Below are 117,174 nucleotides of genomic sequence, written 5' to 3' on the forward strand. Positions count from 1 at the left end.
CCAACCAAAAACAAGTAATGGATGGTTGAGTGAAGAAGAGTGCGATGTAGAGGAACAGACAAGAGAGACTGGGGGAAAGAGGGAATTGCTGTTAAGGATAAGGCTGAGGCTACACCTTCTACTAAGAAGGAACATGCACTGGAGTAGTTTCAAAAGGAAAGGATAGAGGAAATCCAAGCAAAGATAGCTCTCGAACAAGGAAAAGGAAAAGGAAAAAAAAGAACCTGAAACAACGGTGGGTGATGCCCAGATAACCAGAAAAGTTGAATGGGATCCCAATGACCGAAAAAGGATGTTGAAGAAACTCAGAAAGTACCAGGATGTTGAAACCCAAGTTGTGCCAAAAGAAGAATGGTACGATGACGAGGCACGTGATGTTAATATGCTCCGGATAGAACCCGATGTCAGTCCGGTCATGACTTTAGGAGGGTGGTGGGAAGACAGCGACTCGAGTCACGCATACACTGATGAAGGTTGGAAAGCTGATACCCCATATGACACCTGGTATACCGATGAGATTAATCATATTGTAACGCCCTCAAAATAATAGCATTAATCCCATCCATTTAGACATGCATTGATATAAGAAATAAATATTTTTCTATTCATCAGAGTAGATCCTTACAAAAGTATTACATGTTAACAACAAAAGTAAATGCCCTACGGGCTTACAGCTTTCCAAGTTAACACTTGGTTACAAAAAGAAGAGTGCTAACTCAATACATATTAAGCCCTTGGCTTGAATTTACATGTAATACATCAAAAGAAAGTAAACAAAACAATCTGTCTGCCTCTAGCCTCCCAAGCTACGTCCTTGGAGGTGGCATGCTACCGGTACCTGAAAATGATGTCCCATAAAGGGTGAGCCACAACCCAGCAGAAATACACTAAACCAGCCATGAACAATGACAAAAAGATTAGCAGTTGATAGATGGTCAACACAGATACATCCACTTATATCACATTTTGATTTCATGACGTTAAGTCCATGTTACATTTCATTTCCATGTCTTTTCCAACTTTGAGTTTGAAAACAAGGCTCAACACCTAGCCAAACAACTTAATGAGATTTAGACTCATCTTTAAAACGCTTTCAAAATTCATGAAGGATACACATTTTAATGCTGTACCAACATTACATAGATTCACTTCTATACTTTACAATTGATAACGATATACATTTTAGTGCTATATCAAATAAATTCAGACACTTCCATAAGTCTCAAATAATACACATTGTAGTGTTGTATTAATGAAACAAAAACACTTCTAATTCGTAGCCTGATACACATTGTAGTGCTGTATCACTGTCACACAAAATCCGGTTTAGAGGTCCATCCCCTATCTTCCCCTAAACCGCGGAGTACATCCCCCATCTCCTCCCACACAACACATGTATATAAACATAGATCATATACAATCAATCAATACATAGAATTTATGTATTATTCCACTTGCTATATTCAATAGCATACTCAATCGATTAGTTTTAGTTTGCCTAATCATCATGCAGTGTCTACAACAATTAAGACTATCATTCACCGATAGCCCAAAGCAGTTATTTCTATACTAAAAATAAATGCACCAAATGGATATATAATCAACATTTAAACTAGGTGAGTGATAAACGAATCTAACTACACCCTTTAATCCCATACACCTCCAATTCCAACATTCTCAACTTAATTCCTCTTTTCTTCAAATTAATTATACCAATTAATTCATCAATGTAATTAGAGCATTTCCCATAATTAACATCACAACCCTAAGGTTCCATTTTTTACCAATAGACCAATATTGATCTCATTTCTCTATGCCACACATGTATACACGTTTATATAAACAAAATCTCAACTTTTGTAAAATTACACAAGGGCCCAAACTTTCTCAAAATTACCCAACAACCCCCAACTCATCAAAATGCTAAAATTTAAAGACAAAACTCATGAGAAGGAGTAGGCTATCCCTACCTCGAAGTTAGAGCTCAAACGGAGAAGGAAGAGAAAGTGAAAATGCTCCAAACACCACGATTCTCGGATCAAAACGAAGCCCTTGACGATCAACACACTTTTTACAAAGACCGGAGGATAGAGAGACACTCTAACTAGATCAAACCCTAGAGAGAAGAGGGTTTCTAGAGAGAGAAGCTCTCAAAATAGCTTTTTAGAAAGTAAGAGAGAGAGAGAGAGAGAGAGAGAATGTAAAAAGTGATTTTAAAATTCCCAGCTATCAACTGATATACGACATTCCCGCTCGAGCGGAGAACACAACGCTCGAGCGTCAAGAACAAAAAACTAGGTACGCTCGAGCGCAAGAAGGCCCGCTCGAGCGCCAAGACACAAGAATAAAGTATATCCGCTCGAGCGCGGAAACCAGTCCGCTCGAGTGTAGATTTCCCCCTCCCAGAACTTACATAAAAAAGTACTACCCGCTCAAGCGCCATAGTACCCGCTCGAGCGCTACCGCTCGAGCGTAAAGAAACCCGCTCGAGCGTAAAAATCACACCTGCAGAAGTTTTGCAGGGACACGAAAAACTGAGAGTGTGCAATCTCCGCTCGAGCGCAACAAGGCCCGCTCGAGCGGAACGACCAAAAACCTGGCAACAAGATTTTTAGACCAAGGTTCAACCCACCTGCTCGAAATAAGCCCAACACATCCTAAAACCCAAACGAATGGAATTAAAGGACGACAACAAAATAGATACAACTACCAACTCCACGGAACCGAGTCCGGAATACAACAGAACAGTAAAGGGACAACCGGAATCGCTATACATATGACCCGGAGCGGTTGGTACTTCAAACCTACAGCGTTAGACTAGCCGGAAACCTCTGGAAAGGAGATCGAGAAAGCAAAAGAAAGGGATGTGGAGGAGAACACGGTCCTGAAATAGCTCAAGAAGATTCAGGTTGACATATCCAATTGGGGACTGATAATGGCATCTCGGGAACATAATCAAGCCCTACTCGAAGCAATGAACCGGTCCAAACTGCCCATTGATACCACCGCTGACCAATTGGTGTCACTGGTCACCTCCAGGGATGTTGTGCCAGTAATATCCTTCACAGATAAGGAATTGCCTCCTGAGGGCGCCAACTGCAATAGACCTTTGTATGTAACCTTGGAGAGTCAACAAATATGGATTCTAGTGGTATTAGTAGATACCAGGTCGGTTTGAGGCCGATTGATTTTGCACCTACGACCCAAGCTGTCCGGGCTTACTATAATGCAAGCCGGGATGTCATGGGAACGTTCAAGAGCAATATCCTGATTGGTTCGTCTGAACATGAGGTGGAACTCCATGTCATGGATGTTCCGGTCATATTCAACTTGTTACTGGGAAGGCCCTGGTTCAATTAGATAAAAGTTGTGTTATCAATAGTCCATCAGTTAGTGAAGTACCCCTTCAAAGGCGGGATCGCCACTGTGTATGGTAACTCTGCAATCCATCCTCCTCAAGGAACCACTGTACCATTACTAGAGATCATACATGGAGAAGAGGATGTGTTCCTTTCCGGCTTCTCTCTGGCAGAAGCCCGGTTGGTCCAAACCATTATGGCAGAAGGTGATGGAGATTATGTGAGTGCGCAATCCATACATATGATGAACAAGCAAGGACATATGCCTGGATCAGAACTAGGCCGAAGTGGTAGGCAATGAGGTATTGTTGCTAAGAAGCTGAGTCATAACCCCCATGTTTTCAGGTTGGGATACAAACCTACCGCAGTAGATTGGCAAAGGAAAGGACAAAAACTGAGAGAAAGGCTGAAGGCGAAGAGGACCGGGAAGTAATATGAGTTAGTTCACAAACCTATACGGGGAATCTTGAATGGATGTTTTGTCCGCCAAGAGGAAGATTTCCCATTCTGTGGAATCTCAGAGCTTTGGTATGACTGGGAGACAAAGACTAGGTATCTGGGGTTCGAGATCTTTTTCGGGCACCAGTTACTAGAAGAGAAAGATGAATAGTCAAACCTAAGCACTGAAACGGATCAAGGAAAGACTGCGAACCTGGGTATTGAGGAAGAGGAGCTGCGGGGAAAAGCACTGGCTACCTTACTGATGAGTTCCATTGCTGGAGTTGAGACCACCAACTTGGGGGATAGTTTTACTATCTCAATGATCAGGGATACCCCAACAGCAAATTTCTCTAATCTTATGGTGGATGCATCGAAGGCTCTACGCCTGGTCTGGAAGTTCGAGCAAGGCGTTATCAACAGTTCTGAATCGGATAGTGAGTTCGGATCTAATTCCACTGAGTCTGTGTAGTCGAAGTCAGATTCGAGTTCTTCTGAGTCTGGTATTTCTGGGAGTGGTAACCCAGATGCCAAAGTCCTATCCGGGTCATTTTTTAGCTTTTCCTTTGAGTCCACTGTAACCTAAGATCCAAACTTTTTGAATGGCGATGCTATGAATGTTGCCTACTTCTCTGTGCCTTTGGTTTGTTGTACTGATCTTAATTTTTAAAATTTTAACTTAAACGATGAGAAAGAAATTCCTCAAGTTTTGAAAATTTTAGTTGATCATGAGGAGGAGAGGCGTGTTAAGCCCTGTACAGATGAAATCATATCAATTAACGTGGGTACTGAGGAAGATCCTCGCTTGGTCCAGATTGGGTCCACGCTATCTTCGGAGGAACGCGAACGTTTAATCGCTTTATTAAAAAATTTCAAAGATGTTTTCGTGTGGTCCTACGAAGACATGCCTAGAATCAATCCTAAGATTGTAAAGCACCAGATTCCTCTTGACCCTGAGGCCCGACTGGTTAAGCAAAAGCTGCGTAGAGTTTGCCTAGATTGGGCTTTGAAGATTAAGGAAGAAGTTACCAAACAGATTGAGGCAGGGTTCTTGCTCGTATCTGAATATCCGACATGGTTAGCCAATGTTGTTCCAGTTCCAAAGAAGGATGGCAGAATTAGAGTCTCTGTCGACTTCAGAGGTTTGAATAAGGCTAGTCCGAAGGATGATTTTCCACTGTCGCATATTGATGAGTTGGTAGACTTCACTATGGGCCACGCATTGCTCTTATTTATGGATGAATTTTTCGGGTATAACCAGATCTTGATGGCACCCAAGGATAGGGAGAAGACCACTTTCACTACTTCATGGGGGACCTATTGTTACCGAGTCATGCCGTTTGGACTGAAGAATACTGGGGCCACTTATCAGAGGGTTGCAACTACCATTCTGCATGATATTATCCACAAAGAGGTTGAGGTGTACATGGACGATATGATTGCCAAGTCCAAAGATTAAGAGGGCCACTACACCGCCTTGGAAAAATTCTTTCAGTGGAACAGAGAGTATAGATTAAGGTTGAACCAACAAAAATGCATCTTCGGCGTAACAATAGGAAAAATGCTAGGATTCTTAATCACACAGAGAGAAATTAAGGTAGATCCTTCCAAAATCAAGGCTATCTTAGAAATGCCACCACCAAGGACTGAAAATGAGGTGCGTGACTTTCGAAGACATCCGTCCAACATTCAGACATCGTCTCTGCATAAAATCTAAAGGCCCTTTCACACCTTGTAACAAATCTAATTTGTCTTTCCCACACTTTATTCCAAACAACAAACGGATGTCATTGTTCCTCAATGGAAGTCCAATCCCACCAATGTAAAAATTCTCATCTTTTGGATGATACGTTTGAATTATTCGGCACAACGTAGCATCACTCTTCATGTAGGCTCTTGGATCTAGCTTGTGGACACGGATAGCATCAATCATTGGCCAGAACGGGGTTTTCTCCAATTGTCGAATATGCCTATCACCCAACTCTAACTCAAGCACAATCATGATAACCCCCGAAATGTTGGACCGGTACATAAGCTTCACCGAGTCGATTTCATAATTTTTAACAATACCACTGTTTAATTTATGTTTCTTGAATGGCAGTCTAGTTTGCCTCTTGGTGGCCAACCTTGTTGACGTGTTACCGGGCTGTTGCGAATTTGGCGGGTTGTTATTCGCGGTCCGTTTCCCATGTTGCCGGCCAATGTTACCTGCCAATAGTGTCAGGTTCACGTCAGCAACACAACAAATTACAACACACTTATGGCACAAATCGTAATACCACGCAACCATGCAACTAAAAAATACAAGCTAACTTATATTCGTATTGAAGACGTAATGTTAACTATACAACCAAGTACAGTTGACATCCATAACAACAACCGTCACATACCATTTTCTACAATGCCAACTTACACCCTACCAATCAGTCACAACCCAACCTACAAGAAGGCAATCATGTGCACACAACAACATACCCATTCCAACAACAACAACAACAAAAACAAAAATACACTACTACCAACTCCACGGAATCTTAACACAAATCAAAGAACTGTACATACATCGGATAAATAATTCTTGTTTTAATTTGGCGTTTTGTGATTCATGTTATAATTTTGACTAGATTCTCATACTTGAGTTACATTGCGTTCCAACAACATGCATCCATATCACGTTTTTTCAAATATACCAATGTGCAAACATAACCAACCACCAATCCAAACCCCCTATTTATCGCAACACACATTCAATAATGGCATAACAACACAACACAATCAACTAATCGAACTCACACCTAAAACCTCCTAATTCCACTACGTCACGGAATGTGTTGCTGTACCAACATTGCACAGCGTAATACGCTAATGCCAGTCGAATAAAAACCAGAGACACACAACAGTTGCACTTAATGTAAATACCCCCACATAGACAAACCCCAATCATAAATTAACATTACCTGCTAACATAAGACAATAAATACACAGAGGAATCCAAAACAACATTACCACCACATTTCATGTGCCCACGCTAAATCAAACGCAATTAGTTTAACACATATGCACCAAAACCCCATTACATTCAAACCCCAAATAACTAACCAGATTATCAACACTACGCAACACATCAACAAATTCCACCCTTTAACTAAGTACCATCAACACACTATAATCAAACCACTACCACAGCTCAAGTTAAACAACTCTGACGATATTGTTACTACACATACCCAATGGAAAAGTTACAATGTCAGAAGCACACAACATTTGTAACTAAAGTAAATACTCGTCCCTACACTATTATAAACATTAACCGCTTTTCCCCTACATTATCCTTGCCCCTAATTTAAATGTCCTTGCCCCTACAACATTGCTCCCTTGTACCTACAATATTAGGGTCCCAAAACATTTGCACTTAATGTAAATATCCCCATACAAACAAACACCAATTATACAATACTACACCATCTCATTTACATTAGGTACATCATACATAATGGATGTCAAAAATGTCTACACCCAAACCCCCTTAAATTCAATCAATAATTAACGGGCGCGACCATCAACACTACACAATAACATAAACAATTTCCACATTACAACAGAGTATAACACAACGGAAAACTTACCCGACGTCATTTGTTGATCACACAATCACCGGCGGCGACGACTTGAGGTTGTTTTCTCTTAGCACGATCACAGAACGTCGCAACGACCTCTACAACTTCATGATGTAAACATATTGCCAGAATGGAGACGTTCGTAGGTTTCTAGGGTTTACGAAAAAAAGGAATGTTCAAATTACTGTATCAATCCACACTGAATCAACGTTGCCCATTATAGATATGTCGCAAACACACCAACCAATATCCCATTAACATCGGAACAGAACACACACTTTCATTTACGTCTCTTTCGTTCCGATTTCTTTGGAGTGAAATCAAAAATCCCCAAAGACAATATTTGGAGCCATATACGTAAATTTAACATAAAAAAAAACCAAAAATACCCCTAACTTGTATGATAAAACATGGGCAAATTCATCTTTAACATTGTGATGGGACTTATTGGTTCATAAGATTAAAGTTAGGATTAAATGAATCAAAAGATTAGGAATTGGGATTTATTGGTGCATCTCCCTAAAGTGAACTTGTATTTCATATTTTAAGGTGGTGTTTGTTTAAGTTTTGGAATTATGATTTGGATTAAAAAATTTCAAAACTCATAATCAAATTCTTTTTAAAATTCTTTTCAAAACTCTATTTAAAAAATATATATATATTTCTAAAAAAAATATTTTTTTATTTTGTTCTTTAAATTTGTTTTTTTGAAAAAATATTTTTTTCAGAAAATATTTTTTTATTTTTATTTTTGAAAAAAATATTTTTATATTTTTGAAAAAATATTTTGTTATTTTTTTAAGTATTGACCAAATAATTTGTTATGATTTAGATATATATATATATATATATATATGAGCAATTAAAAAAATTTAAAATTAAAATATTTAAAAAATAAAATAAAAATTTTAAAATAAAAAATAAAATATTAAAAATAAAAATATATATTTTTTAAATTTTAAATATGTTAAAAAAAATACAGTGCACAAATATAGTAAATACATTGCACATTAAAAAAAATAAATGTTTATAATAAAAATATTTATCCTAAAAAATAAAATTAGGAAACTTTTTAAATATTTAAAAAAAAAATCTAAAATAATTTTAAAATACAACTCAAAACTTAAAACTCCTTTTGAAACTCATAATCAAATAAGTTTTCTTTTTTTAAAACTCATTTAAAAAACTTATCTTTCAAAATATAATTTCATACTCAAATAATGATTTTAAAATTAAATCAAACCAAACTTAAATTTTGTTAATTGCGTGATGATCAATATATAATTAACTGAGTTACGACTTGATCTTATCAAGATATGAGAATTGTTTAACAAAGGCTCAATTGTGTACACGTGACACACCACATGAGACCAAGAGATCATATGAGAGACCTCAGACCGAGACCATCCACAAAATGGCCAGAGAACGATGGGGAGAAAAAAAAAATGATTGTCCAACCGGTATGAATTATTATTGTCCAAGGGGAGACATCGTCCTAACTTGGAGGAAAATAAAATGATACAAATAAAATATTAAGAAATTATGTTATCAAGTGGTATATTTGTATATTGTGCACCCATGGATGCAAATTATCAATGAAATGGCAATATTTCAATGGGTATGAATTATTATTAGAATGCCTCATCTTCCATGTATAATGATTGTCAATATTATGATAATGATTCTATCGTCTATTGCCAACATAATAGCATGACAAATGATATGGAAAGAATAATTCGGTGTTGTGAGGATGAAATTTATTGGCGTAAGAGTGAAATTTTGGCTCTACAAGAAGAAATTAATTCTCTTGATTGGCAAAAATTTTAAATAATTTCATCACCGCCATATTATTTGATACAAAAAGATATAAATTACTTTGATAAAAATACTCGTCAATTTAGTTGTCAATTTTATCAAGTTAATGGAGAAATTCAACATTAGAGTAAAAATTAAATAATCTTAAAAAGTACAAATTTTATGTATTTCTAGGAAGCTTTTCCAAGCAAAACTTTTTCTCTACAAAAATCACGGCCAAGGAAAAATTAAGTTATGAAAATGGCATATTTGGGGAGCAATTTTAAGCCATTAATTGAAAAAGAAGACTAACTTCTTTTGTCAAAAGTTATTGAGCATTTTAATCTAATTGGAGGATATGGTTTTAAGTCAAATATGACAAAAAAAATATTGAACAACCATTACAAAATGATGGTGAACATTCAATTGGAGAGTATGATTTTAAGCTAAACATAACTATATTTGATGAACAACCATGACAAAATGATGATGAAAATCCAATTGGAGAGTATGGTTTTAAGCTAAATATGACTAAATTTGATGAAAAAGCATCACAAAATGATGGTGAAAATCCTATTAGAGGGTATGATTTTAATCCAAACCTGGCAAAAAATTATAAACAACTCACATTTGATGAATTTGAATTTTTTGACATTGTTAATTTTGTCAAAAAATTTAATTTTCTAAAATCAATTGACATTATAATATCTGTCATCCAACAACTAAAATGACTTTGTGGTTCATATCAAAAATTAATTTTGATAAAGTGGTTTATAAAAAGAAATTCTGAATTTTATCTCTATTTTTTATATGACAGTAATGGGAGAGTATTTCGATGTGGCCATAATAAACAAAAAATTATATATATATGGTCAATTGATTATAATTTTCATAATTTTCTATTATATATTTATGTTCATACAACTCTTCAAGAATTCGAATTTTCATTCTTAAAAAGTTTTTTTTTTTGGGGGGTGGAGACATTATTTGCACCATAAATAAAATTTTATCGATTATAATTAGATTTAAACTTTCTATTGCTTATTATTATTATTGTTATTGTTATTATTATTATTATTATTATTATTATTATTATTATGCAAGAAAATCTTAAGAGTTAAGCGAAGTTAAGTCAAGTTTTGAAAATTCAAGGGATGGTTGACAAGTGACAATATAAGAATGTAGAAGTTATATGAATGGTTAGATGATGGTTAATAGAAGTTTTTTCTAATATTTTTTTGTATAAATTGCCATTGATGGCTCTATTGTAAAGAGGACTAACAAATCAATATATGATTTAATTTTCATTTCTTTTCTATTTTAGGAGAGGAAATATCTAATCTACATAAGAATAGTTTAAACTTAAATAACTAACACGTTGGTTTTTTCCTAGAAATTTACTAACAAAAAAGGGACTTAAAATGCTATTTACTGTAACATCGGTTATGCATATATCAAGAGAATTCAAAAGGTTCAATAGATACAATTGAAGGAATGGTAATGGTGGGCTCGCAAAAGATACAATTGATAGCCTAACCTTTTTCTGATGTGAATGCAAATCTTTTAGGGCTAGTGTCCATGAATTAACTATACTTTTGAATTGTGGGGCCAGAGCCCAAAGGAACACATTACTTCCACACACAAAAATAATAATAATAAAATAAAATTGAAGGCTTGTGGATTTTAAAGACACATAATTAGATATAATTTTCATGAAAAATTATTAAGTAATTTTGAAGTAACATATCTAGTATTATAAATGTAGTATTTTTGGTTGAGGAATATATTAAATATTTAGCAAAAATAAGTCAATATTATCCTACGCATAATTTTTTCGCTACATTATTAATTTGAGAGTACAGAACATGCAATACAACATAATATTTTAAAATTATTGAATAATTATCCGACACTCGCAAGCTTACTCATAAATTTGTGAATATGTGTGTCGTTTATGTGTGCCTAATTTTGGTAATATTAAAAGTATAAATTCAGTTTAATTGATGAATTTTATACTATTTAATCTAAATGGGTGTTTTGTCAACACACTCAAATAAACAACCTTATTCAATTACATTTAGTTGCCACTTTTGTCCTGTGGTTGATGATAGAGAAGTTAAGTTATGATCATCAGTTGTCTGATAGGGCAGTCTAAGCAAATTAAAATGTTAGCGAGAAAAGTCTTTGCTTTTCTTGAAGATCCTTTCTTGGAAATTTACAAACCAGCTTTTGTTTAAAAAATTTATTTCAAAAAAAAAAAAATGTGAGCATCTCCCCTCATTGTGGTTGGAAAAATTAAGACACGGATTATTATGTCAGTTGTTTTAACGTATTTTTAATTATAAGATTATGTTTTAAAATTTTTATATTTCAAAATTCTCATCACATTTAGAATTGAAAGTGTATTGGAAATAGAGGGGACAAAGATTTTGAGGGTACAGTGGAATTTTAATTTCTATATATGGTTAAAAAAATTTCACTCAAAAATTGCCCCTGATGATTATCATTTTCTATCTTTAGTTTAAAATTTAGTTCTGATTTGTTCTTCTGAAATTTCCACTAGCAACATTATATTTGGGATTTTATTCATTCAAGGTTTAAGATTTAAGATTGTCAATTATATGAAGAAAAAAAAAATCATTCCAATCTCAAAAGTTATAGGGAAAAAAAAAGATCAATGAAAAAAAAAATCATTCCAATATGTCAAAAGTTATCGAATTAGTGAAATTGTAAATTAAAAAAGAAATTAAAAAATTGTATATAATCTAAGCTCCACCCTTGTTACCATCAGGGCCGGCCTTGGGCTAAGGCTGGTGAGACCTATACCTAAGGCCCCAAAAATTAGGTCCATAAAAAGGCTCCCAAATTTAGTCTTGCATATATTAAAAACTTAAAATAGCCCAATTCTGTTTAATTAATTTAGGCCATTTTAAAGGGGGTCTCAAAAAATCTATTTGATCCAATTGATAAAAGGCCCAATTAAAAAAAAATTATAAGTTCTAGTTGTTAGTCCAATTAAAAAAATAAAATATAAAATATATGTACATATATTAGTCGTTAGCCAAATTTTGTGTGGCCTATTTTTTTTTTTTTTTTTTTATCTTTATGGCTCAATTATGTGTTTTTTAGTATTTGTTTTTAAAAAATATTTTGCACAATTTTTATTTATTTATTTATTTTGTATATACATCTAATTTAGATACGCTTAAAAACTATAATATATATATATATATATATATTTTTTTTTAAATGTTACCAAATACAAAAATATTAAAAAAAATACGAATTTCAAACTCGGACAATTATATAAATATAATTGGGAAATTCAGGGCCGACCCTGGTTACCATGTAACAATCTCAATTTGCACTGCAATTAAAACTTCTCTGGCTATTTGGGAATTTTTGTAATGCAATTTTGTCTTTGATAATTGTGATTATGATGTTTATTTTTATTTTCTTTATAAATAAATAAATTAAAAAAAAAACAAATAAACAAACAAACAAACTTCCAGGACTAGTGTTCTTTTTTTTTTTTTGAGGACAAACACATCATAAACATTCCATTAATTTGCAAAATGATGTCTTACAGTAGTTGCAAGGTAATGAGCAGATTGAACAACTTCTCTCTCTACCTTTTCTAATACAACATGAGCAAAATGTTTACTGAAGAACAAAATATCACTTAATATAGATTGAAGCTGCCAGTCATTGTCTTGATCATAGGTTTGCAGAAGCTGCACCAAGACCAGGCAATCTGTTTGCAAAAGGAGACTCTTTATGCCTTGCTAGTATGCCCAACGCAGAGCCTGGAGCACCGCGGCAGCTTCCGTTTGCTGGGGAGAGAGCATTGGAGGCCCCAAAGTGGTTTCCTCATGGATCACTTTATTATCTTCATCAAGACAGACCCAGGCCAAACCAGTCCTGTCATTGACCGAGATTTTGCTGAAAATCTGCATTGGTAGAGGCAGCATTCTGCAAAATAACTTGCTTAGCAATTAACTTGTGAGCAATATTACAAGAGTGAGATATGTCATAAGAAACATTATGTAGTGCTGACAGAAATGTGAATAATAATTCACGGGCTGTTGCTAATGTGTGATCAGTGGACAAAGTCGCAGAATGAAATTCAGCAGAATTACTAGTGTTCTTAAGCATTGCATATACTGAAAAAAACAGAGGACGAGAACAGGGGACTCTCCAAACAAAGCCATATCAGATGTGGCACACTCATAATAGACCAGACACAGGAATGAACACAAAATTCACCAAAATGGACAAAACTTTACAAGATTTGTTGATCGAGACAACTTCTGAAAAATTTTGTCCATTCATATACATTATGTGTTCATAAATTTATTGGGTCCAAAAACACCAGCCATTTCTTACTGGTACAAGGGAAGTAAGCCTCCCCTGTGTGCATTGGCCCGTGTTATGAACCAAAGCCGCCTGTTGATCGATGCTCGTCTCATACGCATTTCTTGCTGAAACCTGCTTGTCACTCTCTGATGAAGCCAGTTCCACAGCATCTGAAGTTGGCAGTGTACAAACTCAAACTGGCTTGCTAAAAAGAGAGGGTAGAGCAAATACAAAACCACCCTGACTGAGTCTGGGCAAAGAATTGAAGCTAAAAAAAACCAAACATAGAGAACCAAACAACCCCATGACACGGCTAATGACAGGGCCATAATCTGGCATGGCATGATCAGCTGAAGAAAATCTCAGCTCAGCATCGTATGCAAAGCAATACACGATCAAACTCGTGATGGAAACAAGCATGGTCGTGGGATGTGTTTCAAATGGAAAAACAAGCTATGGTTGGTACTTCAATTGCAGAAAGTTAAGGAGCAGCGAAGGAAGAAAGGAGAAAATGGCGTGGAGGTGGTGAGTGGGCGGCATAAGCTGTTTTTGCAGGATGTAGCTTCTTGACCTGACAAACGCCACATTGATCCCTCTAGAGAAGCTCCTTCCCATGTTTGCTCTTTCATAGGAAGCCATTATTGGATTAATGTCAATTTGCTTGAACAAGAAAAGATAGAGATGAGTTAGTATAGAAGAAGAAGAAGAAGAAGATATTAAACCTTCATTGACAAAGTAGAGAGAGGGGAGAGAAGAAGGTATGAATTACCAGCACACTCGGAAATTTTTGATTCTGCTCTTTCAGAATTAGCTTTCTTTTATAAGCAGAAAGGCTTGAATTTTGTATTTATCAGGTTTAGTATACTTGGAAAGATTTGATTCTGCTGTCAGAATTAGTTTTCTTTTATAAGGGGAAAGGCTTGAATTTTGTATTTATCAGGTTTATCACTTTGAAAGTGACATGGAACATCATATATGGGATTTAAAAAGGTTTAGAGATGGTTCAGAAAGGCCATACTTTGGGAAAACATCATGAGTTGGGAGGGGCTTAGAGGGTTTGACTGATAACTAGTGTCACGGCCTTGGATTTTCTGAACCAACCCTCAGTCTTTCCAAGCCAACCGTGCGGCCTTAGATGCTTGTAGCACGCCTTGCTTGCACCTAAGTAAGCCTTTTGTGGAAGGGAACTAGGAGAATGCACACACAAAAGAGACTTAGAGAACTTAGAGAGAACACTTGGAGAATGCTTGTGATTACACTTGGTTACTTGGGTGGTTTGGCCAAATGAGGGCCTCCCTCTTTTATAGGCTTACAAAGATTATTCTAGAACTACTATGTTGGAGAGTGTTCTAGACACTTCCCCTTGCTAGAGTATTCTAGGACTATTCTAGTATGTACATGTCTAGAAGATTCTACAAGTGCTTCTAACTATATACAAGTTTCCACAATGCTCCAGGGAGTTCCAGAAGCTTCCAGCATGCTCTACAATCTCCCAGAGCCTTCTACTCTACCATGCTCTTGACTGCTCTAGAGGATTCTAGGTTCTTCTATTAAAGCCTCTCTTCTTGTAGCCATTCTAGAGAGTTCCAGAACCCTTTAGCATCCTTCATGGCCTTCATACTTTCTCAAGTCTTCCAGGAGCCTCCAAGCCATTTCAATAGTCTCTTTTTCTTAAGATTTCCTCTTGTTGGACAATTTGGTCTGGTCAAGTTGGCGGGTCGTGACATTCTCCCCCACCTATGCTCGCGACGCCCTCGTCGCGTCTTCTTCCTCGAAGTCACAGGTTTTCTCCCTGTCTTGCGCTTTCTTAGATTTGCCTTGTCCCCTTGCCCCTTGCGAGGTAACAATGCTACGTTAAACTCCCGTAAGAATTCCATTCCTAGCACCACGCCACAGTCATTGACTTTTTCGCGCCACTCACCAAGGTGCAGCTCGACCCCTCGAGCCATGCCATCCACAGGTTTTGCCTTGGTGTTTACCACCTCCATCAATCCTTGACCCCTGTCAAGGTTCAGACCAACCCCCCTTGGCCTCTTCCGCATTGATGAAGTTGTACGATGCTCCGGTGTCGACCATGACTTGGGTTGCCTCCCCATCGACCTTGTCATCCTTGTACATTAAACCCTCATCCCCTTGGGTTAATGTAGTAGGCTTTGACTCGGTGGCACCAAGTTGCTGTAGAGATCCCATGCATGCCTGCTCTTCCCTTTCTTGCTCCTCCAGCATTGCAATGAGACTCCTCCTCTTAGGACAATCCCTTGCCCAATGTAGCTCATTGCAAAAGAAGCAGTCATGCCTGGGCTTCAAATCCTTCCTCCAATCTTTGCCCAGTGTTGGCTTGCCTCCAGCTTCTCCGCTTCTTGGAACCTTAGAATCCTTAGCCTCCTTGGCCCATTTGCCCAAATCAGTAGCAATCTCTCTTCTGCGGTGCTCCTCCGTGTGAGTTACTCTCGACATTGTGCCCTTCCGTCCTCAAGTCACGACGCCTTCGTAAACTTGGCTCTGATACCAACTGTCACGGTCTTGGATTTTCTGAACCAACCCTCAGTCTTTCCAAGCCAACCGTGCGGCCTTAGATGCTTGTAGCACGCCTTGCTTGCACCTAAGTAAGCATTTTGTGGAAGGGAACTAGGAGAATGCACACACAAAAGAGACTTAGAGAACTTAGAGAGAACACTTGGAGAATGCTTGTGATTACACTTGGTTACTTGGGTGGTTTGGCCAAATGAGGGCCTCCCTCTTTTATAGGCTTACAAAGATTATTCTAGAACTACTATGTTGGAGAGTGTTCTAGACACTTCCCCTTGCTAGAGTATTCTAGGACTATTCTAGTATGTATATGTCTAGAAGATTCTACAAGTGCTTCTAACTATATACAAGTTTCTACAATGCTCCAGGGAGTTCCAGAAGCTTCCAGCATGCTCTACAATCTCCCAGAGCCTTCTACTCTACCATGCTCTTGACTACTCTAGAGGATTCTAGGTTCTTCTATTAAAGCCTCTCTTCTTGTAGCCATTCTAGAGAGTTCCAGAACCCTTTAGCATCCTTCGTAGCCTTTATACTTTCTCAAGTCTTCCAGGAGTCTCCAAGCCATTTCAATAGTCTCTTTTTCTTAAGATTTCCTCTTGTTGGACAATTTGGTCTGGTCAAGTTGGCGGGTCGTAAGACTAGGCTATGGTACATACATTTGTCATAAAAAACAATAACAGTAATAAAATGCTAGGATTCTAAGAAGTTTCAAACCCATTATAATTTTTCTTTGTTTTTTCTCTTTTCTTTTTGTTTTTTCCTTTTTCTTTTTCGATGGGGAACCAAGTTTTATGGGAACCAACCCAAAACTTGTATAGTTAAATATTCTAGAAACATTAGATACTCATAATTTATATCTAGAATTTTGTCAAGAAATATGAATATGTGATCCAAATTTAATCTATACAGAAACTCCACAATATACTATTTAAATCTCAATTATTAATTTATATTTTGGATCATTTCTTAATCCAAAATTATGAGTTTTTAGACTTTTCCTAAATATTCAATTACTTGCAAAGAGATTAAAATTTGTCACGTGATGAATATAATAGTTTTCACCACCAGTTTTCATCCTATGTTGATCTACACAAAAAACTCATATGTATAGGTAAAAACCAATTATAAAAATAAAATAAAATAAAAACCAATTACGTAGTACGTTGTTTTTTTATGCCACGTCAAATACGTTTCTTATTTTTGTGCCAAGGGAGTGTAGCATAAGGATTCTCTATAATTATTTTTTCGCGACAATGTTATTTTTCTTTTTACAATAATCAGATATGTAAAGTATATAATTTAATAATTTGAGTTTAAAAATTAAATAAAGTGACATTTAAAATGTGAGTTTATTTTAAATTTAAACTTAAATCATTAGATTATCACAACAAAATCATTACAAGAAAATTATGATGGAGGATTTGATCCGGATTTCTTTCCAATTATTGAAAAAAAATTACCAATAATACTCAGGATATAAATTAAATAGACACAATTACAGAAAGTGACAATCATGAGACCCCACAAATGATGAAATTTTCTGAAATGGTAAGAATGTGTGCGCAGGGAGAAGGTTCAATTTCTCTGCTTAATGGGGTTGGAACATGGTTCAAAAGGTTAAAAAGGGACTAAAACAAAGAGTTGCTCTGGTTTGTTGTCTCCCAAGGAATACTTGAGGTTGACAAAGGGGACATTTACCAAAACTTTTGAGAATTGTTTGAATATGTAAAAGCTTTGAGATTGTGTTTTGTATTAATTTATATTTGAAAAGAACAGAATTGGATTTCACTATCAAACAAATATGTCTTCAATTTATGTTGGATAAGTTACATTTTAGATGTTTAACATATAAACCTCAAGGGTAGATAAGTGGTTTTAGGTTTTTTTGCTAAGCAAAAGATGCCATATTTCATTTCTCAATTTTTCTTGAAACTAATTTAAAAATTTATGTCAAATATTGATGTACTATTATTGTTTTATTAATATAATATTTTCCATTTTCAATTTTTTTTTCTAAATTTGACTACAATTAGTGACTATGAAAAAATAAAATAAAAAAGCATAACCTTCCTTGTTGTTGGTGCTCCAGCCTTTTCCGCTACCATCTTCTGTGAATACTCCCATCACTTAAATGTGAATACAAGTCATTTGTCGATGGGGTTTATTTTAAAAGTGATTCTTTTAATAATTTTTTAGTTAAAATATAAATTGAAAAATTTTAAATATTTAAAAATAAATTTTTATCTTTTTTAAAAAAATACGCAAAACGGAAAGAAAATATAAAAAAATATTTGAATTTTTTTGTATAACTTAGCCTTTGCCAAAGGTCGCCAAAATTTAACTAGGGCAAAATCCTAAGCTTGATTAAAAAATAAATTACTTGAGATTTTAACTAGGGCAAAATCCTAAAATAAATTACATCTTTTCTCTTGAGATTTTATAAATTCTTCCATCTACTATCAGAGTTTGATTTGTAACAGTGTCAATATTAAAGATTAAATTCCTTGATTACCCTTCAATTCCTCAAGAAAATAACTTTACTACCCCTCATCTTTTTCATCCTTACATCTCTTCTTTTTTTCCTTCCCTTTTTTCTTCATTTTTTTTTTCTTCTCATTATTCCTCACTGGAACCAACACAATGGGCACCGCTCCCCCCCTCTCACCCTTCCACCTTGAAAAACATCATCACCTCAACCAACTTCACAAATAAGCAAAAACAGTACCAAATATTTTGGCATAAATTTCTAAAAACTTTCTAAAAACCAATAGATATTGTTTTCCTCTTCTTAAAACCAACATATACCATCACCCTTGCGCTGTCGACTGGGATGATGCATATGTGCGCTGCATTCAGCATTTCAAGGACACCATTCATGATACTGTAGCTACTCGAGAGACATTTGATGTTGTTGATGTCGAATGACACATGTATGCATTTGACAATGTTAGAACTATGTAAGAAATTAATGGATGTGTTTTTTACTGTTGATGTGTTATGTGGCAAGGATTGAATGTTATTGACCATTGTTGCCACTACATTCTAATAAGAAAATATCATTTACAATGTCATTGACCATTATTACTATTTCATTCTAATAACAAAATATCTTTTATAATGTCATTACAAGATGTATACAGCAATGTCAGCTTACAAAAACATCACAAAAAATTTGTCAACTGACAAATAACATGTTAGGCATATCATCGCCTTCAACTCGTCTTTGACTTCGGCTACGACTTTGACTGGCATTGGGGATATCATATTCTACCAAAACTGGATCACGACCTCGACCACGACCCTGACATCATCCTCGCCCACATCCTCATCCTCGTTCATGGTCAAAATCCAATTCACGATGTCATCTATTTGAAGCAGTAGGTGGAACACATTGTTAACATTTATAATCCATATTATCTGCAAAAATTAATATATTTAATGAGTATACAATTGTGAAAAGAATGTACAAAAGAGAGGGGAAAAAAATCGTTCGGAAGCAAATATCTTTTCTGTTCAGAAGTTGAATCCGAAAAACCACATTAATTTCGGAAGTTGAATGTCGTTCGAATTAAATATATTCGAAAGTTGAATGTCGAAAAAATGAAACAATTTCGGAATTCTATTGTCGAAATAAATGATAATTTTCGGAATTCTACTTCCAAACAAGTTGTTTATTTTCAAAAAACCAGTTCCGAATGAGGAACAGATTGCTCATTTCAATGGGCTTCGTTTCGAAAATGGTAAAAACAAACCCTACATTACAATGAGGATTGAAATAAGTAAACTAACCTAAGTTCTCCAAATGTGAAGAATTCCTTCAATGATTCACATGAGATGTTTTTAATGCTTCAATGAGGTGTCTTCAATACTTCAATGAGATGTTTTCAATGAATAGATGCAACTTTTGAGGATGAAAGGTAGAGTGTGAGAGATGGGTGTGTGTGTGTGTGTGTGTGTGTGAGAGAGAGAGAGAGAGAGAGAGAGAGAGAGAGAGAGAAATGAGTTTGGGGCTTGAGGGGTTTGTGTGTGAGAGACAGGTTTAGGGGTCTGGGTGTGTGTATATGTGCATGATTTACATTTGAGAGTAGATGTGGAATAAAAAGTATATGCAGTGAACAAAATAAATTGGAATTACTTTTTTAAGTGTGGGTATTGAGAAAGATGTGCATAGAGTGGACTGTGTGTGTGCAAATAGAAGCTCTCTACATCCATATGTGGGCTCTCAAGTACGTGAAAAGACAATTTTATCCTTAATTTTTTTTGAAAACCACAATAATTAGGAGTGTCCACGGTTCGGTTTGGGACGGTTTGCGATTCAGTTTGGACCTGCCTACATCTATGTGGTTTGGAAAAAAGTCAATCCGCAATCGCCTGCAGTGCGGTTTGCGGATGTGCAGATGGTTTGTGAATTGGACTTTTTTTCAAAAATTTATTTTTAAGTTTTTTTTCTTTTTCTTTTTCATTTTGTCAATATTTATTTTGGACCATTTTCCTTCTATTTTCTAAAATACTCCAACATTAATAATTAATGAATTAAAACTTATAAAATAAAAAACACAACAAAATCAATTCAAAACCCAAACAAATCATTCAAAATTCTACATTCATCATTCCTAACCCAAATAAAAAAGTAATTCTTCATTAACTTAGATTCATCCAAAATGCAATAAAAAATAAATAAAACAATAAAAATTTATTAACTTAAATTCATCCAAAATGCGATTATTTTTTTTTTTTTTTTTTGTCAAACTCCATTCAATTCAAACCCATGAAATAAAATAAAACATTTCTAAGATATCAAACTTCATCATGAATCACATCCAATCCAACTTCCAAAAATTCCAATTCCATGCATTTGGTTGATGAACCCTGCACAAAAACAAACTGAAAAATATAAACTTTAATCTTCAATCTTTATAATTCCTTTGACAAAAAAAGTGTAAAAGAATAAAGTAACGAAAAGATAAACAAATGTCTATATGTTGCATCTTAATAGAGTAAGAAAATGTGTTGAGTATATGAAAAAAAGGAAAATGTCCCGTAGTTCAAATTTTGTGGCTCAAAAGTGGCTCAAATGACCAAAACGACGTCGTTTTGGCCATTTTTATGTTGTTTTGTACTCAAAACGACATCGTTTTGGCCATTTGAGCCACTTTTGAGCCACAAAATTTGAGCTACGTAGCATTGTCGTGAAAAAAATAACCAATGAGCAAATGGATATTAGAGTTCAATTATAGCATCAACATTATAGGTTGAATTTGAAAATGAGCTTGACTCCAAAATACCTAATTAGGAGTCAACAAGAAAAGATTAATAAAACTTACATTAGAAAATGAACAGTATAAATAAAAATGAAGATACATAAATTCTCATATTACCCGAGTCATATTGTTCAAATTCCTCTACATCATCCATCGCCTTTCGAAGAGAAATTGGAAGGTTGTTTTGAAGCCAATTTTGAATACATACAAGAGTTTCAATCATAAAAGACGAGAGTCCCCCAAATAATTATTCAATCATTAGAAATAATTGTCATTTCCCTTTTTTTATTATTTCAAACACATTTTTTAATACAATAATCAAACAAAAAAATTCAAAAGAAAACTACATACAAGTAGAAAAAGAAAAAAAAAAATTACCAACACATTGCACTCCTACGTGTTTGTAATTTTTTTTCTTTCTTCCACATATATATAATTCTTCTAAAATCAACCCATCTTCTCAAACATAAAAACTAAAATAGCCTATTAAAATAACAAAATAGCCAAAAAATAAAAATAAAAAATAAAAAAAAATAATCACTTCCTAAACAGCCTCTATATAGTTAGTCAAGTTTAAATATTTTAGTTTTTAAATAGAGTTTTTTTAAAAAAAATTCTCCATATTTTTTAGTAATTTTAAATAATTTAAGGCCAATTTGGCAACGCTGTTGAAAACCAAAAGTCAACATTTAACTTATTTTAAGTTATAGCACCTCACATTTTTTACACAATTTTTTTAAAAAAAAAAAAAAAAAAAACTAAAAAGCTTGCTTTTAACTATCGTCTCAAAACATCTCTTAGTATTTTTAAAATTTTTAGATGCAATTAAAAAGTAAAATTTTATAATTTTTTATTTAAAAAATTCACTAAATATAAAAAAATATAAAATTATATACATTTTCATTATTTTTTTATATTTATTGAATTATTTTTAGATTCCTTGACAAATATTTTTTGTTTAGAGTGTACCAAGATTAAGTAAATTTAAAAATGACTAAAATAAGACAATTGCATCTTGCTCGCATAAACGATTCAAGTCTAGTTTATATTTTTATCTAACAAGGCCTACTAAAAAAAACCTTTATCTAACAAGGCCTACTAAAAAAAACCTTGTTTAGGCCGACGAATGGACATGACAATTGGCTTAATAGCCTATGTAACTATCTCTTACGACAGTAAGTCAAAAATTCATAATTCGAGTTGATCGAGCAATTACTATTCTTTCGTTACAATCTCACTTATTAACCACTACCATTCTATTGTTTGAAGAAAAAAAAAAAAAATGCTAAGCCTGTGAATTGGCGGGCCTGGGCATACTTTTTTGGAGTTTGATCAATTCAGTCCGAGGTTAACAATTATTTTGATAATATTAGAAGCATGGCATAATACCAATCAAACTATTACCCAATCCATGGCGATCACCATCACAAATCAGTATAACAATATTTGTCAGCAGCAAATGAACATAGACTCGTGCACCACCAAATTACATCCAAACATGAATTTTGAAAAACAAAAAAATGTAATAAATTTGCACTCTTCCTCGTGATGCACACATGCCAACTCAATGATTTGGTTTCTTGGCAAATTACAGGATGAAAATTAAAAATAAACTTTAAATTTTCAAAAATTACGACTGTGATTGTTTTGGTTTGCAGTTACTTGTTAGGCTCCATTTATGAGTTTGGTCTCTTGTTGTTGTTGTTGTTGTTTTTTTTTTTTTTTTTTTTTTTTTAACGTGGATTTTGTTCTTCAATAACTTGGATATACTTTATGCAAACTAGAAATATGAGAAGTGTATTAGATTGTAGGCAACGATTTAATTGTCATGCGAATTTTGTTACAAAATAAAAAATTAACAATACTATAAATTTAAAAAAATAATAATAATAATAATAAAAAAAGTATTTAAGGACAACAATCATTGAAGTTTTTTTTTTTAATTTTTAAATTTTTATAACTAGATATCCAGATCAACTTGTACACACCTCAACTAATCTCAAGATTATGAAGTTAACAATCAAGCAAACCTCTAGTGACTCTTTAGAATGATTCAAACTCGAAATTTTAAATTTTATTCTCGGGTAAATTACACAAACACCCCCTCAGGTTTATGTTTAATACAGATACCCCCCTCACATTCGGGAAGTTACATCCCCACCCTTGAGGTTAACAATTGCATTACAGAAACACCCCTGCCGTCATATGGCCATTAAGGCCATCAAAAGAATCTTGATGACATCAGCCCAAACAAGTTTAATTGACTAAATTACCCTCTATGAGACCTGTAAGTTGGAAGCTGCTAATAAAAGGTAAATGAATCTCAATCAAACTCAATGAGAAAAACAGAGGAACTGAAAAATAAATAAATAAATAAATAAATAAATAAAAAGAGGAGGAGAGTCTTGAGTTCAATATCTTCATCTTCTATTTTCACAAAGTGCATTACCCAAAGTGCTAATAACAGTTAATGCTCATGTACAAGCACGAAATAATTCTTCTCGTATGATCCTGTTGATCAAGTTTGCACTCCTCCAAACAACTTTGCTTTGCCACCTGAAAACACAAACGTGAGCTAACCGGCGGGTGTGTGCCGGAAACCCCTCCGATGCCTAAGTTAGCAACTAGACAATAGACAATAAGCTCTGTGTATTCTAGAGTAAAAATTGGGATACATGTCCATAGGTCTGGTCATGAGCTTTTATAGACTTTACTTTGGCACAATCCTAGTAGAATTCCAACTCTCCCTATGAGAGTCCTCCTAGGAATCACACACCTTACTCACTACTAACCAAGTGAGATGATTTTGCACAATCCTAGTAGGACTCTACTCTCCTTAGCAGAGTTCTACTAGGAGTCTCATCACTGCAAGCCAAGTGAGATGGTTGAACCCTTTACCTCGGTTATACATTTCTGACCGAACTGCCTTATCTCGGTCCCTTGCCATTCGGACTGTGTGATCGAAAGCCGATCTATCGAATGCCACCCTACCGAGCTATACACAGCTCGGCCCTCGCTATTGATGTTACCTCAGTTTTGTCTATTTAGACCGAGGTAACTGCAGCAGTCTCCGACCGAACTAACAAGGACGAGGTCCAACTTGCGAAGCCCAAACACCTCGGCCCATAGTTCAATCTAAATCCGAAATATGAGATGTCTTCTTGGCCTAAGACAGAGCTATACCAGCCCTTATCTCGGCCCATTGCGCGGCCTAACTTCCAAAGAAGACTTTTCCTAGCTCAGCCCAATTTGTTTACAAATTACCCTCTCAATTGCCCCTTAATTCCATCTGCGTAGCATGATTGGGATTATTTTTCCTCCAGTCGAGCTAAGAATGCCCTACTCTGCCGAGCTAAAAAGTTTGCTCGGCCCCCAATAAGCCTTGTCAGTTGCTCAACATGTTCTTCCACTAATCTGGTACGACGTCATTCCCAAGATACATGGCGTGCCCCCAATGTCCTCGTTCTCTTGTTACCACCGTCATGCCAAAAATTTGAATAGCCCTGCTTTTTTGCCTTCAACGTATATATCCTTCGAATTTGCAATCGTATGGCCAGTCGTTCTTCTGTGTCTCGCTGAGTAGACTAACTCGGTTTATACTAACCCTGCCAACCTGTTTTGGCCGAGATAACCATCTCGGTCCAAGAATTCAAAAATTTGTTGGTCAAACCTGCCAACTTACTTTGGCTGAGGTAACCATCATCCTGGCCAAAGAGTTCAAAAATTTATTGGTCAAACCTGCCAACCTGCTTTGGCCGAGGTAACCATCATCCCGGCCAAAGAGTTTCAAAAATTTTGTTGGTCATACCTGCCAACATGCTTTGACCGAGGTAACCATCATCCCGGCCAAAGAGTTCTAAAAATTTTGTTGATCATACCTGACAACCTGCTTTGGCCGAAGTAACCATCATCCCGGCCAAAGAGTTCCAAAAATGTTGTTGGTCATACCTGCCAACCTGCTTTGGCCGAGGTAACCATCCTCCCGGTCAAAGAGTTCAAAAAAATTTGTTGGTCATACCTGCCAACTTCCTGCAGCCCAGATCCTTATCTCGGCTTAGGAGAGCTAAATGTTGTTTATTCTTGCCAACCTTCTTTAGCGCGGATCCTTATCTCGGCTTGAAGAAGAGCTAAATGCTTGGCCATTCTTGCCAAACTTCTTGATTGCCCCCTAGTCGGGCAAAGACTTGTTGGTCAAACCTACCAACCTCTTTAGCCTAGATCCTTATCTCGGCTGAAGAATAATAAGTGTTGGTTTTTCCGGCCAACCTCTAAGTTGGTTATTCTTGCCAATCTAGAGTAAAGTGTTTGGTTATTCCAACCAAACGTCCTGCAGCCTAGATCCTTATCCTGAGCTTAGGAGGGGTGTTTGTTTTTCTAGCCAACCTCTAAGTTGGTTATTCCTGCCAACCTAGAGTAAAGTGTTTGGTTATTCCGACCAAACATTCTGCAACCTGGATCCTTATCCTGGGCTTAGGAGGGGTGTTGGTTTTTCCAGCCAACCTCTAAGTTGGTTATTCCTGCCAACCTAGAGTAAAGTATTTGGTTATTCCGACCAAACGTCTTGCAGTCTGGATCCTTATCCTGGGCTTAGGAGGGGTGTTGGTTTATTCCAGCCAACTTCTTCTGTTGCCCCCCAATCGGGCAAAAACTTTTCAGAAAGAGTTGGTCAAACCTCCCAACCCACTTTGCCCCTAGTTGGGCAAAGATTTTTGCGCGGTCGGTCCTACTTGTTAACCGTGTTATCTTTTGCCGAAGGTGTTTTGTCCGACATCCTTGTTGTGCCAGACTCTGCCTTGGTGCGCGCCCCATCTTCTTTTACCTTGATGTGTTGGTGCACTCTCTCCATCAGGGCTTCCATAGTAAGGGGCAGCGTCATTGTCATTGAATCCCTCAACTCAGTTCACGATATTTTGCTTCAGTCAATTTTACACCATCAAATAGATACTGCTCCTCTTCTATATAATCTCTGAGCTCTTTCAGTTTCTTCAAATACTCTTGCCTTGAAACTTTCCTTATAGCTCCAATGCCATATTCCTCCAAAGCATTAGATCTCTGAACAGCTTCTTCTTCCTCCCTCTATGTTAATTTTGGCTCAGCTAGCTTCATCGTTGCTGCTGCATCCCTCTCTTTGGTCACGCAATTGTTCTTCCTCCGACTCAGAACCATCATCATCATCTTGAGAAGTTCGTCTTTTAACTCGTCTTTCTTCTTCACTGCTCTTCTTTTTTTTTCGAATATTCCTTCTCTGTCTTCATCTTCTTCGACTTTCTCTGCTTCGAATCCTGCTCCTCTGTCTCCGACTCTTTTTTTCTTCCATTTGCCTTTTATCTGGCTCTTCATAGACTCTATGTCAATTGCCATTCTTCTTATTACTTTGTCTTGCTCCCTTACGTGATCTTCGAGAACCTGAGGATCTATCTTCCGCCTTTGTCTATCAGGGCTTTGAGAGCGGTGTGGACTTGAGCCCTGTCTTTCTCTTGCTTCTCTCCGCGGATTCCTTCGCTGGGGATCCAATTTCGCCATGGGTGGGATAGAAAGTAAACCTTCACACCTCTCACCCCCTTCTGGTGTTTGCCCATCAATAGCAGATTGTGGCAAGTCTTCATTGTGCGCTATTGTTTTCAATTAGAGAGGAAAACTTAATCAAGAGGTTTTGCTCTTTGTGAAATTCCCACAGACGGCGCCAATTGTACGAGCACGAAATAATTCTTCTCGTATGATCCTATTGATCAAGTTTACACTCCTCCAAACAAATTTGCTTTGCCACCTGAAAACACAAACGTGAGCTAACCGGCGGGTGTGTGCCGGAAACCCCTCCGATGCCTAAGTCAGCAACTAGACAATAGACAATAAGCTCTGTGTATTCTAGAGTAAAAATTGGGATACCTGTCCATAAGTCTGGTCATGAGCTTTTATAGACTTTACTTTGGCACAATCCTAGTAGGATTTCAACTCTCCCTATGAGAGTCCTCTTAGGAATCACACATCTTACTCACTACTAACCAAGTGAGATGGTTTTGCACAATCCTAGTAGGACTCTACTCTCCTTAGTAGAGTTCTACTAGGAGTCTCATCACTGCAAGCCAAGTGAGATGGCTGAACCCTTTACCTCGGTTATACATTTCTGACCGAACTGTCTTATCTCGGTCCCTTACCATTCGGACTGTGTGATCGAAAACCGATCTATCGAATGCCACCCTACCGAGCTATACACAGCTCGGCCCTCGCTATTGATGTTACCTCAGTTTTGTCTGTTTAGACCGAGGTAACTGCAGCAGTCTCCGACCGAACTAACAAGGACGAGGTCCAACTTGCGAAGCCCAAACACCTCGGCCCATAGTTCAGCCTAAATCCGAAATATGAGATGTCTTCTTGGCCTAAGATAGAGCTATACCAGCCCTTATCTCGGCCTATTGCGTGGCCTAACGCGCGGCCCAACTTCCAAAGAAGACTTTTCCTAGCTCGGCCCAATTTGTTTACAAATTACCCTCTCAGCTCATATGGCCAAAAAATAAATGAGCATACATAGTCATGTCCCCTTCACAAAACATGTAAGGGGACATCTTCCTAATTTAGTGAAATATATCATGTTCCCCTTTACAAGAATATATACAAAAATATATTATATTGTCCCCATTTACAAAAATATACCACATTACCTACACAAAAATATATCATATAATTTGTCTTGAAACATTACATTTCTTGTTCCATCTCATATGGCATGCTGCATAATTTCCAACCATCTGATACAAATAACAAGAATAAACAAAAATTAGTTCTATAACAAGAATACAATAACAAATAGAGTAACAAGTTTATAATTAATTATTAAATGAGCAATACATGAGCCAAATACCATGCTCAAGACATACTCCATTTACTGGACTGCACTCCAGGCTGCCCTTCATCCTACAATATCACATCAAATAAAAATATAATGACACTAAATAAGTAATGTTTCAATGCATTCAATAGTCAAGTATGTGATACTTACATGTTGTCCCCCTACCACTGTTGAAGTAGAACCTCTACCACTTGCACCTCTTCCAGTTGGAATTCCATGACCTGAACCTCTACTATTACTTGTGCAATTGCCACCTGCATTACTCTCTCTAATAGAAATTCCACTTCCTAGGCTTGAACCTTTTCTACTTTCTTGGCTCATTGCAACCCCACTTGTTTGCCTTGCTGTAGAAACACTTGAACCACTAATTGAGCTAGATTTACCCTTTCTCTTCACAGGAGCCCTTTGACAAGTCCTTTTGTTGTGCCCAATTTCTTTGCATATGGTACATTTAATAGTGCATGACCTTCTAGAATCACTAGCTCCAGGGGTAGCTTCACCAACTTCCCTTCTCTTACTATTTGGAGGCCTACCAGGCAGTCTTTTAAGAATTGGAGGCTTCAAAGCTTCTTCTGGAACTTCATCCCACATACTCTCATCATGTATGGGATGAATAATATCCCCATATGCACCTAAGAACTTATGCCTCTGATAAGCTTGATCACAAAATGTTTCAATGTTCATTCTCCTATGAGAAATACAAGCAGCTGCATGCTTGCAAGGGACTCCACTAATGTCCCAAACTCTACAACAACAGGACCTACTTAGGAGGTTTACAATGTGTACAGTAACACCTTCCATCACTTGATATTCATCTCCACCAGCAAATGTGATCTTGCACATCCTTGATTTGAAGACAAGCTCATCTAACTTCTTCCTAATGGTAGGGGTCACCAAATTTTCCCATGTAGCAGCTTTTTCAAATCTTTTATGCAATTTTCCCATTAATTTGGTCCTAATACTTTCCAATATTGTAATGACAGGTTTCCCTCTTATATTCCTAATCCAATTGTTAAATGATTCAACCATGTTGCTAGTGATATGGTCACTTTTCACTCTAGGATCAAAGGTGTGTCTAGCCCAAACTTCTGGTTTCAAGTCATTTAACCATTTATAGGCTGGTCTTGACACCTCTTCAATTTGCCTCATAGCTGTGTTATAATCCTTCTGAGTATATGCTCTAGCTGCAGCCCAAAATGATCCCCTAAGCTTCAAACCAGGAAATTTTGATTTAAAATTATTGAACAGGTGTCTACAACACCTCCTGTGAGTTGCTTCAGGCATGACTTCCTTCAAGGCAGGTTCAATGCTCTAAAACAAAATAAAAGTGAACAAAAGGTTATATTATAAATGCATAAATTCATTAGACAAATTACAAACTAAATTATTTCATTTCACAGTGCATAAATTTACCTTTTGGCCATCTGACATTATAATCCATGGCTTGCTTTGAGGACCATCATCAATAATGGTGCGCAGATGGTACAAGAAGAATCTCCAACTCCCCTTGCATTCACACTCTACCACAGCATATGCTAAAAGAAATAGACCATTATCCCCATCCAAGGCCACAACAGCTAGCAAGACTCCACCATAAGGACCTTTCAAATGACACCCATCCACACCTATAAAAGGTCTACAACCATCTTTGAACCCTTTCTGCATTGCTGCAAGTGATATGAATATCCTCTTGAACATAACTACATCTAATTTAGGACCAACTCTGTCCCTTTCAATTTTAACCAAACTTCCTGGGTTAGTCTTCATTATTTCATTTGCATACTTCGACAACTTACTATATGATGCAACATGATTACCCTCAATTGCTTCCAATGCCTTCCTCTTCCCTCTATAAAGTTGCATTCATGAGGCTTCTACACCATACTTTTCAGTCAATTCATTGTGCATAGCTTCAAGAGTCATCCCTGGATTACCCTTAAGGATTCTTATGAATTTTTTTGCTATCCATGTTGATGTTGCTTCAGGATTCCTCTCTACTCTCACACAAGTATGGTCAGGCCCGAATGACTTAATTTTGAAAGTTAATCCATCAGGAAGGAGTGAGGCATGGATTCTCCAATTGCATCCCCTAGAACCACAATGAGCTGTTACTCTAACTCTATCATTCTTCAATCTCACCAATGTGAACCCTCTCTCAATGGCATATTCCCTCAAAACAGTCCTAAAGTGGGAGATATCTTCAAACATCATTCATTTCTCTAATGTAATTGTTTTCCCTTCTTTAATCTCAAACATATTTCCCTTTATAAACCTATCAGCATTTATAGCTTGTACATCCTGTTCATCACTAGAATAGTTCCCTTCATCATCATTTGATTCATAATCTGACAATCCACCAAGATTAGAACGGTTCCCATCATCCTCATGTATTTCTTCTTCAACTTCTTCACCATTCCATTCTTCATCTTCTTCATTTGAATCAGAAACCATATAAGCTTCATCTTCTTCACCATCTTCACAGTCAATATTGTTATCATCACCCAGTTCATTCCAATCCACATCACTATAATCATCCAAATCCCTGAACAAATCATTAACCATACTAGGCCTAGATCGAAAACCCATAGCTGACCTATTATTGCTTCCATGCTGCAAATGCATATCAGTCTCATGGGTCTCCTCGAAGCCCATAGGGGTTGAACTGTGTGCAACGTCAAAATAAATAGGAATTTCTTTAATTCCTACATATAATCCAAACATTCTAAGGAAATCCTGGTCACATTTGAGTTCAATCCTAACTTTTGACCTTGGTACCACACCATATAAATCCAATGCAATCCCATGACTTGTAGGGACATTACTTAATGCAATTTCACAACTATCCGCAATTAAATCCATATGGTTGTACTTGTCTGGGTCTATATTTAGAATGTGATTAACAGATCCTTTATAATGAACCACTATATCATGCCACATTTCAGTAGCCATTTCCTGATATAATAAGTAAACAATAGACAAATCATGTCTACAAAAATGAGAACTCAGTTTATCCCCAATATCCATTTAAAAAAAAAAAAAAAAAGTTTATCCCCCAATATTGTACAAAATCAGTTTCCTCAACATTAATATGTTTAGTTTGATTTTCATAATCTGTTTATGAATTTTTTGATAAAAAAACTAAAAACTAATTTATTGAAATAAAATAACAAATAAAAAATACTCATCAATTTCATATAGTTTTACATTTTTGAAAGAAAAAAAAAAGTCTCAAAATTTAAATATATATATCTTTTTCGTATTTATTTTTGTCGAATTAATTTTAATTAAAAAAAAATAGAAAACTGATTTTGGAACAAAACCAAACAGACTATGAAATCAAGTATTTTTGTCACAACATTAATGAAATTACAAACTTCATACATAAAGCACAATTAAACCCAAGTAAAAAAATTGGTGATTTAACCCCCCCCCCCCAAAAAAAAAAAAACGAACAATTAATAAATAAGTTCAGAACTCAAATGACCATCCTACGAAGAACATATAAACACCATTACAGGTATATGGATAAGGTTTGTGCAAAATGAAGTTCCCAGGCAAAAAAAAAAAAAAAAACAACAATACTAAAAGGTAACAATGTTCAAATCACAGTTTGTTTCTGTCTTCAACATTAAAAAAAAAAAATGTTCATTAACAATGTCCAAAGAATGTTCTGTCCTAAAAAAAAAAAAAAAACAACACTAAAAGGTAACAAAACCAAACAGACTATGAAATCAAGTTTTTGTATTTGCTTGTCTTCAACGTCTTAGTTCAAATCACAAAAACACCATATATAAATACAAAAACTCAACATGTTTTGAACATGGGTAACAATGTTTAAACCTTAATCAAAAATTTATGGAGAAAAACGAAATCATACAAACTAAATTTCAATTTGTACAAAAAAACATAGTACAAAACCTATTTTTTACTTCCACCAAACCTCAAACTCATCTACAAAAAATAAGAAATTACTTACACTGATCGTTCATGGAGAAACCCCTTCACAGAGAATACCTTGATCTTTGTCTTCAATGAGTCTTGAGTCTTTCCTCTACACTCTTCTCTTTTTATCTCCTCTCTACACTCTTTTCTCTGGAGGCTTCTAAGTCTTTCCCTCCAAATAAGGCTTGTGGTAGGTGAAAAAAGATGTGCTGAGATGACAAATAAAATATCTCTATTATTTTAATATTTTATATGTATAAAAGTTAAGGATAAACATGATATTTTATCGTAAATATTAACAGCGTTAAAGAATTAGACTGTCAAGGGGATTAGTGTAATTTTCTAAATGTAAGGGAAGGACTGTAATAAACTTAAACCTCAGGGGGTGTCAGTGTAATTTATCCTATATTCTCAAATCTTTACTGTTCGACGAATCTTTTAGGCAAAATTTTATGTTACCAAACATTTCTGATAAAAATATATCAATCATGACAGATCATGTAATGACATGGTCACATGCAAATGTTAAAGTAATGTGAAATTAATTTATAAATATTGTCAGCGGGATTTGTGTTGTCAAATTTAGAAATATTGTCATCACATTTAATATTCGCATTTGACCAACGCAGTGGTCAGTCAAGCTTAATCATTATGTTTGATTTTAAATTTTTAATATAATTTTTAAGTTTTTTATTAGTATTTTGTATTTTTGTATCTTTTAATTAATTTTTTTAGTATTTCTTTTATAAAAGATTTTGATACAATTAAGAAATAAAATATTTCTAAAAAACATTTAACAATTTTACTAAATCTAAAAATAATAATAATAAAAATAAAATAAAAAACATTTTACTAAATATAAATCACATCAAGTTCCCCTAAACAATAAGGTTCGGCCTGGTCTTGAATTTTTAGTCTAAACATGGCCTACTAAAAAAAGCTTGTCAAGCTAAGCCTACGGGCTTGCAGGCTTAGGCATACCATTTTAGGCGTAAATTGAATTAGTCAAAATACTTGTAAATTGACCCCGATATCCACTTATCAAGAGAAAAAAAACCATTTCATATCAATAATGAAGATACTAGAGCTAAAATTTATGTGTCAATATCAGCAAAATATGAAACACAACCGAATAATAAAACAAATACTACGCTCATGATTACTGTGATTTTTACTATGATAAAAGAATTATAAGAAATACTTGTGAATCGAGATCAATTGAATATATAGGAAGAAAGAGAAAGACTCGGTCAGTCTGGTACCTGTTTTTTAAGTTGTATGGTGCTTGGTTACAAAGAAGCCTCTACATAATCCAAGTCAAGCTTTGGACGCACAATTTGATGATCAACAGAACTGTTATTCACTCTCCTATTTTTCAAAATTACTGCCGATTCCTTCATTAGATTAATGTACTTTTTCCGTACTCTTGACAGAGGATGAGCCTCTATAGCTGCATTTTCACAATAAGCTTCTTTTAATATCGCTGTGCAGGTCTTGTTCCTTAGAGATAAGTAAAACATGTAGGGATGCCGTTCAAATGCCTTGTGGACTTTTTGTGGCAATCCGAGGTACTTACGGAGGCAAATAATCTTCTTCCTCTCAGCAGCATGCTCAACAAAGAGGCTAAGCAACTCATGAAGCATGCCCACAACCCGTTTCTCCGCAACATCACCATCTGTATTCAAACCTGAATAATCCTCATACGGTGAGACATATGGAAGCTTCTGAAACTCATCTAACCAATTTGAAATCTTCTTCTTCAACCTCAAATGCTTTGATGGAAATAGTGGAAATGCAATTGCCTCCATTGGCCCCCCACCATACCCACTTCTTTTTATCGCATTCTTCTGCATTACTGACAAAACCCTTTCATCACTCTCAACAGCCAGTCCCTTCAACCCACCTTCCATCTCCACAATTCTGAAACGCCCATCAAGATTCCTTTCCGGGTATCGCAAAAAATCATCTGGCAAGCCCAAATTCCATTGCACCCCCTGAATTATCTTCAATGGCAACCTCTTCTCACCACTCATCAATACCAACTTCTTCAACCTCTGTTCAAGATCAACCTTACAGTCCCAATAAACCTCACTCTCCTCTCTATCAAGCTTAACAGCTTCTGGGGTCAGCCTAAACCATGGAAGATCGTACTCGGGGCCAGCAAACTCCTCAAAAACAGATGGGTATTGCCTCAGGAACCTAGCAACCTTAATAGGTACCCCCAATTCTTTACCTCTCTTTGATACAGCGGAGATGGGGATGCATCCATCGGGTGCAGCAGTGATGCAATTCTTGACAGCAATTAAGGGTTTGAGTTCAATGGACTTGTAGATAGACTCGATTGAGTCATAATACGAGTCTTTCTTCCATTTCATGTACACATCTACATAGTTGCACTTCTGGATGTATATATAAGCAGGTTGTTGTTGGTATAGGAAGGTAAAAATAGATAATTTAGAAGATGAGAACAGTAGATTTCTGAGATTTATAGGATTACGTTGATTGAGAAACATTGTTCGTTCCTTTGGTTTCTAGAATGTCTAGGGTTTTGGTTAGCGGTTATAGGGTTCAAAAGGGCACGGTTATTCAAGATGCAAATGGTTCGGTCACTTAGTTGTCACCAATCAGGACTCACCATATTCCTTTAACTGCCACAACACTTAAGCATCTCCTTCATTATGGAATTTAATGGGGCTGTGAAGGGCAACAATGGTGAGACTAAGGTTAAGCCAAACAAGCTCACTTGATCTCCCATCTCCCTCTTTTATTTGAATGAACCTGCAAGATTTAAAGAGCCAAAGCACATAAAAAAGCAAAACTACACACTAATACTAGTTAAGAGTTAATATCTAACTATCATAAATCATTTTAATTTTTTTTTTGTGAGCCACTATTTACAATATAGATTTACTAGCGAATAACCCGTGTCTAAAGGCACTATCAAACACAATCAACTAAAATGGAGTGCATCCCAAAATCATCATCTTACACTCAAAACTCACCGTCATCTAAAATTATCTAATAAAAAAATTCCACTCAAAATGAGGACAACACATCCACAAAACTACCAACCAGGGTGCCACTATTTTATTGCATAACTAACCAAAGTAATTTTTTTTAAAAAAAATAAAATAATAATAATCAAGGGGAAAAGAGAAATAAAAAAAAAAAAACAAAACAAAAATAGTAATAAAAATTTCTATAACTATTTGGGCAAACAAAATACTAATTTTATTCTTTATGGATGTGTTACCTAGACTGAAGAAATCTAATTATGTGAGACCAATATAATTGTTATACACCTTCATCTGAAAATTACTATGCAAACCTCATATGAGAGAAAACAAACAAACTCATCACAGTCTGATCAAAATTCCATTGAGAGACATAGTAAAAAATGAATACTCAATTCATTCACAGAATTTTATAAGTCCCTCTCTCTATGTAATATTTCTGCTAGACTTTGATGGTTGGAAGGAGTGTTTGCTACGTCATAAAATATTTGTTATGGTTTGGTTTGATACAATGATGGGAGATACAATAGACACGTGAGTCTCCCTTCCATTGCCATTTCTCTATCTAAAAACCTACTACATTCCCTAATAAAATCTAAGCATACATTGGGTACAAATAATGGATTTGGTTTATAACACAATATTCTTGTCTACCCTAATATATGTACAACAATTCATTAACACAAAATAGATTTATTTGAGTAAATCACAAAAAGGTATTATGAAGATGTAACAAATAAAGACAAAAGAAAAAAAAAAAAAACTAAATCAATTGGAGTACACACACTTCACTTCACTTCACATGGTCAATCTATATTAGTTATGCCTTTCAAGCATAAGCCATGCTACCCTTCATGCAACACATCCACAATGCATGGTGTATCTGTCATTCAGGACTAAGAATTAATTGAAATGGCAACATAATTTTCTCCATATTTCAAAAATATATTTTGAAACAAATTATTTGAAAGAAATCACAGAAAGGTATTATGAAGATGTAACATATAGACCAAGCTTCATTATAAAAAATAAAAAAAAATAAAAAAACTTGGAATACCTTGCACATGTTGTTTGAATTGGAGTTTGGTTGACATCATGTGTATGCGCACTTGGGTGGAATATGATTTTGGGGGAAAAAAGAAGAAGAAGAAGAAGAAGACACAGGTAGGTGTAAAAGAACATATGGAAAGAAATTGAGGGTCAGAAGAAGTTTACATAGAAATTGTAAGACAACATCAAATTTGCTAAGAGAAGCACATAAATATATAGGGGGTTAGAGGTTAGCCAAAGAACTCAAATGTATATGTATATGTATAAGACCAAAAAAAAAAAAAAAACCACTCTTTAACAATCAAAAGCCATATTCAAAATCAATATCAATATCAAAGTCAAGAACAATGCAAAGATAACAATATAATTTTCCAATTAAAAATAAAAAAAAATTAAAAATTAAAAAAGGAGAAAAGGAAAGGAAATGAAGCAAATAAAAGTATCACATAAACTAAAAAACCACAGGTAGGTCTTCTAACTTAAAAAAAGAAGTCATAAAATCAAATAAAAGTTTGAATACTGATCCATTGGCTATAATGGAGCCAGTATACAAAATCAAATAAAAGCTTTAGTTCCAAATCATTCAAACTAAAACCACAACAATTACAATCACCAGAAACTTACTCATTATTCAAAATTAAAGAAAGGGGTTTTCACCTACCCATCCTCACTTCCTAATCAACCAGCAAAACCCACACTAGTACTTTGAATCAACCAACACCATACAAAATCAACCAAATTAATAAAATTTGTGAGTGTCTTCTTCCAAACAAGCATGCCAGTTCTAGAAATCAATATACAGTGGTGTTGTTCAATCAAGTTTCTATAAATTGATTTCAGAAATTGAAGAAACAGAGAGCATATATAATATACTTTTTTTTTTTTTGTATACAAAAAGCTCATTGAATGAACAATTTGACGGAATTGCCAGAGAAACTTCGTCGTCTATAAAACTGAGCCCTAATTTCTGGAAGTAGAGTTTGGCTTCTCTCCATTTAGTTTGTATTTCAACTGTTACTGGAGCAAACAGTCTCAATGCTAGGATCATGACACGTCACTAATCATTTCAAATACCGGTTCAGATTTCACCACAGATACACAAGCCTTAGCCCTCGTTTGGCATGCGATAGTTTTAGCCTAAAAGCTAAAAAGTTACTAAAAAGTCTATAACCTATACAAAAAAATCAAAAATTCCCTTTTCTTTCTACTTTTTACGGTTCTCCACATCATGAAGGTTTGCCCATCAGTTTCCTAAAGGAACAATGGTTGTCTTTTCTCTTGAATTCATAACATAAAATCAGGATAATTTCTCTATGGGGACTTTCATCAAACAATTGGCATGCATGACTACAATGGAAGATGTTTGACTGGGCCTCATTCCAGAACAACCAAAAACAATAAAAATTTACAGACATCACAGAATTGCCTCTCACAAATGCATCTTAGATGATAAAAAAAAAAAAAAAAAAAAAAAAAAGGGACACAGAGAAAGAGTTCAGAAAACCTGTTGAATCATTCTAATCAATAGAGTTCTATATATCAACAAATGTCAAAATCGTCTGCGACACAGAGATAAATAAAGGGGAACATGGAGATAAATACAGAACTAACTTACGTAGTATTTTACTTGAGGACATTCGCCATGGAGATTTCGAACAGAGATGGACGGTGGTCAGCGACGGTCGTCGGTGAACACCAGGTCGGTGGTCGTCGTGGTCGTCAATGAACACCCAAGTCAGGGGTCGTCATTCTCTTCGGTGAATCCTGCTCATCTGGTTTCCCCCTCCCTCTCTCTCTCTCTGTTCTCTCTTTTTTGTGTTTTATTTTTCATTTGTTTGATATCCAAATTAGAACACGTGGGTTCCCCGTGCATCATATTTTTCGAAGGAAAACAACTTTTGAGCCATTCGAACCACCGCCCATACGGGCTCTGTGGCGGAACTGTATGATTATTACTATGTTTTAAACCCCATTGCAGCTAACCAAACGCGGCCTTAGGTTCTGTGTGCTTTTGACACTCATATCATACCCCCAAAAGCAGAACACATAGAGATAGAGATAATTCACGCATCAAAATTTCCTAATGACTATTACAGGAGTTTGGTTCGGTTCCTCTGTAACTCCCCAACCCAATATTGTCGCGTCTCTTAAATTTCGAACTAAACCCAAATCTTTAAAGCTTCATGCCTCCTCCTCACTCTTTGATTTCCCTCTCGCAAGCAAGATCATGGTTAAAAGTATGTTTTCATCTTCCTTTTCTGTTTTATATATGTAATTTATGTTGATATATATATATATATAGCTGGGTTGATTTATGTGTATTCATCTTCCTTTTCTGCTTCACATAACTATATATATGTTTCTGTTATTTAGCTGGGTTGATTTATATTTTCTTCTTGGAATAATTGAGTTTCTGATTATCTTTCCAGTTTATAATTTAGTTATGTGAACACTACCTGTTTGCTTGATGTGAAAAATTAAAACTTAGGAAATGGGTTCTGTTAAGAAGAAGAGCCATTTTGTCAATTCAATATTGTTTAGGCTAAATTGGATGTCTTCAATATAGTTTTTGCTTTTCACAGAAAATAAATAAATAAAACCCCAATCAATTAAGTTGAATTATGGACTAGGCATGACTGCCTAAGATGTTTTGGAATAGAGCATTTCAAGCCTTTCATATCATTTTCCTGTATAATGAGGTAGAATAAAAAATTAAAAGATCTTTCCTTTATCCATAAGTGCTCATTCTGATTTTATTTTTTTCAATGAAGTTTAGAAATTTTACTTTAGTAAGCACTTCATGAACATACTTAACGTCGATTTTTGGTCGCAATCAAACGGAATTGATTGGATTGATACGTTTGGATGTAGTATTGAGTAGTTGGGTGGATTATTATTATTATTATTATTATTTTTTGCCTAGTGTATTTGCATTAGGTTGCGTGGATTAGATGAGGAGAGAGAATGCCTAAGAAGGTATGGTTTTGTATTTAATAAAATGGAGAAAGATTCAAAAGAATGATGGACTCAAATCTAACTCCATTCACAAAGACTTTAAAATCTTCAAATCGCTTAGGATTCCCATGGCAAAGGACCCAAGTGGTTACCTGACAGTTGATTCAACAGCTAGGTGCCAATATTTTCTCTTTTTCACTTTATCGTTCATCTAACATCGACATCACAAGATTAATTTCCTGCAATATATGACTGATATATTTCCATGTTAGATGTTCATGATTGAGAAGTTGCATTGTAATGCATAATGTCGTACCATTAGCTTAGCTAAATGCATTAGGACATGGATGTCTAGTTCATAATATTCGAAGAAGGGGCAAGGCTTCAATTTTACATGGACTGCACTTGGACTTCTGTAATTAAGTGTGGGATCAACATGAGTGTTCATTTCATGTTTTTAATTAGTTCATGACTGTTTGACATGCTTATTTAGGCTTTATTTGGTTTAGTAGTTAAGGGTGATTTTGTTACTTTCAATTTTGCTAGATTTGGGTTGTAGAAGTATGGATCCATCCAGGGATTTAAATTTTTTTTTTTTTTTTTTTTTTTCGGTCAAGCTGTATTATTGGATTGTTATTTGTGATTTTATTGGGTATAGAAAAGTCTTAATGGTCAAAGAGCCAAACTTATCTATTTCTGAGTCTTCTTTCTAGTAGAATTAGGGGAAATCTAGTAGCTTGTAGACACGTATGTAATCTTTCTATCCTATAAATTAAAGCTGAGGACATTGTGAAATTGTATTTGTTTGGTTTTGCATAACACTTGCAAAAGAGTAGTTGTACATATATTCAAATGCTTTCAAAAGATGCAATGCACTCATCTGTTGAATGCCCAAATTCTCTATTTCTCTTCAAGATGACATCAATTGTTGCCCGGACATAAGTTCTTACCTTGCATCATGAATGACAGATTTATCATATTCCACCACTGAGACTTGTTTAAGGAAGGAATTTTCAAATTTTGGCCAGATAGCCGAAGGTACATTTCATATATTTTTTTCCTTGGTTCATTGAGAAAAAAAAAAGAGAAAGTGACCTGTCTACCTATTTGTTCCATTACATGCTTCAAGTTTGCTAATTCTATCTAGTTTCACTGACAGTTAAGCTTGTTATGGATGAAAAGGCGAAGAGGTCAAAGGGGTATGCTTTTATTCAGTACACTAGTCAAGACGATGCCCTGCTAGCTCTAGAAAGCATGGATCACAAGGTTTTACTAGCTATTCTTGTCTTGTTCTTGATTTTTGTCTAATTTTTTTTTTTTAAACTTTAAAAACTAATATAATGCCCTTTTGCTTGTATCAGTATTTTGATGGCAGGGTGATCTTCGTGGAACTTGCAAAGCCAGGGCGCAATGCGTTTGGTGTATACCCAAAAACCACCGGACCACCACAAGAGCAGAACATTGCGAATCAAGATGAGGCAACGGAGTGAGTAGGAGTATCACTTTTCAGATTTCTGTTTGGCTTGCAAAGCCTGCAACAGGTTAGGCTTAGCCTAGTGTTTGTGCATTGTTGATTCAATCTTATATGAAAGATCCTTCAAAAAATGATTTTTCTGTCTATGTGATGGGCACAACATTGAATGTTTACTTGGAAGTAAATGAGTTGTTGAATTGCTAGCCATTTTTTGTTAAATGAATATACTGAATTACTGATAAGGTATTTTGTACAATAGAAGAAATCATTTGTGTGAACAAGGCATTGAATTTTTGTGTTTGTAGTAAAACTAACAATCATAAACACGTGATAGCCCCCAAAAGGAAAACCAATGTGCCTACAAGAAGAATTGTGTGCATGATGAGTAGAATGTGGGAATTTGCAACATTTGTTTGCTTTTGCTGAGAACAAATGGGCTTTTGACTTTTTGGCTTATTTTAGCCAAAAAAACAGTTTTTTTTAGCTTTACCCCAAACAGGATGATGTGGGGAAGTTTGTTAGAAGATCTCTGTCAAACTAGTTAAATTTTAATATATTTTAGTTAAGAAATTACTTTTTCTATTTTGGCTCTATACACTTTTTTCAAAAATAATAAAATAAAATATCTCCAAGAAACTCTCTATTCTTCTTCTATACTATTTAAATATTATTTCTATAGTGTATGAGTATAACAACACTCAAGTGTATTCTATTTTGTATAATCTTGAAAGCATTTGCTTTCTCTTCTTAAAACATTTACTTTCACTATGAAATTTGATGGAATTGTACATTTTCTTTTCACTTTCACTATGAAATTTGATGAAATTGTACATTTTCTATATGCTTTACATGAGAAAATTTCTCTCTCCAACCATATTATTTTGATCAACCACCATAGAAACCACCCCAGTCACTGCCCTGTCACTCTCCACCACCACCACATTACTCGAAACATTGGTGATTGCATGTAACGGAAACCCTACAACATTAACCCCTGAAGCGTAGAATGAGTAATGAACATGATTAATCTTATTAGGAAACACTAACACAAATGAAAAATCGATCACCCACTTCGTCCCATTTCCTGACACCGCCAATTTCCCAACTGTCGATTTAAGGCTCATTCCATCTACATTGTTGTGATCGATCACCACTTGATCAACGCTCGTGAATTGCCCGTCTAGCTTGACGATTGGCACCATATTTTTTGGTTCCCCACTAAACATGTTATTAATTATGTTTAGCCCTGAGATTTTACCTTTAATAGACTTTAACACAATGTTACCATCTCCAAGGAAAAACCCATTAGCAACCTGAACTTGAAATGGGTCTTCAATCACTATAGCATTATAATCCATGTAACAATTGTGTATTCTATTTTGTGCAGATTTAACTAGAATCCCGACACCACCAAAAACTGTTGCCTTATTGTAACAATGTACCCCTGTGAGCAAGTTAGCCTGACCCCTTAAGATGATTCCCGTGGCCGCTGAGAAAATGACAACGTCTGTTACTGCATTGTCATTGCTAGCAAGATCAATGGCAGTGCCCGAGAAATCTCTCTCCCCTTTATCACCACCGACTGTTGAGCGTTGTCCGAGGAAGCTGGTTGAGATGAAGGTCTCGTGTCCTTTCTGCACTAGTATTCCTTCGGAGGTGAAGTGGATGAAGAAGCAATCATGTATGCGGATCCTAGCTGAATCAATCACAAAAATTCCTCCACCACGATAGCTTGAGTCGAAGAGGATGTCGCGGAAGGTGATGTCCTCATAGGAGATCGGGCTTTTTTGATCGAAGTAACCTTCAGAGTTCGTCAGTGGCTGAGAATTTGGTGCCCATAACTCAATAAGATGTCTATCACTAGGAAATGTGTCTGATGCTCTAAAACTACCTCCTTGTACCTAGAGAGCCCGGCCAACATTGCTTATTTTAGAATGAAAATGAATAGAGAGATGGAAGAACACTTGCAAATCGGTATTAGTTGCGGTGTATTAGTTCAAGAATATCAACTGACACATATAATATATTTTTAAGAGAAGTCGGACAATATGAGCCTTATAATTAACCTTGTATCTAGCAAAAGTTATTCAGGTTTTCAGGTTTTACATGGCGTAGATTGTGTGTATCAAAGTATTGTGTTGGTAGGTTCTACCAATTTTATGATCGTATATCGCGTCATGAATGATATGAAATATCATGTAACGTATGACATGTAATGCGACAAGAGGACTTAATAATTTCTTTCCGTCTCCAAAATTGCTCAATTTAATATTAGGTGTTAAAGGTTGAGAATAAAGAGACATTAATGATGTGAATTAAAGAACTGTCTTTGGTTAATGCATTCATTCTCATGCATGAAACGCAGGACACATGCTGGCATGGACACGTGGCGAAAACTCATATGTGCGATGTGAAAAAGAAACTTTAAAAGTCAGTCTTGATTTTCAGAATTTTTTTTGTAAATTTTTTTTTTTAATTTGGTGAAAAAAATTGAAAAAATAACTTATTATTTTCAGATGATTTTACCCATTTGAGAACGGCAATAATTTTTAAACATTTCAAAATATCTATTTTATATTTGTTTTTATAAAAGTGTTTTATATTTTTTGGTAAATTACACTTACACCGTTGAGGTTTGGATTTAATAAATATCACTTCTGATGTTTGAAAAATTATATTGACCTCCCTGTTATTGTAATTATTTAGACAGAATTAACGTTAGTATCAAAAAGACATTGAATTTATACACTTTCTTTTTTTTTTGCTTTGCTTTACTATACTTCTTCTTTCTTTTTTTCTTTTTTTTGCTTTACTTTTTTTTTCCGATGTAATTTCCTCTATTTTTTAACTAATAGTTGTTTTTTTTTTAATATAAGTAAGGATCTGTGAAATGAGACTATTAATTATAAGGGTGAGAATGTAATTTTTTATAACGTCATGGGTTGAGACTTAATCGGACAAACCTTAGAGGTTTCAGTGTAATTTATCCTATACTTTATCAACAATCAGATTGCGAAAATAAAAAGATCACCAAAACTCTTTAGATCAATAAGTGCAAAAATAAAATTAAAAAAGGTTTGAAACAAAAGCAAAACGTTTGCGCCATGCGACTCCCAGAGAGAGAGAGAGAGAGAGAGAGGGGTACCAGGAAATTGCCAATACCAGAAGGGAACCTTATGGGTTTAGAGATCAAGTAATTGCCACCTTGCAAATCAATGACAACACCACCCAAATCTTTGATTCCAGGCAACAATTCAATCCCATTTTGCACTTGTAAAGCATCCTCCAATGCACTCTGTATTGCATCACTGCTATCTTGCGCCCCTGTTGGGTCTGCCCCATACACAATTGGATAGAATACTCTCTCCCTACTCTGTAAAAACAAAAAATGAATATTCTGAATCATAAATAATATTAAATTATTTATTCATTTGAAAAGTATCATTTAAAGAGGTGAATTATTTATTCATGACAGGTAATTTTGATAGCCTTAACTCTCTATAAATGAGGGCAAATCGAAATCAAACACAAAATTTCGTAAAGAAGTTCTCAAGAAGATCATTGGGATTGCTGATCAATAAAATCTCAATGACTTTGGTTTCTGGGTAATGAACATTTTAAAACAATGTCTCCAACACGTCTTACGTATATGTGTATGTAAATGTTTTGAAAAAAAAGAAAAGAAGAACAAAAATTTGTGTCACCTTTTTTATATTTGGAGCCACAGGAGATGGCTGTGGCTTTGCAGCTAGAACAGTGGTTGTTTTCTGTTGAATCTTTTTTTGGAATTCATAAGATTGTTGCTGTTGGAGAGAACATGAACATGTTTCTCCTGCCAAAAACAAGAGAAAAAAGAACAAAAATGGTGAAAAGGGCTTCATTGTAATGCCCTTTTTGGAAGACTCTCTAATTGTTAAAAACCATAGACAAGAGAGGGGGGAGGGTTTGTTAAATAGTCTTTATTGTAGGTTTTGAGTGTAAAATTGGATTTGACTTGGTTCAAAAAATATTTTTATGCAATGGCTACATCATGTTGGGGCTATTTGTTACAATTTTTGAGAGGTGATTATAGTTTATTTCAATTTGGGAGTCTGTGCTAGATTGTTTAGTGTAGTTTCTGCTTATAGTTTATTAGGCATAAATAGTTTAAATAAGTTAAAAAAATTAATTATTTAGAAGTTGGAGCTCGTTTGGAAACATGTTATGTTTTGGATGACTTTTTGACTTTTTATGAAAAGATGTGCAAAAAGTAGAGAGAAAATAGAATATTTGACTTTTTTGTATGGGTTATTGACTTTTTAATTTTTTTAGTAACTTTTAATTTTTTGGCTAAACCGGTCACTTCCCAAACAAGGCCTAAGGGTGCTTTTAATTTCTATTTTCTTATTATCAACTTTTAATTTAAAAAAAAGTCTATCAAATTGGGTTATCATTTGTCTTGCAATGAAAAAATGAGACTTTTGTTATAGTCAAATCTCACATAACAAGATATATATATATATATATATATATATCATAAAATAAGATACATATATTATATTTTGTAAAAATCTACTATATATTTAAATCTAATGAATGAAAACACACCACTTCGTGTACTAGGTGCGTAAAATATTTTCTCTAATGAGCCATAAATGTAACCACCGTAAAGTTTGAATATATAGAAAATAAGGATTAAACAATCCTCTAAAGAGTTAGGCACAGTTTGGTCCATTTTTTGACATGTTTAAAAGGGAAACATTAAAATCATATTTAGGTCTCATGTAGAAATTTAGTTATTTTAGTTAATTTTTTTAATTATTTTAATTTGATTAAAAAAATGGTATTTAAAATGATAATTATTTATTTATTTTTGTAGTTAATTTGATAGTTGTGAAATAAAAAATAAAATAATTATAATTTAAATATGACATTTTATTTTTTTAACTGTTTTGTCTGTGAATTTAATATTTCTAAAATTTTTAAACAAAAATGTTAGAGATTCTAAAAATTTTGCCAAATGTTTCACATGGGACCCACATTATGTGGGTTCCATACCTATGTGAGATATTTGATAAAAATTATTAAAATTTTTAAGATCTCTACCATTACCTAGTCTCAAAATGATGTTTCTTCTATAAATTGAATAAGTGTAAATGAGCTGGGTCCTCTCTCTAGTCTAGAGATTGCCTGAGAACGGTGAGGCTCACCACCATGGTCGTATTTTGATAATTAATATTTCATTACTCGTTTCTTCTAGTGTGAAATAGAGTGGCTAGTCGATATCTTAACATAGGGGCATATTAATATATTACCAAAAAAAAAAAAAAAAAGAAGAAGGAAAAAAAGAGAAGGGTTTGTCAGATAATTGTAGTTTATATAATATATCATATTTGACTCAAAAAAGAAAAAAGAAAAAAAAGAATATAAGTATATTTTTAAAAATAGATCATTCATTTTTTTTTTTTTTTTTACGACAAACACGATAAATTAAATAGTATACGAATATCAGATCGACCTAATTTTTTGTGTAGATTATATACACAAAGGACTCTATAAAATAAACGATTTGAATTATCGAAATAACAGTTGTGGTGAGCCTCACGGGTCTGAACAATATCCTTGAATCCAAATTATGCATTATTAAAAAATAAACAATTTGAATTATCGAAATAAGATTCTTGGTGAATCGCACGAGCATGAACAACACTCACGAATTTGGATCATCTATCTTCTATATTAAGTGAAAGTTGGACTTGGTGTCAACCTTCACGTCATGCCACGTGGTAGCTTTATCTAGTCTAAAATAAAAAATAAATTACATTGACACCCCTTGGAGTTTTTGTTTAATATGAATCTCTCCCTTACATTTAAAAAATTACACTTACCCCTATTATATTAAAATAACTATTTGCCCCTTCACCTTTATACATATAAAATAATAAAATAATGCAGATATTTCGTTTATTTTAAGAAAAATAACAATCGTCTTTTTTGTTTTAACTCAAACAAAAAATTGAGTTCTTTTATTTTTTATTTATTTTTACTAAATCGTTTTTAATAGGTCACCTTTTCATAAATCCATTCACCTACTTATGTTCCATTTAGTTCACATTATTTTCTTATATTTCAATAAGTCCTATGAGTGACATAATTACCAAAATACCTTTAATAATATTCACATTTACAGTGTGAATATTCCATTATGTGAATATTCACACTATTAATGTGAATGTTAACATGTCAATGTGAATAGTCACACTGCTAATGTGAATATTCACATTGTAAAATATGAATGTTCACATTATCAAATTACTAACTATTCAAAAAATATTTGTAAGGGTAGAAATGCCTATAAAAATACCTTAAATATGAGAATTAGGATTTGATAGATCAAATATTCAAATAATATGACTTATTGGAATACAAAAAATCTTATGGATTAATTGGAATACAAATACTTGAAAAATGATTTTCTAATAAATCTTATTTTTTAATATTTTAAGATTTTTTTTTTTTTTAGATACACCTAATTTGGATATACTTGAGAAGTATAATATTTTGTGATTTTTTTTTAAAAAAAATTCACCAAATACCAAAAAATATAAAAATTTAATACATTATCTTATTTTGTTGTATTCAATGTATTTTTTATTTTTTTTTTAAAAAAAATTGTACAAATTTTATACTTTTTAAATATATATAGATTAAATTGATCTAATCTAGATATAATGGTGGAAATAAAAATGAAAGATTATATTCATATATAAAAAATTGTACAACAAATATCACCAAAATATTGTGATAATGATATTGTTGTAAATATAAATTATGTTTATAGGTGTTTTGTTTTAAAGTGAAAGGTCACTATTAAGTTATATCATTGTATTTGAAAATTCAATATAAAATTTATAGTTGTATGCTATCACTCAATAAGAATATGTTCAGGTAGAATTTAATAATGGGGAGTTATAGAATATAGTCATGATGATAAGAAGAAGAAATGGTAGAAAAAAATGGCAAGATTGTCATTTAGAAAATTTTATGACATGACATCAGCCATCTATGAAGCAATTTGTAATGAGATTACAAATCTCAGGGAGGGAAATGCAATTTTTCAAATGTGAGGAGGATCTGTATTAATAGAAAATCAGGAGGTGTCAATGTAATTTACCCAATAAAAAATTATTATTCAAAAACGTGAACAAAATTTGAATCCAATACTTTGAGTTTCATTAAAAACACTCTTACTATTTAAGTAACATACATATTATTATTATATTAATTTATTTATTATTTATTTTTATTTTTACTTATGTAAATTGTAGGCTCATCTCACTAATCCATTGGTACTTTGGTTGTGGATACATTTATGTGAGTTAGCTTAAATTAGGTTAGTAATCGATTATTACAGAACTTGAGCTCACGAATGCAGTGATAAATAAATAAATAAATTAATAAATTAAAAAAAAAAAAAAAAAACCTACAAGGGAGGCCAATCCTAATGTAAATAACCCCATTTAGGTTTGCAAACCCTGCACAATCTCGGGGCACTGCGTTAGGGTCTATATGACCCGACCTGAGTGACCTCATCCAGATATGTCATACTCAGCAAATAACTTCGCAATGTTTCTTTATGAGCTGGTGAACTTTGGTTTCATTTGGGCTTAATTTATGTTGAGGCCTTTGGGCCAATTAAACGGGTCCGTGGTAAGCATATATATTCGTGGTCCAAATTCAAATTTTTTAGTCAAATTTGCTGCTATCTGGGTCTCTTGTTTTTTTTTTTTTCTTTTCTTTTTAAGATAGGGTGTATCTGGGTCTCTTGTTAACATTGTTAATTTTAATAACAATTAGGACCCAGCAGAATAATAATAATAATAATAATAATAATAATAATAATAATAATAATAATAATAATAATAATAATAGTAACAATTAGGAAATAGGTTTTTGTTTTTGTAAACAGAAAATTTAATTGGTGGTGTACAAAATGTTTTTTAAAAAAATGAAAATAAAATAAAAAAACATATTTTGGTGAGTTGATGGCGATAGGAGTCGACAGTGGAGACTGGACGGATGTGATAACTATCAGTGGGAGGTGGCTACCAAAGTTGGTTGCCAAAAGTGATAAGGTGGTGGTTGATGGCCCATGGTGATGGTGGATAGTGGCTAAAGGTGATGAGCAGAGAGGAGAAATTGAGTGGGTCTTTAGTGAATTTTTTAAAAAGAAATTCAAAAAATTTTAAGCTTTTAGAGGGTTCGTTTGGCAATGAATTTTTTAGTTGGCTCTTTAGCTTTTTTGACTTTTTTAGCCTGAGACTTTTTTAATTATTTGGTTTTCTTTTTTGACTTTTTGCCTTGTGAATGACAAACTTTTTCGTTGATTTTTTGATTATTTAGCCCAATGAGAAAACCAAATCGGGGCTAAGCTCAACGAGATGAACCGAAAATTTTAAAATAATTCCAAAAATCCAAAAAAGACAAATAAGCAAGAAATAGCGGAATTTCTTTGGCTTATTTTGGATTTTTTTTTTTTGAATTTTTCAATTTTTTTTTAAAAACTTTTTAGATTTGTCTACCCAAGATGGACCAGATGAGTAAAAAAATTGGCATAATTTTTTAAAAAAAAGTCACTAAAGACAAAATAAAAAAGAAAAAAAAAAGATGGTGTTTTTGTGACATCCCAAACGGCCCCTCAGAAAACAAGTAAAAGCACACTTTTTCATTTTCGAAAAATTTGATAATTTTGGAAATTAATTCATTTTTTTACGTTTGTTTTTTTAAAACAGTTTCCAGAAAAAATGAACAAAGAAAAACTAACAAATAAGAAGGTTAGATCCCTAAATTAATTTTAATAAGTTTTCGTTTTCACTTGTGATATTCTAAATTAATTAGATCCCTAAATTACTTTTTAAAAAAAGTAACATTTAAAAAAAAAATTCACAATAAACTAAAAGCAAGACTTATTTATCCATTTTTCATATATGATGAACAATTCTAAAAGAATTCATTATTTATTTGTTTAAAATTGAACCTTTTACACCCTTCTTGAATCTGTTCTCCTTTCTTTCTTTCTTTCTTTATTAATTTTTTTTTCAGCTAACAAAGACAACAATGGGACTTGAGTAAACTAATATACTCTCTCTGTGTACGGAATTAAATTACTTGGTTGTGTTTTCACTTGCTATTTTTAATATTTTCAAAAATAAAGATAATAAAAAGTTTGAAAACACTTGTTGCTTTATTTTTGTACAAAAATAATTTTTTTGTTTTGAAAGTGTTCCCATTGATAAATATTAATTTTTATTTGTAGTTTTATTTATTTTTTAATTGCTTCTAATTAAACAAAAATTCTAATTCCCCCTATTCTTTTTCTGTTTTTAACTTTGGAAATGTTGTTGGCACACCTATATTTCATCTATATATAAATATCTAATGTCATTTTCTTATATGGAAACATGATCTTCTCAAAGAATGGCTTTCACCAGATGATTTAGAGGTTGTCCTTACCATCCCCATTGCAGCAGTTCACAGAGATGATCTTTTAATTTGGCACCACAATCCATCGGGAGTTTACTCCGTTAAGTTCGGCTATGCCTTAGCAAAGCAGATATGCCACAACTCCAATGGCCCTTCTAAGCCCTCCGGATCTCCCATCCTTGGTACAGATTTTTGGAACTCCATTTGGGCTCTTGATATCCCTCTCAAAATCCGTCACTTTTGGTGGAGAGTGTGTCATAATTTGTTGGCAAAAAAGCTGGGTCTGTTTCGACGTAAATGTGCAGCTTCGGGTGAAAGTCCTATTTGCAGGAAAGACGATGAATCTGTGGAGCATCTCCTGTTCGAATGCCCATGGACAAAAGCTGTTTGGTTCGGTGGCTCTCTAAATATGCGAGTGAATCCGGGCTCAATTACAAATGTGACAAGGTGGACCAATGACCTTTTGCAGGGAGGTAATTCGAAGACTGAATCCAAACGCATCATTAGCTCAGCTGCCACTATTGCCTGGTTCATTTGGAAATCTAGAAATGATTTTGTTTTTAATCATCAAGTGGTGGACCCTCATGTTACATTGCAAAAGATAACTCACTTCTGGCAGGAACATGACGCTCTAATTGGCTCTTTCAACCCTTACAATCAGGCCTCTGCCGTCCCCAACCGTCCTTTCCATTTAGGTTGGCAGCCACCTTCCCACACCAGCGTCAAATTCAATTGTGATGCAGCTTTCTGTCAGTCTTCCTCATCAGCTGCCTTGGCTACAATCCTTCGAGATTCAAAGGGCAACCTTTCTGACTGGTTCTGCTCAGACTTGCAAGGCTTCGTCTGCAGCACAAGCTGAGGCACATTCAGTGCGTCTAGCGTGTCTCATGGCTAAAGCTCTTAATCTCTCGCGAGTGGAAATCGAAAGCGACAACAAATCGGTGATCTCTCTCTGCGTATCTGAAACAGTGCCACCATGGGAGTATAGTGCCATTATTCTGGACATTTGAGGACTTGCTTCCACACACTCTTTATCTTTTTCCTGGACAAGCAGACTCAACAATGCAGCAGTGCACTGGGTTGCTAAGGCTTGTTTTTCTAAGACATTACCTGTAACTTGCACTGTATGCCCTCTTGCTCCTCTAGTTTCTTTTCTTACTTTTGATGTACCGAATTTGCCTCTTTAATTGAAAGCTTAGGTGTTCAAAAAAAAAAGAAAAAGTGTTTGAGAAGGAGAGAAGAGAGAGAAAAAGTAATTGATTGATAGGTAAGAGAGATAAAGTGATTTTGGAAATTATTTTGAAAAATTTACAAACCAAACAAATTTTTTAGAAATTTTTTCCCAAAATTACTCTACAAATCTAAACCAAATATATCTTATAATTTTTAAAATCTCAGAGAGTGTATTTGTAATTTATCCAAAATATTAAAAAAAAAAATTAGGTCACCAATGTCTCTTAGGTTGAGCAACAATCCTCTTGATTGACACCCTGTCTGGATCCCATGTTCAAGAAAAAAAAAATCATGTTTGGATAAATTATTATATTTTTACATTATCATATTTAGATGAATAAAAAAATAAAAATGTGACATAGAAAATAAAGGGGATTTTCTTCCTTTGCATTTTAATGGACCATTGTCATATTATGAAGAATTCATAATTAATCAAATTTATTTATCACCAAATCTTATCATTTTGCTGATAAATGAAACATATAAAATAATAGAATTATTTTTCTCATTCTTTTTCATATAACTTGTAAATTAAATATCGAAAAAAGAGTTATCTTTCTCTTTACTTTTATTTATTTATTATTATTTCTCTTCAAATCAATAACCTTATAATTTGATGGCTTATTCATTTACATTCCGTTTGGACGAGGTGATTTAGTCAAATCACTAGCCATCAAATTAATTCATTTTTTTTATCCAAACATTTTACATGATTAAGGATCTGTTTCATTTATCAGCAAAAGTGTTGAGATTTTGTGAAAAATAGATTTAATTAATTATGAATTTTTCATAATACAAAAATTGTCTATTAAATTGCAAAGGACGAAAATCCCCTTTATTTTCTGTGTCACATAATTTACTTTTTTATATTCATCTAAATATGATAATATAAAAATACAATCAATTTATTTATTTATTTATTTATTTTTTCACGATCCAAACAGGATGTTAAATTCAGAGGATTGTGGCTCTGCCCAAGTGACAGTGCAATCTAACTTTTTTTTTTTTTATTGACTTATAATTTATTAATGGTGACTCGTGCGATGTACGGGTGTATGTAATTTAAAATAAATAACTTAAAAGTAGGACTGCAAAACATATGATTTGTTATGATTTTAGGTTTAATATTATCTGCATTGATTGTCTTTTATTATTTATTTTCGATAAAATTTTGATAACCAAAAAAATAAAAATAATTCATTTAAATGAACAAATAAATCAAAAACAACTATAGCGAAAAATCAATAAGTATTATATAATTGAAAACTATGTTTTATTATGATAAAAATAATATTCTACTGCCAACTCACAAACAAAACAAAAAGGGAAAATTGAAAACTATGTTTTATTATGTTTTGTTAGGCCCTGATTCGGGTCTATGGCGATAATCCAAATCGTTCAATATGTAGAACCATCGAGTACATTATTCCTGCAAAAAAATCACGTTGATCGGATATCGATAACCATTTAATTATATCACAAAAAGAAATTAGACTCTACTGTGGTCAAAGAAAATATAGATGCCAAAGAAAATTTAGAACAAGAAGACAACAAATCAGTGAAAATCAAACAAGTAACATAAATTAGTGGGAGTTTAATGTGTGCAGGAAAAATTCAAATGTCAGAGAAAATTTGAAAGAAAATCAAAGAGACAACTAACTAAAAAAAATCAGGCAATGCACAAAGAGAAAGGGAGTCCAATGTGTTCAAAGAAAATGAATCTAAAAGGGACATCTTAGTGTCAAAGAAAATTCATCTCAAAGGGAAAATTACACATAAGGAGACATCTAATTAGTGAAAATCAAACAAGTAACCTAAATTAATAACCTATTGTGAGTAAACAAAAAAAATTTCAAATCAGAAAAATTTAAAAATACAGAGAGATTAAGCAAATCAAAGAAATTTCAAAACACATAATTTTTTTTTGAAATTTCTTAGCTTTTTTGTATTTAAAGACATTTGGGAAGTTGGTTTTCAGCCACTGGTAAAATTACAATTATACCCTAATGGGTCAAAATGTGCTACATAGGTGAAGTTGTGAATATTTTAAATTGAATGGGGATAGTTTGATCAATTTATTGTGATTTGACATCATAAATAAATATTAATCAAAAAAGTCAAAAGTAACTTTTTACCAACATCCCAAATCACTTGTCTAAATAAGTCAAAAACTTGATTAAAAATTAAAAAAATCATTTTTTACCATATTCTCAAAACACTTCAAATATATCATTTTCATATTTCCTCATTCCTTGTCCACCCCATACTGCGTGGCAAAATGAGAGCCGAAAGGTAGAAAACGACTTTCTCTTCTATTCTTTTTTGAAGAATTTTTTTATTAATTGATGTATGATTTGAACATATTTCAATTTGTATAACCCTGACTTGATCCAATGAAATTACAAGAGACGGTGAGTCTTTGTTGGACACTCGTATGCTGTGTGCCCAACACACTCTAATGCTCAAATTAAATAGAGAGATTGGGAGGGATTTAGGCCTCATTTAGGAACTTAACTACTTTGGTTGATTTTCAATTTTTTAACTATTTTATGAAATGAAAAAAAGTTATGTTTGGGATTATTTGTGAATTTTTTTTATAGTTAAGTTGATGGTTATTGACTATTATAATATTTTTATTTTTATTTTTATTAACAATTTTAGCCCCAACTTGAGTTCCCAAACAGGGCCTTAATTAAGGTTTCATTTGTATGTAAGTGTATAGACTGTTGTTTTTATTAGGTTCAATTGCGTTTCTAGTAACAATGTAATTTAAGGAAATTTGTTTCTGGAAATTTGAATTCATTTTGTGCAAAATTTGAGTATTGAAGTGATTCTGTTGTGAATCCTGCAATAAATATTTACAAGATGGTTGGGACTTGGGATTTACAGTATATTTATCGAATCATTTTTTTAAATTATAGTATATAAAATAGAAAATATTGAGTTCAGTGAGGGCACTTGGAACCACTCACCCCTTATGAGCTTAGTGGCTCAAGATTTTTGGAGACTTTAGGCCAAACATCAAAATGAGGCCTTATCTCGCTAGGCTTTTGAAAAATTGGGGGCTTCGGTAGTAAGAATTTGTTGAGATAGGCCTTAGGTATCTGACTATGTGGCCTAGCGGTTGAGCCACCTCTGTGAGCTCCGGTCATTGAAGGTGCGATTGGTTTGAGTAGAATTCAGGGTATAAAGATCAAAATAACTTTATTGTGAGGCCTGAAAAGTGAAATTGGGTATATGTTGAAGAGACTTAATTGCCATTAGTTCTTGATCAGGCTTTTGTGAGAATCTGTTTTTGACAGTGTGCATTGACTGGAATTTTGGATTATTTTCTTTGATCAGATCAATGGTCAGTTAAAGGACACCTTCTTTACGTACATTCTAAGTTGAGAAATTGCATAGGACGATCCACTTTCTATGTTCTTACAAGATACAGACTCTGTTATTTAGATTGTTAAGCACTTGCCCATTGTATTGTGAATCATTTTCTGCTCCTTGTTTCAATTTCAGGAAGCATTGGAACACTTGGCATCTATTGATCTAATTGAATTGTGCAATGAAGCAAAAGTTGAGTGTTGTCGGGCAACTAGAGACTTCAGAAGCTGTGGACGCTATGTAGAAAGTGTATTGAACTCATGTGGACATGCCTCCTTGTGTACAGAGTGTTGTCAGCGGTGTGATAGTGTTGCCCAATCTGTAGAATTCCAATACCAAAGAATGGCAATGTACCTCGCCTTCGCCTTTACTATGAGTGCATAGAGGCTGGTCTTATCTTCAAAAAATGTGATGACAGATTAGAAGAAAAAGAATATGGGGAGAAGCAGATAGCTGGTGATATTGAACGGCTTTATTCTTTTTTTGATGTTGCCATAGAAAACAACTTGGTTTCTCTGATTTGCCACTGTATCCATACATGGTTTCTTTATTAATTTTTTTTTAAAAAAAAAATAAATTAAATGGTGGTGTGTATTGCCTTTTCTTGTTTAAAATGATCTCACACCCGTAATGCCAAGGGCATTTTCCATCAAGGAAAAGTATTACCAAAAACAAATATTTTGCTGATATGGAAGGAATATGGGTGTATTGAAATATGACAGTAAGAGGGATAATTTCAGCTTATCTCTCTTTGCATTTGTTATTACATTTTTTTTATATTGAGATTTCAGTTTTCTTTAACAGAAGGACCAACAGATGTTACGGATGTTTGTCTGGATGAAAGTGCTGTGTCTAGTGATCCTGTCATTGCTTTTTTGTTGGATGAAGTGGTTGTCAAGGATTGGTGCAAGCGGAGATTCAAAAATATTCTTACAGAACTTCAAGGATTATGTATCCTTAGACATACTAAACATTTATTTATATAATTTTGTCCCTTTACTTGTTTGTTCTTTCCATAATTTGGGTTGTAGTCCTTAACGCATCTAATAGATGATCTCTCAGTAGAAAACCTGAAAATGAGTTTAAGCTCACTTCTTAAGTTTTCAGTTAAGCTGTCTGGCATATCCAATCTTCCGGAAGTTTTGGATTCGTCGTTTAAGGGTACTCTTTCAGCACAGCTTCATGATCTTTACCACCTTCAAGAAAGCATATTAAAGACAAAACAAGTATGATTGCTAAAATTCTTGATTATTTAGATATCTACTTTCTATATGCTAAGATGTTTAAATGTGTTTAAATATCTTCATTACTTTGTTAGGTAACCGTAAAAAGAATGTAATGTCATGTAATAGTAGTCACATATGCATAAACTATAAGACAAATGATATTTGGAGTTTAAGCTAATAAAGTTGTTTCCTGCTTAGGTTATTGAGTTCTCTTGATATTTTCATTGACAGGGTTACTACCTTATTTAATTTATATCCTGAGTATTATTGGTAATTTTTTTTTCAATAATTAAGTATTTCCATCTCCGGATCAAATCCTCCATCATAATTTTCTTGTAATGATTTTGTTGTGATAATCTAATGATTTAAGTTTTTACCTATACATATGAGTTTATTTTATAATTGGTTTTTATTTTATTTTATTTTTATAATTGGTTTTTACCTATACATATGAGTTTTTTGTGTAGATCAACATAGAATGAAAACTGGTAGTGAAAACTATTATATTCATCATATGACAAATTTTAATCTCTTTGCCAGTAATTGAATATTTAGGAAAAGTCTAAAAACTCAGAATTTTGGATTAAGAAATGATCCAAAATATAAATTAATAGTTGAGATTTAAATGGTATATTGTGGAGTGTATGTATATAGTCATATTTCTTGACAAAATTCTATATATAAATTATGAGTATCTAATGTTTCTCGAATATTTAACTATGCAAGTTTTGGGTTGGTTCCTCATCCAAAAAGAAAAAAGAAAAAACAAAAGAAAAGAGAAAAAACAAAGAAAAATTATAGAGGGTTTGAAACTTCTTAGAATCCTAGCATTTTATTACTATTATTATTTTTTTATGACAAATGTATGTACCATAGACTAGTTATCAGTGAAACCCTCTAAGCCCCTCCCAACTCATGATGTTTTCCCGAAGTATGGCCTTTCTGAACCATCTCTAAACGTGATAAACGTGATAAATACAAAATTCAATCCTTTCCCCTTATAGAAGAAAGCTAATTCTGGCAGCAGAATCAAATTTTTCCAAGTTTACTAAACCTGATAAATACAAAATTCAACCATTTCTCCTTATAAAAGAAAGCGAATTCTGACAGAGCAGAATCAAATGCTGGTAATTCATTCCTTCTTCTCTCCCCTCTCTCTACTTTCTCAATGAAGATTTAATTTCTTCTTCTTCTTCTTCTTCTTCTTCTATACTAACTCATCTCTATATTTTCTTGTTCAGGCAGTAATGGCTTCCTATGAAAGAGCAAACATGGGAAGGAGCTCCTCTGGAGGGATCAATGTCGCCTTTGTCAGGTCAAGAACCTACATCCTGCAACAACAGCTTACGCCGCCCCCTCACCACCTCCACGCCATTTTCTCCTTTCTTCCTTCGCTGCTCCTCAGCTTTCTGCAATTGAAGTACAAACCACTGCTTGTTTCTCCATTTGAAACACATCCCACGACCATGCTTGTTTCCATCACCAGTTTGATTGGGTATTGCTTGGCATACGATGCTAAGCTGAGATTTTCTTCAGCTGATCATGCTATGCCAGATTATGGCCCTGCCATTAGCCGTGTCATGGGGTTGTTTGGTTCTCTCTGTTTGGTTTCTTTGGCTTCGATTCTTTGCCCAGACTCAGTCAGGGTGGTTTTGTATTTGCTTTACCCTCTGTTTTTAGCAAGCCAGTTTGAGTTTGTACGCCGCCAACTTCAGATGCTGTGGAACTGGCTTCATCGGAGAGTTACAAGCAGGTTTCAGCAAGAAATGCATATGAGATGGGCATCGATCAACAGGCGGCTTTGGTTCATAACACCGGCCAATGCACACAGGGAAGGCTTACTTTCCCTGTACCAGTAAGAAATGACTGGTGTTTGTTAGCCGTATATTCATCCTCTCGTATTTTAATTCCAATAATGTTATAAACACAAAGCTGTGATTAAATTTAGTTATGGAAGGATGGATAGTTGGTATAATAGTTTATGTAACTGTCTTTTAAAAGGTTTGGGGATCACTGTTTTAATCAAAATTTTTAGTGAGGATGCACATAATGTTCACTCTTTAGATTATAGTTTAATGTATACAAAATTACAACATAATGTGCTTGAATTGAAATTATATAGTTCATATGTAGATTTATTTGCCGAGGCCGTTGTGGGCGAGTCTCATGTAGCCGTGCTTTAAGATGTTGTGAGTGGAGGTGTAAGGTTCGAGTTGATGGATCAGCGACGGCCCATTTAAGTTGTAAACTAATTTTACTAATATACTAACATTTTATTTTTTATACAAAAAAAATATTTATTTATTTTTACTTTTAACTTTGAATTAAAAAAAATTACTTTTAAGTTTGTCTCTTAAAATATGAGTTTAAATTGCCCCCAATACTCAATTAACATGAGCTAGGATATTTTAGAATTAAAAAAAAAACATAAAAAAAATTAAAATATTTTAAAAAGTATTTATATGCATCTGTTAAGTATTTTTTGGTCTAAATATTTTATGCATTCCTACAACTTCGAATAATAAAGAAAAGGGCTAAAGCATGTTTGGGCCACCCTATTCCCCTACAACCAACACAATTGTAGTTTGGCCCACTGGGTCAAGACTGAAAATCAATATATTGTTTGTGAGTTTGGGCTAAGCCCAAGTTACTCCAACAACTTCTATGTACAAATTTGCCCAACACCACACCTGAGCTGGCCTACTAAATCCCTCTACCTATTGTTAGATTGTGTTTGGATTTTGGAGTTGTGAGGGGAAAAAATGAAGAGATATATATAAAAAAAAATAAAAAAATAAAAAAAAACACTTATCATTTACAAATCTTTTCCTTTTTTTTTTTTCTTTTTTCTATATTCAAACATTATACACAAATTCAAAATGCAAAACAAAACCTTGTGTTGAACATGGAAACAAAGGCTATGAAACTAGCTTATTGGACTCAACATAAAATTGGGGGCTTGTATTACATGACTAAAGATGTACAATTTGCAAGAGATAAAACAAGCATAAAAATGAGTGGGGAGCTTTGAGTGATTTAATAAGATCCCTTTACACAAGTTCGAGTAAGGATATGTTGCAGAATCTAAAAGGACTATATGCAAGACTGTGGTCAAATTACAGTCAAATGATAATCAATGTTGAGAAAAAAGTTATTAAATGTTAAACTAACCTAACTTATAAAAAATATTTGCCTAACACATAAAACATAGTCCAATCAAGAAAGGAAACGTTTGCTAGACAAGCCCTTTCTAAAGAAGGATTGATGTGCTAAACAAAAATGCTCACCACTATAAATAGATATACAAGTTTAGGTATACAAAAATGATTTCTTTGATGCAGTTTATTACAAATTAAAAGTTGATAATCAAAAGAGAAAAAGTTAAAAGTACTGTCCATAATTTTTAGATAATTAATTTGTTAAAATTTATTTAAACTCTTTATGCATAATAAACTTTAAACAGCAGTTATACCAATTAATTTGACACAAACTTTTAAATAAAATAAAGAAACTATAAATATAGACAAATGGATAACAATTCCAAAATTTATACTTGCTGTGGCTGAGACAAGTTGCATTCCAATTACAAAAAGCATAGAAAGTTTTTATTTCTTTTTATTGGTTTCTTTGCTTCAAAGTGAAGAAGTAGTTGAAGCAACCCAACAAACACATCAATGCAAGCTCAAGCACAAATTCCTTTCCCTGATCATTTCGCCTTTTCTCCAATTAATGAATTACACAAATTACATCACCTTCAAATCTCTCTCTTTGACAGATAGTAACAAAAGTTCTTTCAAATGACTTCCCCCTACCAAACACACACACCAAGGTTGTGTATAGAGGTTTTGAAAAAAACAATTAAAAAAAAAAGAAAGAAAGAAAGAAAAAGTTGAAAGGTGATGAATTGAAAAGTTAGGACATCTGCAAAATACCAACCCAACACATGAGCCAATACGCTACTAAAAACCGGACTTTTTGCGACGGTCTCAAACGTCGCAAAAGGTCCATATATCGTCGCAAAAGACTTTTTACGACGGAACATCGACGAAAAATGAGGGGTGGCGGAAAGGGGCATGACAAAAAGTATTTGCGACGGTTACAAACCGTCGCATTCTTGTAGCGACGGCTAGCCAATAGTTTTTGCGACGGTTTCGCCTGATACGAAAAAAGGGAAAAAATGGCATTTTTAGTGACGATGTTGATTGCCATTGCAAAAAACCTTTTTTAGCGACGGTATTTGCCGTCGCAAAAAGTATTATTAGCGACGGTCTAAAACTTCACTAAAAAAGTAGTATTAAGTTAATACCGTATTGGCAACAGCTTAAACCGTCGCAAAAGATTTATTTGCGACAGTTGCAACCGTCGCTAATAAAATATAAGGAAATGAGAATTACATTAGCGACGGTTTATTATTGTCGCAATAGAATTATTTTTTATAAAATCATATTTTATTAAATATTTCCTATACAAATTATTAATATTTTTAAAAATACATCCACATCCACACACTACAAGAAAATACACCTTTGGCGACTAATTTTTAGTCGCCAAAAGTCCCTTTTTAGTCGCCAAATGTCAAATTTCCACTTTCCCCGACAAAATCTTTTAGACGCCGGGTTTGTCGCGAAGAGACGGTCGCCAATACCTTTGGCGACTAAAAAACTTTTAGTCGGCAATACACAGGTCGTCAGCGACTAAGATTTTAGTCGCCAATAGTCAATTCCATTTTTGGAAATTATACCTTTGGCGACTAAATTATTAGTCGCCAATAGTGAATTAATTTTTTTATTATTTATACATTTGGCGACTATTTTTTTCGTCGGCAATGCTCAATCTTTTGGCGACCACAGTGTTTAGTCGCCAAAAGCATTTTTGAAAAAAAAAAAAATTTCCCTTTGTGCCTCAGACGCTTCAAACCTAAGACCTCCAGGTGGTTCCAAACCTTAACCACACACTCCACCCTACTATGCCACTGAGCCATCTCATGACTATAGTTGCAACTTATATTATTTATATATTACTTTCACCAGTATTAATACAAAACTATATATATAAATGTAATTATATATATTCGATATAATTTATGTAAAAAATAAATTATTTATTAAAAAAAATTTAGATCACTTTTGGCGACTAAAAAATTATTTAGTCGCCAATTCTATTATTTTTGGGCTACTAATTAATTTTCCGTCACTAAAGAAAACTATTCCGCCTAAAAACCTACCCTTTTGGCGACTAAACCTGTTTATAGTCGCCAAAAACCTCCCCCTTTGGCTACTAAAGTGAATTTTAGTCGCCATAAACCTGTTTTTAGCTACTAATTTTTTTTTAGTAGCCAAAAAGCTTGACCTTCAGCGACCAAACTGTTTTCAGTCGCCAAAACAGGTACAATCAGCGACCAAAGTGGTTTTTAGTCGCCAAAACCTTAACGTTTGGCTACCAAATGGTTTTAGTCGCCAAAAACCCTAACCTTTGGCTACTAAAAATTTTTTTGTCGCTAAAACCCCTATATTTGGCGACTAAACTGCCTTTTAGTCGCTAAAACCATTGCATTCGGCGACTAAACTCTTTTAGTCGGCAAAAGTGACCAATTTTGGCGACTAATTCCATTTTAGTCGCCAATTCTACGACTTTCAGCGACGAAAATTCCCATTTTAGTCGCCAATAGTGTTTTTTGTTGTAGTGACATCCACATCCAAATTCACATTCAAAAAATCATATACCAAGAATAATATATGTACCTTGTAGCAATTGTCAATCAAATATTTTTTACAAAAATATATAAAATAACCTCTAACAATACTAATAATTTTTGAAATTCAAGAACTCAAATTTCATCGACAATAGAAATAAAAAAAATAAAAACAGATATAATGTAGCTTGTTTTGATATCAATAGTAAGCTCCTATATTGATATGCGAAGATATCATCACGTACTCAAAAGGGTTGCACCTGCAAAAAAAAAAAAAAAAAAAAATCATTTATAATATAATTAATTTCAAGCTTACAGAAAATGTAAAACATTTGATATTTATTTCAATAAATAAATAAATAAGATTGTAACATATACATGAATAGAGCGCCACACAATGTGTCGTCCCACAGCTTCTCCAACTGTTCTTAGACATCGGGATGTTGTTTCCAAAACAGCGTTCGGCTTGTTCGCTTTTAAAACAAAAACTTTGCGAAATTCAGGGCCAATTGGAACTCCATCAATTTCACACAACGGATCGACACTAATAAGAAGTCCCTCCGCCAATTGAACTCTTGGTATTACAGAACTCTCCAAAGAAACTTTAATTACATCCTACAATGATGATAATACTATTAAAAATAGGCAATGATTGTACACATTGAGCTATAATCCATAACAATAATCGAATAAACACAAAAAGAGTTTGTAAAGAAGAAGTTTTCATCGAGTTCTGTCTTCTCCTACAAGTTATGTGTGCCAAGTATGTTGCGTGTGTCAAGTTTCGTTGACATCCGAACCCGTTTGAGCATTTTAGTATGTCAACGGGTTTAGAGTTATTAACGGAAATTAGGCTCTAGATTCAAAACCGGGAATTGATTTCGAGTTCTATCTTATCCTACAAGTCATGTGTGGCTAGTATGTTGTGCGTGTCAAGTTTCGTTGACATCCGAACCCGTTTGAGTATGTTGGTGTGTCAACCGGTTTAGAGTTAATAAGTAACAAGTTTTCATAAACGGAAATTAGGCTTTAGATTCAAAACCGGGAATCGGTTTCGAGTTCCGTCTTATCCTACAAGTCATGTGTGCCTAGTATGTTGTGCGTGTCAAGTTTCGTTGACATCCGAACCCGTTTGAGCATTTTAGTGTATCAACCGGTTTGAAAAAGAGTTATTAAGCAACAAGTTTTCATTAACGGAAATTAGGCTTTAGATTGAAAACCGGGAATCGGTTTCGAGTTCCGTCTTATCCTACAAGTCATGTGTGCCTATGTTGTGCGTGTTAAGTTTCATTGACATCCAAACCCGTTTGAGCATTTTAGTGTGTCAACTGGTTTGAAAAAGAGTCATTAAGTAACAAGTTGTCATTAACAGAAATTAGGCTCTAGATTCAAGACTGGGAATCGGTTTCGAGTCCCGTCTTCTCCTACAAGTCATGTGTGCGTAGAATGTTGTGCGTGTCAAGTTTCGTTGACATCCGAACCCGTTTGAGCATTTTAGTGTGTCAACCGGTTTAGAGTTATTAAGTAACAAGTTTTCATAAACGGAAATTAGGCTCTAGATTCAAAATCGGGAATCGGTTTCGAGTTCCGTCTTATCCTACAATTGAGGTTTTCCATATTAAAATCGTCACTCTCTTAATTGTTTAGATTGTGATCTAGCTATGGCTTGATCATTTGATTGGTTGAATTGACCAAGTGGTTGACGACGTAGATCCATAATTGTGAATCAACCTTGTTAAGGAATTTCAGGCTTTCCCAAGAAGTCTCTCGACTTTCTATGAAAAAGGGTTGATCTGCAGGGAAAGGGTACATTTTGATGAAGAGAATACATATTTGAGAGGGTTTTGAAGATTTGGAGGACAGGATTTGAGGATTCAAACCCCATGGTGCCTACCAATCACTTCATCACTGCTGCATCTGCAAAGAGGCTAGCATCTAAGCTGTTGTTTTCCTTGTTGTCTAGAACTAGAAGACTACCATATTCCGGTATTGTCCCTTGGATTTCAAGAACAAACATCATTTGGTGCTTAATATTGGTTCTAGTTGAAATGTTATCCTAGAAAATTATATTTCTTGGTTCTCGTATCCTTAATATCAGATTGTAGAAGCTGTTTGTGCTCAGTTTTTGCTATTTCTGATTTCAAGTGTCCAGGACTCCGTTGGCTGCATCTATTGCCTATTTGTTGCATCCATTTGCATCAACTTGGTGGAAGGGCCCAATCTATTTGCATCAAACATTCTGCTTGATTTACATGATGCTACATCATATCCCTAAAAATAGTAGAGCCTTTTTTTATTGGCTAAAATAGTAGACCTTATACACCAATATTCAAAAGAGACTTGAATCCTAAAACCACTAAGTTTCATATTTATGTATACTCCTTTGCGCAAGCTCTTTTTTCTGACAATTCCCTACATTATTAGACCAGCATGTCTTTTTCATCTCTTTACCCAGAAAAATGAAGTATTCTTCATCCACAGTACGCCATATTAATCTGGATACAGCAAAATCGAATTACATTCAGCTTACATGAGTGGATTAGACTTTTTGCTATTCATAGTCGTGGATGGTGCAAAGCCGTATGAAGTAATTGATAGGATATAGAGAACATAGATAAAGTTCTACATAATCTACACAAGAAATGAAGCAATTCTATTTCACATTTCCAGATTTGCATAATGAAAATACACTAATGTATTGATTCATGCATGCAATTAGTAAATACAAGATATTCAAAAGATCATCAGATGGACAATCCAACTTCAAGTCAACAATAACAACATTTCGCACAGATCAAGTTTATTTTAAGAAATGAATAATTCATCTCATTCTCAAAGGTTTAGTGCAACATTGAATAGCTTGTCTAATATGTTAATCATAATTCCAAATGTAGGATTTTTAATAAGTTAACAATATCAATGGAAAAAACACCTACTTGTGGATAACCCAAGCACCCAACCAGGAAATTTCCATCCTGCATAGAGGGAGCAGATTGCTTAATATTTTTTTTGATCAACAAAAATCTTTATTGATGAATTAGAAACCCGTACAATACAAGAGTTAAACATCAGTAAAGAAGGAGGGTGCAAAAAATATCATAGAAAGAAAAATGCCACAAGATCTAAGTTCAAAGAAAGAAAAATTCAATTTATGAAACCACAATCATATTCAAAAAAAAAAAAAAAAAGAAAGCAAACAAACAAAACAAAACAAAACAAAAAGGCAAATTTCTTATTATATGACAGGTGTTCAGAGGGGAGAAAAAATGAGGTAGTCGCTCGAATTTGAATAGCAAGTTCCCCGGTGATATATGAATTAGAACCTAGCAGACCAATGCCCTAGAAGCCCATGGTTTGTCTTTTTCCGACAGTTTACAGGAAAGGCAGAAATAAATATGAAAGTTCATCTACAAAATGCTTTGTTGATAAACTGACTAAAAGAAATAAGAGACTTTGTACCATAAGAAAGACGAACCAAAATGTTTAATTAGCAGCACATTTCGCATGGTACTTCAAGATATTGATCAATCTAAAATAACAAAACCAACAGTTGATTATTCCAGAAATTGACCAGAAGGATGTCAGATGTATTTCAGAAAGGAAACTGCATAGCAGTGTTATCTATTAATAATATCTATTTATGTTACATAAATATACACGTCGTTTCAACTTCAATACATCTTGCTTAGAAACGTAAAAAATAAATGAATGCAAAACTTTTAGCAGAAATAGAACTACCCACTGCAAAACAAAGATAGTGACAAGCATTTTAATTGTTTATTTACATCAACAAAAAATCTAACATGCAAATAGTTACCGGTTTCCGCTTAAGCACCATATCTGATTCCTGGCAAACACCACATCGCCGAACAACATCTCCAACTGCATGCTGCTCATCTGCACCTGATCTACTAGTTCTACAAAGATAGCAGAAGAATTTAAATGAACTATATACTATTAGGGCTGCAAATGAGCCAAGGCATGCCGAGCGGAGCTTTTTTATGATTATGTTCAAGTTGAAAGGGTGTTTGTGCTCGGCTCACCATTTTTCAATGAGCTCAAGCTTGGCTAGTTACAAAACACACAACAGCAGCTATGTAGGACAAAGAAGAAGAACAAACCTTAAGCAAACATAAATTCTTTCAGATAAGTAAAGACCAATCCAAACATATTAGATAGATTATGGTAGAAAATATCAAAAAACTAAAAATTCAAACTAAATCTCTCTCCAAATACAAAATGAAGGATCCTTTAGAGATTAAAAAAACTTCAAGATTTAGTGAACTTGTGCAGATTGATTTACACATCTAAAAGAAAAAAGTAAAGATGAATACCAAAGAAAAGGAGAAAGAGAGATGAAGTAACTCCGCTGTGAATTGAATGAAAAAGTAGAGAGTGGAATAGATAGCCAAAGAATACATAATCATCCTTCTTTCGTCTCTGCTCTCTCACTCTCTCAGTAGTGTTGACTACAAAGAGAGTGCATCTCTTTTTGTTGCCTAAGACAGGTCGTAGGAAATTAGACATTTGAGGGTCAAAGATAGTGATTAAACATAATTATTTTTAAGTTCAAATTCAAAGGCACTATATGTATCAACTCCAAGGGTATAAGTTATAACGTGAAGCATATATACTATCCATATGTTGAGACACGAGCTTCCAAAAAATATCTTATGTACATTGAGAAACTAAACAATGGCATGTTTGGAAGACCCTTTGTTGTTAGTTAGCGAGCCAAGTCTAACCGAGCCGAGCTCAATCTTGCTCAAGCTTGGGTCATATAACAAACGAACCTAAAATTCAAGTTCAACCTTGGTTCATCTATTTAGTGAACAAGCTTGAGTAATCCTCATAGCGAGCCAAGCCCGAGTTGTTCATGAACAACTCAGCTCATTTGAAGGCCAATATATTATTAAGGGCACTTGGGAAAGGTAAAGAACCACCTCACGAAAAAAATTCCCATGGCTTCAAACAATTTTACTTTATTCAACCTTGCCTGCAAAAAAACATCCAGTATAATTATCTGAAGGCATAATCATACATAATGTGGAACGCATGGAAAAAATTAGACAGTCATATATATTAGGAAAGAGAATTACAAAGAGATGATATTTGTTACAAAGCATATACCAAAACAAATATGTATCTGATTAACCATTGTGATTGTTACATGCAAAGTTTTCATTGGTCATAAAGAGATTTTATACTGTTGGAAAGATTTGGTTGTATGACCAATGCATGTCATGGTACACACACCATTGTAATTATTCAAGCACAAGTTAATAGCAATCAACACAGTAAGTCTGTAACACAATTACATTTCATACACTAACTAAGAATATAATGAGGCCAAGAATCAAAACTCACTTCATTGGCTCACAATGTCATCTTATTATGAGTTTTTTTTTTTAATAAATAAAAAACTTGAAAACAATATTGAGGCCATATTTGCATGGAAGAAATCAAGGCTACAGCATGATTTTGTTGAAATAGTATCAGGCATGGGTCTTCTCAAGAGGTCATGCATTAACTTACATCTAAGAAGCAAGCTTTCATTTGCTCCAAGCATGTTGACAAAACCTCAGCTTTTCTCTTTGTCCCTATGCTAACTGCTTTCAAGTCATTCTCCATCATAGCTTGAAGACATGGTTTCCAAATTTCATAACTGACAAGAAGAAAACAAAATAATTTATAATTCCTCATATTACCAGGTGTCCATGCCAGCATGTGTCCCGCGTTTCAAGCATGAGAATGAATGCATTAACAAAAACAGTCTTTAATTCACATCACTAATGTCTCTTGATTCTCAACCGTCAATACGTAATATTAAATTTGAGCAATTTTAGAGACGGAAAAAAATTATTAAGTCCTCTGGTCGCATTACATGTCATGCGTTACATTATATTTCATACCATTCATGACGGGATATACGATCATAAAATTGATAGAACCTACTAAAACAATACTCTGATACATACAATTTACGTCATGTGAAACCTGAAAACCTGAATAACTTTTGCTAGATACAAGGTTAATTAAAAGGTTCGTATTGTCCAACTTCTCTTTGAAGGGAGGATTGAATCCATGCAATTTGCCCACTACACTCATTTCAATAATTTGCATTGTTCATCTCTTAATACGTCAGTGTGTAGATTATGATTTTTTTTCCTGATTAATTTGATAATAGTAATCACACGATACATTATATTCGTCTTAAAAATATATTATATTTGTCAGTTGATACTCTTGAACTACTACCCATTCGCAAGTGTTCTTCCATGTCTCTATTCATTTTCATTCTAAAATAAGCAATGTTGGCCTGGCTTTCTAGGTACAGGGAGGTAGTTTTAGAGCATCAGACACATTTCCTAGTGATAGACATCTTATTGAATTATGGGCACCAAATTCTCAGCCACTGACGAATTCTGAAGGTTACTTCGATCAAAAAAGCCCGATCTACTATGAGGACTTCACCTTCCGTGACATCCTCTTCGACTCAAGCTATCATGGTGGAGGAATTTTTGTGATTGATTCACCCAGGAACCACATACACGATTGCTTCTTCATCCACTTCACCTCCAAAGGAATACTAGTGCAGAAAGGACACGAGACCTTCATCTCAACCTGCTTCCTTGGACAATGCTCAACAATCGGTGGTGATAAAGGGGAAAGAGATTTCTCGGGCATTGCTATTGATCTTGCTAGCAATGGCAATGCAGTAACAGACGTTGTCATTTTCTCAGCAGCCACGGGAATCATCTTAAAGGGTCAGGCTAACTTGCTCACGGGGGTACATTGTTACAATAAGGCAACAGTGTTTGGTGGTGTCGGGATTCTAGTTAAATCTGCACAAAATAGAATACACAATTGTTACATGGATTATAATGCTATATTGATTGAAGACCCATTTCAAGTTCAGGTTGCTAATGGGTTTTTCCTTGGAGATGGTAACATTGTGCTAAAGTCTATTAAAGGTAAAATCTCAGGGCTAAACATAATTAATAACATGTTTAGTGGGGAACCAAAAAATATGGTGCCAATCGTCAAGCTAGACGGGCAATTCACGAGCGTTGATCAAGTGGTGATCGATCACAACAATGTAGATGGAATGAGCCTTAAATCGACGGTTGGGAAATTGGCGGTGTCAGGAAATGGGATGAAGTGGGTGATCGATTTTTCATCTGTGTTAGTGTTTCCTAATAAGATTAATCATGTTCATTACTCATTCTACACTCCTGGGGTTAATGTTGTAGGGTTTCCGTTACATGCAATGACCAATGTTTCGGGTAATGTGGTGGTGGTGGAGAGTGACAGGGCCGTGACTGGGGTGGTTTCTATGGTGGTTGATCAAAATAATATGGTTGGAGAGAGAAATTTTCTCATGTAAAGCATATAGAAAATGTACAATTTCATCAAATTTCATAGTGAAAGTTAAAAGAAAATGTACAATTCCATCAAATTTCATAGTAAAAGTAAATGTTTTAAGAAGAGAAAGCAAATGTTTTCAAGATTATATATAGAATACACTTGGGTGTTGTTATACTCATACACTACAGAAATAATATTTAAATAGTATAGAAGAAGAATAGAGGGCTTGTTTGGTTTGTATTTCAGAAACAATTTTTGAGAGAAAAAAGTACCAAAACACGTTTGGCAAACCTATTTCTGAAATATTCTCTGAGACTCATCTTAGAACACGTTTTAGAACTTCTCTCTCTCAAAACTTCTCTGAAAATGCATCTTCTGTCTTCTCTCTCTCAAAAGAACCTCTCTGACCTATCTCTGTGATACAAAGAAAATCATTCAAGGCAGTCCAACGGCTCTCTATCGGCTATGTGAAGGAAGACGATCCGCACTTGTACGTCAAGATCTGCACTCGCCCAAGTGCCTTCGAAGACCCACTTGCCTTTTCTGACCTATCTCTGTGATACAAAGAAAATCATTCAAGGCAGTCCAACGGCTCTCTATCGGCTGTGTGAAGGAAGACGATCCGTACCTGTACGTCAAGATCTGCACTCGCCCAAGTGCCTTCGAAGATCCACTTGCCTTCCTTCCATCAATACGCTGTTCAAGATTTGAGAAATCTTCCGCATTAGATGCACTGACACTATCTATCACAACTTCTCTGCCTCACAGATTTCCCCAAATCGTGCCCTAGCTTTGGTCTTAGTCAAACTAAATGAAATCTTCACACAATCGGTACTTGTAACATCAATGTCCTTCGTTTTTTTTCTTCTGGGCTCTATAAAATGCAAACCAACCAGCGTCGAACCCCACCAAGAGGAAGCATAACTTCATCCTTCACTGCAAAAACAGAGAGGCCGTGCTGGTGGGATTTGAGGGCCACCAAAAGCAGGCAAGCAAGAGGTATTTCTAATGCATAACTACTTTTTTTTTTTTTAAAAAAAATTTCATTTGGGTTTGTCAGTTTTGAACAATGTATTGACTGATTCTGGTAAATTTTTGAAATCGTAGTCCATACAGTCACACACCGCATAATTTTCGAAATCGGTAAATTAACCTTAGCCTAATTTATTTGGTGTCTCATAGAACATATGTAGATTACAGATAGTTCTCTTTTTAGGATTAGCAATTTTGATAAGAAAATGGCTGTTTCTCCCCATTTTTTGTGAAAAGATGAATTTACACTGATTTCAGCCATGAATTTCGTTCCAAGGCAGTAAACAATGAAGGTGAAAGAATAATTTAAAGGTCCCTCAATTCTGCTGATATCGTTTTCAAGCTCTCAAATAAGAAGGAAATTTTTGCCGGAAAATGCAGGATTTTGTGGTCATATACTGTAATATATCCTTGCATATCATGCAAAAGCTTGATGCAATTTGTTATACTAATCTAGAAAAGACAAAAAAAAAAAAGAAAAAAAAAAGAAAAAAAAAAGAGAAGAGAACATGAGATTAAGTTGAATTAAGTCCTTTTGTCGAATAAATGATCTTTAATAGGAGGTGGCACATTGGTAATTCCCTAGGTCAAATGCTTGTTTAGTTATTTAGCTCAAGATTTCTTCATATTTTATCCCTAACGATAAACGCACCAATTGTTAATAGGTTGAGATATATATATGGATATGAATCTCAACAATCCCTTCTTGATGTATGTATTACTCATGGAGTTCATGTTGACAACACTTTTGTTTTTTGCTCCCTTATTATGTGTTATATTTATTACAAATTAGAATATTATCATTCTGTCTATCTAGATAGAATTTTTTTAATGGGGATGATGTTCCAAGAAGGCATCTGTTTCACAATGCAGACATTTTCTGGGTTTAGGTGAACATTTATAAAGATTAAAAGGTTATTTATTTCTTTGTTTGTTTTTGGAAAATCTAATATAATAAGAAGAAGAAAAAGAGAAGCAAAATGACTTTTCAAAAAATTCATTGGCCTTTCAATTTTAACTCTGTGATTCCTTTTGTTTGCATAAGAACTATTCTACGCTCAAAATGACTTTTGTTTGCATAAGACAAATTGATCGTTATTGATACCTTCAAGAATTGATAATTTGGATAAGAACTATTCTACGCTCAAAACTATTCTACGCTTGAATTCATCGTATACTATCTTACTAGGTGATTACTCTCGTGAATTTGGACCTCTGTTAGTTTTATATGCTTAGAACTGGGAAAAGTATTTCACGTTGTTACTTTAATTGTTATTGATACCTTCAAGAATTGATAATTTGGAATGCAATTTGTGTAAAGATACTTTGACGCCAGACTTTTGGGATATGGAATCGATAGCAATTGCCACACCACTTGGTTTACACCACAAACATTGGAATCTTATTTACTTTATTATACATTTGCACTCTTATTTTTTGTTCTGTATCATTTTGTGCTTAATTGATTCCGGTGAAGCTTTCATTCTGTAGATTAGTAGGCTTGGTGTGTGTTTTGTGTTTGTGAGCAAGCCAAGTCTAACATAGCAGTTGATGAGTGTTGCTTTTGTTGTAGTTTTGGCTTTTCAAAAAATCTTTTACTTTGAGAATATAAAAACAATGAGAAAATAGAAAAATGCTGCACATATTTGATGTTGGAAATAGAAGATGCAGTTTTAATACATTGAAAAATAGCAAATGTGAGGTTACAAAACACTACTGATTAGGCTTGTAAATGAGTCGAGTAGCAGTTTAGAATGTGTTAAAAAGTTTAAGTTGTTTATCTTTTGAGTAGATTTTAAAGTTTTAAAGGAGTAGTTTAATTTTTATATAGCGGTAGAGTTTGCAAAATTTTGTCAAGGCTAGTAGTTTTACTTGGTTGTGTTAGTGGCAATGGGAATGAGCCACTGCAATGTTTTCTCCATTTCAGCTTTTATTTTGGGAACAGTATACTGCAAATGAACCATTCAAGAGAAGGCTATAGATGACCACACAAATTCTGGTCAATGCAAGTACCGCATTTTTTCTAGTCATGTATGCATACATAAATTCTGGTAAATGCATACATAAATTCTGGTCAATACAAATTATGAGAGCATTTATATCATCAATGACAGATCAAAAACTCTATTTGGGATATTCGTACTGAAATGATGTAATGAACGTTTTGGAAAAATTAATTTCCCTGTTTGGATCAGCCTTTTTATTTTCTTCTTCAATAAGCTTTGAGTTGTTCTATTGGCAGTTTTCAATTATATTCATTTTTCTACTTTTGTTAGATTTTAGAGTGGAATTAATTTAATTTTTTATTCTACTAAAGTCAAAACTACAAACTAGTGTACAAACATTGTCAATGTTCTTTAAATTTAACCAGGGAACCAGCCAAAAATTCCAGATGGTGATCTCTATTGCATGGGCTCAAAAAACAGCCCAATAGTGTGTTTCACAGGAGTGGCATGGTTCTCACAATCTGACCCAGTTTTTGGATTTTTATCAGTTAGTGCTGTGGAGTCGATGTAGCTGGAATGACAATTCTCTTCAGTTTTATAAGGCAAAATTGATTTAGAATACTGGCAGGATTTAAAATTTAAACTATGAAGGTTTGAATATTGTATTTCACATATGTTCACTTAGAATAACTTCAATGATTTTTCTTACATTGACCAGAAATGAATGTCTAGAAAAAATGCGGTACTTGATTTGAAATATAAATTTTGCTCATGTATATGTACATAAATTCTGCTCATTTTGAAAATTCTCCTTTGATAATTCTGCTCATGTATTCCACATAAATTCTGCTCATTCTGAATTTTTCATTTTGATTTTAAGCCAGGCCAACTTTGTACTCCACGGTCATTGTTCAATACACCAAGGGCCAAGAGGAAGAGATCACCTCAACCATCAGTCAATTCCTCCACAGCTGAAAACGATTGTCCTTATCCGGTAAACTTTGGCATGCGAAATCTCATATTAAATATTTGTAACATTCGTAATGGTTATTATTATGCATATGCTTCATGTCACGTACTGCCAAACTTTTTCTGGAACTTAAGTTGTTCACATAACTATAAACTGTAATTTGTTGCACTTGTATTAGGCTAGAATGGCTAACGATAATGACGACTTTAAGATGTGGGGGTCCGAAATTGTCAAGATATTTTTAGAAATATTGGTGGACGAAATAAAGAAAGAGGGTCCTTCCATGTCAAAGAAAGATAGGAGTTTTTTCCCAAGGCAGTGGCAAACAATTGATGATAAGATGACTAAAAAGGTTGGAAAAAATTATGGGCAAAAAAAATTGAAGGGTAAGTTCGCGCGTTTGAAGGCGAACTACACAGAGTTTGTTGCTCTGAAAAACCACACGGGTTTGGGCTGGGATCCAATCACTCAAACAGTGACAGCCCCAAACGATGTTTGGGAAAATTATGTTCAGGTAATTATTTGGCGCATACATTTAGCATAACCATGTGCATAGAGAAATAATTTTCTAAATGCTTAATTAATTAAAGTTTATAACTTGTAGGCACACCCAAATGCAAAACAATTCCAAACCAAAGGCCTTGGACATTATGAGCTCATGTCAGAAATATTTGCCAAGTCATTTGCCACTGGCGCTTTTGCACGTTCTTCTCGTCAGGGTGCATCCACATCTGATGACGAGCGAGAAATGGATGAACGCTTTCATGCATATACGTCGGGAAAAGGCGTAGTAGATGAATCTTGCACTTCCGGAAGTAAGCGTAAGTCTAGTGGCCAGGGTCAGTCCAGCAAGAACCCAAAAATGGACGATGCACTGCAATCATGGCAACGTTCATGTGAAGCACATGAACAGTGTTACCTTCAAGCCGAGGCCAACGCTGGGGCAGCTGATGTGTACTCCGTTGCAGCATGTATGACCATCCTAAAATCAATGGCCCTGGATTCGAGCTTGTTTTTGAAGGCCATGAACATGTTCACATCACTAGAATGGCGAACCATGTTTATGACCATGGAACCGGAAATGAGGTACCTTTGGATCCTCAGTTTGTGAGAAGCTTGGTCATCCCACTGTTCGGTGTGAGGTTTCTGGAAATGAAGATGCTCGCAGAATTGTTTGGGTGTATTTTTCTTTATTTTTTGCATTTGTTAAACTTAAATTATATTTGTTTTAATTTGTTTGTTTTTGTAATATTCGGTTTGGACTATGTTGGGTGTTGACCTAACTATTTATATCATGCTGTCTAAGTTCATTGGCTTTAGACTTACCACTATGTTGTCGTAATATCTTTTCGCCATGCTTTCTTTGTTGCAATGTCCTCATTAAATTTTTAGTGCTGTACTCATGTCATTACTGATAATACCTTGACTGTTTTACATTTTTCGCTTTAGATGTCGTCGTCACGACCCAATGGAAGGCAACTGAACAATATGTACGACCCGTACAGTGACGATGACGATGATGTTATGGACTTACACATGGTTTGTCAACTAACACGTGACATTCCTACGAGACAACCGCAACGTAATTGTCCATACACTAGTGAGCAGTACATAAAATTCTTACTAAGTGGAAATCCTAAATCAATCCGTGAACAATTGCGAATGGAAGTCCCGACATTTGTGGAATTAGTTAGACAGATTGTCCGTAGAAATGTTGTAGACTGGTCGAACATGCGATTGTCACTTGAAGAGTCGTTGGCTATGTTTTTATTTATCTGTGGTCAAAGTTTAGGAACAAGAAATGCTGGAGATCAATTTCAGCACTCAAATGAGACAATTCATCGTCATTTCGTACTTATGATGCGGGCGTTGGGAAATCTTGCGCCATTTGTAATCCAACCACCGAACATGGATGTGACCCATCATAAAATTCGGAATGACAGATGGTACTGGCCATGGTTTAAGGTAACAAAAACTTAAGTTCATTTGCATTATTTTATATGGCTTATTCAGACTGAAAATTAGATAAATTAATTCAAAGTTATATCATGTAGGACTGTGTAGGGGCCATAGATGGCACACATGTTGTTGTTGTGGCACCAAAAGGTGACCAAATGCCATATCGAGGTAGAAAAGTGCATACAACTCAAAATGTCATGGCTGCATGTTCATTTTTTTTTTTTTGATCGGCAAACAAAAGAAATTTATATATATATGAAAACACCATTACATAAGAAACATCCTGCATAGCTAGCTGAAACCAAACAGAAGGTGGCATCAAAAAGCTAACCCAACACCTACTAACAATATACCAGTTGGTGAGAGACCAACTAGAGGAACCACCAGCAATACCAGAAAACCAGCAGGAATATACAGGCCAAGCAAATCAGTAAAAGAAAAACACAGGCCAAGCACAACTTCACACTATTCTGCTTGCTCCTATCCTCCGAAAAAAGGGAAGTAACTAAGAAATAAGAGGTAAGGCTAATAGCATTCCAGCAGCTGCACACAGCTTCAACCTATCCCTCTTCTACAAAACTTAATTTGTTGTAAGTTAAACAAGAAATCATTAACAGAGAAAGGCAGCTTTGGGTCAGCAGCTCTAACCCACATGGCAGTTCTGGATTTAATTAGATCACATAGACCATGCAGATCTGGTTGTCTATCAGAGAACAGCACCTCATTCTTGTGTTTCCAAATAGACCACAAGGATGCTATAAGCAACACATTCCAAACTTTTCTCTCAAAACTATTACCTGAAAACCCGGCCCAAAACTGTAAAACTCCATCTACTGTTGCCGGCATAACCCACTGAGATCCCCACCAGAGAAGTATATCAGCCCACACCTTCCAAACAAAAGGACACCACAACAGAACATGATTGACAGCCTCTACTTCAGCTTTACAAAACACACATTGGATATTAGCAGTAACTGGAATGACACCAATCTGCTGAAGGAAAGATGACGTTTTTAACATTTGTCTCCAAGCTAGCCACACAAATGCTTTAGCTCTAGGAGTCGAGACATTCTGCCATATCATCTTGGAGATAGTACCATAGTCATTAGATTCTAGACTATTCTCACACCACCTATATGCAGATGAGACGCTAAAGCAGCCCGAGTTTTCAGTCCCCCAACAAAAACCATCAACCTTATCAGCTCTCAATTCATGATTGGCTGCATGTTCATTTGGCATGAAGTTTACGTTTGTATACACTGGTTGGGAAGATAGTGCACACGATTCATGAATTTTCCTAGAAGCACTTACCACAAATTCTGCTGACTTTCCACACCCACCACCTAGTAAGTGTATTTGTTTTTAATTTAGAGTTTTCCTTTTTCTCACACCCAAATATGGCATGACATGTTCTTACTGAAAGAGTTTTCCTGTAGACAAGTATTATCTCGTTGATGCCGGGTATACACACATGCCCGGGTACGTAGCCCCATATCGTGGCCAAAAATACCATTTGCAAGAGTTCAATAGGCGGCGTCGCTACCATGGTCCACAGGAGTTGTTCAACCATAGACATTCTTCTTTGAGGAATGTTATAGAAAGAACCTTTGGAGTGTTGAAGCAACGGTTTCCATTATTGAGACACATGCCAAGGTATGATATGGTACGACAAGGGCCAATCGTTATGGCATGTTATGTTCTCCACAATTGGATCCGGACAGTGCAAGAGCAGGATGAATTTTTCGATGCAGAAGAATCAAGTAATGAAGATGAAGATGACGTTGAAGACGAAGATGAAGATGAAGATGAAGGTGAAGATGAAGGTGAAGGTGGAGGTGAAGGTGCAAGTCAAGTTCAGGGTGAAGTTGGAGTTCAAAATGTCCACGGAAATGAAGATGGAGTACCAGCTATGCAACAACACAACCATGTGAACATGTCACGTGAACAACTAGTGTAGATGGGACAATGACGAGATGAGGTTGCAGCATCTATGTGAGAGGCATACAACAATAGGTATATGATAACAAGTAGGTAGATTCTTTTTGGTAATTGGAAAAAATGAAGCACATAATCAAAGTAGGTTAATGTTTCAAACTTCACATTATATTTGTATTTCTTGTATATATTTGAAAATGGGATTGCTAACTCAAAAGCCATATGCAGATGAAGCCAACGCGTGGTGCGGCTGCTGCAATCAAATTCACTGTGGTGCTGTTCTGAATCTGTGTCTTCTTTATCTGGGTGATGTTCTGTATCCATTTGTTGAAGTCTGTGTTGCTGTGTTGCTGGCAAATTAGTGAAACAGTGGATAGTTGTGATCAGATTAATTTTAAATTTGTTGTGTTGCTGGCAAGTCTGTGTTGTTGTGTTCTGAATCTGTATTTTAAATTTAGATACTATAATTGGTGAATCTGTATTTTAAATTTAGATGCAATGGTGAATCTGTATTTTATATTTAGATGTTGTAACTGGAACAATCCCGTCTCTGTGTGTTCTGAATCTGTAACTGGAACAGATGCTTGTCTGTGTATGTTAAATTTGCATTATGCTGCTTTCTGTTTTTTGGTCTGGGAACAGATGCATCTGTGTGTTCTAAATGTGTGTTTACTTATTTAGATCCATTTTTACATGTTTTTACAGAAGGCCTTAATTGGGTGCTTTAATAGATTCTGTTAGTCTTCATCCCTTGACACTGGTTTGGTATGTTGTTAGTGTGGTAACAGGTACTGTGTTCATTCTAGTTTGGTAACTGGGTTATCCTTCATCACATTATAGAGTTCGGTGGTTTATTTGAAAGGAGCATTTGGTAGGAGCAGTAGAACGAATCTGCATTGCTTGTCATCTCGTTCAACATTTTAAATGTATCATAAAGATCTGAACACTTTGCATACATTGAAAGTAAAGTGTTACACACTGCTATACCTAAATCAAAGCCCACTTTGATAAGGTATGGCTGTATCTGCATGCCTTGATTTAGGGTAACTGGACTTGTGCAGGCACAAAGCAGGGAGCGAACTATGATATCATCTGGGGTCAATGCCAGATGCCTCATCTGAGAAAAAAACAGCATGGCTTCGTCTGCATCACCACCATATGCAAACCCTGCAATGATTGCATTCCAATACACTAAATCAAGCCTCTCTATGTGATAGAAAGCTGTTTTTGCAAAATCCAATAGACCACATTTTGCATAGATATCACTGAGCGAGCAAACTGCAAAAGTGTCTCTCCCTAGCCCAAATTTTGTAATCATCCCATGGATCTGCCTCCCACATTCTGGTTGCAGGAGACTGCCACAAACACTAAAAGCACTACCAAAAACAAATTCATTTGGCTGATAAACACCTTGAGACAGCATTTCTTTAAAATGGCTCAATGCTTCTAACTCATAACCAAGTTGTAAAAAGCACGCAATCATTGAACTCCATGAAATGAAATCCTTTTTTTTAATACCAGAAAACACATCCAATGCATCAGCAATTTGACCAAATTTTGTGTACATTGCAATCAAAGCATTTTGTGCAATAAGGTGGGAACCAAATTCTGATTTAATGACATGAACATGCAACTGCCTCCCTAGCTCAATGGAACTCAAACTTGAGCAAGATCTTATTATGCTTCCAAAGGTGAACTGATCTAGCATAAGGCCAGATTTTTGCATTAGAAAATACAGCTTTATTGCATGAATTTCTTGACCATGCTGTGAGTATCCATCAATTTCATTCTAATCTGTGCTGTTTTGCTTCATTCTCAAAAAAAAAAAAAAAAAAGAAAAAAAGAAAGAAAAAAAAAACATGTTTACATAATTAGGGGTGTTTGTATTTTGTGTTTTTGAAAAAACCAACCAAACGGATTTCTGAGAATTTGTTTTGAAAAGTGATCCTGAAAAAAGACAACCAAACACATTTCTGAGAATTGTTTTGGGAAAATCTGTTTGGTTTGATTACTCCCAGAAATGTGTTTTCAGAGAAGGTTTTAGAAAATTGTTTCTGAAAAACAAACCAAACAAGGCTAGAGAGTTTCTTGGAGATATTTTATTTTATTATTTTTGACAAAAGTGTATATAGCCAAAATAGAAAAAGTAATTTCATAACTAAAATATATTAAAATTTAACTAGTTTAACAGAGATCTTCTAACAAACTTCCCCAGATCATCTTGTTTGGGGTAAAGGTAAAAAAAAATTGTTTTTTTGGCTAAAATAAGCCAAAAAGTCAAACAACAATGCTAGAGGGTCACAATTTTTGTGGCCACAATGGCTCAAAACTGTCAAAACGACGTCGTTTTGGCATGTTTTGCACCCAAAACGACGTCGTTTTGGCAGTTTTGAGCCATTATGGCCACAAAAATTGTGGCCCTCAAACATTTTCCAAAGTCAAAAGTCCATTTGTTCTCAGCGAAAAAAAAAAAAAAACTAAGAATCCACTCACAAAAGAGTAAATTTTTTTTTACAATTTCCTAAATGCTTCAGCTTTTTTAAATTTTAAAAAACATAAAACAAAAAAAGCAAACAAATGTTGCAAATTCCCACATTCTACTCATCATGCACACAATTCTTCTTGTAGGCACATTGGTTTTCCTTTTGGGGGCTATCACGTGTTTATGATTGTTAGTTTTACTACAAACACAAAAATTCAATGCCTTGTGAAAAATCTAGAAATCCCCTAGATGTTGATTTGTGATTATGTATCAATTTTAAGTAGAATATAACAATCCCAATCAAACAATCAAGACAAAGAGACACAACGATTTTACGTGGAAAAACCACAATTGGACACCTCCAACTGTGATCAAAAAACCACGGGCAACAGCCACAAGACAATCCACTGAGAAGAATTAAAGGAATTACACAGGTATACTCTCAATTACCTAGCGAATCCACAACGCCTAATTGAACCAACCTCTATGTGCCTCTTCCAACCCCATCTTCACCACGGAATTGTCTTTCTGATGAGCCACTCCGGATTCCACCAAAGCTTCAGGCTCGAATTCTTCAGAATCCACAACTGAAGAACAACTCTCTCTTTTGTGTATAACAAACAAACCTTTGATGTACTCTCTTTAAATCATGAGTTGAAAACTCAATAAAAACATCAAAGAAAACTCAAAAAGTATCCCCAGATATAAACCCTAAAACCCAAAAAGAAGATCTGGAGAAGTTATCCTAAAATCTGACCCAACACGCGAATTTATAGAATCTGTCCCGCGATCTCCGCTCGAGCACCCAACAGCCCGCTCGAGCGTCTTCAGCAAAATATGCGTGTGCTATAACAGAGGTCCGCTCGAGCGCTAGAAAGCCCGCTCGAGCGCGAAATCACACATCTCAGTACTTTTGCAGGCGACCAAAACTGCTGGAACCAGGGATTCTTCGCTCGAGCGCGGGTATGTCCGCTCGAGCGGACCGGCAATTTTGAATGCATTTTTGCATTTTGCTTCGGGGGCGCTGCCCCTCGACCCCGCCGTGGCGCTGCCCTGGACCCCTGCGAGCTAACCGGGCAGCTCGATCCCCGTCATAATCAGCGAAGTGGCAATCTTGAAAGCATTAGCATCACAAACTTCTCTGAAAGGCATAATTTGGGTTGGATTCGCATCTAAACACTCATAGCCTCACTGAAGTAAAAGAGCGAAAATAAATACAACTGAAAGGAGTTTTGTCAACCGGGGTTGCCAAAAATAAAACCTAACACCTTGTTCACACAAATGATTTCTTCTATTGTACAAAATACCTTATCAGTAATTCAGTATATTCATTTAACAAAAAATGGCTAGCAATTCAACAACTCATTTACTTCCAAGTAAACATTCAATGTCGTGCCTATCACATAGACAGAAAAATCATTTTTTGAAGGATCTTTCATATAAGATTGAATCAACGATGCACAAACACTAGGCTAAGCCTAACCTGTTGCAGACTTTGCAAGCCAAACAGAAATCTGAAAAGTGATACTCCTGCTCCCTCCATTGCCTCATCTTGATTTGCAATGTTCTGCTCTTGTGGTGGTCCGGTGGTTTTTGAGTATACACCAAACGCATTGTGCCCTGGCTTTGCAAGTTTCACAAAGATCACCCTGCCATCAAAATACTGATACAAGAAAAAGGGCATTATATTAGTTTCTAAAGTTTAAAAAAAAAAAATAGACAAAAATCAAGAACAAGACAAGAATAGCTGGTAAAACCTTGTGATCCATGCTTTCTAGAGCTAGCAAGGCATCCTCTTGACTAGTGCACTGAATAAAAGCATACCCCTTTGACCTCTTCACATTTTCATCCATAACAAGCTTAACTGTTAGTAAAACTAGATAGAATTAGCAAACTTGAAGCATGTAATGGAACAAATAGGTAGACAGGACACTTTTTTTTTTTTTTTTCAACGAACCAAGGAAAAAAATATATGAAATGTACCTTCGGCTATCTGGCCAAAATTTGAAAATTCCTTCCTTAAACAAGTCTCAGTGGTGGAATATGATAAATCTGTCATTCATGATGCAAGGTAAGAACTTATGTCCGGGCAACAATTGATGTCATCTTGAAGAGAAATAGAGATTTGGGCATTCAACATATACTTAAATAGTCCATTGTCCTTCACTTAGAAGTTGAGATGAGTGCATTGCATCTTTTGAAAGCATTTGAATATATGTACAACTACTCTTTTGCAAGTATTATGCAAAACCAAACAAATACAATTTCACAATGTCCTCAGATTTAATTTATAGGATAGAAAGATTACATATGTGTCTACAGGCTACTAGATTTCCCCTAATTCTACTAGAAAGAAGACTCAGAAATGGAGAAGTTTGGCTCTTTGACCATTAAGACTTTTCTATACCCAATAAAATCACAAATAACAATCCAATAATACAGCTTGACCAAAAAAAAAATTTAAAATCCCTGGGTGGATCCATACTTCTACAACCCAAATCTAGCAAAATTGAAAGTAACAAAACCACCCTTAACTACCCCCATTGCGGTTCTGTGTGCTTTTGACACTCATATCATATCATACCCCCATTGCAGCTAACCAAACGCGGCCTTAGGTTCTGTCTGCTTTTGACACTCAATAATACCCCCAAAAGCAGAACACACCGAGATAATTCACACATCAAAATTTCCTTATGTCTGTTACAGGAGTTTGGTTCGGTTCCTCTGTAACTCCCCAACCCAATATTGTCGCGTCTCTTAAATTTCGAACTAAACCCAAATCTTTAAAGCTTCATGCCTCCTCCTCACTCTTCGATTTCCCTCTCGCAAGCAAGATCATGGTTAAAAGTATGTTTTCTTCTTCCTTTTCTGCTTTATATATGTAATTTATGTTGATATATATATATATATATATATATGTTTCTGTTATTTAGCTGGGTTGATTTATATTTTCTTCTTGGAATAATTGAGTTTCTGATTATCTTTCCAGTTTATAATTTAGTTATGTGAACACTAGCTGTTTGCTTGATGTGAAAAATTAAAACTTAGGAAATGGGTTCTGTTAAGAAGAAGAGTCATTTTGTCAATTCAATATTGTTTAGGTTAAATTGGATGTCTCTAATGTAGTTTTTGGTTTTCACAGAAAATAAATAAATAAATAAAACCCTAATCAATTAAGTTGAATTATGGACTAGGCATGACTGCCTAAGATGTTTTGGAATAGAGCATTTCAAGCCTTTCTTATCATTTTCCTGTATAATAATGTCAAATAAAAAATTAAAAGATCTTTCCTTTATCCATAAATGCTCATTCTGATTTTATTTTTTTCAATAAAGTTTAGAAATTTTACTTTAGTAAGCACTTCATGAACATACTTAACATCAAATTTTGGTCGCAATCAAACGCAATTAATTGGATTGATACGTTTGGATGTAGTATTGAGTAATTGGGTGGATTATTATTATTATTTTTTGCCTAATGCATTTGCATTAGGTTGCGCGGATTAGATGAGGAGAGAGAATGCCTAAGAAGGTACGGTTTTGTATTTAATAAAATGGAGAAAGATTCAAAAGAATAATGGACTCAAATCTAACTCCATTCACAAAGACTTCAAAATCTTCAAATCACTCAGGATTTCCATGGCAAAGGACCCAACCTGACAGTTGATTCAACAGCTAGGTACCAGTATTTTCTTTTTTTCACTTTATCGTTCATCTAATATCAACGTCGCAAGATTAATTTCCTGCAATATATGACTGATATATTTTCATGTTAGATGTTCATGATTGAGAAGTTGCATTGTAATGCATAATGTGGTACCATTAGCTTAGCTAAATGCATTAGGACATGGATGTCTAGTTCATAATATTCTAAGAAGGGGCAAGGCTCCAATTTTACATGGACTACACTAGGACTTCTGTAATTAAGTGTGGGATCAACATGAGTGTTCATTTCATGTTTTTAATTAGTTCATGACTGTTTGACATGTTTATTTAGGCTTTATTTGGTTTAGTAGTTAAGAGCATCCACAGTAGAGCTGCTAACGCTAGTGTTAGTGTCAGTTGTTAAGATTTAGCTAGCAGTGTTTGTTGTTAGGTCGTGCAATGGAGCTGTTAAGGGTAGTATTAGTCCACTTTGTTAGTGTCAGTTGTTAGTGTGTTTGTTATCTGCAGCGAGTGTTCTAGCGAGGGAGGGGAAGTGAGTTTTTTGTCTTCTGGGTTGACCGGTCAACGGCAAATTTTTTTTTTTAAAACTTTTTGGGATTTTTTTTTTTGGACTTGAAATTTAATTTTGGGCTTGAAATTTTTGATTAAACTAAATTATTTATTTATTTTATTTATTATATACACATATATATATATATATATATCTATATATAATACACATCTTAACACACCTTAACACACCCCTTAACACATCCATTGCACCATCACTTACTCTCTAAAATTAACAAACTCTTAACACATCTTAACAAACATTTTTGGGCCCCACTTTTATCACTTTTTGTCATATAACACACTTTAATAAACAATTTTGGCTATCCCATTGTGGATGCCCTAAGGGTGGTTTTGTTACTTTCAATTTTGCTAGATTTGGGTTGCTGAAGTATGGATCCATCCAGGGATTTAAAATTTTTTTTTTGGTCAAGCTGTATTATTGGATTGTTATTTGTGATTTTATTGGGTATAGAAAAGTCTTAATGGTCAAAGAGCCAAACTTCTCTATTTATGAGTCTTCTTTCTAGTAGAATTAGGGGAAATCTAGTAGCTTGTAGACACATATGTAATCTCTCTATCCTATAAATTAAATCTGAGGACATTGTGAAATTGTATTTGTTTGGTTTTGCATAACACTTGCAAAAGAGTAGTTGTACATATATTCAAATGCTTTCAAAAGATGCAATGCACTCATCTCAACTTCTAAGTGAAGGACAATGGACTATTTAAGTATCTGTTGAATGCCCAAATTCTCTATTTCTCTTCAAGATGACATCAATTGTTGCCCGGACATAAGTTCTTCCCTTGCATCATGAATGACAGATTTATCATATTCCACCACTGAGACCTGTTTAAGGAAGGAATTTTCAAAATTTTGCCAGATAGCTGAAGGTACATTTCATATATTTTTTCCCTTGGCTCATTGAAAAAAAAAAAGTGTCCTGTCTACCTATTTGTTCCATTACATGCTTCAAGTTTGCTAATTCTATCTAGTTTCACTGACAGTTAAGCTTGTTATGGATGAAAAGGCGAAGAGGTCAAAGGGGTATGCTTTTATTCAGTACACTAGTCAAGACGATGCCCTGCTTGCTCTAGAAAGCATGGATCACAAGGTTTTACTAGCTATTCTTGTCTTGTTCTTGATTTTTGTCTATTTTTTTTCTTAAACTTTAAAAACTAATATAATGCCCTTTTTCTTGTATCAGTATTTTGATGGCAGGGTGATCTTTGTGGAACTTGCAAAGCCAGGGCACAATGCGTTTGGTGTATACTCAAAAACCACCGGACCACCACAAGAGCAGAACATTGCAAATCAAGATGAGGCAATGGAGGGAGCAGGAGTATCACTTTTCAGATTTCTGTTTGGCTTGCAAAGTCTGCAACAGGTTAGGCTTAGCCTAGTGTTTGTGCATTGCTGATTCAATCTTATATGAAAGATCCTTCAAAAAATGATTTTTTTGTCTATGTGATAGGCACGACATTGAATGTTTACTTGGAAGCAAATGAGTTGTTGAATTGCTAGCCATTTTTTGTTAAATGAATATACTGAATTACTGATAAGGTATTTTGTACAATAGAAGAAATCAATTGTGTGAACAAGGCATTGAATTTTTGTGTTTGTAGTAAAACTAACAATCATAAACACGTGATAGCCCCCAAAAGGAAAACCAATGTGCCTACAAGAAGAATTGTGTGCATGATGAGTAGAATGTGGGAATTTGCAACATTTGTTTGCTTTTGCTAAGAACAAACAGACTTTTGACCTTTTGGCTTATTTTAGCCAAAAAAATAGTTTTTTTTAGCTTTACCCAAACAGGATGATCTGGGGAAGTTTGTTAGAAGATTTCTGTTAAACTAGTTAAATTTTAATATATTTTAGTTAAGAAATTACTTTTTCTATTTTGGCTCTATACACTTTTGACCAACAGAGGCAGTAGTGAAGAGATGCGATGTTGTAACGGTAGATGGAAGTGTTAGGGGACGGGGTAGGCCTAGATTAACGTTGACTAGCGTTATAAATAGAGATATGAATCTACTTAATTTGACTAATGAAATGGCCTTCGATAGGGCCGCGTGGAGAAGAAGGATTCATGTAGCCGACCCCATTTGATGGGACTTAAGGCTTGGTTTGGTTTGGGTACACTTTTTAAAAAAATAATAAAATAAAATATCTCCAAGAAACTCTCTATTCTTCTTCTATACTATTTAAATATTATTTCTATAGTGTATGAGTATGACAACACTCAAGTGTATTCCATTTTGTATAATCTTGAAAGCATTTGCTTCCTCTTCTTAAAACATTTACTTTCACTATGAAATTTGATGGAATTGTACATTTTCTTTTAACTTTCACTATGAAATTTGATGAAATTGTACATTTTCTATATGCATTACATGAGAAAATTTCTCTCTCCAACCATATTATTTTGATCAACCACCATAGAAACCACCCCAGTCACTGCCCTGTCACTCTCCACCACCACAACATTACTCGAAACATTGGTCATTGCATGTAATGGAAACCCTACAACATTAACCCCTGGAGCGTAGAATGAGTAATGAACATGATTAATCTTATTAGGAAACACTAACACAGATGAAAAATCGATCACCCACTTCTTCCCATTTCCTGACACCGCCAATTTCCCAACTGTTGATTTAAGGCTCATTCCATCTACATTGTTGTGATCGATCACCACTTGATCAACACTCGTGAATTGCCCGTCTAGCTTGACGATTGGCACCATATTTTTTAGTTCCCCACTAAGCATGTTATTAATTATGTTTAGCCCTGAGATTTTACCTTTAATAGACTTTAGCACAATGTTACCATCTTCAAGGAAAAACCCATTAGCAACCTGAACTTGAAATGGGTCTTCAATCACTATAGCATTATAATCCATGTAACAATTGTGTATTCTATTTTGTGCAGATTTAACTAGAAACCCGACACCACCAAAAACTGTTGCCTTATTGTAACAATGTACCCCTGTGAGCAAGTTAGCCTGACCCCTTAAGATGATTCCCGTGGCCGCTGAGAAAATGACAACGTCTGTTACTGCATTGTCATTGCTAGCAAGATCAATGGCAGTGCCCGAGAAATCTCTCTCCCCTTTATCACCACCGACTGTTGAGCGTTGTCCGAGGAAGCTGGTTGAGATGAAGGTCTCGTGTCCTTTCTGCACTAGTATTCCTTCGGAGGTGAAGTGGATGAAGAAGCAATCATGTATGCGGATCCTAGCTGAATCAATCACAAAAATTCCTCCACCACGATAGCTCGAGTCGAAGAGGATGTCGCGGAACGCGATGTCCTCATAGTAGATCGGGCTTTTTTGATCAAAGTAACCTTCAGAGTTCGTCAGTGGCTGAGAATTTGGTGCCCATAATTCAATAAGATGTCTATCACTAGGAAATGTGTCTGATGCTCTAAAACTACCTCCTTGTACCTAGAAAGCCCGGCCAACATTGCTTATTTTAGAATGAAAATGAATAGAGAGATGGAAAAACACTTGCAAATCGGTATTAGTTGCGGTGCAGTAGTTCAAGGATATCAACTGACATATATAATATATTTTTAAGACGAATATAATGTATCATGTGATTTCAATTAATAAATAAAAAAAATCCGTAATCTACACACTATGAGGTATTAAGAGATGAATAATGTAAATTATTGAAATGAGTGTGGTGGGCAAATTGCATGGATTCAATCCTCCCTTCAAAGAGAAGTCGGACAATATGAGCCTTATAATTAACCTTGTATCTAGCAAAAGTTATTCAAGTTTTCAGGTTTCACATGGCGTAGATTGTGTGTATCAAAGTATTGTGTTAGTAGATTCTGCCAATTTTATGATCGTATATGGAGTCATGAATGGTATGAAATATCATGTAACGTATGACATGTAATGCGACAAGAGGACTTTAATAATTTCTTTCCGTCTCTAAAATTGCTCAATTTAATATTAGGTGTTAAAGGTTGAGAATAAAGAGACATTAATGATGTGAATTAAAGAACTGTCTTTGGTTAATGCATTCATTCTCATGCATGAAACGCAGGACACATGCTGGCATGGCCACCTGGCAAAAACTCATATGTGCGATGTGAAAAAAAAACTTTAAAGGTCAGTCTTGATTTTCAGATTTTTTTTTGTATTTTTTTTTTTAATTTGGTGGAAAAAATTGAAAAAATAACTTATTATTTTCAGATGATTTCACCCATTTGAGAACGGCAATAATTTTTAAACATTTCAAAATATCTATTTTATATTTGTTTTTATAAAAGTGTTTTATATTTTTTAGTAAATTATATTTACACCGTTAAGGTTTGGATTTAATACATATCACCCCTGATGTTTGGAAAATTTTACTGACCCCCCTGTCATTGTAATTATTTAGACAAAATTAACGTTAGTATCAAAAAGACATTGAATTTATACACTTTATTTTTTCTTGTTTTGCTTTACTTTACTTCTTCTATTTTTTTATTTTTTTTCTTTTCTTTGCTTTACTTTTTTTTTTCCAATGTAATTTCCCCTATTTTTTTACTAGTTTTTTTTTTTTTTTTTAAGTAGGGATTTATGAAATGAGACTATTAATTATAATGGTGATAATGGGTTGAGACTTAATAGGACAAACCTTAGGGGTTTCAGTGTAATTTATCCTATACTTTTTCAACAATCAGAAATAAAATCAAACAGATCACCAAAACTCTTTAGATCAATCAGTGCAAAAATAAAATTAAAAAAGGTTTGAAACAAAAGCAAAACGTTTGCGCCATGCGACTCCCAGAGAGAGAGAGAGAGAGAGAGAGAGAGAGAGGGGTACCAGGAAATTGCCAATACCAGAAGGGAACCTTATGGGTTTAGAGATCAAGTAATTGCCACCTTGCAAATCAATGACAACACCACCCAAATCTTTGATTCCAGGCAACAATTCAATCCCATTTTGCACTTGTAAAGCATCCTCCAATACACTCTGTATTGCATCACTGCTATCTTGCGCCCCCGTTGGGTCTGCCCCATACACAATTGGATAGAATACTCTCTCCCTACTCTGTAGAAACAAAAAATGAATATTCTGAATCATAAATAATATTAAATTATTTATTCATTTGAAAAGTATCATTTAAAGAGGTGAATTATTTATTCATGACAGGTAATTTTGGTAGCCTTAACTCTCTATAAATGAGGGCAAATCGAAATCAAACACAAAATTTCGTAAAGAAGTTCTCAAGAAGATCATTGGGATTGCTGATCAATAAAATCTCAATGACTTTGGTTTCTGGGTAATGAACATTTTAAAACAATATCAATATATTAATATTTCATTATTCGTTTCTTCTAGTGTGAAATAGAGTGGCTAGTCGATATCTTAACATAGGGGCATATCAATATATTACCAAAAAAAAAAAAAAAAAAAAAGAAGAAGAAAAAAAAGAGAAGGGTTTATCAGATAATTGTAGTTTATATAATATATCATATTTGACTCAAAAAAGAAAAAAGAAAAAAAAAAGAATATAAGTATGTTTTTAAAAATAGGTCATTCATTTTTTTTTAAATTTTTTTTACGACAAACACAATAAATTAAATAGTCTACGAATATTAGATCAACCTAATTTTTTGTGTGGATTATATACACAAAGGACTCTACAAAATAAACGATTTGAATTATTGAAATAACAGTTGTGGTGAGCTTCACTAGTCTGGACAATACCCTTGAATCCAAATTATGCATTATTAAAAAATAAACAGTTTGAATCATCGAAATAAGATTCTTGGTGAATCTCACGAGCGTGAACAACACCCTTGAATTTGGATCATCTATCTTTTATATTAAGTGAAAGTTGGATTTGGTGTCAACCTTCACGTCATGCCACGTGACAGCTTTATCTAGTCTAAAATAAAAAAATAAATTAAATTGACACCCCCTGAGGTTTTTGTTTAATATGAATCTCTCCCTTACATTTGAAAAATTATACTTACCCCTTATTAGATTAAAATAACTATTTGCCCCTTCACCTTTATACATATAAAATAATGAAATAATACAGATATTTCGTTCATTTTAAGAAAAATAACAATCGTCTTTTTTGCTTTAACTCACACGAAAAAATTGAGTTTTTTATTTTTTATTTATTTTTACTAAATCATTTTTAATAGGGACACCTTTTCATAAATCTCTTTTCACCAACTTATGTTCCATTTAGTTCACATTATTTTCTTATATTCCAATAAGCCCTATGAGTGGCATAATTACTAAAATACCTTTAATAATATTCACATTTACAGTGTGAATATTCCGTGATGTGAATATTCATACCATTAATGTGAATGTTCACACCGTCAATGTGAATGTTAACATGTCAATGTGAATATTCACACTATTAATGTGAATATTCACATTGTAAAATATGAATGTTCACATTATCAAATTACTAACTGTTGAAAAAATATTTGTAAGGGTAGAAATGCTTATAAAAATACCTTAAATGTGAGAATTAGGATTTGATAGATCAAATGTTCAAATAATAGAACTTATTAGAATACAAGAATATCTTATGGACTAATCAGAATACAAATACTTGAAAAATGATTTTCTAATAAATATCATTTTTTAATATTTTAAGCCATTTTTTTTTTAGATACACTAAATTTAGATATACTTGAGAAATATAATATTTTGTATTTTTTTTAAAAAAAAATTCACCAAATACAAAAAAATATAAAAATTTAATACCTTATCTTATTTTGTTATATTCAATGGATTTTTTTTAAAAAAAAAATTGTACAAATTTTATACTTTTTAAATATATATATAGATTAAATTGATCTAATCTAGATATAATGGTGGAAATAAAAATGAAAAATTATATTCATATATAAAAATTTGTACAACAAATATCACCAAAATATTGTGATAGTGATATTATTGTAAATATAAATTATGTTTATAGGTGTTTTGTTTTAAAGTGAAAGGTCACTATTAAGTTATATTATCATTGTGTTTGAAAATTCAATATAAAATTTATAGTTGTATGTTATCACTCGATAAGAATATGTTCAGGTAGAATTTAATGATGGGGAGTTATAGAATATAGTCATGATGATAAGAAGAAGAAATGGTAGAAAAAAATGGCAAGATTGTCATTTAGAAAATTTTAGGACATGACATCAGCAATCTATGAAGCAATTTGTAATGAGATTACAAATCTCAGGGAGGGAAATGTAATTTTTCAAATGTGAGGAGGATCTGTATTAATAGAAATATCAGGAGGTGTCAATATAATTTACCCAATAAAAAATTATTATTAAAAAACGTGAACAAAATTTGAATCAAATATTTTGAGTTTCATTAAGAACACTCTTACTATTTAAGTAACATACATATTATTATGATATTAATTTATTTATTATTTATTTTTATTTTTACTTATGTAAATTGTATGCTCATCTCACTAATCCATTGGTACTTTGGTTGTGGATCCATTTATGTGGGTTAACTTAAATTAGGCTAGTAACCGATTACTTCAGAACTTGAGCTCACGAATGTAGTGATAATACTTGAGAACATCTTTTTTTTTTTTTTTTTGTTAAAAAAAAAAAACCTACAAGGGAGGCCAATCCTAATGTAAATAACCCCATTTAGGTTTGCAAACCTTGTACAATCTCGGGGCACTGCGTTAGGGTCTATATGACCCGACCCGAGTGACCTTATCCAGATATGTCATACTCAGCAAATAACTTCACAATGTTTCTTTATGAGCTGGTGAACTTTGGTTTCATTTGGGCTTTATTTATGTTGAGGCCTTTGGGCCAATTAAACCGCTCCGTGGTAAGCATATATATTCGTGGTCCAAATTCAAATTTGCTGCTATGTGGGTCTCTTTTTTTTTTTTTTTCTTTCTTTTTTAGATAGGGTGTATCTGGGTCTCTTGTTAACATTGTTAATTTTAATAACAATTAGGACCCAGCAGAATAATAATAATAATAATAATAATAATAATAATAATAATAGTAACAATTAGGAAATAGGTTTTTGTTTTTGTAAACAGAAAATTTAATTGGTGGTGTACAAAATGTTTTTAAAAAAAATGAAAATAAAATAAAAAACCATATTTTGGTGAATTGATGGCGGTAGGAGTTGACAGTGGAGACTGGACGGATGTGATAACTATCGGTGGGAGGTGGCTACCAAAGTTGGTTGCTAAAAGTGAGTGGTGGTGGTTGATGGCCCATGGTGATGGTGGATAGAATATAGTCATGATGATAAAAGAATTACACAAGTATACTCTCAATTACCTAGCGAATCCACGCCTAATTGAACCAACCTTTATGTGCCTTTTCCAACCCCGTCTTCACCTCGAAATTGTCTTTAAAATGAGCCACTCCAGAATCCACCGAAGCTTCAGGCTCGAATTTTTCAGAATCCACCGAAGAACAACTCTCTCTTTCTTGTGTATAACAAACAAAACCTTTGATGTACTCTCTTTAAACCATGAGTTGAATACTCAATAAAACATCAAAGAAAACAAAATATCCCCAAATATAAACCTTAATATCCACAAAGAAGATCTGGAGGAATTAATCTAGTTTTGGAAGAAAACCAACTACTTATAGAAAACCAAAAGTAATCCTGGTGTTGGAAGAAAACCAACTTCTTAAAGAACTCCAAAGTAATCCTGGTTTTGGAAGAAAACCAACTTCTTATAGAAATCCTTCTCAAACGGGATTGCCAAGAATAAAACTTAACAATCTCCCCCTTTGGCAATGCCGTGACAAAACACACCTAACAAATAAAATCCAAAACACCCCAACCCATTACAGCAAACAAAAGCCAACTTCTTTCTCAAGGTCATGATCTGCAAAACAATTATTAGTGCCACAATCTCCAAAACAACTATTAGTCCCACAAGAGTATATGAAAAAGTAATAATCATATGACAAGATTATCTTGAAATATGAGATGGAAAACATGAATAGATGCGACTTGGAGATTTTAAGAACATGTAGCATGAAAACATGAATTAATAACCTGCGAGATGTAAGCAAAAAAACAAGTAGTGGATAGCAACACACAAACCAACTAATGTCAAACTCCCTTATAAAACAAATCAAAGTGATTATGCTAACAAACTCTTGTAATGATACACCAAACTCCCCCTCACTAAAAACAAAGAACAAGAAGAAAACGGCACACAATAATATGGTGGAGCAAGCAGGAAATTTCAGATTTGTACCTTAAAACACACAAGATTATCCAAGAAGCACAATTACTTGAAAACACAATGTGCACAGCCTCTAGAAAATTCTCATGAAAGAAAGTGATGCATTATGTGAAAAGCATAGATCCCATGATAAAAGTGTATGTGTGACTCTTGGAGTTTGACAAACACAAGATTCAAATCCTAGTAGTGATATAAAAGTTGGACCTCTGACAAGAGAATCTAAGCACAACTAAGGAAAGTCAAACCACTAGGAATCAAGGGGTATTTGGTGAGTAAAAGCGGAGGCTCCCCCTCAATCAATGAATCCTTTATCTTTTCCTCTATTTTTTTTTCACATCTTTTTCTTTTCTTTCTTTTGCACATTTTTTTCTTTCTTTTGCACTTTTTTCTTTCTTTTGCGCATTTTTTCTTTCTTTTGCACACTCATTGGCGGCTGACACGCCCAAGAGTATGGAAACCGAACCAGAGAAGTATGGATATAATAAGGATGGCCTGGTTAGTGACTCTGAGGTAGCCTTTTCCTCATGGCTGGACTACAAACAATAGAGGGGAAAGCCATGGAGATGCAAAAAGATGGAAGGTGGTTAAGAGACTCAACATCACCCATGATATGTTAGTATAGGTCAATTCCTCTAGAAAAGCAAGAGATACAATGCCAGAAATCCATAGGAAAAAAAAAATCACTAAGTCAGAAGACTCCGATATTTGCTAATCCAAGAGTGTGTACAGAATGAGACATACTAATAAAAAAACACACACTCCAAAATGAGTAATGACCACAGAAAGCACACACATATTAACATGTAATGGATATTTCTTATCAATTCCAATATGCACCAAGGACTATTCAAAAAATTTCAAGTTAGCAAAATCATACTAGAAAATCTTTTTGGATTTTATTATTATTATTATTTTTTTCTTTTTCTAAACAAAGCAAAACAGAAAAGGAACATGCACACATTAAAAGACTCAAAAAGAAAAAAAACAAACAAATTAATACAAGTCAAGTTTTCTCACCCAAACCGCTTTAGTATGAACAAAGTTGTGAGAATTGCGGTTTTTGGGTGGTGTCTTGACGTTATGGTTCCCTTCCCCTTCAATGAGAACCCGTCTTGACATGGTTTTTAACTTCCTATTCCTAGGTATAGGTAAACACAACCTCTGTTCATGTTTGGTCTCAAGCAAATCAAAATAGCAAGGTTTATTATGACCCTTAACCTCCTTATGACCAATGAAGTGTCTCCTACCCCTTGAGATATTAGAATTTCTTCCATCTTTATGAGACACTCTCCCATGCAATTTATAACAATAAGGGCGAATATGACCATGCATACCACAATGATGACAAATAAAAACAGGGTGTACCTTCTTTTCTTTTACCTTACTAACTCTAGGAAGTTTGAGAAGTCCATCCTCATGTTGAATTTTTTGTTCTCCCTTTCCTTGAGTTCTTGTATCATGAGATGTGGAAGCACTCTGTTTTTTATCTTTCTTATCACCAAAGCTAATGCCACTCTTGTCCGAACAAATTTGTTGAAACCCAATGATATTGTCCAAAGTCTTTGATCCTTTGTTCCAAAGACCAATGGTAGCCATAGCACACTTTAGCTCTTCATCTTTCTTGATCATTAGTTCTTCCAAAGCAACTTGAGACATCTCGAGAGATTCAATTTTTTCTTCATACATGACATGGGTTTCTTGTAACTCATTCCTCTCTCTCACAAGTCAACAGTTTTGCACAAAGAGCTTGTCGATCATCAGCTATCTTGATGGCATTAATCCGAGTCTCGGAAATCTCCTCCTTAAGTTTGACATTCTCACTTTCACATGCTTTGAGTTTCTTTGTGAGTTTCTCATTCAATTTGAATAAGATAAGAGACTCCTTATACAATTTTTCATAAGCTTGCTTAAGCTCTTCATGATCACTCTTCGAGGATTCATCATTAGTGGTATTCTCAACTGACCTCTTCGAAGACTCTATTTGTCCTTCAGTTTCGGAAGCCGCCATGAAAGCAAGGAATTGTTTATGTCCCTCTTCGCCTTGATCTTCATTGTCACTATCATCTTCATCAGATTCTGATTCATCATCCCAAGTGATAGCGAGAGCTTTCTTCTTCTTCAAACGAGTGGGGCATTCTGAAGCAAAGTGACCAAATCCTTGGCATTCATAGCATTGGACACTTTCAAAGTTCCCTTGTATCTTTCCTTTCTCCTTCTTGGCTATAGAATTAATTTTGACTTTATCTTTGCCTTTGGATTTATGAGAATGAGTAGATTTCAAAAGATTAGGATTTTTATTCAAAAACGATTTTTTAAATTATTTAACAAAAGCAGCCATAATCTTGGAATATATCTCACAATTCTTATCAGAATCCTCAACCACTTTATGAGCACTACTAAAAGCAATATCTTTTTGTTTCTTTTTGAAATTCCTATGTGCCTCATAAGTTTGGAGATTTCCAACCAAGTGATCCAGCTTAAAAGTGTCAACATCTTGAGCCTCCTCAATAACCGTAACTTTTGGTTGGAACCGATCGGGTAAGGATCTCAAAATTTTTCCCACAACTTTGGATTCTGGTATTTTTTTTCACCTAAATTGAAATTGGAATTAACAATGTCACTCAACTTCGCATAAAATTTATCAAAGGTCTCACTATCTTTCATTGAAAGGTTTTCGAAACTAGACGTGAGCCTTTAAAGTTTTGAGCGTTTAACAGAAGGAGTGCCCTCATGAATAGTTTGTAAGATATCCCAAGCCTCTTTTGCTACTTCACAATTACAAATTCGACTAAACTCTTCAGGTGTGACAACGCAAAAGAGAGAATTGATAGCTTTACTATTCCAGCTACTATTTCGGTAATCAGTTGTGTCCCACTTATCAGTTGGTTTGGGGAAAGTTACTCCATCAATAGTAATCGTTGGTTCAGTCCACCCATACATGACAGATTGCCAAACTTTTTCATCAATAGATTTTAAAAACGATCTCATCCGAGCTTTTCAAAAAGAATAATTGGATCCGTCAAGTAGGGATGGTCGAATCATAGAATTTTCCTCACGAATTGTATCCATTATCACAAATCAAACAAAATCTCGTTCTAAAAGAATTTGTTTTTTTTTTTTTAAAAAATAGAGCGTTCTAAAAGATCTTTTTTTTTAAAAAAAATAGAACGACCTGCTCTGATACCAATTGAAAAATCTAGAAATCCCCTAGATGTTGATTTGTGATTATGTATCAATTTTAAGCAGTATATAACAATCCTAATCAAACAATCAAGACAAATCAACACAATGATTTTACGTGGAAAAATCACAATTGGACACCTCCAATTGTGATAAAAAACCACGGCCAACAGCCACAAAACAATCCACTAAGAAGATATAAAGGAATTACACAGGTATACTCTCAATTACCTAGCGAATCCACGCCTAATTGAACCAACCTCTATGTGCCTCTTCCAACCACGTCTTCACCTCAGAATTGTCTTTACAATGAGTCACTCCAGAATCCACCGAAACTTCAGGCTCGAATTCTTCAGAATCCACCGAAGAACAACTCTCTCTTTCTTGTGTATACCAAACAAAACTTTTGATGTACTCTCTTTAAACCATGAGTTGAATACTCAATAAAACATCAAAGAAAACAAAATATCTCCAGATATAAACCTTAATATTCACAAAGAAGATCTGGAGGAATTAATCTAGTTTTGAGAGAAAACCAACTACTTATAGAAAACCAAAAGTAATCCTGGTGTTGGAAGAAAACCAACTTCTCAAAGAATTCCAAAGTAATCCTGGTTTTGAAAGAAAACCAACTTCTTATAGAAATCTTTGTTAAACGGGATTGCCAAGAACAAAACCTAACAAATGAGACTTGAGAAAACTAATATACTCTCTCTATGTAAGGAATTAAATTACTTGGTTATGTTTTCAGTTGCTATTTTTAATATTTTCAAAAATAAAGATAATAAAAAGTTTGAAAACACTTGTTGCTTTATTTCTGTACAAAAATAAATTTTTTGTTTTGAAATTTTTTCCATTGATAAATATTAATTTTTATTTGTAGTTTTATTTATTTTTTAATTGTTTCTAATTAAACAAAAATTCTAATTCCCCCTATTCTTTTTCTGTTTTTGACTTTGGAAATGTTGTTGGCACACCTATATTTCATCTATATATAAATATCTAATGTCATTTTCTTATATGGAAACATGATTTTCTCAAAGAATGGCTTTCACAAGAAGATTTAGAGGTTGTCCTTACCATCCCCATTGCAGCAGTTCACAGAGATGATCTTTTAATTTGGCACCACAATCCATCGGGAGTTTACTCCGTTAAGTCCGGCTATGCCTTAGCAAAGCAGATATGCCACAACTCCAATGGCCCTTCTAAGCCCTCCGGATCTCTCATCCTTGGTACAGATTTTTGGAACTCCATTTGGGCTCTTGATATCCCTCCCAAAATCCGTCACTTTTGGTGGAGAGTCTGTCATAATTTGTTGGCAACAAAGCTGGGTCTGTTTCGACGTAAATGTGCAGCTTCGGGTGAATGTCCTATTTGCAGGAAAGACGATGAATCTGTGGAGCATCTCCTGTTCGAATGCCCATGGACAAAAGTTGTTTGGTTCGGTAGCTCTCTAAATATGTTAGCGAATCCTGGCTCGATTGCAAATGTGACAAGGTGGACCAATGACCTTTTGCAGGGAGGTAATTCGAAGATTGAATCCAAACGCATCATCAGCTCAGCTGCCACTATTGCCTGGTTCATCTGGAAATCTAGAAATGATTTTGTTTTTAATCATCAAGTGGTCGACCCTCATGTTACATTGCAAAAGATAACTCACTTCTGGCAGGAACATGACGCTCTAATTGGCTCTTTCAACCCTCACAATCAGGCCTCTGCCGTCCCCAACCGTCCTTCCCATTTAGGTTGGCAGTCACCTTCCCACACCAGCGTCAAATTCAATTGTGATGCAGCTTTTTGTCAGTCTTCCTCATCAGCTGCCTTGGCTGCAATCCTTTGAGATTCAAAGGGCAACCTTCTGACTGGTTCTACTCAAACTTGCAAGGCTTCGTCTGCAGCACAAGCTGAGGCACATTCAGTGCGTCTAGCGTGTCTCATGGCTAAAGCTCTTAATCTCTCGTGAGTGGAAATCGAAAGCGACAACAAATCGGTGATCTCCCTCTACGTATCTGAAACAGTGCCACCATGGGAGTATAGTGCCATTATTCTGGACATTCGAGGACTTGCTTCCACACACTCTTTATCTTTTTCCTGGACAAGCAGACTCAACAATGCAGCAGTGCACTGGGTTGCTAAGGCTTGTTTTTCTAAGACATTACCTATAACTTGGGCTGTATGCCCTCCTGCTCCTCTAGTTTCTTTTCTTACTTCTGATGTACCCAATTTGCCTCTTTAATTGAAAGCTTAGGTGTTCAAAAAAAAAGAAAAAGTGTTTAAGAAGGAGAGAAGAGAGAGAAAAAGTAATTGATTGATAGGTAAGAGAGATAAAGTGATTTTGGAAATTATTTTGGAAAATTTACAAACCAAACAAATTTTTTTAGAAATTTTTTCCCAAAATTACTCTACAAATCTAAACCAAATATATCTTATAATTCTTCAAATCTCAGAGAGTGTATTTGTAATTTATCCAAAATATTTAAAAAAAAGAATTAGGTCACCGATGTCTCTTAGGCTGAGCAACAATCCTCTTGATTGACACCCTGTCTGGATCCCATCTTCGAAAAAAAAAAAAATCCGGTTTGGATAAATTATTATATTTTTACATTATCATATTTAGATGAATAAAAAAATAAAAATGTGACATAGAAAATAAAGGGGATTTTCTTCCTTTGCATTTTAATGGACCATTGTCATATTATGAAGAATTCATAATTAATCAAATTTATTTATCACCAAATTTTATCATTTTGCTGATAAATGAAACATATAAAATAATAGAATTATTTTTCTCATTCTTTTTCATATAACTTGTAAATTAAATATCGAAAAAAGAGTTATCTTTTTCTTTACTTTTATTTATTTATTATTATTTCTCTTCAAATCAATAACCTTATAATTTGATGGCTAATTCATTTACACTCCGTTTGGACGAGGTGATTTAGTCAAATCACTAGCCATCAAATTAATTCATTTTTTTTATCCAAACATTTTACATGATTAAGGATCTGTTTCATTTATCAGCAAAAGTGTTGAGATTTTGTGAAAAATAGATTTAATTAATTATGAATTTTTCATAATACAAAAATTGTCTATTAAATTGCAAAGGACGAAAATCCCCTTTATTTTCTGTGTCACATAATTTACTTTTTTATATTCATCTAAATATGATAATATAAAAATACAATCAATTTATTTATTTATTTATTTTTTTTTCACGATCCAAACAGGATGTTAAATTCAGAGGATTGTGGCTCTGCCCAAGTGACATTGCGATCTAACTTTTTTTTTTTTTTATTGACTTATAATTTATTAATGGTGACTCGTGCGATGTACGGGTGTATGTAATTTAAAATGAATAACTTAAAAGTAGGACTGCAAAACATATGATGTGTTATGATTTTAGGTTTAATATTATCTGCACTGATTGTCTTTTCTTATTTATTTTCAATAAAATTTTGATAACCAAAAAAATAAAAATAATTCATTTAAATGAACAAATAAATCAAAAACAACTATAGCGAAAAATCAATAAGTATTATATAATTGAAAACTATGTTTTATTATGATAAAAATAATATTCTACTGCCAACTCACAAACAAAACAAAATAAAATGTTGAATTATTCAAATTTTTTATTAAAAAAATAAATTAGATATCAACTGTAAAAGAGCAAAATTAAATATTACATAAAAACATATAAATCACAAAACTATGTAAACTCATCACCAAAATATCCTGGAAAGATAATATTTTAAGCAAAAAAATATGGATACAGCTCCTCTCCAGTAATTGAAGGGTGTAGGTTGGCATTGTTAGGCCCTGATTCGGGTCCATGGCGATAATCCAAATCGTTCAATATGTAGAACCATCGAGTACATTATCCCTGCAAAAAAATCACGTTGATCGGATATCGATAACCATTTAATTATATCACAAAAAGAAATTAGACTCTACTGTGGTCAAAGAAAATATAGATGCCAAAGAAAATTTAGAACAAGAAGACAACAAATCAGTGAAAATCAAACAAGTAACATAAATTAGTGGGAGTTTAATGTGTGCAGGAAAAATTCAAATGTCAGAGAAAATTTGAAAGAAAATCAAAGAGACAACTAACTAAAAAAAATCAGGCAATGCACAAAGAGAAAGGGAGTCCAATGTGTTCAAAGAAAATGAATCTAAAAGGGACATCTTAGTGTCAAAGAAAATTCATCTCAAAGGGAAAATTACACATAAGGAGACATCTAATTAGTGAAAATCAAACAAGTAACCTAAATTAATAACCTATTGTGAGTAAACAAAAAAAATTTCAAATCAGAAAAATTTAAAAATACAGAGAGATTAAGCAAATCAAAGAAATTTCAAAACACAGAATTTTTTTTTGAAATTTCTTAGCTTTTTTGTATTTAAAGACATTTGGGAAGTTGGTTTTCAGCCACTGGTAAAATTACAATTATACCCTAATGGGTCAAAATGTGCTACATAGGTGAAGTTGTGAATATTTTAAATTGAATGGGGATAGTTTGATCAATTTATTGTGATTTGACATCATAAATAAATATTAATCAAAAAAGTCAAAAGTAGCTTTTTACCAACATCCCAAATCACTTGTCTAAATAAGTCAAAAACTTGATTAAAAATTAAAAAAATCATTTTTTACCATATTCTCAAAACACTTCAAATATATCATTTTCATATTTCCTCATTCCTTGTCCACCCCATACTGCGTGGCAAAATGAGAGCCGAAAGGTAGAAAACGACTTTCTCTTCTATTCTTTTTTGAAGAATTTTTTTATTAATTGATGTATGATTTGAACATATTTCAATTTGTATAACCCTGACTTGATCCAATGAAATTACAAGAGACGGTGAGTCTTTGTTGGACACTCGTATGCTGTGTGCCCAACACACTCTAATGCTCAAATTAAATAGAGAGATTGGGAGGGATTTAGGCCTCATTTAGGAACTTAACTACTTTGGTTGATTTTCAATTTTTTAACTATTTTATGAAATGAAAAAAAGTTATGTTTGGGATTATTTGTGAATTTTTTTTATAGTTAAGTTGATGGTTATTGACTATTATAATATTTTTATTTTTATTTTTATTAACAATTTTAGCCCCAACTTGAGTTCCCAAACAGGGCCTTAATTAAGGTTTCATTTGTATGTAAGTGTATAGACTGTTGTTTTTATTAGGTTCAATTGCGTTTCTAGTAACAATGTAATTTAAGGAAATTTGTTTCTGGAAATTTGAATTCATTTTGTGCAAAATTTGAGTATTGAAGTGATTCTGTTGTGAATCCTGCAATAAATATTTACAAGATGGTTGGGACTTGGGATTTACAGTATATTTATCGAATCATTTTTTAAAATTATAGTATATAAAATAGAAAATATTGAGTTCAGTGAGGGCACTTGGAACCACTCACCCCTTATGAGCTTAGTGGCTCAAGATTTTTGGAGACTTTAGGCCAAACATCAAAATGAGGCCTTATCTCGCTAGGCTTTTGAAAAATTGGGGGCTTCGGTAGTAAGAATTTGTTGAGATAGGCCTTAGGTATCTGACTATGTGGCCTAGCGGTTGAGCCACCTCTGTGAGCTCCGGTCATTGAAGGTGCGATTGGTTTGAGTAGAATTCAGGGTATAAAGATCAAAATAACTTTATTGTGAGGCCTGAAAAGTGAAATTGGGTATATGTTGAAGAGACTTAATTGCCATTAGTTCTTGATCAGGCTTTTGTGAGAATCTGTTTTTGACAGTGTGCATTGACTGGAATTTTGGATTATTTTCTTTGATCAGATCAATGGTCAGTTAAAGGACACCTTCTTTACGTACATTCTAAGTTGAGAAATTGCATAGGACGATCCACTTTCTATGTTCTTACAAGATACAGACTCTGTTATTTAGATTGTTAAGCACTTGCCCATTGTATTGTGAATCATTTTCTGCTCCTTGTTTCAATTTCAGGAAGCATTTGTGCAATGAAGCAAAAGTTGAGTGTTGTCGGGCAACTAGAGACTTCAGAAGCTGTGGACGCTATGTAGAAAGTGTATTGAACTCATGTACACCATCACATCACATTTCTCAATGGCCTCCATTTTCCACCTCTGTTTCATAATTTTATTCATTTGTTAATTTTCGAGTATATAATAATAGCAATAAAGGAGATCATGTCAGCAAGCATTCTTAGGTGAAGGGACCACAACCAAGCATGTAGAATAATTTAAAAGTACTGTATATATTTTAAAATTATGTCAAGATGTTATACATGTGCATTGGTTCAGCAACTTGTGTCAGTCTGTGGCCCTTCTCATCGAATGGCAGCAGGCGCATATAGTCTTTTGGCTGTAGTGCTCTACCATACCGGGGATTTTAATCAGGTATTTGTCTAACTTGTATAATTTTGTGATCACTGGACTAGTGACATGCTTATATTAATATAATTTTGTTCAAATAAACTCAAGTGCTTTGCATTTAAATTTTCGTATGATAAACACATTAATCTACTACGTTTATACCAAAATGTGAACAGCATGCCCATACATGGGCCATATAGTCTTGAAGCTGGACAAGCCTATAGAAAGCTATGATCATGTGAGCACATCTATAATGGTCCACAAAAATTTATTAAGATTTAGAGGACGATATAAATGCAACAAAATGGAAGTGAATGGTTCAGAACCTAAAAACAGAAAGGAAAAATGTTGTGTTGCTGCCTTGCTACCTCATCACACCATATTTGGCTTTACCTATCCTATCAAGTTTGTGACTTTGGGGGACACATAATAGCAACATGTGGATTTCCAAGGCCAAGAGGAACTGTAACACCCTCAAAATATAGTATAATAAATATAATCCAAAGCATACACGACAGCTGCATAAATCAGTGTACATGTCCTTCCATTTCATAACATTGGTAATCTAAACTTGAGGACAAAAACATTTATTTAGATAATACGGGGTCTTTTGATATCAAAATTCATGTTCATCTAACTGAGTAATTTGTTAAAAAAACAGAGCAACCTAATGCAAAATTCCACTGAAGCATTTAAACAAACACTTGGAAGACATTATACACAATCACAACATAAATACAATAATAATAAATTACAACTAACCTTTTATACTAAAAGATGAAAATTATTAAATTCATGAGTTACAAAATTAGATTTTCAGATTGTATCAAGTTTTATGCCTACAACAAGAAGATCATAAATAAGTGAGAAAGATAGAGGTATTGTGTGTGTTTGATGAGTGTGAGAAAGAGAGAACGAATACCTAATGAACTCTGATCGTAGAAGATGAAAACACAGCGAATTTGTGCTGTAGATGATAGATAAGGATGGAATGAAAGATATAGAATGATAAACCCTTGCTTCATGATTTGGCTCCCGCCTCTTTGACCCGCCAAAATCAAATTTACTTCACCAAATTCAGAATTTTTGGACTTCCTTCTCGGTCTCTAGGTCGATCTGGTATGCGGATTTTGCTGTATCAAATTTGATTCATTTCTTCAGTTGCGTTATTTCCTTTGTCGTATAACATAAAAGGAAAAAAAAAAAAAACAAGTGGAGAATGAGTTTGTTGATATTTTAAATATAAAAGTAAATATTAATATTGGTCCTTATATTTTTTATTAAATTAATTGTAATTCTAATTTTAAATTTTGTGTCAATTTAGTGTAATTAATAATACAGTTAATATTTTTGATAAAAAATGATTACTTAATTTGTTGAGGCTAACTCAACGAATTGAGCAAATTTATTATTTAATCTCTAAAAAAATGACATATGTCACATAGTCATTAACAAATGCTAACAATTTCGGTTAATTACACTATTAGTCCCTCTATTTTGACTATTATGTCATTTTAATATTTGTAATTTCAATTGAATTGATTTTAACCTTGAATTTTAAATTTTGTCTCAAATTGATCAAATTGATTGATTTTTTTATGACAAATGCAATCTGTCATTGTTTTGGGAGTAAAACAAAATACTGGTCAATTCAGTGACTTAACCTTAACCAATCCATTGAAAATTTTCTATCAAAGACCCTAAAGATTTTACATCAATTGGACTAAATTTACGTAAAATCTAAATTAAGTATCAAAATTTAGTCAATTAAAACTATATAGAACAATAAAATATAAGGATTATTGATGTAATTTATCCAATAATTATAATCAATTGAAATAAATTTTGAAAATATATTGGCATTTTTTGTTTTTTCAAAAAATGCCATTAGATAGGTTGGAATTTTTTTAGCTCAATGGCATTTTTCAAAATACTATAAAATATTGTTTATGACACTTTTCACCTAATGCCATAGAAAGTAGCTTGCACTTACCTAGTTTAGTGACATTTTTTTAAAAATGTCATTGCTATTAAAGTTTAGTGGTATCTGTTGACAAATGTCACTAAAAAAATTTCTTGTGTCATTATTTTATAAAATGCCATAAAATTGATATGACGTTTCTTTATTGAAATGTCACTAGAGCCTTATATGTTTGTGGCTTTGTGGCATTTATCTAAATGTGTCACCAAATATTATTTTTGTGGCATTTTCTGAAAACATGCCACTAGTATAGTGTCAATAAAGTGTGTTTTTGTTGTAGTTTTGTGACACTTGTTCATTGAAATGTCACTAGAGCCTTTTATGTTTGTCGTTTTGTGGCATTTTTCAAAAACGTGCCACTAAATATCATTTTTGTGGCATTTTCTAAAAATATGCCACTAGTGTAGTGCCACTAAAGTATGTTTTTGTTGTAATTTTGTGACACTTGTTCGTTGAAATGTTACTAGAGCCTTTTATGTTTGTCGTTTTGTGGCATTTTTCAAAAACGTGCCACTAAATATCATTTTTTGTGACATTTTCTAAAAATATGCCACTAGTGTAGTGCCACTAAAGTATGTTTTTGTTATAGTGATAGAATACACTTGGGTGTTGTTATACTCATACACTACAGAAATAATATTTAAATAGTATAGAAGAAGAATAGAGGGCTTGTTTGGTTTGTATTTCAGAAACAATTTTTGAGAGAAAAAAGTACCAAAACACGTTTGGCAAACCTATTTCTGAAATATTCTCTGAGACTCATCTTAGAACACGTTTTAGAACTTCTCTCTCTCAAAACTTCTCTGAAAACGCATCTTCTGTCTTCCCTCTCTCAAAAGAACCTCTCTGACCTATCTCTGTGATACAAAGAAAATCATTCAAGGCAGTCCAACGGCTCTCTATCGGCTATGTGAAGGAAGACGATCCGCACTTGTACGTCAAGATCTGCACTCGCCCAAGTGCCTTCGAAGACCCACTTGCCTTTTCTGACCTATCTCTGTGATACAAAGAAAATCATTCAAGGCAGTCCAACGGCTCTCTATCGGCTGTGTAAAGGAAGACGATCCGTACCTGTACGTCAAGATCTGCACTCGCCCAAGTGCCTTCGAAGATCCACTTGCCTTCCTTCCATCAATACGCTGTTCAAGATTTGAGAAATCTTCCGCATTAGATGCACTGACACTATCTATCACAACTTCTCTGCCTCACAGATTTCCCCAAATCGTGCCCTAGCTTTGGTCTTAGTCAAACTAAATGAAATCTTCACACAATCGGGACTTGTAACATCAATGTCCTTCGTTTTTTTCTTCTGGGCTCTATAAAATGCAAACCAACCAGCGTCGAACCCCACCAAGAGGAAGCATAACTTCATCCTTCACTGCAAAAACAGAGAGGCCGTGCTGGTGGGATTTGAGGGCCACCAAAAGCAGGCAAGCAAGAGGTATTTCTAATGCATGACTACTTTTTTTTTTAAAAAAAAAAATTTCATTTGGGTTTGTCAGTTTTGAACAATGTATTGACTGATTCTGGTAAATTTTTGAAATCGTAGTCCATACAGTCACACACCGCATAATTTTCGAAATCGGTAAATTAACCTTAGCCTAATTTATTTGGTGTCTCATAGAACATATGTAGATTACAGATAGTTCTCTTTTTAGGATTAGCAATTTTGATAAGAAAATGGCTGTTTCTCTCCATTTTTTGTGAAAAGATGAATTTACACTGATTTCAGCCATGAATTTCGTTCCAAGGCAGTAAACAATGAAGGTGAAAGAATAATTTAAAGGTCCCTCAATTCTGCTGATATCATTTTCAAGCTCTCAAATAAGAAGGAAATTTTTGCCGGAAAATGCAGGATTTTGTGGTCATATACTGTAATATATCCTTGCATATCATGCAAAAGCTTGATGCAATTTGTTACACTAATCTAGAAAAGACAAAAAAAAAAAAAAAGAAAAAAAAAGAAAAAAAAAGAGAGAAGAGAACATGAGATTAAGTTGAATTAAGTCCTTTTGTCGAATAAATGATCTTTAATAGGAGGTGGCACATTGGTAATTCCCTAGGTCAAATGCTTGTTTAGTTATTTAGCTCAAGATTTCTTCATATTTTATCCCTAATGATAAACGCACCAATTGTTAATAGGTTGAGATATATATATGGATATGAATCTCAACAATCCCTTCTTGATGTATGTATTACTCATGGAGTTCATGTTGACAACACCTTTGTTTTTTGCTCCCTTATTATGTGTTATATTTATTACAAATTAGAATATTATCATTCTGTCTATCTAGATAGAATTTTTTTAATGGGGATGATGTTCCAAGAAGGCATCTGTTTCACAATGCAGACATTTTCTGGGTTTAGGTGAACATTTATAAAGATTAAAAGGTTATTTATTTCTTTGTTTGTTTTTGGAAAATCTAATATAATAAGAAGAAGAAAAAGAGAAGCAAAATGACTTTTCAAAAAATTCATTGGCCTTTCAATTTTAACTCTGTGATTCCTTTTGTTTGCATAAGAACTATTCTACGCTCAAAATGACTTTTGTTTGCATAAGACAAATTGATCGTTATTGATACCTTCAAGAATTGATAATTTGGATAAGAACTATTCTACGCTCAAAACTATTCTACGCTTGAATTCATCGTATACTATCTTACTAGGTGATTACTCTCGTGAATTTGGACCTCTGTTAGTTTTATATGCTTAGAACTGGGAAAAGTATTTCACGTTGTTACTTTAATTGTTATTGATACCTTCAAGAATTGATAATTTGGAATGCAATTTGTGTAAAGATACTTTGACGCCAGACTTTTGGGATATGGAATCGATAGCAATTGCCACACCACTTGGTTTACACCACAAACATTGGAATCTTATTTACTTTATTATACATTTGCACTCTTATTTTTTGTTCTGTATCATTTTGTGCTTAATTGATTCCGGTGAAGCTTTCATTCTGTAGATTAGTAGGCTTGGTGTGTGTTTTGTGTTTGTGAGCAAGCCAAGTCTAACATAGCAGTTGATGAGTGTTGCTTTTGTTGTAGTTTTGGCTTTTCAAAAAATCTTTTACTTTGAGAATATAAAAACAATGAGAAAATAGAAAAATGCTGCACATATTTGATGTTGGAAATAGAAGATGCAGTTTTGATACATTGAAAAATAGCAAATGTGAGGTTACAAAACACTACTGATTAGGCTTGTAAATGAGTCGAGTAGCAGTTTAGAATGTGTTAAAAAGTTTGAGTTGTTTATCTTTTGAGTAGATTTTAAAGTTTTAAATGAGTAGTTTAATTTTTATATAGTGGTAGAGTTTGCATAATGTTGTCAAGGCTAGTAGTTTTACTTGGTTGTGTTAGTGGCAATGGGAATGAGCCACTGCAATGTTTTCTCCATTTCAGCTTTTATTTTGGGAACAGTATACTGCAAATGAACCATTCAAGAGAAGGCTATAGATGACCACACAAATTCTGGTCAATGCAAGTACCGCATTTTTTCTAGTCATGTATGCATACATAAATTCTGGTAAATGCATACATAAATTCTGGTCAATACAAATTCTGAGAGCATTTATATCATCAATGACAGATCAAAAACTCTGTTTGGGATATTCGTACTGAAATGATGTAATGAACGTTTTGCAAAAATTAATTTCCCTGTTTGGATCAGCCTTTTTATTTTCTTCTTCAATAAGCTTTGAGTTGTTCTATTGGCAGTTTTCAATTATATTCATTTTTCTACTTTTGTTAGATTTTAGAGTGGAATTAATTTAATTTTTTATTCTACTAAAGTCAAAACTACAAACTAGTGTACAAACATTGTCAATGTTCTTTAAATTTAACCAGGGAACCAGCCAAAAATTCCAGATGGTGATCTCTATTGCATGGGCTCAAAAAATAGCCCAATAGTGTGTTTCACAGGAGTGGCATGGTTCTCACAATCTGACCCAGTTTTTGGATTTTTATCAGTTAGTGCTGTGGAGTCGATGTAGCTGGAATGACAATTCTCTTCAGTTTTATAAGGCAAAATTGATTTAGAATACTGGCAGGATTTAAAATTTAAACTATGAAGGTTTGAATATTGTATTTCACATATGTTCACTTAGAATAACTTCAATGATTTTTCTTACATTGACCAGAAATGAATGTCTAGAAAAAATGCGGTACTTGATTTGAAATATAAATTCTGCTCATGTATACGTACATAAATTCTGCTCATTTTGAAAATTCTCCTTTGATAATTCTGCTCATGTATTCCACATAAATTCTGCTCATTCTGAATTTTTCATTTTGATTTTAAGCCAGGCCAACTTTGTACTCCACGGTCATTGTTCAATACACCAAGGGCCAAGAGGAAGAGATCACCTCAACCATCAGTCAATTCCTCCACAGCTGAAAACGATTGTCCTTATCCGGTAAACTTTTGCATGCGAAATCTCATATTAAATATTTGTAACATTCGTAATGGTTATTATTATGCATATGCTTCATGTCACGTACTGCCAAACTTTTTCTGGAACTTAAGTTGTTCACATAACTATAAACTGTAATTTGTTGCACTTGTATTAGGCTAGAATGGCTAACGATAATGACGACTTTAAGATGTGGGGGTCCGAAATTGTCAAGATATTTTTAGAAATATTGGTGGACGAAATAAAGAAAGAGGGTCCTTCCATGTCAAAGAAAGATAGGAGTTTTTTCCCAAGGCAGTGGCAAACAATTGATGATAAGATGACTAAAAAGGTTGGAAAAAATTATGGGCAAAAAAAATTGAAGGGTAAGTTCGCCCGTTTGAAGGCGAACTACACAGAGTTTGTTGCTCTGAAAAACCACACGGGTTTGGGCTGGGATCCAATCACTCAAACAGTGATAGCCCCAGACGATGTTTGGGAAAATTATGTTCAGGTAATTATTTGGCGCATACATTTAGCATAACCATGTGCATAGAGAAATAATTTTCTAAATGCTTAATTAATTAAAGTTTATAACTTGTAGGCACACCCAAATGCAAAACAATTCCAAACCAAAGGCCTTGGACATTATGAGCTCATGTCAGAAATATTTGCCAAGTCATTTGCCACTGGCACTTTTGCACGTTCTTCTCGTCAGGGTGCATCCACATCTGATGACGAGCGAGAAATGGATGAACGCTTTCATGCATATACGTCGGGAAAAGGCGTAGTAGATGAATCTTGCACTTCCGGAAGTAAGCGTAAGTCTAGTGGCCAGGGTCAGTCCAGCAAGAACCCAAAAATGGACGATGCACTGCAATCATGGCAACGTTCATGTGAAGCACGTGAACGGTGTTACCTTCAAGCCGAGGCCAACGCTGGGGCAGCTGATGTGTACTCCGTTGCAGCATGTATGACCATCCTAAAATCAATGGCCCTGGATTCGAGCTTGTTTTTGAAGGCCATGAACATGTTCACATCACTAGAATGGCGAACCATGTTTATGACCATGGAACCGGAAATGAGGTACCTTTGGATCCTCAGTTTGTGAGAAGCTTGGTCATCCCACTGTTCGGTGTGAGGTTTCTGGAAATGAAGATGCTCGCAGAATTGTTTGGGTGTATTTTTCTTTATTTTTTGCATTTGTTAAACTTAAATTATATTTGTTTTAATTTGTTTGTTTTTGTAATATTCGGTTTGGACTATGTTGGGTGTTGACCTAACTATTTATATCATGCTGTCTAAGTTCATTGGCTTTAGACTTACCACTATGTTGTCGTAATATCTTTTCGCCATGCTTTCTTTGTTGCAATGTCCTCATTAAATTTTTAGTGCTGTACTCATGTCATTACTGATAATAACTTGACTGTTTTACATTTTTCGCTTTAGATGTCGTCGTCACGACCCAATGGAAGGCAACCGAACAATATGTACGACCCGTACAGTGACGATGACGATGATGTTATGGACTTACACATGGTTTGTCAACTAACACGTGACATTCCTACGAGACAACCGCAACGTAATTGTCCATACACTGGTGAGCAGTACATAAAATTCTTACTAAGTGGAAATCCTAAATCAATCCGTGAACAATTGCGAATGGAAGTCCCGACATTTGTGGAATTAGTTAGACAGATTGTCCGTAGAAATGTTGTAGACTGGTCGAACATGCGATTGTCACTTGAAGAGTCGTTGGCTATGTTTTTATTTATCTGTGGTCAAAGTTTAGGAACAAGAAATGCTGGAGATCAATTTCAGCACTCAAATGAGACAATTCATCGTCATTTCGTACTTATGATGCGGGCGTTGGGAAATCTTGCGCCATTTGTAATCCAACCACCGAACATGGATGTGACCCATCATAAAATTCGGAATGACAGATGGTACTGGCCATGGTTTAAGGTAACAAAAACTTAAGTTCATTTGCATTATTTTATATGGCTTATTCAGACTGAAAATTAGATAAATTAATTCAAAGTTATGTCATGTAGGACTGTGTAGGGGCCATAGATGGCACACATGTTGTTGTTGTGGCACCAAAAGGTGACCAAATGCCATATCGAGGTAGAAAAGTGCATACAACTCAAAATGTCATGGCTGCATGTTCATTTTTTTTTTTTGATCGACAAACAAAAGAAATTTATATATATATGAAAACACCATTACATAAGAAACATCCTGCATAGCTAGCTGAAACCAAACAGAAGGTGGCATCAAAAAGCTAACCCAACACCCACTAACAATATACCAGTTGGTGAGAGACCAACTAGAGGAACCACCAGCAATACCAGAAAACCAGCAGGAATATACAGGCCAAGCAAATCAGTAAAAGAAAAACACAGGCCAAGCACAACTTCACACTATTCTGCTTGCTCCTATCCTCCGAAAAAAGGGAAGTAACTAAGAAATAAGAGGTAAGGCTAATAGCATTCCAGCAGCTGCACACAGCTTCAACCTATCCCTCTTCTACAAAACTTAATTTGTTGTAAGTTAAACAAGAAATCATTAACAGAGAAAGGCAGCTTTGGGTCAGCAGCTCTAACCCACATGGCAGTCCTGGATTTAATTAGATCACATAGACCATGCAGATCTGGTTGTCTATCAGAGAACAACACCTCATTCTTGTGTTTCCAAATAGACCACAAGGATGCTATAAGCAACACATTCCAAACTTTTCTCTCAAAACTATTACCTGAAAACCCGGCCCAAAACTGTAAAACTCCATCTACTGTTGCCGGCATAACCCACTGAGATCCCCACCAGAGAAGTATATCAGCCCACACCTTCCAAACAAAAGGACACCACAACAGAACATGATTGACAGCCTCTACTTCAGCTTTACAAAACACACATTGGATATTAGCAGTAACTGGAATGACACCAATCTGCTGAAGGAAAGATGACGTTTTTGACATTTGTCTCCAAGCTAGCCACACAAACGCTTTAGCTCTAGGAGTCAAGACATTCTGCCATATCATCTTGGAGATAGTACCATAGTCATTAGATTCTAGACTATTCTCACACCACCTATATGCAGATGAGACGCTAAAGCAGCCCGAGTTTTCAGTCCCCCAACAAAAACCATCAACCTTATCAGCTCTCAATTCATGATTGGCTGCATGTTCATTTGGCATGAAGTTTACGTTTGTATACACTGGTTGGGAAGATAGTGCACACGATTCATGAATTTTCCTAGAAGCACTTACCACAAATTCTGCTGACTTTCCACACCCACCACCTAGTAAGTGTATTTGTTTTTAATTTAGAGTTTTCCTTTTTCTCACACCCAAATATGGCATGACATGTTCTTACTGAAAGAGTTTTCCTGTAGACAAGTATTATCTCGTTGACGCCGGGTATACACACATGCGCGGGTACGTAGCCCCATATCGTGGCCAAAAATACCATTTGCAAGAGTTCAATAGGCGGCGTCGCTACCATGGTCCACAGGAGTTGTTCAACCATAGACATTCTTCTTTGAGGAATGTTATAGAAATAACCTTTGGAGTGTTAAAGCAACGGTTTCCATTATTGAGACACATGCCAAGGTATGATATGGTACGACAAGGGCCAATCGTTATGGCATGTTATGTTCTCCACAATTGGATCCGGACAGTGCAAGAGCAGGATGAATTTTTCGATGCAGAAGAATCAAGTAATGAAGATGAAGATGACGTTGAAGACGAAGATGAAGATGAAGATGAAGGTGAAGATGGAGGTGAAGGTGCAAGTCAAGTTCAGGGTGAAGTTGGAGTTCAAAATGTCCACGGAAATGAAGATGGAGTACCAGCTATGCAACAACACAACCATGTGAACATGTCACGTGAACAACTAGTGTAGATGGGACAATGACGATATGAGGTTGCAGCATCTATGTGAGAGGCATACAACAATAGGTATATGATAACAAGTAGGTAGATTCTTTTTGGTAATTGGAAAAAATGAAGCACATAATCAAAGTAGGTTAATGTTTCAAACTTCACATTATATTTGTATTTCTTGTATATATTTGAAAATGGGATTGCTAACTCAAAAGCCATATGCAGATGAAGCCAACGCGTGGTGCGGCTGCTGCAATCAAATTCACTGTGGTGCTGTTCTGAATCTGTGTCTTCTTTATCTGGGTGATGTTCTGTATCCATTTGTTGAAGTCTGTGTTGCTGTGTTGCTGGCAAATTAGTGAAACAGTGGATAGTTGTGATCAGATTAATTTTAAATTTGTTGTGTTGCTGGCAAGTCTGTGTTGCTGTGTTCTGAATCTGTATTTTAAATTCAGATACTATAATTGGTGAATCTGTATTTTAAATTTAGATGCAATGGTGAATCTGTATTTTATATTTAGATGCTGTAACTGGAACAATCCCGTCTCTGTGTGTTTTGAATCTGTAACTGGAACAGATGCTTGTCTGTGTATGTTAAGTTTGCATTATGCTGCTTTCTGTTTTTTGGTCTGGGAACAGATGCATCTGTGTGTTCTAAATGTGTGTTTACATATTTAGATCCATTTTTACATGTTTTTACAGAAGGCCTTAATTGGGTGCTTTAATAGATTCTGTTAGTCTTCATCCCTTGACACTGGTTTGGTATGTTGTTAGTGTGGTAACAGGTACTGTGTTCATTCTAGTTTGGTAACTGGGTTATCCTTCATCACATTATAGAGTTCGGTGGTTTATTTGAAAGGAGCATTTGGTAGGAGCAGTAGAACGAATCTGCATTGCTTGTCATCTCGTTCAACATTTTAAATGTATCATAAAGATCTGAACACTTTGCATACATTGAAAGTAAAGTGTTACACACTGCTATACCTAAATCAAAACCCACTTTGATAAGGTATGGCTGTATCTGCATGCCTTGATTTAGGGTAACTGGACTTGTGCAGGCACAAAGCAGGGAGCGAACTATGATATCATCTGGGGTCAATGCCAGATGCCTCATCTGAGAAAAAAATAGCATGGCTTCGTCTGCATCACCACAATACGCAAACCCTGCAATGATTGCATTCCAATACACTAAATCAAGCCTCTCTATGTGATAGAAAGCTGTTTTTGCAAAATCCAATAGACCACATTTTGCATAGATATCACTGAGCGAGCAAACTGCAAAAGTGTCTCTCCCTAGCCCAAATTTTGTAATCATCCCATGGATCTGCCTCCCACATTCTGGTTGCAGGAGACTGCCACAAACACTAAAAGCACTACCAAAAACAAATTCATTTGGCTGATAAACACCTTGAGACAACATTTCTTTAAAATGGCTCAATGCTTCTAACTCATAACCAAGTTGTAAAAAGCACGCAATCATTGAACTCCATGAAATGAAATCCTTTTTTTTAATACCAGAAAACACATCCAATGCATCAGCAATTTGACCAAATTTTGTGTACATTGCAATCAAAGCATTTTGTGCAATAAGGTGGGAACCAAATTCTGATTTAATGACATGAACATGCAACTGACTCCCTAGCTCAATGGAACTCAAACTTGAGCAAGATCTTATTATGCTTCCAAAGGTGAACTGATCTAGCATAAGGCCAGATTTTTGCATTAGAAAATACAGCTTTATTGCATGAATTTCTTGACCATGCTGTGAGTATCCATCAATTTCATTCTAATCTGTGCTGTTTTGCTTCATTCTCAAAAAAAAAAAAAGAAAAAAAAAAGAAAAAAAAAAACATGTTTACATAATTAGGGGTGTTTGTATTTTGTGTTTTTGAAAAAACCAACCAAACGGATTTCTGAGAATTTGTTTTGAAAAGTGATCCTGAAAAAAGACAACCAAACACATTTCTGAGAATTTTTTTGGGAAAATCTGTTTGGTTTGATTACTCCCAGAAATGTGTTTTCAGAGAAGGTTTCAGAAAATTGTTTCTGAAAAACAAACCAAACAAGGCTAGAGAGTTTCTTGGAGATATTTTATTTTATTATTTTTGACAAAAGTGTATATAGCCAAAATAGAAAAAGTAATTTCATAACTAAAATATATTAAAATTTAACTAGTTTAACAGAGATCTTCTAACAAACTTCCCCAGATCATCTTGTTTGGGGTAAAGGTAAAAAAAAATTGTTTTTTTGGCTAAAATAAGCCAAAAAGTCAAACAACAATGCTAGAGGGTCACAATTTTTTTGGCCACAATGGCTCAAAACTGTCAAAACGACGTCGTTTTAGCATGTTTTGCACCCAAAACGACGTCGTTTTGGCAGTTTTGAGCCATTATGGCCACAAAAATTGTGGCCCTCAAACATTTTTCAAAGTCAAAAGTCCATTTGTTCTCAGCGAAAAAAAAAAAAACTAAGAATCCACTCACAAAAGAGTAAAATTTTTTTTACAACTTCCTAAATGCTTCAACTTTTTTAAATTTTAAAAAACATAAAACAAAAAAAGCAAACAAATGTTGCAAATTCCCACATTCTACTCATCATGCACACAATTCTTCTCGTAGGCACATTGGTTTTCCTTTTGGGGGCTATCACGTGTTTATGATTGTTAGTTTTACTACAAACACAAAAATTCAATGCCTTGTGAAAAATCTAGAAATCCCCTAGATGTTGATTTGTGATTATGTATCAATTTTAAGTAGAATATAACAATCCCAATCAAACAATCAAGACAAAGAGACACAACGATTTTACGTGGAAAAACCACAATTGGACACCTCCAACTGTGATCAAAAAACCACGGGCAACAGCCATAAGACAATCCACTGAGAAGAATTAAAGGAATTACACAGGTATACTCTCAATTACCTAGCGAATCCACAACGCCTAATTGAACCAACCTCTATGTGCCTCTTCCAACCCCATCTTCACCACGGAATTGTCTTTCTGATGAGCCACTCCGGATTCCACCAAAGCTTCAAGCTCGAATTCTTCAGAATCCACAACTGAAGAACAACTCTCTCTTTTGTGTATAACAAACAAACCTTTGATGTACTCTCTTTAAATCATGAGTTGAAAACTCAATAAAAACATCAAAGAAAACTCAAAAAATATCCCCAGATATAAACCCTAAAACCCAAAAAGAAGATCTGGAGAAGTTATCCTAAAATCTGACCCAACACGCGAATTTATAGAATCTGTCCCGCGATCTCCGCTCGAGCACCCAACAGCCCGCTCGAGCGTCTTCAGCAAAATATGCACGTGCTATAACAGAGGTCCGCTCGAGCGCTAGAAAGCCCGCTCGAGCGCGAAATCACACATCTCAGTACTTTTGCAGGCGACCAAAACTGCTGGAACCAGGGATTCTTCGCTCGAGCGCGGGTATGTCCGCTCGAGCGGACCGGCAATTTTGAATGCATTTTTGCATTTTGCTTCCGGGCAGCTCGATCCCCGTCATAATCAGCGAAGTGGCAATCTTGAAAGCATTAGCGTCACAAACTTCTCTGAAAGGCATAATTTGGGTTGGATTCGCATCTAAACACTCATAGCCTCACTGAAGTAAAAGAGCGAAAATAAATACAACTGAAAGGAGTTTTGTCAACCGGGGTTGCCAAAAATAAAACCTAACACCTTGTTCACACAAATGATTTCTTCTATTGTACAAAATACCTTATCAGTAATTCAGTATATTCATTTAACAAAAATGGCTAGCAATTCAACAACTCATTTACTTCCAAGTAAACATTCAATGTCGTGCCTATCACATAGACAGAAAAATCATTTTTTGAAGGATCTTTCATATAAGATTGAATCAACGATGCACAAACACTAGGCTAAGCCTAACCTGTTGCAGACTTTGCAAGCCAAACAGAAATCTGAAAAGTGATACTCCTGCTCCCTCCATTGCCTCATCTTGATTTGCAATGTTCTGCTCTTGTGGTGGTCCGGTGGTTTTTGAGTATACACCAAACGCATTGTGCCCTGGCTTTGCAAGTTTCACAAAGATCACCCTGCCATCAAAATACTGATACAAGAAAAAGGGCATTATATTAGTTTCTAAAGTTAAAAAAAAAAAAAATAGACAAAAATCAAGAACAAGACAAGAATAGCTGGTAAAACCTTGTGATCCATGCTTTCTAGAGCTAGCAAGGCATCGTCTTGACTAGTGCACTGAATAAAAGCATACCCCTTTGACCTCTTCACATTTTCATCCATAACAAGCTTAACTGTTAGTAAAACTAGATAGAATTAGCAAACTTGAAGCATGTAATGGAACAAATAGGTAGACAGGACACTTTTTTTTTTTTTTTCAACGAACCAAGGAAACAAATATATGAAATGTACCTTCGGCTATCAGGCCAAAATTTGAAAATTCCTTCCTTAAACAAGTCTCAGTGGTGGAATATGATAAATCTGTCATTCATGATGCAAGGTAAGAACTTATGTCCGGGCAACAATTGATGTCATCTTGAAGAGAAATAGAGATTTGGGCATTCAACATATACTTAAATAGTCCATTGTCCTTCACTTAGAAGTTGAGATGAGTGCATTGCATCTTTTGAAAGCATTTGAA

General features: G+C 34.4%; 7 protein-coding genes, 1 long non-coding RNA gene and 2 pseudogenes across 13 annotated transcripts; 4 read left to right on the forward strand and 6 right to left on the reverse strand.

The window, feature by feature from the left end:
- Positions 1 to 23,403: 23,403 nt before the first annotated feature.
- Positions 23,404 to 30,064, reverse strand: LOC114293509 (uncharacterized). 3 transcript variants are annotated; one of them, XR_014339341.1, is made up of 5 exons: positions 29,615 to 30,064; positions 28,352 to 29,512; positions 28,214 to 28,266; positions 28,014 to 28,100; positions 23,404 to 23,653 (listed from the first exon to the last, which is right to left on the reverse strand). XR_014339341.1 is itself a non-coding variant. In XM_082886044.1 (4 exons), exons 1-3 carry the CDS (start codon positions 30,062 to 30,064, stop codon positions 28,219 to 28,221), a joined length of 1,644 nt encoding a protein of 547 aa, XP_082742170.1. In that variant the 3' UTR covers positions 27,950 to 28,100; positions 28,214 to 28,218. The 3 variants fall into 3 exon arrangements, 2 of the variants coding, with proteins under 2 accessions (XP_082742170.1, XP_028093387.2); XM_082886044.1 differs by lacking the exon at positions 23,404 to 23,653 and having other exon boundaries at positions 27,950 to 28,100; positions 28,367 to 29,512; XM_028237586.2 differs by lacking the exon at positions 23,404 to 23,653 and having other exon boundaries at positions 27,950 to 28,100.
- A 1,858-nt stretch (positions 30,065 to 31,922) lies between these two features.
- Positions 31,923 to 37,959, reverse strand: WTF9 (Ubiquitin carboxyl-terminal hydrolase family protein). Its single transcript, XM_028237576.2, has 3 exons — positions 37,823 to 37,959; positions 33,406 to 34,921; positions 31,923 to 32,352 (listed from the first exon to the last, which is right to left on the reverse strand). Exon 2 carries the CDS (start codon positions 34,654 to 34,656, stop codon positions 33,433 to 33,435), a length of 1,224 nt encoding a protein of 407 aa, XP_028093377.2. The 5' UTR covers positions 34,657 to 34,921; positions 37,823 to 37,959; the 3' UTR covers positions 31,923 to 32,352; positions 33,406 to 33,432.
- On the forward strand, positions 37,833 to 85,129 carry LOC114260033 (small RNA-binding protein 11, chloroplastic-like). 3 transcript variants are annotated; one of them, XR_014339342.1, is made up of 5 exons: positions 38,291 to 38,444; positions 40,132 to 40,200; positions 40,322 to 40,428; positions 40,524 to 40,703; positions 42,024 to 42,892. XR_014339342.1 is itself a non-coding variant. In XM_082886050.1 (5 exons), exons 1-5 carry the CDS (start codon positions 38,291 to 38,293, stop codon positions 84,852 to 84,854), a joined length of 483 nt encoding a protein of 160 aa, XP_082742176.1. In that variant the 3' UTR covers positions 84,855 to 85,129. The 3 variants fall into 3 exon arrangements, 2 of the variants coding, with proteins under 2 accessions (XP_082742177.1, XP_082742176.1); XM_082886050.1 differs by lacking the exon at positions 42,024 to 42,892 and adding an exon at positions 84,822 to 85,129 and having other exon boundaries at positions 40,524 to 40,643; XM_082886051.1 differs by lacking the exon at positions 42,024 to 42,892 and having other exon boundaries at positions 37,833 to 38,444; positions 40,524 to 40,878.
- On the reverse strand, positions 41,320 to 44,617 carry LOC114293501 (polygalacturonase QRT3). Its single transcript, XM_082886045.1, has 3 exons — positions 44,341 to 44,617; positions 43,782 to 44,009; positions 41,320 to 42,537 (listed from the first exon to the last, which is right to left on the reverse strand). The coding sequence occupies exons 1-3, from the start codon at positions 44,515 to 44,517 to the stop codon at positions 41,482 to 41,484; spliced, it is 1,461 nt and encodes a 486-aa protein (XP_082742171.1). The 5' UTR covers positions 44,518 to 44,617; the 3' UTR covers positions 41,320 to 41,481.
- Positions 61,260 to 81,201, reverse strand: LOC145798466 (DNA topoisomerase 3-alpha-like). The gene is made up of 8 exons (XM_082886047.1): positions 81,074 to 81,201; positions 80,800 to 80,979; positions 67,160 to 68,469; positions 66,568 to 66,620; positions 65,442 to 65,541; positions 64,561 to 64,599; positions 62,003 to 62,239; positions 61,260 to 61,884 (listed from the first exon to the last, which is right to left on the reverse strand). Exons 3-8 carry the CDS (start codon positions 67,349 to 67,351, stop codon positions 61,870 to 61,872), a joined length of 636 nt encoding a protein of 211 aa, XP_082742173.1. The 5' UTR covers positions 67,352 to 68,469; positions 80,800 to 80,979; positions 81,074 to 81,201; the 3' UTR covers positions 61,260 to 61,869.
- Positions 67,376 to 69,083, forward strand: LOC145798973 (polygalacturonase QRT3 pseudogene; annotated as a pseudogene).
- LOC114293505 (small RNA-binding protein 11, chloroplastic) lies at positions 81,963 to 87,912 on the forward strand. Of its 2 annotated transcripts, none has more exons than XM_082886048.1 (5): positions 81,963 to 82,163; positions 84,356 to 84,424; positions 84,539 to 84,645; positions 84,739 to 84,918; positions 87,590 to 87,912. In XM_082886048.1, exons 1-5 carry the CDS (start codon positions 82,010 to 82,012, stop codon positions 87,650 to 87,652), a joined length of 573 nt encoding a protein of 190 aa, XP_082742174.1. In that variant the 5' UTR covers positions 81,963 to 82,009; the 3' UTR covers positions 87,653 to 87,912. The 2 variants fall into 2 exon arrangements, with proteins under 2 accessions (XP_082742174.1, XP_082742175.1); XM_082886049.1 differs by lacking the exon at positions 87,590 to 87,912 and adding an exon at positions 86,466 to 87,503.
- Positions 87,913 to 99,548: 11,636 nt separating this feature from the next.
- LOC145798467 (uncharacterized) lies at positions 99,549 to 103,509 on the reverse strand. Its single transcript, XR_014339343.1, has 2 exons — positions 103,212 to 103,509; positions 99,549 to 99,819 (listed from the first exon to the last, which is right to left on the reverse strand). It is a non-coding gene; the product is annotated as an uncharacterized LOC145798467 (long non-coding RNA).
- Positions 103,510 to 108,696: 5,187 nt separating this feature from the next.
- LOC114293504 (L10-interacting MYB domain-containing protein-like) lies at positions 108,697 to 109,959 on the forward strand. Its single transcript, XM_082886052.1, has 2 exons — positions 108,697 to 109,177; positions 109,268 to 109,959. Exons 1-2 carry the CDS (start codon positions 108,848 to 108,850, stop codon positions 109,772 to 109,774), a joined length of 837 nt encoding a protein of 278 aa, XP_082742178.1. The 5' UTR covers positions 108,697 to 108,847; the 3' UTR covers positions 109,775 to 109,959.
- A 3,414-nt stretch (positions 109,960 to 113,373) lies between these two features.
- LOC145799219 (pentatricopeptide repeat-containing protein At3g53360, mitochondrial pseudogene) lies at positions 113,374 to 114,270 on the reverse strand (annotated as a pseudogene).
- Between the last annotated feature and the right edge of the window lie 2,904 nt (positions 114,271 to 117,174).

Source organism: Camellia sinensis, chromosome 9 (assembly GCF_055761805.1).
Source record: "Camellia sinensis isolate YWXY chromosome 9, ASM5576180v1, whole genome shotgun sequence".
In the NCBI taxonomy this organism is placed as follows: Eukaryota; Viridiplantae; Streptophyta; class Magnoliopsida; order Ericales; family Theaceae; genus Camellia; species Camellia sinensis.

What these genes read in the sequence shown, in the direction of transcription:
- LOC114293509 (XM_028237586.2), bottom strand. Translation starts at nt 30,064, where the DNA reads ATGCAACTTTATAGAGGGAAGAGGAAGGCATTGGAAGCAATTGAGGGT. An exon ending in TAATGTCAGATGGCCAAAAG is followed by an intron (nt 29,513 to 29,614) that starts GTAAATTTATGC and finishes ATTTTGTTTTAG; the next exon opens with AGCATTGAACCTGCCTTGAA. An exon ending in CAGTGGTAGGGGGACAACAT is followed by an intron (nt 28,267 to 28,351) that starts GTAAGTATCACA and finishes GTGATATTGTAG; the next exon opens with GATGAAGGGCAGCCTGGAGT.
- WTF9 (XM_028237576.2), bottom strand. Translation starts at nt 34,656, where the DNA reads ATGTTTCTCAATCAACGTAATCCTATAAATCTCAGAAATCTACTGTTC.
- LOC114260033 (XM_082886050.1), top strand. Translation starts at nt 38,291, where the DNA reads ATGACTATTACAGGAGTTTGGTTCGGTTCCTCTGTAACTCCCCAACCC. An exon ending in AAGCAAGATCATGGTTAAAA is followed by an intron (nt 38,445 to 40,131) that starts GTATGTTTTCAT and finishes CATGAATGACAG; the next exon opens with ATTTATCATATTCCACCACT. An exon ending in TTTTGGCCAGATAGCCGAAG is followed by an intron (nt 40,201 to 40,321) that starts GTACATTTCATA and finishes TTTCACTGACAG; the next exon opens with TTAAGCTTGTTATGGATGAA.
- LOC114293501 (XM_082886045.1), bottom strand. Translation starts at nt 44,517, where the DNA reads ATGAAGCCCTTTTCACCATTTTTGTTCTTTTTTCTCTTGTTTTTGGCA. An exon ending in TGGCTCCAAATATAAAAAAG is followed by an intron (nt 44,010 to 44,340) that starts GTGACACAAATT and finishes TTGTTTTTACAG; the next exon opens with AGTAGGGAGAGAGTATTCTA. An exon ending in CTGGTATTGGCAATTTCCTG is followed by an intron (nt 42,538 to 43,781) that starts GTACCCCTCTCT and finishes CGGGCTCTCTAG; the next exon opens with GTACAAGGAGGTAGTTTTAG.
- LOC145798466 (XM_082886047.1), bottom strand. Translation starts at nt 67,351, where the DNA reads ATGCTGGCATGGACACCTGGTAATATGAGGAATTATAAATTATTTTGT. An exon ending in ATGGGAATTTTTTTCGTGAG is followed by an intron (nt 65,542 to 66,567) that starts GTGGTTCTTTAC and finishes CTATCTTTGTAG; the next exon opens with AACTAGTAGATCAGGTGCAG. An exon ending in TGGTGCTTAAGCGGAAACCG is followed by an intron (nt 64,600 to 65,441) that starts GTAACTATTTGC and finishes CCCTCTATGCAG; the next exon opens with GATGGAAATTTCCTGGTTGG.
- LOC114293505 (XM_082886048.1), top strand. Translation starts at nt 82,010, where the DNA reads ATGTCTGTTACAGGAGTTTGGTTCGGTTCCTCTGTAACTCCCCAACCC. An exon ending in ATTTTGCCAGATAGCTGAAG is followed by an intron (nt 84,425 to 84,538) that starts GTACATTTCATA and finishes TTTCACTGACAG; the next exon opens with TTAAGCTTGTTATGGATGAA. An exon ending in TAGAAAGCATGGATCACAAG is followed by an intron (nt 84,646 to 84,738) that starts GTTTTACTAGCT and finishes TTCTTGTATCAG; the next exon opens with TATTTTGATGGCAGGGTGAT.
- LOC114293504 (XM_082886052.1), top strand. Translation starts at nt 108,848, where the DNA reads ATGGCTAACGATAATGACGACTTTAAGATGTGGGGGTCCGAAATTGTC. An exon ending in TTTGGGAAAATTATGTTCAG is followed by an intron (nt 109,178 to 109,267) that starts GTAATTATTTGG and finishes TATAACTTGTAG; the next exon opens with GCACACCCAAATGCAAAACA.